Source organism: Pygocentrus nattereri, chromosome 11, assembly GCF_015220715.1.
Source record: "Pygocentrus nattereri isolate fPygNat1 chromosome 11, fPygNat1.pri, whole genome shotgun sequence".
Taxonomy (NCBI): Eukaryota; Metazoa; Chordata; class Actinopteri; order Characiformes; family Serrasalmidae; genus Pygocentrus; species Pygocentrus nattereri.
In genome coordinates, this window is record NC_051221.1 from 5515215 (window position 1) to 5639246 (window position 124032).

Here is a 124032-nt window from a genome sequence, read left to right on the forward strand (position 1 = left end):
GAGGGAGGGGGCTGGTAGACAGGGGTCATGAGTGGCTCATATACATTTGTGTATCATCAGTGCAACAATAAAAAAACAGAGTCAATACTGAAATAAACATATACATTAAGAAGAGAAGGTGGCCTAGAACACAACCCTGGGGTACACCTAGAGGAACAGGAACAGTGGATGATTTGTATTGTTTTATAGTGATCACCAGAGATGGGCACTTATTAGTTATATTTACTGAATTACATATACTAAGTAAAATAATGACAGATTTGTACTCTCCTGAGTATTTTCATATCATAATGCATGTACTTTTACTGAAGTATATTAATGAGTTATACTTTGCCCTTAATATTTACTAATTCCTTTGTGTTTAATTTGAGAATATTTTATTGTTGACGACATCAGTGATACTTTATTTTGGGTGGTCCTTTTAGATGAAATAAACAACAGACTCATACTAACATATCAACAACGTATCAATCTTGGAAGAGCAGTGAATACATTGAATAGATTATCAAGAGACTTTTGATTCACTGTGTAAGTAAAAATTGTTTATAATCTGTTGAATTCAGTTTTTTGTTCACTTTATTTGTTGTCCAAGTTTATATGTGTAGGTGTTTAATCTGAGACGAACTGAACATTAACAGGTTTAATACAGACACTCAACACCCTCAACAAGCAGTAATAGACACACTGACATTATTCTGTACCAGGAGCTTCACCGGATTAGGCTTTAGCTATGGTTTGGGTTAGAATCAGAGCCAGAGTGAGAGTTAGGATTAGGGCTAGGGTGAGGGTTAGAATTAGGTTTGGAGTTGAGGTTAAGGTTAGAATTAGGGCCAGGGTGAGGGTCAGGAATAGGTTCTGAGTTGAGGTTAAGGTTAGGATTAGGGCCAGGGTGAGGGTCAGGAATAGGTTCTGAGTTGAGGTTAAGGTTAGAATTAGGGCCAGGGTGAGGGTTAGAATTAGGTTTGGAGTTGAGGTTAAGGTTAGAATTAGGGCCAGGGTGAGGGTCAGGAATAGGTTCTGAGTTGAGGTTAAGGTTAGGATTAGGGCCAGGGTGAGGGTCAGGTTTTGCTTAATGTTAGTACTGTTTTAAGTCTACATCATGTAGCATATCAACAATACACATGGTTTTTTTAACGCTGCTGACAGAACAACATCTCCATTTTTATAATTTTTCAGTTTTTGACATAATTTGAAAAGACCTGTTGGATTTACATTATGTGTAATTTTTATGATGAATGGACCAAAAGAACTGGTCCAAAATTACTTGGAAAAAATTCTGGTTCCATTGACTTACATAAAAAGTCATATCGGTTTTTTCCTTCTCCTGTAAAGTTAGAATTTTGGAGATACAAGGTTTTGTTCGACAGCAGTGATAAGAAATGTATAAACATTACAACTATACATCCTTTACCTCAGTGTATTCAGATGCCTTACTGCTACTTCACTGATATGTTGCGGATTTGTTACTGATACTCTGTTAAAACGTTATTAATCCTCAATAAAGACCACATAAAATAAAAAGTCTACACAGCTTTGTGATTGGTGACATCTCTGATGTTGGAGTCAGACCCCCAAGGTGGATCCAGTTAGACTCTTGGGAAGTTCTGCACTGTAGGAACACAGAACAACAGTGTGAGTCATGTAGTGTGAAAGGTGTTGAGAGTGAAAGAGCAGGTTAAAATCAGACTCCAGTAAAACTGTTGATACTTCAGTTAAATCATGACATTAATGTTAAAATTCTGAAAAAAAGATCTGCTGTAGATGAGATATTAACTGAATGTGATTAATCTGAAGTAAATCACATTAAAAGTAGATCTTGTGATTAGGACCTCTACGGGGTTTGTACTGTAAGGTTAGCAGCAAATTAAAGGTGGTAGCAGCTCTAACTTAAACACAAAGCTTATAACAGACATTCTGTTTACATATGTTTACTGTCTGTGTTTGTTTTACAGTGACATCTTCAGTAAAAATCTGAACTTAATATCTGATTCTGAATATTACTGGAGGAGCCTGAATGTCTTCATTTGGAAAGAAACAACTGAACTTGTATTAATCGAGCAAATACTTTAAATTATCAAATGTTCTGTTGAATAAAACCAGAGAAACTGCTTTTTAGCACCTAAAATCACAAAGCATTTTCAGGCTAATGAAAAGAAGAACAAACTCCATCTAAAGTCCTGATTTCCACAGAATGTGTTATTGTGTGTGTCCATCCTCCCCCTCAGCACCTGCAGTAGAGTCCAGCTGCAGCAGTGCAGTCTCTGTGCAGCTGGACTGAGGGGGGTTTTTGTACACCTACAAAACACTGTGGGAACACGTAGCTACCACTGATATAATGGCGACTCTGACAGTAATAATCTCCTCCATCTTCAGTCTGGAAATTACTGATGGTCAGAGTAAAGTCAGATCCAGATCCACTGCCACTGAAACGAGCTGAAATACCTGACACTAACGTATTAGCATATTTAATCAGGAGTTTAGGAGCTTCTCCAGGTTTCTGCAGATACCAGGATAAACAATGACTACTTGAGCAGGTTTCCACCGTACGGCTGGCTCTACATATGATGGTAGCTGTGTCTCCTGGTAAAAGATTTTTCAATTCAGGAACCTGAGTCACAGTGACCTGGCCATTGGATCCTGAAATGAAATGAAATGAAACAACTTGCATGAAAATTGATGTTTTGTTCCAGCATTAGCGTAAATGATAGATTCCAAACAAAATTGTTTGATGCCCTCAAAGCTAAATGAGTGAGTTACCTTGAGTCCAGAGGATCAGAGTCCAGATGAAGATGGAGACCAAAGTCATGGTTGCTGTGGGTGAAGTTTGTGGGGCAGCAGCTCTCCGTCATGAAGTGTTAAACTCACAGGACTATAAACACTAGCAGAGCACTGAAGCATGGGCTGATCATGCAAAGTGGAGCCTCTATGGAAATCATCTTTCTAACAACATGGAGTAAAGATGAACATATTTATCTGATATGGTTTGATCAGATGTTTCTACTCAGGGTGGAATCTGAAGTTTAAAGTGCAACTTTTAATAGAGACGTGGGAAAATTAAATCTCTTCTGATTCCCACCAGAGTTTTCTGAAAGAAGACAGAATGATTTGAGCGTTATGTGACATTTCACTCCCCCAGATGATCCTTAAGGCATGAAGTGGAGAGTAAAAATAAGGGGGTCTCAGAGGTTTGTGGAGGTCAGTAGTGGAGACTATTGCTGGGAGCTACTTCAGCTCAGCCAGGCTTGTCTAATTCTAGAGAGATTAGAAGTGAAATATTCCCTTTAATGTCCATCAGAGGGCGCTCTCTTATTGTGCAGTTGTAACTGTCTCTGCCTTTCATTTGAGGGTTTCTGCAGCTACGACCACCCAGTCTGTCTGGATCAGGGCTGGAGGACTTTTTGGTGGAGGAAACAATGAAAACAGTAAGAACCTTTTCGTCTAATACTTTTAGAAGAACTTTTATTTTTCAGTTTTTATGAATTTAAAATGATATATTTAGTCTTTAGGAAGTTCAGTTTGTCTGTTCTGTAAATTCTAAAGGACCAAGCGAGTCCTCAGTTTAGATTTTTTACTGCTTATAAAATAATCCTTGCTGGGAATAAAAGGCAGAATGTGCAGATCTACAGTGTGTAGTTTATTCCATTATTAGATGATTGTAGAACCCATTAATATTTTATTATAGGTCAGAAATAGTGCATGTAGAGGCTGAAGAGAGTGGCGTGTTTAGAGCAGGAGGTTTTTGTACAGCCAGTAAATGAGTTTACATCACTGTGGTGGACTTTTGGTGGAGGAACCAAACTGCTAGTTGGAAGTAAGTCCACTTTTCCTCCTTATTTAAAAGGAATCTTTTATTAAAATGATTATGGATCAACAGTACAGATGTACTTGATGTTCTTCTAAATCAGTTCTGATCCAAATTTGAATGTATTTCATTAGAAATTAGCTGAAGTGTGGCGAGCGTGGAGCTTTAGGCTTTACCACGAGCTCCTGTTTCTGAACTGGATTTCTTTTCTTTAAACTACTAATATTTCCTAAAGGTTTCCTGTGAAGTGTTCAGTAATGACATTTCTTTAAAAAGATCAGATGAAGAGCTGGATTGTAGTGTCAGTGTTGGGCTCCATTACAGCAATTCTGTCTCCATCTGGAAGCCACAACGTGGAGGTTATTATGAGCAGTGTTTTCTGCTGAAATTCTTTGAAGCCATAGTACATGGAGACTGCAGCTCCATTTATTTAGTGATTATTTATTGTTTTGGAGGAAATAAAATCATGTTTCATTTACATTTCCCATCACAGGATGTGCAGAATGTCTGAGTTTTACTGAGTGAAATTCACTAATATTTTCTAATAAAAATGGAAATGAAGTACAGCTTTGAATGTGATTGGACATACGAGTTTGTGTGTGAAACGGTTGAGTTTAAGGTTGTAATTAGAGTTTGGTTTTTAATGCATCACTGAACTCAGTTGTGCTCCGTTAGAAATAAGGGAACTGAAACTGTGTGTGTGTCCTAGGTTTGTCCGCACCCACCCTCACGGTCCTGCCCCCCTCCAGCATGGAGCTGCAGCAGGGGAAGGCCACACTTGTGTGTTTGGCCAACAAGGGCTTCCCCTCAGACTGGAGGCTGAGCTGGAAGCTGGACGGGCGCAGCTGGAGCTCGGGGGTTAGCCAGAGCCCCGGGCTTCTGCAGAAGGACGACGGCCTCTACAGCTGGAGCAGCACCCTGACCCTCCAGGGGGACCAGTGGCTAAAGAAGACAGTGACCTGTCAGGCCACCAAGGACTCCCAGCCTCCTGTCAGCCAAACCCTGAGGAGAGAGCAATGCACTGGGCAGTGAGTGTCCACACATGTGTTGGAGCTGCTAGAGCTCCTCTTGATCTTCAGTGAGCTCAAACATGGCTCTGCTTAATGCTGTGATCTTCATCTCATCATTTCATCATCACAATAAAGAGTTTCAGTATTAATATCTACAGTCTTTCATTGTTTGTGTTATTTTCTTTTTCCTATGCAGGAACAATTAACGTGTAAACATTTCTGTGATGTTTAATTTACTGGAAACTGTTTGTTCTTTTCTTTAATAAATAAAGCATTTGGTTTAGCAGAACTGCAGCGTTTCATCTTTTATATCGTGATTTTGGAGGATCTGTCAGAATAAAAATCATGAAGAGACACAGAGATTAAGTTCATGAGAAATTTATTTGTAGTTCATTATTTCCAGTGTCAGAGATTCAAAAATGATCAAACAAATGAAGAATTAAATAAGACAATATTTTTATATTGGGTAAAATACGATCTCTATATTCAGACATTATTTGTTTTTAACCAATCATAGCAAAATGTTAACAGTTCACAAAAAAATTCCCATTTCTATAAAAAGGAACAATAATCAAACAAATAAGCAATCAGATAAACAAATAAATGAATAAATAAATGAATAATTTGCTTCACATTGTCTCTTCACTATAATCAAATTATTATTAAATCCTCATTCATTTTTGTCTGAGTGTCATGTTTCTGATTGAGACTCTAAAGACCTGCAGAGTCTACCAGCAACGTTCATTAACCTGAACACACTGATCCATCACACCGTTTCCCACACAATCAGACATTTACTAGTTTAGTTTATTTAGATTCTTTATGTGTTATGAATTTCTTAAAGTGACTAATTCATGTTTATATCTGAATTATCTGTTATAAATGATTCATAAATGATTTCCAACATTAACTCCTTAAAAGTCCAGGCTTCTTAGATAGTAAGGCTTATGATTCAATAACTGCAGGGATTCCAGTGCAAACTGGTTGAGCTGTTCTGAGGTTATAGAAGCGTGTAGTAAAGCTTTGAGCCTGCCGGTGGTCCTGGCCGTTTAAGGGGTTGATTTCACCTCAGTGCAATAGAACATTCCCAGTTAAGTCTATGAAATCCTCGGACACTTCAGTAAATCACTTGTGTCCTCCTAAATGAGACGGACTAGATTTTACGGAATAACACTTTTATTCCTTATAAAACCAGCCAGCTGAATGTGTAACAGTATTAGACAAAAAGAGCTTGATGTCCCCACCAGTTCTTCAAGCTCGCTCCTGTTAACCCAGCACAGATGAAGTTGTTATGTGATCACCTGCTACCAGTCAGTCATTACCTATTATCTGACCCCTGCCCACCATGTGGATGTTCAATCAGAATGTTCTGTCTTCTGTTTGGGTCTTTGAGCTTCTGAATGGCTGGTTTATGATTCCTCTGATTGTCTTCATCCATCTTCTAGCTGGTTGTTCTCCTTGTCTTTTACCCTCAACTGTCCTACAATTAAATGTTCTCTTTTCACTGAACTGTTCTTCTCAGAAAGTGTTTAAACTGTGATCTTCAGTTTGGGTATCTGGGCTGAGAGGGGAGGTGAGTTCTTCATGTGGTTGAGGATCCATTTTCTTGACTGTCCATGTTTCTTTCAAAAGTCTTGACCAGCACCAAAGTTCAAAGGCATCTGTATTTTTTTCTGTCTTGCTTTTCTAATGTAAACATAAGTTCATAACTTCTATTTTTGGCAGCACCCCTATCTGCTTAGAATCTATTTCTATTTAAACAGGAGATTCATTTAATCCCCTCATTATCAGCTACAGATCATGATGACCAGCTGGTCTGAGGTCAATGAGATTCTCCTCGATGAAGACATTCACAGGTTTTAATGAGAGGTTTGAACTGTTTTTATGACACTTCATCTGATGGTAGTTAGATTATGAGTTAGGAAAGTTCTAGTTGTTCCACTGTGTAAAGAGGAACCAGTATATGTTCTCCAGTGCTAGAATGCATTAGTGCTGCTGCATAGTTTCCAGTTCTTTTGAGTTCAGTCTGAGTTCTTTACTGTAATGAATGGTGATGGTCAGTGTTGTTAGAGACGGAGTTCAGCTGGAGATTCAGTGCAGCGCTGTGTGTTGATCTTGAGGGAGTTTGGCTGAATGAAGCTGAACATCTGGTGAAAGTGCTGCTCTATTCTGGGAGAAAGAGGACGACACAGGCCTGTTCATGCAGATCGGAGTTTCACCCCACTGCTCTCACCCTCTCTCTCTCTGTCTCTCTCTCTCTCTGTCTGACTGTTTACTGCTTAAAACTGCTTGTTTGTGTTCAGCTGGGTGGGCTGTGGGGGGCTGGTTTCACTTCTTCCTTTAGTGCTGCTTTGTAGTCATAGTGTATCGTCCCTCACTAAACTCATCAGGTAATTCTAAAGCCCTTCATGGGTTTAGTCCAGTGTGCTGGACTAAGACTACAAAAGTATGAGGACTGTAGAGCATTCAAGGCTGGAACTGAGAACCAGTGTGAGGAACGTTTGAGAATAAACTACTGAACTGTCAGGCAGGTAAAGGACTGTGAGAGGAGAGATCCACTGATGCTGCTCCAAAACCTTTAATCTGAGAACTTTCCACCACAGCACAGCAGCTCACGGCTCAGACCTCCACTCATTCATTAGCTTGTGTGGTCTGAAATAAACCAGAGTGAAATAAACAGCACAGCAGTTTAAGTAGTCTAGAGAATTAACACCTCCCCTTCACGCAGTAATGAAGTCCACACTACTGTTTAAGACTCATCACAGGCTTTAACTACAAGTCCACCATCACCAAAGTCTCTGTTTAACATCTACAACAGCGCCTCCTTGTGGGTGAAGTGAGTCACTGTTCACTGACGGGACTACAGTCACTAGAAAGCCTGACACTGTGCTTTCACAATGAACAGACATGCTACATAAACACGGCAGCATCACCAAATAAAGAGGAATTCTCTGTGTCAGAGCTGCAGTTGAGAGATAATCCTGTACCAAATAAACATCAGGCTGATCTGTGACCTCATGACCCTGCAGTACTCCATAAACACTAGTGTTATTCAGATTTCAGTGAAAAATATTAGAGAAGATTTAGTTTCACAGGAGAATTTTAAATAAAAATATCAACATATACTTTATAACTGAGTCTCCTTTGCGTAACGAGGTATGAAACTGCTTATTTTCTTATGTTTTACATGGTAAAAGTCAAGTCCCCACAAGGTAAACTGTAGTCTACCAGTGTTGGCAAAAGATTTTCAGTTGACTTGTGGTGCCCTTCCCCCCACTGAGTCCCCACACTGTCTTAAAAGTGAAGGCTTTACACAAAGTCCTCACAAGACATCTACGTTAAAATACCATCATTTTAATCTAGAAATATTTTTTTGGTTGGTGTGTTTAGCCTAAAAATGCTTTCTACAACTTGACAGTGTTCAGCTTTGTTGTAGTGTGTCAACATTGCTTTTACTGTTGGGCTTATTGGTAATTGTTTTGTCTATTTCAGATGACAGGAAATGGAATGGAAGCAGGTGGGAATCGTCTGGAGTCAGATGGTGCCTCTGGAGACGGTTACCATCACACCCAGCATTTACAGCATGAGTCCACTTTCTGTACCGAGGTATGAAACTGCTTATTTTCTTATATGTTTACATTGTAAACATTAGGTCCCCACAATGTACACTGTAATCTACAAGTGTGTTCAAATGACTAGTGGTGCCCTTCCCCCACTGAGTCCCCATTATTTAAATGAAAGCCTTACACAAAATTCTAACAGAACACCTGGCTGAAAATATTTCAGTTTCTAGAAAAAAAACTATTTCATGTTTATTTTTTTGGCATAACCTTTACTTTCTGCACATTCATGCTTTTGGCCCTTTAGTTTGCTAAAACACTTTTGGGCTTAAATGGGAGTTGGGGTTGTTTTCAGGTGACAACAACTGTAATGCAAGAAGAAAGTCATCATCTGGAGTCTGAGCTTACTTGTGGAGATGCTCAGCAGCAGGTCTGCATTCCTAGTTCAGGTAAGAAAATGCTTTTAATATTTCTGTAGTCTTACACAACATGTGCCCAATTCACTCTTCCGAATATAAAGTAGCTAAAGTACAGCAGTGTTCACATGTAGGCTGTGCTGTTTTTTATAGCTTGATGATGCCTGCTCCATCAGTAGTGTGGAAAGCAGTGATGAGTATGTTCCTGGGTCCTCAGAGAGCAGCTCAGGTGAAAGTGCCTGCAGTCGTATGATTTCAGTTTCTAAAAGAAAAGCAAAGACAATGAAAAGATTGTTGTAGTCAAAGAAGTACATGTTGACCTCCTTGTTGATCTCCTTGGCTTTTTCCATAATCTAGCAAACATCATGGAAGATGGTGCTGATTGATCTTCATTTCATCAGTTATGACCTTTCCATTGAACTTCCCTTGGTAGACCAACTCGAGGTTGAAATTAATCTCTGAGTGTACAAATATTATAGAAAACAATCCTTGTGTTTCCATGTTTGTTTATTATTATTATTCCATGTTTATTATTATTATTATTATTATTATTATTATTATTATTATTATTTTGGCATATCTTTAGCTATTTAAAATATAAGTGTGTGTTTAAAAGTGTGTTTGTTTTGGATTTAGATCCTGCAGCAGAACCGGATGTGGAACCATCTACACAGCAAGGCCAGGACACCTTGCCTGAGTAAACAATAGAACCAACCAGAACCACCTCAGTTCCCAAAAGGTATTTTCTTATAAAAAAAACATAAAAACATGTTGGTAAACTTTTTTAATCTGAACCTGAAAACACAATGAAAGTAAACCTCAAGAAACTGAACCAGTTACTGACACAATCTGATTTTCTGTAGTTCTCAGATTATTAAGTGTAAACACTCTGAACCAGTTACTGACACAATCTGATTTTCTGCAGTTATCAGATTATTAAGTGTAAACACTCTGAACCAGTTACTGACACAATCTGATTTTCTGTAGTTGTCAGATTATTAAGTGTAAACACTCTGAACCAGTTACTGACACAATCCTCCTCTGGTCAAACTACCTACAAGTCATTATACTGCTAATATTAATAGCAGTAGTATTAGTAGTAGTAACAGCTAGGAGTCTATGAAAATGTCAATGTAGGGTGGGCAGCTAGTCCAAGGCAGGTGGCGGTAGCTGGGCGTGGGCAGCTGGTCTGAAGTGGGTAGCAGGAGGGCTCGACAGTCAGTCGTCCTTCAGTGTCCGGCCGGACATGTGGGTGGTTGTATACTCTGAAAAAAGTTGACAATGCAAGTTGTAAAAGGCACCATATGAATACATTTTGACCTGACTTGGCAACACATCATGGATAACAGCAATGTTTACTGCCAGACAAAGCAGTTACTGAAAAAATCTTTCATCTTCAAACTTCTTAAAAATGTTTGCACTGCAAAGTTTGCCTGGCTGTCCACTTGGCTCACTGACACCTCTGAAAAAGCAACACAGACTACAGATCTGGTTCTAGCTGGTCACACCACCCAGTCAACTCCTGCTGGTTGACCAGTGCACCAGCATCTGAAACCAAACACATGCTGTCTTTGCTAGAAACCAGCCGTGCTGGTCTGTGCCGGTTTGTCTAGCATGAGACAAGAGCAGGGTAGACGTGATGCACAACCCAAATAGAGGTGAAGCAGACAAGGACATGTTTAAAACAGCGGGGACAGAGGACGAAATCTCAGGGACAGCGTGGAGGCGACAGAATGTACATGTATGTGTGAAAGTAGGAAATGTTCCAGTCATTTCAGTAACTTTTACATTTATTTTAAACCTGACAGAGTCATAAAATCATGACGATCTGCCGGGTGAATGTCGTTACATAGCAATGTTGAATGCAGACATATGAAGGACATAATGCATTATTACGCCTAATGGGCGAGATTTGACAATGCAGCTCAACTTTAACACTGGCTGATTTGTGTACAATAGACTAAACTACAACACAGTGAGTACACAATGCAACACAACAGTGCAGAAAAACCCATTTAGCTGCCTACAGCTGTGCAGTAACACATTATAATAATACATTAATTAACATAAGCACACATCAGTGCAAAACTAGGCCCAAAGCCCAACAACACGTGCAGTACAAGACAGTAACAACACAAAATGTAGTGTGTGAATATGTGACGAGTGATAAAACATACAGACCTAAATAAAAAAATACTTATTGTACTAATTATACATATTATATGAGGCAGTGTCCTACACCCATTGGCAATTTTGCGTCAAAATAAACTGCAGCCAATCAGAACAGAGCTTATTTACATATACAGTTGGGGAAAAAAGTATTTAGTCAGCTACTGATCGTGCAAGTTCTCCTACTTAGAAAGATGAGAGACGTCTGTAATTTTCATCATATCTACACTTCAACTATGAGAGACAATATGAGAAAAAAAAATCCAGGAAATCACATTGGAGGATTTTTAAAGATTTTATTTGTAAATTATGGTGGAAAATAAGTATTTGGTCAATAACAAAAGTTCAACTCAATACTTTGTAACATAAGCTTTGTTGGCAATGACAGAGGTCAGACGTTTCCTGCAAGTCTTCACCAGGTTTGCACACACTGTAGCTGGTATTTTGGCCCATTCCTCCAGCAGATCTCCTCTAGAGCAGTGATGTTTTGGGGCTGTCGCTGGGCAACACGGACTTTCAGCTCCCTCCACAAATTTTCTGTGGGGTTGAGGTCTGGAGACTGGCTAGGCCACTCCAGGACCTTGAAATGCTTGTTACGGAGCCATTCCTTCGTTGCCGAGCGGTGTGTTTGGGATCATTGTCATGCTGGAAGACCCAGCCACGTTCCATCTTCAATGCTATCATTGATGGAAGGAGGTTTTGGCTTAAAATCTCACGATACAGGGCCCCTTTCATTCTTCCCTTAACACGGATCAGTCGTCCTGTCCCCTTTGCAGAAAAACAGCTCCAAAGCCTGATGTTTCCACCCCCATGCTTCACAGTAGGTATGGCGTTCTTGAGATGCAACTCAGCATTCTTCTTCCTCCAAACACGACGAGTTGAGTTTTTACCAAAAAGTTCTATTTTGATTTCATCTGACCACATGATATTCTCCCAATCCTCTTCTGGATCATCCATATGCTCTCTGGTAAACTTCAGACGGGCCTGGATATGTACTGGCTTAAGCAGGGGACACGCCTGGCACTGCAGGATCTGAGTCCCTCTCGGCGTCGTGTGTTACTGAGGGTAGCCTTTGTTACTTTGGTCCCAGCTCTCTGCAGGTCATTCATCAGGTCCCTCTGTGTTGTTCTGGGATTTTTGCCCACCGTTCTCATGATCATTTTGACCCCACGGGATGAGATCTTGCGTGGGGCCCCAGATCGAGGGAGATTATCAATGGTCTTGTATGTCTTCCATTTTCTTACAGTTGCTCCCACAGTTGATTTATTCACACCAACCTGCTTGCCTATTGTAGATTCACTCTTCCTAGCCTGGTGCAGGTCTACAAATCTGTTTAGGGCTGTGGACAGGTGTCTTTTATACAGATAACGAGGTCAAACAGGTGCCATTAATACAGGTAACGAGTGGAGGACAGAAGAGCTTCTTAAAGAAGAAGTTACAGGTCTGTGAGAGCCAGAGATCTTGCTTGTTTGTGGGTGACCAAATAATTATTTTCCACCATAATTTACAAATAAATTCTTTAAAAGTCCTACAGTGTGATTTCCTGGATTTTTTTCTCATTTTGTGATAGTTGAAGTGCAGCTATGATGAAAATTGCAGACCTCTCATCTTTCTAAGTAGGAGAACTTGCACAATCAGTGGCTGACTAAATACTTCTTGCCTCACTGTATCAGTCTGAAAGATACAGTTAAAAGAAGCTGCCTGTTTAATGCTAAGGAATAAAAGAGGCTGTTAAACAGTCATGACTGATGTTTCCGGTATATTAAACCACAGAAAATGTCGTTAGTTGATCCTCAGCTGATTCCAAATAACACGTCTTTGCTGACATGAGTGTGAACTGAGAAAAGGGGAAGCTGTGTGAGGCGGAAGGAGCAGAGCTTTTATTGTCCTGTAAGTGTGTTAGAGAGTGCAGGCAGTAGTTCCTTTAATTAGCGTGCACATCAAACCCACAGCCAGACGGAATTCTCACTGCACAGACGCAAGACCATGAAGCTTCTCCTGTTAGTGTGTCTCCTGACCTACAGCTCCACAGGCACAGCTCAGACCGGTGAGTAGACCACCTCACACTGTGAAGACTCATTATAGGACCATTAGACCGGCCTGCAGATTGGTTGCTACATCCAAGTCCACTGTGGTGGTGCTCAGAGGCAAAATTACAAATACTGTCCAAATACTTATGGACATGACCATATAACTGTCCTTCTCACCAAAGAATTGGAAGAGAACAGCATTAGTAACATTTAATACAATAGATTGTTACACATTTTAAATAAAGAAATAAGTCTAATAATCTTAGTAATATTAATAATTATACATTTTTCATGGAAATCTACAGGGAATTGCAAAAGTCTAGGCATCTGTGGTCAAATTTTCCAACTCTGATTAGTTAAGCGAGAAGAAAAACACAAAAGATGTAATATTCTTCTCAGTATTTTAAGCAAAAATAGTGTATTATTTCTATTTTGTACCGTTTTAGAGTGAAAAAAGGAAACAAGCACCATGTAAAAGAGACTTGGATGAAATGGGTGAAAATCCCCCCAATAAATCCCCTTAAAGACTCTTAGCTGGCAACAGAAAGCATTTACAAGGGGTGCTACTGAGCACTGACCATGCAGGGTGCCCAAACTTTTGCCTAAGACTCTTCTCTTTTTCTGTTGTGTTGAAACTTTAAAAGATGGAAGTAAAAAGTAATCTGGCTTAAAATATGAAATAAATTGGACATTTTCAAATCTCTGCCTTTTGGAAGTCAGGTCATCTTTTAGTCGCTTAGCTATTCACAGTAACAGAAATTTTGACCAGGGGGCCCAAAACTTTTGCATGCCTTTGTATGTCACTGGGGCGGCGCGGGGGGCTCTCGCTGTCGCCTCACAGCAAGAAGGGCCTGGGATTGATTCCCCCAGCCGGGTGACCAGGGTCCTCTCTGTGTGGAGTTTGCATGTTCTCCCTGTGTCTGGTGGGTTTCCTCCCACAGTCCAAAGACATGCAGCCAGGCTGATTGGACACGCAATGGACTGGACTGTCCCGATGACAGCTGGGATAAGCTTCAGCACCCCCATGACCCTGAGGGAGAAGTGGCTTAGAAAATGTGTGTGTGTGTGTGTGTGTGTGTGTGTGTGTGTGTGTGTGTGAGAGAGCCCAGTGCTCGGTGAGTCACGAGCCGTTTCCTCCTTCTGTTCCCAATCTGATCCCCTGAGTCGACAATACGTGACTGAGGTGTCCTTGAGCAAGACGCCTAACCTCCAACTGCTCCCCGGGTGCTGCGGATAGGGCTGCCCACCGCTCCGGGCAAGTGTGCTCACTGCCCCCTAGTGTGTGTGTGTGGTGTTTCACTGCACGGATGGGTTAAATGCGGAGGTGAAATTTCCCTGTTGTGGGACTAATAAGGGTCACTTAGTCTTAAACTTGTCTACTTCCATGTTCGTCTCACTGCATCTTATGGGACAACTCTGCTGCAGTGCGCAGCGCCCGATGGTTTGTGGTGTGGTGAAATCTGCACAGCAAGACAGTCCAGCAGATTTCATCTTAATGCCACTGAAGGCAGCCACCGCATTCTGTTTAGCAATCAGGCAACGCTAGAATGGTTTTCAACACAAACAGCAAACACGACTTTCTCAGAGAAAGCTTCCGGTTTCACACAGAACTGCTAACAGTGAGGATTTGGAGGGAAGAAGCGTGATGGGATCAAGTTGATATGGTTTGAGCAGAAATGTGAATCATATGGAGGTCACTTGCTAAGGTAGTGGTTTTCAATGCACATGGGCAGGAAACTGCTTGTTTAGGCTTGTGCACCAACTGCATACAGAACAAATGGACACAGTGGATCTAAATTGCATCTGAAACGGGCATGAAATGCTCGAAATGCTCAACACATCAGGCCCAGAAACCTTTTATAGCTCATAGTGAGTCACACTGTGTTCTAAACCACATCAACATGCAGCCTATAACAAGACCTGGGTGTAGAAGTCCTGGGTGCATATTTAGAACAGGTTTGTGCGTTTGTTAGAAACATTAGCCTTGCAGATCCCGTTCTAAACTAAAGAAGCCAAATGTTGACTCCAAACATTCACGCTCATAAAAGTTTTATTTCGCACTCCTACATGACAGTGATGTTACTCTTCCAAGGCTGTAGCAATGCTTATGGTGACTTCATATGAGGTTCTTTAGATTCAACACTGATTCTACATCACAGATTTTCCTACTATACGCCTTCACTATACCTTCACATCTGATCTAAAATCAAGACCTAAACTTTACCCTAATCATAAATCCTGATTTCTAGTGGTACAACACTGTGACTAAGTACTTGCTCCTCATTACTTCTACCTATGGATATTAGTCACTCTTGATTGCTCCAAATGAACCTTTTAAATTAGTCAAATTACCTCAGTGGTGACTATGCTAGTTTCCATTAGCACTTCTGTGAGATTTACAGTCTTATTTAGCACCAAGCTAACAGTGTTGTACACTCATGTTCCCACACTGGGGTTGAAGCTCAAACAGCTCCCTATTCCCTACATAGTGCACTAGATTAATTAAAATACTGGCTCCGTTATTTTTATTTTGCAGTTTTACATTAAATACTTAAATTCAAAGCATGCTACATTAATAGAGAAGCCGGGGTGCAATCATTTAGCCTGTTAGCTAGCTGTATAGTATAGAGTTAGAAAATAATCTGCCAGCCTCATATTTTAACCTTCTGGAGTCTGAGGGCATTTTTTCTATTTCTGCTACAGTAGCTCCCCTGGTGCTCCAGGTGTGTGAGTGCTGTGTGGAGAGCAGTGGTGATGGCATCTTCTGTGGACCTGTTTGCTTCGTAGGCAAATTGGTGTGGATCAAAGGTGGGTGGGAGGATGGCTCTGACGTGATGCAGAACCAGTCCCTCAGAACACTTCATTAGGACCGGTGCGAGTGCGACCGGACGATAGTCATTGGCAGACTTCAGACAAGGTGGGACGATGGATTTGGACAGGTTGAAGATTTTTATGAAGACTACAGAGAGCTGGTCTGCACATACCTTCAGCACCTTTCCTGTCACTCAGTCAGGACCAGCAGCTTTTCTGGGGTTCACTGCCCTGAGCACACGTCTCACCTCGTGCCGAAGCCTGGAACAGGGAGAGAAAACACACGTGGATGAAGTGATGAATGAAGAGCTGTAATAAACTCATTTTAAGCTAATCTGCACATTTAACACTGAACCTGCTCCACTGTGTTCTTCATAACAGAGACTCTACATGTGAGGCAGACAGAGGGAAACACCGCCGTCCTTCACTGTGGAAACCTAACTAACGGTAAAGTGACCTGGAGCAGAGACACCAACGGACAGAGAGTGGACATTCTGACCACTCATAATGGAAAGACGACCAAAAACATCACTGATCCAGACAGACGTTACGGCTCACAAGCAGATCTAGCGCTGACTATATTCAGAGTCTCTCAGTCAGACGCTGGTAGATACGAGTGCAATGGAACTACAGTGGAGCTCAGTGTGACTGAAGGTAAGTGTGAAACTCTCTAGACTCTACTCGTCTACTCCTCACATACGTTTCTCTATTTAGTGCTTGGAGACTTAATAATAATAATAATAATTTGTAATAAGTTACAGCTGGTTTAGTTAAGTATATGATAAATTCTAGAGTCTAGAGACTAGTACAGCTGACATGGACAGTCAAAGACACAATTAAAAACATTTAAAATAATAAATTATTGCTTTGAATCCTGATTTTGGGAGAGAGTATTTGAATACTCTTTTGGGAAATATCAACAGTGGAAGATGAAGTGCACAAACCATGTACTGGAGTTAAAGTAGAGACCCCCAAGGTAAAATATTCCTCCAGTAAAAGTAGAAGTCCTTACTCTAGATCTCAACTTGAGTAAAAGTACTAAAGTAATTACCTTCAAATGTACTTAAGTATAAAGTAAAAGTACTAAAAGAGTAATTCTGGCTCTGATGTCCTGTTATCATTTTTATAACCAGACTGGCTTCATGAACTCATTTCAGGTGAAAGTCCTCCAGCGTCTCTCTTGGTAAACCAGTCTTTTAATAGAACGTCATTAATTAGTGACGCTGACGTCTATTAAAATGATCAGAAGCACAAAACACTGAAGGTAAACAGTTTCCATCAGGGAGAACCGAGTGGCTCTGAAATCACTTTTTACACACAAGCAAAGTTTCAGTTTCAGATTTATTTACAACTTAGTTCCAAGTTTAAGTTGAATAAAAACTGGCTTTAAACTCAGGATCACAGATGAGCTCCTTTACTATGTTGATCTGTAGGCGTCTGTTCATAAACATAAACCAGCCCAAACTCATTTACTATAAAATGAAATGGTGTTTGTAGAAATTCAGAAAAAAGCCGCGTCAGTCTCGACTGCATATGTGGACATATTTCTATATTGAGCTCTATTTACACAAAGTTAGGTTAGTTCATCATTTATGTTGAACAGACTCTCCCAAAGTTTTACGCTGCTGCGCTGACGTTGAACCGCGTGCTGCACTGGGTCGGTATGACCAACAGGTCAAAACCAGCTCTACACAAAGTGACCGCTGGGCCCTGATTGGTGCTCTGGCTTTGCGCTTCTTTCGTTTTGACATGTTACGTTTTTATACACACAGAAACCAAAAGGAACGACAGATTTCTCAAAATGTAGGAGGAAAAAGTCGGATATTAGACTCTGAAATGTAGTGGAGTGAAAAGAAAAAGTCGCCCAGACTGGAGAAACTTCAGTACAGAGACACCAAATGAGGTGCACAACGAGTATTCAAGGCCTGTAAAACTCAGTTCGGCTTTATGTCTTTATCTCTTGGTTCTACGTGGAAATTAAGAGCAAAATCTAACCTTTCAGCAGGTCAGGACCATTCCAAGGCTATGAGTGGGGGGGGGTCACATGATCCACTATCTGAGTGTTTGGCAATGAATAGAAATCCAGCAGTAGTGACAACACCACATGCGTCAGTTATGAGTCAACTATTATTGGCTATGGTTCTAAATTTGGACAGATAATAATAATAATAATAATAATAAATTAATCAAACAGTAATATATCGGCAGTGAGCGTATGTCCCCATATTGTATACTCTGAAAAAAGTTGTGTATCCTGAATATTTCTATTCTGATAAACTACTTTTTCCATGTCCATCCCAGTGACATTCCCACTAATGGTGCATGTTTTCCAAAACCTCTGAATCCCATTCTCACTGTTTTTCTCCACATTCAAACCCAGAAATGAGTTTCCAGGATACCTGCATTGACTGGATAGTGCAGGTTTGCTCCTTAACAAAATCTTAAGGATAACAAGGATTTACAAATTTGTCCGACGTTTTATGAAACAGTACAAAGTTTCCTTGATTGATTAAACAATAAAATGAAATGATAAAGATCCGTGCTGTAAAATTCTCTCTCGGCAGCGAGTCTCGGCCATTAGATAAACATTGCAATTCTAGCGTCATCAGAAAGCTGGATTTTTATTTTTAGTTATAAATATATAAATGCATGCCTGTTATTTTAGATAGAGTTGATTGAATGTAAAGAACACCAGTAATCAACTGCCAGTGATTCACTGTGAAATCAATTACCCCTGTAATTCACCGGGAGGGAATTATATAATAAACTAATTCCAGCAGCACTGCAGACTGAACACTGAACCTGCTCCACTGTGTTCTTCATAACAGAGACTCTACATCAGACTGAGAAAGAGGGAAACACCGTCGCTCTTAAATGTGGAAGACTAACTAAAGGCCCAGTGACCTGGAGCAGAGACACCGACGGACAGAGAGTGGACATTCTGACCACTCATAATGGACAGACGACCAAACACATCGCTGATCCAGATGGACGTTACAACTCAAGGAAAGATCTAGTGCTGATTATATACGGAGTCTCTCAGTCAGACGCTGGTAGATACGACTGCAGTGGAGCTACAGTGGAGCTCAGTGTGACATCAGGAACCGGTAAGTTTGAAAAAGTGTTTTTCTATTTATAATCAATGCTACAGTGGCCTTATATGGAATTATATGGAATTATATGGCCTTATATGGAATTATTGGCACTCTTGTTAAAGATGAGCTTAAAAAGGCTAAAAAGTGTATTTGTTAATCTTTTAATCCAACATGGAAAATAAACAGGACAGGGGACAAGAGGACAATTCCTAAAGCCGTGAACATTGAGGGTGACGTTATCCACTCTATTCATTCATGGATAAAGACCACTATGTTCGTCCATTTGAGTGTGTGGAAATGAGCAGGAACGTCCAGCACTACAGACTACACAGGACTGCACAAGCTAAAAATAGGACACTAATCTATCAGCTGCAATTATGGGCTGAGAGTCCGATATCAGACCAATAATGTTATTCTAAAGTCTTCCACAATGCAGCCTTCATGTATAACAGTCAGAAACAGCAACACTTCACTGGTCAAAGCTTCGAAACCTACATAAACCTTAATAAAGGCTCAATTCAACAGGCATCATCTACTGTAAACGCTGCTTTCGTCATCCCTGTCAAGCTGACCATGCCTGTGTCTGGTAACATCTCAATGTTGGATTGTGTGACATTTTTTGGGGGCAAAATGTTATAGCATGTTATAACAAGTGGCTTTGTAGTGTAGTGACAAACTTTATAAACGGTAAAATTAAGCTGGTTTTATTTAAGGGCCACAGAAAAACGCTTACGGCTGTTCACCCGGCACGTCTTGCTTCTGTGCCATTTTATGAGCATCAGGTGTCAAACCTACAACAGTGTCAGGTCACCTCAGAAAGAGTCATAAAAACCTAAAAAAAAACTGACTCGACTGAAATGTTCTGTCATGACATCAAAGCTGCCAAAGGCAACCGTTATAGCAATTTACGTCTGTGTTTGCTTTAGTTTGTTTACATAATTTGGAAATTTGCGCTGTGTTAGAACGTCATGAACAGAAACTGAAATGGTCCAAAGTGACTCGGAATTAAATTAACTTCCATCATCAGTTAGGAATGGGTTTCTTTTCCAGTTAGGTCACATTTTTGGAGATAAAGTTCTGTTGCATTGTAAATGTTTATGTAGATTGTGTGTAAATTGTCATGAAAAGCTTATGAAGGTCAGTGGTGGACAGTAACTGAGTAAATGTAATTAGTTTCTGTACTTTAGTATTTTTTTTCCATGTATCTATACTGAAGTTTCTCCATTCTGGGCGACTTTTTACTTTCACTCCACTACACCACAAAAGAAGCGCAAAGCCAGAGCACCAATCAGGGCCCAGCGGTCACTTTGTTTAGAGCTGGTTTTGACCTGTTGGTCATACCGACCCAGTGCAGCACGCGGTTCAACGTCAGCGCAGCAGCGTAAAACTTTGGGAGAGTCTGTTCAACATAAATGATGAACTAACCTAACTTTGTGTAAATAGAGCTCAATATAGAAATATGTCCACATATGCAGTCGAGACTGACGCGGCTTTTTTCTGAATTTCTACAAACACCATTTCATTTTATAGTAAATGAGTTTGGGCTGGTTTATGTTTATGAACAGACGCCTACAGATCAACATAGTAAAGGAGCTCATCTGTGATCCTGAGTTTAAAGCCAGTTTTTATTCAACTTAAACTTGGAACTAAGTTGTAAATAAATCTGAAACTGAAACTTTGCTTGTGTGTAAAAAGTGATTTCAGAGCCACTCGGTTCTCCCTGATGGAAACTGTTTACCTTCAGTGTTTTGTGCTTCTGATCATTTTAATAGACGTCAGCGTCACTAATTAATGACGTTCTATTAAAAGACTGGTTTACCAAGAGAGACGCTGGAGGACTTTCACCTGAAATGAGTTCATGAAGCCAGTCTGGTTATAAAAATGATAACAGGACATCAGAGCCACAATTACTCTTTTAGTACTTTTACTTTATACTTAAGTACATTTGAAGGTGAATACTTTAGTACTTCTACTAAAAGGTCTAGAGTAAGGACTTCTACTTTTACTGGAGGAATATTTTGCCTTGGGTGTCTCTACTTTAACTCGAGTACATGATTTCTGTATTTCGTCAACCTCGGCAAAGAAGTGACTGCGGCCAAATAATAAGCCCAGCTGTGAGTCAACCAAGCATCAGGATGGCTCTGCTGATGCTGGAGAAGATGAAACTGAACCCTCTGGGAGCGACTGGCGTTCATTGGAGGCTATGATTGTTTACCTCTGGATGAGCCACATGAAGCAATGTGAAATATTGATCTTTTGTGCATGTTCAGAATAATCTTGCACATAGATCACATTTAAAACATATTGTAAACAAAAACAAACAAACACAAACAAACAAAAGATTGTGAGAAAATCAGATGAGCCACTTTTACCCAGCCTTAGTCACATTTTATAAGAAATCTGATGTGACCGATTGAACCAAACACAAACAACAAACGTTATTTTCTACATTCTAGGCCCAAGCAGAATTACCACATCCACAACTACTACAGAAGCTGCAGCAACAACACCTGCACCAACAACACCACCAACACCAACAACTGCACCCACAAGTGAAAGAAGAGCTACAAAGGCACCCGAAACTGCAAGAACTACTAAAGGTTCATCTGGAGGAACAACTCAAGGTTCAAGTACGAGCAACTAAGCTACCAGATTTTTAATAAAGGATGCAATTTGTATTTTATGACAGCAAAGAAAAACATGCAGGACACATTGTGCTTTAAGACCAAATCCTCATGTTTAAACAGGCAGCAAGGAAGAGCCGCCGCTCATCACTGCTGAAACAGCTGGTAGGTCACTTCTAACCTTACACTTCCACCTGAAATTGGGCACGACCACCGCTCGAAACCTCAGCCCAGGACAAAATAGCACAACAGATCTTAGACCGAACCAGCAGCAGCTTATTTACATTACAAGCCTCTCCTAACTCGAACTTGGCACTTCCCAAGCGCCTCCTTGCATTTTAATTCTGCCTGTAACCAGTAGCAGGAGGCTACATAGCCGCCCCTTCGAGGGGAGTCGTTCTGGCGCCCTCAGAAATGAGTAGAGTCCCTTGGGTGTGCGGGGGCATGACACCCCACCCCGCGATCTTTCAGCATCAGGGGTTTCGGAATGTCCACCATCGTTGGCCACACGCTCCCAGTCTTTTCTCAAGGCTGCATCCTCCTCTTTGGGGTGCTGCAGCGGAGAGATGGAGCAGTGCGTCCTCCTTCCCACACTCAGAACCCCTTTCAGCTGGCAGCATCGATTCTCACATCATTTCAGTCATTTTACATGAAACTCACAAAAGCTGTACACTTCCTTTTAAGCATGCACACTTATTTTAAAGTGCATTAATATCGTTATAACCTATAATCGTGAGAAATGAAGAACTTCGCTCCACCTCAAGCCTCCCTCCTGCTCTCCGATGTGTCGTTTCTCAGAAATTTAAGCCAGTTTTCTTTTAAAGCTGGAAAATGACTCTGGCAGCCTGGTTTGATTTTAATTGTGGTTTTATTTTCAGTTCTATGGAAAGTCCTGATCATAGCAGTGAGCTGTCTGGTTGTTGTGGCGCTGGCTCTGTTCTCATGGAGAAGGTTCTACAAAAGGAAAGGTGATGACGGTTTTTATTGCGCTAGTTATGATGCTACGTTTGCACTAGATTTTGTGTTATTACAAATAAGGTTTCTTGCATATTTATTCTTCCATACTTTAATGTGCATAGCAGGGGGACTCCTGGGGTCATATTACAGAAACTTCTCAACTCTGAAATCTTATCTGTTTAGTCACCATGACAACTTCAGTTAGGGCTGTATTTAGTACAGTAGCTAATCCAGAATAACAGTTCCTACCTTCATGATCTCATCATTAACTCCAGATCAGAAAACAGCATCACACAGACATCCTAACTAGACTAAACCTCCGAAATCCTGTCCTAACTTTAGGATGAACCCTAACTTCTGTTTGAGGTCCGTTTCTCTGGTTTTGAGGCGGCTGAGTCAGGCAGTGTAGTTCACTTCCAGCATAATGAGCTCCAGTTATTTCTACTGGAAAACGTGGCTTTCACTGGGAGACGTTTTTCTTTTCTATCTCTACGTTTAAATCTCAGACGCTGTCGACTCGAACTCCACTGCCCCTCTGATCACCTTCCTGTGTTAATGTTGATGATGAAATATTACAGTGATGGTGGTGATTAACGAGGAGATGGAGCTGAACGTGTGTCTGTTTATTAGGAGGAATAACGTTAGCGCGTAAAGCATTTGGGAAATGGAGACTGAAACTGGGGAGCGGCGATGCTCTGATAAACAGCAGGGGGCACTCTCACAGTATTCACTACTTACAGTTTATCACTAGTTTTATTTGACCTTTTTGTACATCAGTAATGGTAGCTAATGTTAGCTGTCTGGCTAACTAACTTGATTTTTTGATTGTGTTTGTTTCAGCTGTGCACATATGGTCGGTTGCTGGGTGACAGACATGACAATTAGTTGTCGACTTCGATCAAGTTAGTTAAGATTTCCTGACTTAAGATAAGATTTGCTTCTGTAACACAAATGAGTAAAAACGTCTCATCTTGACCCGTCAGGTTCTGTAATACGGCCCCCTGAGCACAAGTGGATGACACTAAAGTCCACAAGTGTTACAAATGTGCTCACATGGAAATGGGGACAGTTGTATTGAGTAACATCTGTCCACGTTCTCAGCGAAGAACCTGTGCACACCCTGTTACACTCCTCCACAGTGGTTCTTTAGTGCCGCAGAGGAACTACTATCTTAAGAACCTGTGGGTCCCTGGTTCTTTGTAAGGTTATCTGTAATTCCATGGCTTTTTTTCATATTTGCACTAATTTCCGCTCCGTGTCTCAGCAGCGCATCCTGTTACAAGGTCAGGAGAATTTCTATTACTCTATTGAAGACAACACACCAACCACACGACCTGGCGAGTAATATTTATTTATTTGATCAAATTAGTTTTAGAATTAGATGAGTATTTTATTTGAGCTGATACTGTTGACGTTAATGACCACAGTATTTTAACTAGTCTGCCCCTTGTACTATTTCTCTATTAGCAAGTGACCAACAAAGAGCAAAGGAACCCATCTACTACCTGGCAACCTTTCCAGGGGTCCAGATCACAGGTAAACCCACTGTAGTACTTTCTTAGGGGTCTATCTGCTGGTTTATGCTCAGATTTGCATAAATCTTTTGTATTTGTTGTACACCAACTCTACAATTACAGGTGACGTCAGAACTTGCTTTTTCAGCATTTTTTTTTCGTGGTCTGCAGCTTAGTATACCAATGTCAACAGGTCAATTTGGACAAAACATGAAGTGTCTGACCAATAATCATGACATATTAGGACTTCTGATAAACTGAGTGCATTTATATGCAACCAATGATTATCATAATCAGATTTCTACAGTTATGGGATCATTCAAATGGCAGCATACTCCGATCGAGAAATACGATTAGGAAATCCTGGATTTTAGCTCAATTCAGTCTAAACTTGGTGAAGGACACGTCTTCTGAGGGTGAGAGGAATTGATCTACTATTGTACCCATCTTATCTTCACCATATTGCCGTATGTTGTAGACATCAGGTCGAACCTTTAATGCGAAAAGACACAGCGTGGTCCGAAAATCTTCTGCCAAATGCGTCCCGGTAACTGACTTTTCAGGCTTTACAGGACGACTGGCAGCAGCACACTCACCATATTTCAGTGTGTTCTTTATTCTCCGTTCTCAGTAAAGCTACTTCTGTTAGTTTGATCAGAAGCCGCTTTAATTACATTGATATATTAGTGTTTCCTCTGAAGCTCCTTTCAGACACGCATCGCTACCTGTGACTGTAGTGGAAGATAAATGTGAAGGTGCTCAGTGTGAACAGAAGCTCATCTGTTGATGGAAATTCAGCCACTAGAGTGAAACATTTCAGAAAGGCAGGTTTCTGGCTTAGTTGTGATCCACCCTGCGGGGGCCTGGCCTCTACTGCACAGACGCAACGCTGCAGGACCTGCAAAGCACAACACGTGTGGGAAATGAATGAAAATCTATTATATTATAATTCTCTCTATTATAACTCTACTATTATTAAAGCTACTGCATAAACGCCACAGAGCAAAGCACAACATTAGTGGTTCAGGTGGGCGAGTTTATTTCTCTACACGATTCAGAAATTAAGAAGTTGTCGCCGTGGGTTTCACATCCCGTTTACCAGGAACACTCGCGTCCCACTCAAAATATAGCTTAAGCTGTGAGAATGAAGCTCGAACGCTGCCGGTTAAAATATTCCTCGCGTGTGAAATTGGCTGAAGTGACTCATTAGGACGTGGGGTAATGAGGTGCCAAGTAAGATGTTAGAGACTTCTCACACCACTGTTTATTCTACTACCCCATTTTCTTCATATTCGTCTGTTTTAGAGCACCGTGTTGAACATATTACCCCACAAATACTTGGACAACATAAAACCGATGTTACACTAAACTGTTGGCAGGTAGATTTTCTTTGTCTTTGTGACTGCATGTAATAAATAGCCAAATCACACCGGCATCTCAACTGGTTAATGGTCAAGTACACCTTCACATCCCTAACGAAGACGTTTCTGTCCTCAGTGTCACCTTGACCAAGTCATTTGTTGACACATTATTTATTGAAAAGAAAAAAGAAAAATCATCTACTGCTGCACCAGTTAGTAGAGGTCTGCACTACCATGGATTCCCGCAGGACCCAACACAATATCTTGCGGCACAGGCCTAATTTTCAGTGCTGCTTGCAGGAGTGGGCGGGGAATCAGACCCCTTCGGGCGGGAGCGGGAGGAGGCACACATAGAATTCATTTATATTAATGAACAGCCTAAAAAAGTAGAGCGATCACTAAAAACACACGTAAAGTCATTCTCCAGCGACCAGTCAAGGAAACAATAATCACACCTACTGCTTCGCTGAAAGTCTCGCTTCTCATTTCGCCGCTCAGGTTTACTGGTCAGCGCTTTGAGTCCCAGACGCCGCAGTGTTTAGAGAACAGACCCGGAGCCGTTTTTGTGTCACGCATGAAAATGAAACCGAAGATTGTAGAAAAACGTAAAAACTCAATGTTATGTAATCCGTGATGAAATGCTAGTTAAACAGATTTCCTGGTTGGTCCATCGGGCCTAAAACTTTTGCCCAAGTCAGAAAGCTGTCGGGGACCAACAAACACACCATGTACATTTAGAGATGCTATTTTCATTGATCAAAGTGACTAATGTGACCATTTGTCCATCTGGAAACAGGAATGTCTGTATAACTTTCTCTCCGCCCTGCAGCTCAAACACTGTATGAAAGGTCAGCGCGTTCCAGCTGTAGTGCTGAGACGGCACGTGTGAATCAGGCATCAGGGAGGCGAGCCTTCTCTGTCTGACGGCCACAGCTGCCCAGCAAAAACACCAAAAATAACCGCTCTGTGGCTCAATTCCTGCTCCGCGCTTAAACGATGAATAAACTGCGTTTGATGAAGTTACTCAGCGAGTCTGAGACCATGACGGCCCTGTATTATGGATTTTGGAATAGACAGCGTCTGATACTGAAGGCCAGTTTGCCTTGACGGGACTGCGTAAGTGGGAGCGGGACAAAGATTGTCTGTGGGAGCGGGACGGAAATAAAAAGCCCTGCTCAGACCTCTACCAGTTAGCTCAAGTGGTCTGAAGTACCAGCCTACGTTACTCGAGTATAAAGGCATTCTGGTTTAACTCGGCCACTGAAAGACCCACAGCTCTTGTTCATCAATAAAATGCTTTCAAAAATACTCGTTTGTTGTTATTTTGTCGTTTCAGCTTGTTCAAACTTCCCAATGTAGCAGTGCATCATCTGTGTACTATGAGTGAGAACTAGGACACCAGGTTCTCAGCCAAAGCCCTTTATTCTGTTCCTCCAGGTGTTCATGACGTCTAATGGATGCTCAAATATTCCTGTATTTACTTCTGCTTGAAAGCTTCTGTGTCTCTGAAGTTAAAGTCAAAATTCCTCTTTTCCTCTGCTTTGAACAGACACCCAGCAGAACATGTATGAGGCCAAATAACAACTCCGTATACTATGATAACAGAGCATGAACTGGGGGAGGTGCTGCTGCAGATATTTGCTTGCTCAACAGAAGAGAAGCAGGCACTGCTCTGCTGTTCAGTGCTCAAGAAAGAAGGAACCACTGGCTCAGCCGTTCATATCACAGCGTATATCTAGACCAGTTATATCAGAGCTGGGGCAGCAGCTCTGGTGGGCCTTGTTCTGAAAGCTAGATGGACAGTTGTATGTTTCACCTGCTTGCTCTGTGTAGAACAAGGCTTTTTGTAGTTCTTGAAGCCGTTTCTTGTTCAAGCCTTCTTTTTGGCTTTTAAGTAGTTTGGGGCAAATTTTCCTCTTTTCCTTTCAGTCCAAATACCCACCTGGACTGAGTACCGTACCGGTCACCCCTCTACAAAGGTGTGACAAAGAGCTGCTGTGTGCCGCGGCCTTAAGTAGAGGAGTCCACAGGTGTGCCAGGTTGGGCCTAATCAACCCGAGGGCTCCTGAGAAATGGAGTTCCCTGAACTTGTGGTGCCTCGACACCGTCGCCCTCTGCTGGTGGCTGGTGGCGCAGGCTGAGCCCTTACAATATGCTCCTTATTTATAGCTGAGGAAAAGATGAACACGTTAAAAGAATAGCTTTAATCACTGCCTGCACCTGTTCAGTTTCACAGAAATGACTAATCTTAAATGTCTTAGATATCGTTGGATTTAACCTTCTTCATTAATCTAGGGATCAAATCAGGGAGATCCGCCTTGCGTCTGGAAGTAGACTTTATTTCTTTATGCACACATTTATTCACAGACAGACAACAAGCTGAGCCACTGAACACTGTAGGAGTCGTGTTTAAATAGGTGGATTGATATCAAGATTAGCCATGGCCAACACATAACAGAGCAACAGAAAACAGAAGTGGCCATATAGGGACAGGCAAAAATGACAGGACAGGATGCCCCGCCCCCAGGATGGCCACACAGAGGTCATACACACTATATAAGACTGCAGTACATGATCATTCCTTCAATATAAACCAGAAAACATAGGAATTCATATGAGATCACATCTAATGTGAGCTGTTCTGAGACACGTGGCTCTGTGTCAACTGGGGAAGTGGGTTATAGAGCCTCAGAGACCACAAAATCAAGGCTATTACAGATGAACAACTTCACGCTCTGATGCACGTGTGATTTTTTAAGCGTGCAGTTCGCACCATGTTAATTTGAGGCCATACACTTCCTTTACTTGCTAGCTGCATTAGCCTTGTGGCCTTTACTTTCAGCCCTGCCGAATGATAACATTAAAGAAGAAAGTACTTTAGGTACTAAACCCATCTTGGCTGATTAACTGCATTGGAGGTGGGGTGCTGGGGTGAGGGGTGCACTACTGCTTAAAGCTGGGGTGTCCAATCTCCACACGGGTTTCTATTTGTGGTTAACACCTTCTTTAGTAGTGAACATAGTCCGGGGAACTACCCCCTCTGCATGTTCCCCAGACTATCATGTCAGGCCATGAAGACCTTTGTCGGCCCATGTGCAAAAATACAGTGCAATGAACCAGTTCTTCTAGGGCCTTGTGGGAGTTTTCAGGATGAGATCTGCAAAACTGTTTACCAAACCATATATAGAAACACAGTTGCATGCAAAATTTGGGCAAGTTTGGGCAACCCTGGCCAAATGACATTTTGAAGCAAAAGGAATTGAGCAAAAATCTGCAGAAATTATGTGATTTTATTATATATATATATATATATCTTTTTTTCCCACTTGTTAATGTTACTTTATATCTGATGACATTAAATAGCAGAAATAAATAAAACAGTAATTGTACAAATGTTTGGCTGCTCTACCAAGTCAGGCCTAGTAAGAACTCTCCTTTAGCAGATGTCACACCTTGCAAATGTTTTTTGTGGCTTTTAATTCTTCTTTTGCTTTTTGAAGAAGTAAAAGGTGTGGAATCCATTCTTCTGTCTACCTGTGCAGTGTTTCCTGGGTCACGGACTGCCACTCAACCCCAAAGCATAAGAGATCCACCCCTACGTTTAACAGTTGTCAAGATGTTCTCTTCATCAAATGCTGATCTAGTTTTTGTTTTTCTTTCCTTCCATGCAGATTGTTTTCATTCAGTAACACTGCACAGCAGAATGCTGCTCCTGTATCAACGAATCCTTCCTACAGGTCCTTTGCTGTCATGTGGGGGTTTTGCTTTGCCTTTCTGAGCAGAATACGAGCAGTTCTGTCTGAGAGTTTACTTAGTCTTCCAGATCTTGCCTTGACCTTCACAGTTCCCCTTAGCTAGCTTTTTGGGTCAGTAGGAGTCGACAGTTGGAGAGAATCGAGTCATGTTTGAGGGGCGCAGACTCAGATTTTTGGCCTCCTGCTCGTGTTTCAGACCATTCAGTTTATCAAACGTGTTTGTTGTTTTTGGACACAACTCAATCGGAACAGATTCCTGCAACAACCAATGAAAACTGAGATGGAGAAAAAGGAAAATAAAGTAAATAAACAAAGAAAAATGGTAAAAAGAATCACTCATGTGTGGAGTGAAGCTTTTTAATGAGCTGAGTTTAAGGCCCAATCAAGTTTATGTACATTTAAAACTCTAAAAATCCCAACTGATCTCATTTTTAAATCCATGATGCTCTTAAACATGTTTACCTGCTGCTTCTTTACTGTCTCAGTGCAAACAGCAGAGAAAACAGCAGCAGCAGCTCCACGTTTGTTTATATGCGTCTCCTAGGAACCTCCTAGAGTTCAGTACGGGTCAGTTCTGTTCGGGTCAGCAGGAGAGTAGTGCATGATCTCCAGTATTTCAGAGCCCAATAAAATCTGCAAGAAACAGTCGTACAGTGTGAGATGCCCAGTGTTTTATAATCTGTTGAGACCTTAAAAGTCGTGTAGTGAACCCAAGGCTGGAGAGGAACCCATGGTTGTTCAATGTTAGCACAAGGCTTGAAGAGTCTGAGACTTTGTTATGCTCTGTAACTGTCATCAACTCACAGTTCCTATTAACATTTAACACACGTTACAATGTTACACTCTCAATAATATTAACATTTGCAGAAAAAGTTTGCTGCAGAGAGTTTGCTACTTTTCATTTAGGAAAAATCCACAAATTATCCACATAATTAGGCACTTACCTGTACTTATTAATCATTTTATCAAAACCATCTTCCAAATGTGTGGACAATTAAAGACTGGAGCTCGTCTGCACATTCGCTCAGCCTCCTTCTACTCTTTTCATCAATGGAAAGGGCCCATTGTACCACAACTGATCATTAAACTCTACATCGTTCCTGAATGTGTAAGGCAGTCCAATCCTGCTTAGCAACTGCTGTTGTCCACCTTGGTCAATCGCTCATGCAGCATATGGATATAAGATTTGCCTGGAGTCCTTTGAAAGTGGAAGCTGATAAAGTAGAGTGGCTTTTCTAAAAACTTTCAAAGCAAGCATAGTTTGGCCCTGTGTTTAGCCCTAAATGTCCAGACCCAGCCATTCTGTTTGTGGTTGAGGTGGATGCCTTGGAGTGTGGCATAGGAGCTATACTGTCCCAGGTTGTGGGCAGTCCTCCCAGGCTGCACCCTTGTGGCCATTGTTCAAGGAAATAATGATGACATAAGAAATGGGGAACCGTTTGTCATGAAAGCCGCATTTGAAGTGGAAGCACTGGTTAGAGGGGGCCAAGCATTTCTGGTTCTAAAAACCACAAGAACCTAGAATCTATCAGCGAGGTCAAACACCTGAGCCGTCTACCATCGGCACAGGGAGTAAAAAGTGAAGAGTTTATTTCAGACTTTCAGATTTCAAACTCACACTTCTGTACTGACGTGTGTGAACTGTGAAAGGAGGAAACTGTTCGAGGAGGAAGGAACTGGGTTTTTATTCTTCTGTGAAAGTGTGACAGCGACTAGATGGCAGTTCCTTTTTGTTGGCTCATCAAAACTAAAGCCAGACAGAGCTACTACTGCACTCCGTACAGACAGCAGACCATGAAGCTTCTCCTTTTAATGAGTCTTCTGATCTACAGCTCCATACAAACAGCTCAGACTGGTGAGTAGACCAGATCACACTGTGGACACTTTCATTATGATCAGACCAGGCTGGCCTGCAAATTCACTGAGACATTTACCCCGTGCCTGAACAAGACCAAGGGATGTCTGAGACCCTCAGGCAGCTTGTTCCAGCTTTGGGCAGCATAAGAGCTAAATGCTGTCTCACCGTGCTCGGTTCTAGTTTCCAGCTAGCTGACCAGTCTCGATCTGGCAGGCCTGTTAGGTTTGTATTCTTCCAGTAGATCAGAGATTCTGGTGTTAAGAGAAGGAGGAACTAACTGGGAGCCAATGTGACTTCAAATATCTAGGGTCAACCATCCAGAGCAATGGACAGTGTAGAAAAGAGGTGAAGAAGAGGGTGCAGGCAGGATGGAGTGGGTGGAGACGGGTGTCAGGGCTGATGTGTGACAGAAGGATAGCAGCAAGAGTGAAAGGGAAGGTTTACAAGACAGTAGTGCGTCCTGCTATGATGTACGGTTTGGAGACTGTGGCTCTGTCTAAAAGACAGGAGGCTGAGCTGGAGGTGGCAGAGATGAAGATGCTGAGATTTTTGTTGGGAGTGACAAGGATGGACAGTATTAGAAATGAGCAGATCAGAGGGACAGTGAAGGTGGAGCAGTTTGGAGATAAAGCCAGAGAGGCCAGGTTGAGATGGTTTGGACATGTGTCGAGGAGGAATAGTGGATATATTGGTCAAAGAATGTTGGAGATGGAGCTGCCGGGTAGAAGGAGAAGAGGTAGACCTCAGAGAAGGTTTATGGATGTAGTGAAGGTGGACATGGAGATGGTTGGTGTGAAATGGATAGTGCAAGATGGAGGCAGATGATCCGCTGTGGCGACCCCTGAAGGGAGCAGCTGAAAGAAGAAGAAGAAGAAGAAAGACTTCATCTGACTATCATTCAATAGTCATTTCTGATCATGCACCTCATAATTTTCTAATTGGCATTCTTCCCCCCCTATTTGGCGATTCAATTCACTATTACTGTCGAACAGTGAATTCAATACATTAATTTCTGCTTCAATAGATGATTTTATTGCCAATAATAAAAGAGACTGTCTCTCCTTCTATTGTATGGGAAGTGCGAGTGACATTGAAAATGATTAAATTGTGAAGAAAACTGGGTAAAAATAATAAAAAAAACAAAGCAAAGATCTCCTAAACTGGTTGTAAACATAATGAGGTTTGAATGAAGATTTAAAGGCACAGTGTCTCAACTGATGTGTGTCTATGGTTGAATTGTTTATAAGGAGAGAAGAGCTCGCTGTAAAAAAGCACTGTGTATTTCTCTCTCTCTGTCTGTCACCACAGGAAGGTATGAAATCACCCACAAACAGACACACGCATCCAGACACCCCCTAAACCACGAGTGATCTCATGCTTCTCATCCTCATGCTATAAAATCTCACTATAGCTGTAAGAGCCTCTCTGTTCAGCCTGAATTGTTCACTGCTGTCTGTGTGATTTGTTCAGTGTTCTGTGATGTATTTCTGTGTCCATAGTGCCTTAAATATGAGGCAAAACCGACTCTGCATCACTTCTTTTTCTGCATCATCCCCTTTTCATCGCATGCAGTCACTAACGCACGTTAACTTGAGTCTAATCCTGAATATTATGCGAATTATAACAATTATAACAGGAGCTAGCCTTCAGTTCAGGCATAAACTGTTACAGTGCAGACACAATGAGGTTCACGCTGACGTTTAGTAAGTTTTAAAGGAATTTGATAAAACTCATTAAAACTTCATCTTCAGATTAACTGGAAACTGCAGCTCAGTTAAAATCGTATTAGCTAGTAACGCAACAGCTAAACTTGCTATCTTTCCTTTTAAATGCAGGTTTTACTGCATGTTGCTGTTTGTACTGAGTCCCACGTCAGACTATAAATAAAAGGTGTTTGTTAATTACAGCGTTAAGACGGTGGTTCTAATGTTTTTCTCTGGCTGAATTCTCAGACGTCTTGAGTGACACGTCATCGCACTGCATAAACTATGTATAGCTGTGAGAGAACTAGAGGAACTGTTCTGTTTCTCACTATGTGGCTATTTCTGTCTTAGCCTTACGTTTTATGTGAAAGTATTTCAGTCTAGTTCACTCTCTGTCCGAGCGTGATGGAGCGTGTTGGGTTCCTCTGTCTCCTGCTGTGTGGATTCCTACACATGATCAACAGCGGTGAGTAGTGAAGTTCCAGTAGCTGCATTTTGTTGATAAACTTAAAGGAGGAGGTAAAAATGTACTGAAAATCGTGAAATCACAATGCAAAATTGGGACATTGTGCATCATGGAGAACGGGCATCTTTTAATTGTGATCTCGTACAACTGAGATTCTTCGTGTGCTGCCATGGAGGCTCTGCTCAATATAATTTGAAGCTTTTGAATTCCGTCTCAGGTGTTTTTCCTCATGCACAAGACACTGAGCAGGCTAAGGGAGTTTCTCTAGAAGAACTCTGTACAATAATGAAATCATGTGTATTTTTATGATTCCTTTCTTTTAAGAAATTCATTTTCCAGCGATCTTTGCTTGCGTTATAACAGAGTTTACAATATAGTCTGCTTTATGCTATCATACCTGAGATACCTGAAGTTCTGAAATGTCTTGGTTGTACTTTTACATGAAGTGTTTGAAGTGGACAGTTGTTCAAATGTATCTTTGTGCACGGCTTCTACTACTTTACTGGTCCGCTAATTCACTGGTCCGCTAATTCACTGGTCCGCTACTTCACTGGTCCACTACTTCACTGGTCCTCTACTTCACTGGTCCGCTACTTTACTGGTCCGCTACTTCACTGGTCCACTACTTCACTGGTCCTCTACTTCACTGGTCCACTATCTCACTGGTCCGGTACTTTACTGGTCCGCTACTTTACTGGTCCGCTACTTCACTGGTCCGCTACTTTACTGGTCCGCTACTTCACTGGTCCGCTACTTTACTGGTCCGCTACTTCACTGGTCCACTACTACACTGGTCCACTACTTCAATGTTCCGCTACTTTACTGGTCCACTACTACACTGGTCCGCTACTTCAATGGTCCGCTACTTCACTGATCCTCTACTTCACTGGTCCGCTAATTCACTGTGTCCGCTAATTCACTGGTCCGCTACTTTACTGGTCCGCTACTTCACTGGTCAGCTACTTTACTGGTCTGCTACTTCACTGGTCCGCTACTACACTGGTCCGCTACTTCAATGGTCCGCTACTTCACTGGTCCGCTACTTCAATGGTCCGCTACTTCAATGGTCCGTTACTTCACTGGTCCTCTACTTCACTGGTCCTCTACTTCACTGGTCCACTATCTCACTGGTCCGCTACTTTACTGGTCCGCTACTTTACTGGTCCGCTAATTCACTGGTCCGCTAATTCACTGGTCCGCTACTTTACTGGTCCGCTACTTCACTGGTCCGCTACTTTACTGGTCCGCTACTTCACTGGTCCGCTACTTTACTGGTCCGCTACTACACTGGTCCGCTACTTCAATGGTCCGCTACTTTACTGGTCCGCTACTTCAATGGTCCGCTACTACACTGGTCCGCTACTACACTGGTCCGCTACTACACTGGTCCGCTACTTTACTGGTCCGCTACTTTACTGGTCCGCTAATTCACTGGTCCGCTAATTCACTGGTCCGCTACTTTACTGGTCCGCTACTTCACTGGTCCGCTACTTTACTGGTCCGCTAATTCACTGGTCCGCTAATTCACTGGTCCGCTACTTTACTGGTCCGCTACTTCACTGGTCCGCTACTTCACTGGTCCACTACTACACTGGTCCGCTAATTCAATGGTCCGCTACTTAACTGGTCCGCTAATTTACTGGTCTGCTACTTCACTGGTCCGCTACTTCACTGGTCCACTACTTCACTGGTCCACTCTCTCACTGGTCCGCTACTTTACTGGTCCGCTACTTCACTGGTCCTCTAATTCACTGGTCCGCTACTTTACTGGTCCTCTACTTAAATGGTCCACTAATTCACTGGTCTGCTACTTTACTGGTCCGCTACTTTACTGGTCCGCTAATTCACTGGTCCGCTACTTTACTGGTCCGCTACTTCACTGGTCTGCTACTTCACTGGTATTTTAAAAGTGATGAGAGGAGAAGTCAGAGGTCTGGTACAGAGAAAGAAAACAGTGATGAAGTGATGAGAGGAGAAGTCAGAGGTCTGGTACAGAGAGAGAAAACAGTGATGAAGTGATGAGAGGAGAAGTCAGAGGTCTGGTACAGAGAGAGAAAACAGTGATGAAGTGATGAGAGGAGAAGACAGAGGTCTGGTACAGAGAGAGAGAAAACAGTGATGAAGGGATGAGAGGAGAAGTCAGAGGTCTGGTACAGAGAGAGAAAACAGTGATGAAGTGATGAGAGGAGAAGTCAGAGGTCTGGTACAGAGAGAGAAAACAGTGATGAAGTGATGAGAGGAGAGGTCAGAGGTCTGGTACAGAGAGAGAAAACAGTGATGAAGGGATGGGAGGAGAAGTCAGAGGTCTGGTACAGAGAGAGAAAACAGTGATGAAGGGATGAGAGGAGAAGTCAGAGGTCTGGTACAGAGAGAGAAAACAGTGATGAAGGGATGAGAGGAGAAGACAGAGGTCTGGTACAGAGAGAAAACAGTGATGAAGTGATGAGAGGAGAAGTCAGAGGTCTGGTACAGAGAGAGAAAACATACAGTGATGAAGTGATGAGAGGAGAAGTCAGAGGTCTGGTACAGAGAGAGAAAACAGTGATGAAGGGATGAGAGGAGAAGTCAGAGGTCTGGTACAGAGAGAGAAAACAGTGATGAAGGGATGAATGAAGAGCTGTAATAAAGTATAATAAACTAATTCCAGCAACACAGCAGACTTAACACTGAACCTGCTCCACTGTGTTCTTCATAACAGAGACTCTACATGTGAGTCAGACAGAGGGAAGAATCATCGTCCTTCACTGTGGAAGACTAACTAACGGTAAAGTGACGTGGAGCAGAGACACCAACGGACAGAGAGTGGACATTCTGACCACTCATAACGGAGAGACGAGCAAACACATCGCTGATCCAGACAGACGTTACGGCTCACAAGCCAATCTAGCGCTGATTATAGTCACAGTCTCTCAGACAGACGCTGGTAGATACGACTGCAGTGGAGCTACAGTGGAGCTCAATGTAACTGAAGGTAAGTGTGAAACTCTCTACAGTGGCCTCCAGAATTATTGCTGCCCTTCATAAAAACGTATGAGCTTAAAGAAATATGAGCTTATAATCAGTCAATAACATGTCTATAACTGGCCTGAATAACTTGAACACTCGAGTGTTTGTTCACCACATCGTTGTTTAGTACTTGGATGTTTATTAATAGCCACACAAACTGTAGCGTATATTAAATTTGATCAGGAAAGGCTTTTAGACACAGCAGTTATTGTTCATATAAACCATAAGTTATTTGCTATTAGGAGTAATAGCAATAGTCACTAATAACTATAGTGAACTATTCTATTAAATATGGAGTACAGCACTACAGAAAGTGGGACTGGATGATCAGATGTGATCAATATGACCAGATATTTAAGGGGTTTGAGCTTCACAAGTGAAGGAAAATCAGCTTGTTTTGTTGGATGTAGATGTGAGTGCAGTGCAGCCGGTGTGGACGATTAGAAATGATTCACATATCATCATTTATAACAGGGAGGATGAGTGTTCTACCCACACTGCCCACTCTGTTTATTTCAGTGTGTGGAAATGAGTGTTCTACCCACACTGCCCACTCTGTTTATTTCAGTGTGTGGAAATGAGTGTTCTACCCACACTGCCCACTCTGTTTATTTCAGTGTGTGGAAATGAGTGTTCTACCCACACTGCCCACTCTGTCCATTTCAGTGTGTGGAAATGAACAGATATGTCCAGCACTAGTGATCACATCTGTATCAGTGTGTGTGTGTGTGTGTGTGTGTGTGCGTGTGAAAGATAAAGCGGGGTACTAAATTACCTTCTGCTGTTACTGACTGTGATTCAGCCATACAACCATAATAATAATAATAATAATACTAATAATAATAATAATAATTTATCAATCAACCGCAACCCTATCTGGACTAGTGGTTAATGATGGTGGTGGTGGAGATAATGATGATGATGATGATGATGATTTATCAATAATAAATATATCAGCTGCCACCATATCACACACTCCCACCCCTTACATTGATTTTAGTTTCAATGCTAAAGGCAGAAATAATTGGGAAGATAAACTGAGATTACAGGGTGTTTTTCTGGAGAAAAATCTCTTTTTCATCAAGACCACCCAGGCAGAAATGATGAATTTGATGCAATCAGGTTTTCAGATTTTTTTTAAACAGTGATCCCAAATATGGCAAAACGGAAAAGAACTATTTACGCCTGTTTAGTCCGTTATCGTCTGTTTCCGTCCAGCTGTACTTTCACCAAAGGCTTAGCTCCTCCCACATTCAGGGCAATCATGTCATTACATACATCAGTGAAACTTGTTTGCTGTGAAATCTACACACACCTACCGTACACACACTGCACACGTCACTGCACTAATGATGTCCTTACAGTGGTGAATATTGTTTGTTTTTTGTGATAATTTTGTTATTGTGATGCTCAACATGCATTTGTGAGATGAGATATTAGTAAAGTCACATCGGTGCATCAAGAAAACTGATCAGCTGCATGTTTAACTTCAAAGGATCTTATTCCCATTTGGACCAAGTTCAGTACAGTGTGAGAAACACAACAAAACAGTGAATAAACAGCTTCTGAAAGCAGTTTTAAACATACACTAGCAGCACATTGTGTGTGTGTTTCAACATATCACGACACGTCATAACTTTATTTTAAATTTGAGAAGTTCTATTCAATCCGTATCACTGAGCCCGGTGACATGTTCACTGACAGCCGATGTTTTCTGAGATCTTCCTGGATAATTCAGTTCTGAGGTTCATTCACATCGTCAGAGAGAAAACAGTGATGAAGGGATGAGAGGAGAAGTCAGAGGTCTGGTACAGAGAGAGAAAACAGTGATGAAGTGATGAGAGGAGAAGTCAGAGGTCTGGTACAGAGAGAAAACAGTGATGAAGTGATGAGAGGAGAAGTCAGAGGTCTGGTACAGAGAGAGAAAACATACAGTGATGAAGTGATGAGAGGAGAAGTCAGAGGTCTGGTACAGAGAGAGAAAACAGTGATGAAGGGATGAGAGGAGAAGTCAGAGGTCTGGTACAGAGAGAGAAAACAGTGATGAGAGGAGAAGTCAGAGGTCTGGTACAGAGAAAGAAAACAGTGATGAAGGGATGAGAGGAGAAGTCAGAGGTCTGGTACAGAGAGAGAAAACAGTGATGAAGTGATGAGAGGAGAAGTCAGAGGTCTGGTACAGAGAGAGAGAAAACAGTGATGAAGTGATGAGAGGAGAAGTCAGAGGCCTGGTACAGAGAGAGAAAACAGTGATGAAGTGATGAGAGGAGAAGTCAGAGGTCTGGTACAGAGAGAGAAAACAGTGATGAAGTGATGAGAGGAGAAGTCAGAGGTCTGGTACAGAGAGAGAAAACAGTGATGAAGTGATGAGAGGAGAAGTCAGAGGTCTGGTACAGAGAGAGAAAACAGTGATGAAGTGATGAGAGGAGAAGTCAGAGGTCTGGTACAGAGAGAGAAAACAGTGATGAAGTGATGAGAGGAGAAGTCAGAGGTCTGGTACAGAGAGAGAAAACAGTGATGAAGTGATGAGAGGAGAAGTCAGAGGTCTGGTACAGAGAGAGAAAACAGTGATGAAGTGATGAGAGGAGAAGTCAGAGGCCTGGTACAGAGAGAGAAAACAGTGATGAAGTGATGAGAGGAGAAGTCAGAGGTCTGGTACAGAGAGAGAAAACAGTGATGAAGGGATGAGAGGAGAAGTCAGAGGTCTGGTACAGAGAGAGAAAACAGTGATGAGGTGATGAGAGGAGAAGTCAGGGGTCTGGTACAGAGAGAGAAAACAGTGATGAAGTGATGAGAGGAGAAGTCAGAGGTCTGGTACAGAGAGAGAAAACAGTGATGAAGTGATGAGAGGAGAAGTCAGAGGTCTTTTACAGAGAGAGAAAACAGTGATGAAGTGATAAGAGGAGAATTCAGAGGTCTGGTACAGAGAGAGAAAACAGTGATGAAGGGATGAGAGGAGAAGTCAGAGGCCTGATGGACTGAGAGAAAACAGTGATGAAGGGATGAATGAAGAGGTGTAATAAAGTATAATAAACTAATTCCAGCAACACTGCAGACTGAACACTGAACCTGCTCCACTGTGTTCTTCATAACAGAGACTCTACATCAGACTGAGAAAGAGGGAAACACCGTCGCCCTTAAATGTGGAAGACTAACTAAGGGCCCAGTGACCTGGAGCAGAGACACCAACGGACAGAGAGTGGACATTCTGACCACTCATAACGGAGAGACGACCAAACACATCGCTGATCCAGACGGACGTTACGACTCAAGGAAAGATCTAGTGCTGATTATATACGGAGTCTCTCAGTCAGACGCTGGTAGATACGACTGCAGTGGAGCTACAGTGGAGCTCAGTGTGACATCAGGAACCCGTAAGTGTGGAAATGTTTCATTTCAATGTTCAACCAAAAGCTACAGTAGCCTCCAGAAATACTGACACCCTTTGTAAAGCTACGGTTAAAAAGGCTATAAAATGTCTTAGTTTATCTTTTTGATCCCTCATAGAAAATATGAGCAAAACCCATCCAGGCACAGGGGAGGTCAGGAGAGTTCCTAAAGCCCTGATAAACCAGAGGGAAGAACATTATCCATTACCTGCGTTTATGGATGAAGAACGTTCTGTTCACTCTCCACAGGTTCTTCCATTTGAGTGTGTGGAAATGAATAGAAATGTCCAGCAGGACAGATTACAAAATGACTGTGAGCTAAAAACAGGACATTAATACATCAGCTGTGATTCCAAAATCTGACCAATGATGTTAATTTAAAGTCTCCCAGCGCGCCGTGAGTCTGTAACAGTCAGACACAGCAACACGTCACTGTTTAAGGCTTCATCACCCTTAAATAAACCGATTACAGCAGTTATAAAGGTTTATTCCTCTGTCATAAAGGCTCAGTTTTGATGTCAGGTTGACTCAGCACCCGTGTTGGGGTAACGCTGATGTCTTCACACTCTGGGTTGTCGACAGTTTGGAGGGAACGTTACAGCACATTATACCAGCTTCATCTGAGGGCCAAACGTCAGAGTCACATCACACAGATGTTCTGTCAACATGACATTAAAGCTGGCAAAAGCAGGCTTCATTACAAACAACACCTATTAGAATAAGTGATTATCATCAAATTAACAAACTTTTCTCCTTTTTCACTGATTTGAAAACTCCCATTACTCTTTGTATTGCTGTAAAATGTAAAGATGAACCGACCAACAGAACAGAAATGGTCTGAAATGAACTCAGTAAAGTTACACTAACTTCAGTTACTACTACTTTAGGATGGTTTTCCTTCTCCTGTTCAGTTCATTTCTGGAGATACGAGGTTTTGCTTCAGCAGCGATGCTGTAAATGTTTAAGTAGGTGTGTCAGTTGTCATGAAGGGCTTTTGTAGGTGTCATGTAGTTTTACGACACTCAAAAGCATTGATTATGGTGCTGATTTGACAGCAGAGAAGCAGCAACACTGAGAGGCATCAAACATTACAGGGGACATTATTTGTGTTCATTATAAAGAATTTGGAGATCGCTGCAGTGAAACGGACATAAACAACAGTTAAACGGTAATTAAAGACCATGACTAGTACCCACTCTCTTTTACTACGAAGCCACGCTGTTGTAACACGTGCAGAATGTGGCTTGGCGTTGTCTTGCTGAAATAAGCAGGACGTCCCTGAAAAAGACGTTGCTTGGATGGCAGCAGATGTTGCTCCAAAACCTGTATGTACCTTTCAGCGTTAATGGGGCCTTCACAGATGTGCAGGTTACCCATGCCATGGGCACTAACACACCCCCACACCATCAGAGATGCTGGCTTTTGAACTTTGCACTGATAACAATCCGGACAGTCCTTTTCCTCTTTGGCCCGGAGGACACAACGTTCATGATTTCCAAAAACAGTTTGAAATGTGGACTCGTCAGATCACAGGACACTTTTCCACTCTGCGTCAGTCCATCTCATATGAGCTCGGGCCCAGAGAAGCCGGCGGCGTTTCTGGATGGTGTTGATATGTGGCTTCGCTTTGCATGGCAGAGTTTTAACTTGCACTTGTAGATGGAGCGACGAACTGAGTTCACTGACAGTGGTTTTCTGAAGTGTTCCTGATCCCATGTGGGAATATCCGTTACAGAATGATGTCGGTTTTTAATGCAGAGCCGCCTGAGGGGTCGAAGGTCACGGGCATTTAGTGTTGGTTTTCTGCCTTGCCGCTTACTTGCAGAGATTTCTCCAGATTCTCTGAATCTTTTGATGATATTATGGACTGTAGATGATGAAATCCCTAAATTCCTTGCAATTGCATGTGTTACCGGCCTCAGGCCCAGGGGAAACCTGAGGTGCAGTACAAACATCTGTTTCTCTTAGAAGAGAGAGACGGATACAGAAGTTAGCGTGTGCAAACTGGCGTTCTTTATTTATACAAACATCATAAAATAGCAATCTTTAATACCAACTAATACCTTAAGCCAAAAGACATTTAAACAAGATTAACATTGAAATACAAAAGAATAAATCTCAAAGTAACCACCAGTGAAGTTAACCAAATATACAAAAAATAACATATAGAAAATAAGCAACTAAAGTAAACTTCAATACACTAATATAATAAATAATCAGAAAACCAATCCTATTCATAAGGCAGAATATAATAATAATAATAATAATAATAATAATAAATCAGCAAAGAAACAACCTTAATAAAATAAACCAACATAACTAATGAAATCAATTGGACAAACCCAAAACTCAAGAAACACCATAATCAAGAAATGAAAATAAATAAATAACTTACAAATACACACACAAAATAGCTCATAATTATGAGAAAGGAAAAATATGAGAAAAGCAAAAAACTTAAGCACTAACTCAGAACACAGCTATAAACCCCTTAATCCCACATACAAACCAATAATAAACTTCATTCAGCATTTAATAAGTACTACCCATCAAAAAGGTACAAAAGTGCAACAGAGAAGTTCTATTAATAACATTTACGTTAACACAGCTAGTTGTTCTTTCACCTTGAGCTTGACATACACAACCAATAGCCTTCAATCATTGAGAACTTATCTGAGCCAGCTAATGGCGTGTTGGCCTTACACGTTTCTCCCGTAGTATGAATCGTACACTGCATATCACCCAAGACACATACAATACATTTGAAAACCATGCAGAGAAAAGGCGATAGTGGAATAAAACCATATTTTCCGTACCTTAAAAGAGAGAGACGGACACAGAAGTTAGCGTGTGAAAACTGGCGTTCTGAAGAGTGGCTCCACGCTCTGACCGATCTCTCATTAAGGTGCGCCCCCTGCTGGTCTGGTGCCATTATTTAGTACTTAAAGCTGATTTGGTTTAAACCCACATGAAGTTTATTTAAGAAAACCCAAATCAAACAAAAGGAAGAAAAATAACAAATTACAAAAAAACATTTTTAGAAAAATACCTAAATGTTTCTAAAACCAATTAAGAGTAATCAAAAAAAATACAAGGGGTGTTTATTATTTTATTTAAAATTTCCAACCCCTTACACATGTTGAGAGACGTTGTTCTTAAACTGTTGGACTATTTGCTCACGCAGTTGTTCACAAAGTGGTGAACCTCTCCCATCCCTGCTTGTGACGACTGAGCCTTTCAGGGATGCTCCCTTTAATCATGACACTCACCTGTTTCCAGTTAACCTGTTCACCTGTGGAATGCTCAAAGTGTTTTTTGAGCATTCCACAACTTTCCCAGTCTTTTGCTGCCCCTGTCCCAACTTCTTTGGAACATGTTGCAGGCATCAAATTCAAAATGAGTGAATATTTGCAAAAAACAATAGTTTATCTGTTTGAACATTAAATATCTTGTCTTTGTAGTGTATCCAATTGAATATAGGTTTAAAAGGATTTGCAAATCATCGTTTTCTGTTTTTATTTATGTTTTAATAATTGGGGTTGTAATATTTTATACTAACATTTGGTGTTGACCAGAGGAGGATGGGTTCTGAGTCTTGGTTCTTCTCAAGGTTTCTTCCTCTTGCTCTTAGGGAGTTTTTCCTTGCCACTGTTGCCATCGATGACGCTCATGGGGGCTTGGACCTGGATTTTTCTGTAAAGCTGCTTTGTGACAACACCTGTTGTAATATAAATATAATATAATATAAATACAATTTGACTTGACCAAGATTGGAACCGTATATTCTGCAGCTGCTCAAATACTTTGCTTATAACTCACAGCTAGCTGGAGGTGCTGGGTTGTTCGTGTGAAGCAGCCAGGGTGTCCCATTTTTTGTGTTACAGTCTTTCGCAGGATGCACTTCAAATTCCTTCAGGAATTTTACACTCCTTTGGTTTTTTTGTGCTGGTTTTTGGTTTTGATTAAATATATTAAATGTGTTTTTTGGTGACCTGCCTTTGACACAGGGGAAAAAATAAACAAACAAAAAAAACCGGGAAGCCAAAACACAGACTGAAGTATCGGATTGTTCTGGGAAAAATGGAATGTCTGGTCACCACAGTACTAGATGATGTGTTACGAGGTTTCATTCTCTTATGAAATTTTAGATGCCTGACTCATTGATGTATTGGGACACTGGTTTCGGGAGGATAAATAGAAATAGCTGTTAAAGTGGGCAAGAGATATCCCTCCAGGGATTTAGAGAACATCTTATATTTAGAAAATAAACATGCGATAATTTTATGTAGTAGTTTAACGAAAGATAACATTTATATATGCACACTGTATGAAAAAAAGATCAGTGTTTTGTGTTTACATGCACATAATACTGTCCCATCTCAGATTTAACCAGACAGTGTGCGTTATGCATGTTTACATTGGTCCACTAACTGTCTGTCCAAGATGCAGTAGGAAACACTTGAATCTGACATTTGATATTTCTTTATTACTTTAATCCTGCGGAGAGCAGAACCAGGCATGTCAGAGGAGGGGAAATAGGTTGCACTGTGCAGAGGGTCTAAGTAAGAAATGCTGAGGACTCATCCATCACTGTTCTAATGTTCTGTAGGTGGTTCTGAAACCAAGCATGGACAAAATGAAGATCTGAAAAATGTCATGCAGTCGTGGTTTGGTTTTAATCTTGTTTCTCATTTTAAAAGGCAACTTGTGCCAAACATGCTCTGTGTGATGATGTGAGCTGTCCTGTGAGGTCATCTTGTGTTTTTATTTTCAGTTCTGCAGAGCTGCCTGATCATAATATCAGTGAGCTGCTTGATGTCTGTGGTGCTGGTTCTGTACTCATGGAGATGTTTTTAAAAAACAAAGGGTGATGAGGCTTTTTATTGCTGTAAATTGTGGAATATTGTACAGTTTCTTACACACACACACACACACACACACATATATACATATATATATATATATATATATATATATATATATATATATATATATATATATATATATATATATATATATGTACACATCCATCCATTATCTTCTGCTTCTCCGGGGTTCGGGTCGCGGGGGCAGCATCCTAAGCAATGAAGACCAGACCTCCCTTTCCCCAGCCACTTCCACCAGCTCTCCAAGGGGGATTCCGAGGCGCTCCCAGGCCAGCTGGGCGATATAGTCGCGCCAGCGTGTCCTGGGTCTTCCCCGGGGTCTCCTCCCAGGTGGACTCGCCTGTGACAACTCCCGAGGGAGGCGTCCAGGAGGCATCCTAACCAGATGCCCGAACCACCTCAGCTGGCTCCTCTCGACGTGAAGAAGCAGCGGCTCTACTCCGAGTCCCTCCCGGATGACTGAACTTCTCACCCTATCTCTAAGGGAGAGTCCAGACACCCTGCGGAGGAAACTCATCTCGGCCGCTTGTATTCGCAATCTTATTCTTTCGGTCATTACCCAAAGCTCATGACCATAGGTGAGGGTGGGAACGTAGATCGACCGGTAAATCGAGAGCCTTGCCTTATGGCTCAGCTCTTTCTTTACCACAACAGACCAGTAAAGAGCCCGCATCACTGCTGACCCAGCACCAATCCGCCTGTCAATCTCCCGCTCCCTTGTACCATCACTCGTGAACAAGACCCCGAGATACTTGAACTCCTCCACTTGAGGCAAGAGCCTATCCCCGACCCAGAGAGGGCTCTCCACCCTTTTCCGCCTGAGAACCATGGTCTCAGATTTAGAGGTATTGATTCTCATCCCAGCCGCTTCACACTCGGCTGCAAACCGATCCAGCGAAAGCTGAAGTTCGTGGCCTGATGTCCCCAATAGGACCACATCATCTGCAAACAGCAGCGATGTGACCCTGAGGTCACCAAACCGGACACCCTCCATCCCCTGACTGCGCCTAGAAATTCTATCCATAAAATTTATGAATAGAATCGGTGACAAAGGGGAGCCCTGACGGAGTCCAACTCTCACTGGGAACGAGTCTGACTTACTGCCGGCTAGGCAAACCAAACTCCAGCTTTGTTTGTACAGGGCCTGAATGGCTCGTAGCAAAGAGCCATGTACCCCGTACTCCCGAAGCACCTCCCACAGAATACCCCAGGGAACACATTCGAATGCCTTCTCCAGATCCACAAAGCACATGTGGACTGGTTGGGCAAACTCCCATGAACCCTCCAGAATCCTGGAGAGGGTGAAGAGTTGGTCCAGTGTTCCACGACCAGGGCGGAACCCGCACTGTTCCTCCTGGATCCGAGGTTCGACTATAAGCCGGACTCTCTTCTCCAGTACCCCTGCATAGACCTTGCCAGGGAGGCTGAGGAGTGTGATTCCCCTGTAGTTGGAACACACCCTCCGGTCCCCTTTTTTAAAAAGAGGCACCACCACCCCAGTCTGCCAATCCAGTGGCACTGCCCCCGATGTCCACGCAATGTTGAAAAGGCGTGTCAGCCAAGACAGCCCCACAACATCCAGAGCCTTGAGGAACTCAGGGCGGATCTCATCCACCCCTGGAGCCTTGCCACCAAGGAGCTTCTTAACTACCTTAGCGTCTTCGGCCTCAGTAATGGACAAGCCTATTCCCATGTCCCCAGACTCAGCCTCCTCACTGGAGAACGTGTCGGTGGGATTGAGAAGGTCCTCAAAGTATTCCTTCCACCGCCCAATGACGTCTTCAGTCGAAGTCAGCAGCACACCATCTCCACTATATACAGTGGTAGTGGCACACTGCTTTCCCCTTCTGAGTCGCCTGATGGTTTGCCAGAATCTTTTTGGAGCCGACTTAAAGTCACTTTCCAAGGCCTCACCAAACTCCTCCCATACACGGGTTTTTGCCTTGGCGACGACTGAAGCCGCAGATCGCTTGGCCTGTCGATACCTGCCAGCTGCCTCTGGTGTCCCACAGGCCAACCATGCCCGGTAGGACTCCTTCTTCAGCTTGACGGCATCTCTCACCTGGGGTGTCCACCACCGGGTTCGAGGATTACCACCCCGACAGGCACCAACTACCTTACGGCCACAGCTACAGTCAGCCGCTTCAGCAATGGAGGAACGGAACATGGCCCATCCCCCGATATCTGGTCAAAGTTCTGACGGAGGTGTGAGTTGAAGATCAATCTGACAGGTTCTTCTGCTAGACGTTCCCAGCAAACCCTCACTATACGTTTGGGCTTGCCTGGTCTGACCGGCATCTTCCCCCACCACCTGATCCAACTCACCACCAGGTGGTGATCAGTTGACAGCTCAGCTCCTCTCTTTACCCGAGTGTCCAAAACACATGGCCGCAAGTCCGATGACACGACTACAAAGTCAATCATTGAACTGCGGCCTAGGGTGTCCTGGTGCCATGTGCACTTATGGACATCCTTGTGTTCAAACATGGTGTTCGTGATGGACAAACTGTGGTTTGCACAGAAGTCCAAAAACTGAACACCACTCGGGTTCAGATCAGAGAGGCCATTCCTCCCAATCACACCCCTCCAGGTCTCACTGTCATTGCCCACTTGAGCATTGAAGTCCCCCAGTAGGACAATAGAGTCTCCAGGAGGAGCACTTTCAAGCACCCTTCCCAAGGACTCTAAGAAGGCTGGGTACTCTGAACTGCTGTTCGGTGCATAAGCACAGACAACAGTCAGGACCCGTTCCCCAACCTGAAGGCGTAGGGAAGCTACCCTCTCATCCATTGGAGAAAACCCCAACATACAGGCACCGAGTCGAGGGGCTATGAGAGAGCCCACACCTGCCCGCCGCCTCTCACCATGGGCAACTCCAGAAAAGAATAAAGTCCAGCCCCTCTCAAGGAGATTGGACCCAGAGCCCAAGCTGTGTGTTGAGGTGAGCCCGACTATATCTAGCCGGTATCTCTCAACCTCGCGCACCAACTCAGGCTCCTTCCCCACCAGTGAGGTAACGTTCCAAGTTCCAAAAGCCAGTTTCAGCAACCGAGGATCAGAACGCCAAGGTCCACACCTTCGGACACTGCCCGATCCACAATGCACCGCACCCCTACTACTGCCCCTCCCATCGGTGGTGGGTCGATGGGAGGGGGGACTCATGTAGCTCCTTCGGGCTGGGCCCGGCCGGGCACCATGAGTGAATGCCCGGCCACCAGACGCTCGCTTGCGAGCCACTTCCCCAGGCCTGGCTCCAGGGTGGGGCCCCGGTATCCCTGATCTGCGCAGGGTACACAAGTCCTGCTTTCTTGTTTTCATAGGGGTGATTATGGATCACAGTTTGTCTGGCCTGTCACCTAGGACCAGTTTGCCATGGGAGACCCTACCAGGAGCTTTGCTCCAGACAACATAGCTCCTAGGATCATTCAAGCACACAAACCTCTCCACCACGATAAGGTGGTGATCCATGGAGAGGCAGCCATATATTAGTGTCTAATATAGTATAATATAGATTCTAAGCACTGATTTAATGTAAAAGGAGCCGGTGATGTATGTGTGGGGTAGCCCTGTTTACTGATGCTGCAGCTGCTCAGCGTAAACAACCTGTGTGTCTTTGTACAACATGCCAGTGATTTCTATGATTTTATTGTCTTTAAAAAGAAAGTTGAAGTATTACATCATCACTGTCCAAAGAAAAACATTTATCTTCAAAATAGTAACTTCACAGGAGAGGGCAGAAACGCTCTTGGCTTTCAATGGAAGTCAATGGAAAGAGATTTTATTTTAAGTATTTTTGGAGCATTTCTATTGGTCCAATCATCATGAAATTATCATACAATGTAAGGGACGGCGGCCAAGCTCCAGTGATGCGGAAACGTAAAAATCGCAAAAAATGGAGATACATGTTTTTCATTGGACAGCAACAATAATAGGCTTTGTTTACATTTAGCTAGCTATACTACCTAGAAGCCATATGAACAGGGCTCAAAAATGGAGGTTGTAGCTCAGCGTTTGGGCGCAGTGGTACATTACAATAACATTTGGATAGGATTTCTGCAGCAGTGACATGGAACAGCTGTGCCCCTTGTTCACCCTGACGTCACAACGCGTGACACTATCCTGAAACATTTGTCTGAGATTGGCTGCCAAGCAGACATTATTCTAGTTTAATTTCACTGGTGTAACTTGTTGGATACACACGAGGTGCCTTCCTCAGCTACCTTAGCAGGTAGCTGTAGCCTTAGGCCAGGAGCAGATGTCATCAGGTGGTGTCCAACCTTCTCTGGGTGTTTCGGCCCTAACCACGACACCCTCCAGTTGGTAGGCCAGCAGTGAGTGGCCAGCTCACTGCCCATCTACTCCTGGCTTCCAGCTTTCCTCCTCTCTCTTACTCCAAATCCAGCATGAGGCACGTTCCGCATCCTCCCACATCCGGCGAGCTGCTTGCTTTTTATTGTGCTCATCCATTCCTATGGCAGAAAGGAAACTCCATGCAGACCTTGCTGGAAAGCCTCTGCACCCTATCTCCACCGGGAAGACCCGTCTGCCAGCCTCTATCGCGGCAGTCTTGGGCCAGCTGTAGGTACTTTGCAGCCTTCCTTTCGTGGGCCTCCTCACAGCCCTCCTCCCATGGTACTGTCAATTCAACCAGGATTATCTTCTGGTCCTGGGATGACCACAGCACTATATCAGGGCGGAGGGATGTTTGCACCACTTCCGGAAACTGCAACCTCCTTCGAAGATCCACCCTCATCTCCCAGGAACTTGCATTGTGGAGAATGCTAGTTCTTTTCTTTTTGGTGGTTTGTGCGGGTCTAACTCCTTCCTTGACAAAGGGGATTGCTCTCTGTGCGGTTGTGTGGGCTGGTCTCTTCTTAACCCTCTCCCGCTCTATGGTGTCTGCCAATGAGAAGAGTACTTTGTCGTGGCGCCATCTATACCGCCCCTGGGTTAAAGATGTTTTGCACCCAGACAACATATGGGCCAAGGTCCCCCTCTTGTCGCACAGCTTACAAAGCGGATCCTCTCTTAGACCCCACGTGTGCAGATGTACTGGGGAGGGGAGGGTATCGTAAACCGACCGTAAGAGGAAGGAGATGCGATAGGGCTCCAGGTGCCACAGATCCCTCCATGTGAGTTTGCGCCTGGGCAAGTCCCACTTTGTCCAGGCCCCCTGGGAACCTTGCTGCACTGCTCTGGCTACTCGCTTCTCCTCCTCTCTGCTCCTTACTTCCACTTGCACCATGCCTCTCCTGGTTTTTGTGTTCCCAGGTTTGGAATTGTGCAGAGCCGAGGCCTTGTCGATGGACGCACTGGTTGCCAACTACATCCTGCAACTTCAGGGAGCTGACCGCCTGTTCCACAGCTGCGTTGGCAGCCCACTTGCGTCCTGACCTGGTTATCATGCCAGCTTGTCTGATGAGGTCGTCGTTGGAGTCCCCCAGACTTAGGGCACCTCTGCATTTCGCCACCTTGTACTCCTCTACTACTGAAGACAAGGGGAGTTGCAGTTGACCAGACCTGATGTAAAGGCCCACTGATGAGAAGCTTGGGGGAATGCCCAGCCACCTTCGCAGGTGCTTGTTTGTCCTTCTCTCAATGACCTCGATGGTAGTCATGGGAAACTCGTAGACTGTGAGTAGCCAAAGGAGCCTGGGCAAGAGGCCGTACTGATACAGCCAGGTCTTAAACTTGCCCGGGAGTAAAGACTTGTCAATCTTCTTCAGCCACTCCTCGGTCTGCTTCACCGCCTCTGCAACAATGGCACCATCTGTCAGTGACACGTTAAACCACTTTCCCAGGCATTTTACTGGGTTGCCCTCGATGGGTGGGATGACCTCACCCTGGACTTGGAGACGAAACCTGCTGGTGACTCTGCCCTTCTTGGTGACCATACTCCTGGACTTCCTGGCCTTGAACAGCATCCCGCCCATGAGGCAACGCTGCCCAATGTATCCAGCACCCATCTTGCTTGCACATGCGTAACAGTGGTTACTGTGATGTCGTCCATAAATGCTGCACGACTCCAGTCTCCAATCTAGGGCCCCGGGTTATGCCCTCTGCGGCGGATAACAGTATGTTCATGCCCATAATAAACAAGATGGGGGAGATGGTGCACCCTGTTGGAATCGCCTTTTGGAGGTCCAGCCAGTTGGTGGTAAAGAGTACCGATGTAAACCTGAGTCGAAATCCTGCAAGGTAGTTGGTAATCAAACCTCGGGAATGCCATAGGAATGTAATAATGGTCAAGTCCTTGGATGAGATCATGTGGAATTGACCCCTAAGCATTGGCTAAGTCTAGCCAGACGACTGTTAGGTCGCTTTTCTTCCGTTTTGCTTCTTGGATCAGTTGGGGAATCATTGAGGTATGTTCCAGACAGCCCGAGAAACCTGGGATGCCACCTTTTTGGATGGATGGATTGATATAATGGTTTTGCATCATGTAGGAGGTAATTCTTCGTGCCAGAACAGAGAAGAAGATCTTACACTCTATGCTCAGAAGAGAGATTGTTCTGAACTGGGAGATTGCGGAGGATCCTTCCTCTTTCGGAACAAAGCACCCCTCAGCCAACTTCCAGCTTGATGGAATTGTCCCCTTGGCCCAGATCTTCCTCAAGATTTTCCACAGCCTCTTAAGGAGCTTGGGGCATTTCTTGTATACCTTACATGGTATACCACTTGGGCCAGGGGCAGCTGGTGATTTGGCCTTACGGACGACGTCCAGAACTTCTTGCCATGTGGGTTCCTTTGCATTCAACTCAGTTGTTGGCTTCTCAGGCCTTGAGATATTGCAGTTGGCCCCTAGGCCCTGACTCCTGTTAGGGTCGCTGTGAGCTTCCGCAAGGAACTCTTCAACCTCCATCTTTGAGCTGGAGAGTGAGCCAGATTTTTGTTGGCATAGAAGAGACTTTGCGAAGCTGTATGGATCCCTCACAAACTGAACTCTTCTCCTTTCTTTCTTCCGACGCTGCTTCCGGATGTGCTCTGCTCTCCTGACCCTGCTGTTCCCGGAGCTTACTTGTTAGGTCTTTGATACCTTCCTTCTCGGTCGGTGAGCTGGTCTTGAAACGCTTGTTGAGGGCTTTTATCTCGCTTCTTAGGCGACGGATCTCTCTCTCCCTCCTATTTGGCTGCTGCTGTAGTTGACGTTGGTCTTTCTGCACCATAGTGCCAAAACGTTCCTTGGCAAGCTTGTATACTATGGTTATTAGTGCGTCGATCTTCCTATGAGCTGAGCCTAATACAGTTGCTTCCAAGATGCCTTCGAGGTCGTCATCCAGCTGCATCCAAGCATTGTTGTCTGCCATTGTAGGCCATTTAATCCTCTCTCTCCTTTCCAGTTGGATTGGGGTGGTTGGAGGGGGGTTCACATGAGCTGGTCTCTGGTGCTGGGGCAGTTCAGTTGCGGAGAGATCTTCAGCACTGTGGGGTGCTTCCTGGCTGGAGTTCTCCTTCGTCTGACCAGACATTGGGTCTGTGTGCTGCTCCTGAACTGCAGATGTTCTGCACTTGGACCTACTCTGATGTTGCTTTAGTCCTCTGGTGCTTTTGCAGATCTTCCCGCAATGGCACCTAACAGTGTATTCCACTCCAGTCAATGTAGATTGCTTGAGCTTTATCGTAGTCATGTTCCGTGTCCTGGCCGATACCGGTGTGTCAGTCTCATTGAGTCTCTCTTCCGCCCCCCCTCTCAGGAGACTCTGGGGGTATTGTTCATTTAGTTCCTTCGTAGCTTGGGTGGTGCCCTCTTATGAGTGCTGCACACAGGATTGCTTTAATAACAATATACACTTTAATATCATGAACTGTTATGGATCCTCAACTAAGGCTGTGTTACGCTTTGTTTCAAAAGCTGTTGTATTGTATATTTACGTTGGATGGAAAATCAATCAAACCTTCCTTGTTTTCTCTGCAATAACCAGGTAACCAGCAGTGTGTATAGGAGAACATGGGTCCCCTGAACATCCACCCATTACCTGAAGGTAAAGTTTTGGAAAAGTTTAGATTAGTTTGGAACAAATACAATGTTTCCAAGATAGTTTTGAAAAGTTTTTTTTCTCTCTCTAATACAGGAAAGAGTTGAGCAGCTATATGCTGATATCAAGAAGTGCACACAACAAACCCTGGACTTTCACTTCATTACTGCTCTATAATGACCTCTGGTTTTTATTATATTATTCTGTTGTCTAACTGGCTGTGACTTTCAGAGTTATTACAGACTACAGAGTTGTGTAAAATGAAAGAAACAATCTGATTCACAGTGCTCAAAGTTCTCTTCTGTATCAGTAAATTAATTTGTATGCAAAATTAAGTTCCCTCCTACATTAACATTCAGGATGTCTTCCTTTTCTGTTTTAATTCACTGTTATTTTGCATTAGATGTTGTTTGTGTTCATAAACACTAAACCTGACTCACCTCATCAGCTAATTTCTAATAGAATCAAGTGAAAACTTTAGTCATATGCATAAACTATAGACTTCTACAATGTTTTAGTGTATGTAAGGGTTTTATTGTATTAAAACTTACCTTTCATTATTTTTAGTTATTAAAAGGTATTTTTTTCTCAATGTTTTAAATTCAAATGTTTTAAATGCTGTTCATTATTTTAGTTGTTTGCACCCAAACCCAAGTGCCCCTGACCTGGGACAGCTCATTAGATTTTGATCCTGGTAAACTTTCTCTTTTTTTCTTTATTATATTGTTGTTTTTTGTGTTACTTGCTGTTTTCTACTAGCACTTTGTAGAACTTCTCTAAAAACCAATATGAATAAAATCTATTAATATTTCAGGCAGGTCTTATGTGCTCTTATTTCTTGGGTGTATCATTGTAGGTCACAAGTGCTTTACAGTCAAAGCTCATACTGTAGAATCCAGAGCTTTTAAAACATTAGCCTACAGCTAAATTGTAATAATGTCAGCATTCAACATAAACAATGGCCCGATGGCCATCTGTAAAAAAGTATGTCAGGCAAGTTGATTGGCCAGTCTCTGGCCTGTTCAGGCCAATGACAATTGGTGTGGCTCATTTAAAGGTCCTGGTCTCCTTCTACCTCTCTCCCTCACTCAGTGTTGCCTGTCAACTTGTCTCTTGTCAACTAGCAGACTGTGAGAAAATGTTATGTTGGATGCTAGATGTTAAGGGCAAAATGATCGAATATACTTAGGAAAATGGGAATACAAGAGCATCCCATAGTTCTAATACATAATCTCAACACTAATCAATACATCAGTCATCACAGAAAATGGATAAACAGACTTCCAAATTGGCAAAGGAGCTTGACAAGGCTGCCCACTATCCCCATTAAGCTATTTAAGATTAAGAGACTCTTATTAGTCCCACAACAGGGAAATTTCACCTCCGCATTCTAACCCATCCATGAAGTGAAACACCACATATACTCTAGTGAGCACACACATACTAGGGGGCAGTGAGCACACTTGCCCAGAGCGGTGGGCAGCCCAATCCGCAGCGCCCGGGGAGCAGTTGGGGGTTAGGTGTCTTGCTCAAGGACACCTCGGTCATGTGCTGTCGGCTCTGGGGATCAAACCAGTGACCTTCCAGTCATGAGGCTGGTTCCCTAACCTCCAGCCCACAACTGCCCCAATATTTGCAAATTATATAATAAAAGAAGCATATGTGGCCTTCGATGTTTGGATGATAGAACACTTACAGATGAAAACCTATAAGGCCTGAAGGCCCGTATTAGGAAGATTAAAGAAAAGAGTGGAAAGGTGGGACTTCAGCTGAATATGAAGAAGAGAAGGGTTTTGACAACAGGCAAGATTGCTAACCTTCCCACTGATGGAAGAGATGTAGAAACAGTGGACTAATTGGTGGAACTTGGCTGAACAAGGATGAAGGAGCTTGAAATGCATTGGTTCTACAAAGATCAGTATTGTTCTGGCTATGGTCTTCTCTGTAGTTCTTTATAGATGCGAAAGCTGGACGATAAACCAGTTCTTTTGAACTTTGGTTTTCAAGTTGTTCAGAATACTCTAGATAGTAAAGAAAACAAACAAATGGATCCTCAACCAAGTTAAATCAGAGCTATCAAGAAAAAGTCCTTCATCACCAGATAGAACCATTCATGGCAATGGTGTTCCCTGATTGCAGTGGCCTCTTTCAGCAGGATATTGAGCCCTGCCACAGTGCATACCCTGTTCAGGAGTGGTCTGATGAAGAGATCCAGCCTGTCCTCCAAACTCCCCAGATCTCAATACGGCTGAGCATGTCTGGGATGTGCTGGAACAAGATTTCCGACTTGGTGGACATGAAGGATCTGCTGTTAATGTCTTGATGCCAAAAACCAAAGCCCACCTTCTGAGTTCTTGCAGAGTCCATGCAGGTGGTCATAAAGTTTTGACAAACCGGTGTGTATAAATATGTTGGTTTTCATGACATCATAATACATTTCAAACTGGCTATTGTTATTGCTTACTCTTCATGTATGGACTGGGGAGTGAATGGTATTCTTTGAAACATTGACAATATTAATATACTCCATCGATCCATTGATCCATCCATCCATCCATCCATCATCTTCCGCTCCTCCAGGGTTTGGGTCGTGGGGGCAGCATCTTAAGCAATGGGGCCCAGACCTCCCTTTCCCCAGCCACTTCTACTTGCTTTCCAAGGGGGATTCCGAGGCGCTCCCAGGCCAGCTGGGCAGTATAGTCTATGGTATGTTGTCTACTGTATGGTCTCCTTCCTGGTGGACTTGCCTGTGACACCTCATGAGGGAGGCATTTTCCATCATAAAGACCCTGTTTTGAAGGAATCTGTTGTATTATACACTTTATGTGTAATGTTAGATTCAGTATTATGTGTTGTAATATGCAATCTCTGTGTATTTCATGTCACCCCTTTCATTTCAAGCTGTACCTGGGAGGACAATGGGAGGACATTCTGAACAGTTATTCTTGGCTATGTATAGGTTAAGAACAGCTGTTGCTTCAGTACCTAATTTGGCAGTGGTGCAGGAGCAACTATGTGCCTGGGCCTATATGAACGCCATTCTGTGTTCTGTCAGCTTGTCGTCTGTGAACCGTGTACACAGACAATTAAAACTTGTCCTTCAGACATGAAGCTGCACTCCCTGTTTCAAGTCTTCAGTTCATGAAGACACAGGTTGAAGATTAATTAGGAGGGGTTCGAAATTCTTCAGCTTATAAGATAAGAAGAGAACTGCTTACTGAAAAATGTGTCTCTCTTGGTCTCTCTCACCTACAGACACAGGAAGGCATGAAATTACCCACACAGAAACACAGGCACACAAACACGTCCTAAACCACGAGTGATCTCATACTTCTCCTCCCACCCACCTCTTCAGTCCACTTAGATGACTTTGTCCTATAAGACCACACTGTAGCTTTGAGAGCCTCACTCTTTTCAGCTTGTATTGTACACTACTTTACTGAATTGTACATAAAATAGTTCTTTTGCACACTGCATGTTCGTTAAGAAGTCTGTCACTCCGCTGAGACAGTAGCAGTGACCATAGTGTAGTGTATAGTGTAGTCAAATATAAGGCAATTCAGATCAAAACTCAACACTAGGACACTGATGACAGCAGTGAGTTCTTTCTTTCCCTCTCAACTCAGGTGCCTGTGTTGCACTAGATGATGCAGGTTTATCTTCAGTGGTATAGGCACCTTTCAAATATGTGGAGAGCGAAGGAGGAGAAAGAATATAGACGAGACACAGAAGCGGAGAAAGGCGAGCCAAAAGCTTCTGTGTACAAACAGAAAAAAAATTATGAAAGTTTGTTTTGTTGAAAGACCACATATATATGCATGTGCACTATCTATTAATATCTAATATCTAAACATAATTTTCAGGTGTTTGCTTAATTAGCATTTAGGTTAGTTAGTTAGCATTCTGGGGGCCTCCTAAGATGCTGGTGCCCAGGGGCCTCACAAGAACATAATCCATTCTTGAGATAAATATAACCTGAGTAACCACGAAAAACAGTTTTGACATGATCACTTCATTGAAGGAAAGAAGTGATCCAACACCAATTAAGGTGATACTAGGCTTAATAATCTAGAAGACTGATTCACTCATCCATGTTAAACCACTTAAATAGACCTTATACAGCAATGCAAATTAGATTAAATAGTCTCATTAAGCACCAAACTATGATCTTATATTCCAAAGGAAATGAGAAAGATACTTAAAAACTATCAGTTTAAAAACTCTGGGACTCCAGTGAACCACAACCGTTATCTCCACATACTTCTCCACATGGGTGATAGAGGCATTGCAAAACGTATTTTCTCAAATGAGAAAAATGTCAAGGTAATGACTGTGTATTTCCAAATACTCTTTCATGGTACTACTGTATATGTTACAGTGCAAGTCAAGTGTCAAGTCTCTGGGTACAAGTTGAGTCTAGTCTCTGAGGTGCAAGTTCAAGTTGAATCTCTGAGTTGCAAGTTCAACTTGAGTCTCTGAGAGGTGAGCCTGGATCGAGCCTCTAAGATGTGAGTGCAAGTCAAGTCTCAAGTCTCTGTAGAGTGAGTTGAGGCTAGAGTCTCTGAGGCTCAAGTCGAATCTCGAGTCTCTGTGTAGTGAGTGAGAGTTAAGTCTCTGGGGTGTGCAAGTGCAGTCTTGGGTCTCTGATGTTTGACTGAAAGTCAAGTTTCAAGTCTCTGGAGTGAGAGTGTAAGTCTCAAGTCTCTGAGAAGTAAGTATTTCAAATCTCTAAGGAGTTAGTCTGACTTAAGGCTCTAAGAAGTTCGTCTCTGAGGTGTGGGCGTGAGTTGAGTCTCCAAGGAGCGAGTCTGAGTCGAGACTTTGATGAAACAGTCTAGTCTTGAGATTCTAAGGGGAGCACATCTGAGTTGACTCACTGAGGTGCAAGTGAGAGTCAAGTCTCAAGTCTCTAAGGTATGAGTGCAACTTCAGTCTTTGAGGAGAGCGTCTGGGTAGAGTGCCTGAGGTGCAAGTGTGAGTCGAGTCTCGAACCTCTGAGGTACAAATGTGAGTCAAGTCTCTGAGGGACAAGTCCAGTCTTTGAAGATTCAGAGTCTGAATCAAGTCTTGAGTTTCCGGGGTGCCAGTCAAGGTATCAAATCTCAGACGTTTATGTGTGAGTTGAGACTTAAGCCTCTGAGGTGCAAGCCCAGATCCCAAGTCTTTGAGGTGCAAGTGACATCAAATTGTGTTTACATATTGCTTTTTATGAAAGATATTGCCACAAAACAGCTTTATAGAAATCTGTGTCCAAGGCCAAATGAGCAAGAGAAGGCCAACAGTGGCAAGGAAAAGTCCCTAAGAGTGAGAAGAAGAAACCTTGAGAGACACCAAGACTCAAAAGTGAAAACCATCCTCCGTCCTCCTCTGATCGACATCAGATAACCAAACAGTAACACTACTATTTACATTTACATTTATGGCATTTAGCAGACGCTCTTATCCAGAGCGACTTACAAAATTGCTTGTCATTACTTCAGAATATCTCTTGTTAATAAAGGTCGACATAATTTTAAAGAGTAGTTGTACTTTATTAAACTTAATGGGTGGGGGGTAATGTGTAGCATGTAGTGATATCGCAATGCAAAAATGCGACATGCAGAATTATATCTATTGCAACTGTATTGTTTGAGGCCCTAACAATCAGCACCACTCAGGTCTTGCGTTCCCATCTCTGACACATGCTCACACATTTTTTCACACATCACACCGCAGGAACTGCTTTTAGCTGTAAGTGAACAGCTCTGTGTTTTCACACGGCAGTGGCTATTCGTGTCTTAGCTTTTTTTCCATTTTATAAGAAACTATCCTCGACTAGTTTCGCTCACTTGCTGTCCGAGCATGATGGAGCGTACTGGGTTCTTCTGTCTCCTGCTGTGTGCAAGCGTACACATGATCAGCAATGGTGAGTACTCTACACCAGAGGTGGAGCACACTTCTGTAGTTGTTATTTTATTAATAATCTCAGTGGGGCTTAATTAAGTGTGGAGGCATCGCAATATCGCAACTGATATTGAACTGGGCACCAGTCAACAACTCACAGGCATGTTCATTAGAAATCTGTACAACAACATGGAGACAAGAATTGTTTTTCTTCTTAATTCAGATTTTGTTGAAAATATCATGAGAATATTGAAACATCAAGCCAGTATTGAGACTTGAATCAAATGATGGCCCAAGTTTATCATTACAGCAATTATCTAATACAGCAATAAGCCAGCCGAGGCGATATTATGATGGGTAAGGGTGATAAAATCACTATAACACGCAACCTCAAGTGGCTTACTGCTTGTAAAAAAAAAAAAAAAGGGAGCACATAAATTAAGATAAAATACACAAATTTATCATTAAATAATCTTAGGTAAGTATTTCACCAAGAAATGTAAATATTAAGAATATGTTATTGTTTCTAGGCAGCTATGGACTGCTGAACAATGAATTCTGCAATTGTTTCGTATACCTTTAAGACTTTTTGTCATGTAATACTGAAGATATCACGATATAGTACTGTTAGTGCAAAAACCTTCACTTATGTAAGTAGTGCTCTCCAAATGACCATCGTGATGGCTATGCTAATTTAGCGTCTTTTTAGCACCAAGTTAACGGTGTTGTACGCCCGTCTTACCACGCTGGGTCTAATTCTCAAATATTGACTGCTGCACCCAAACATTGCAAAATATCTTTAACAAATGACCATTTGGGATTTAACTGTACAATTCCATATTGTACAAATCCACACTGGACAAATCCTGAAGCCGGAATTTCATAACATACACAGCAGACAGAGGGAGGTGGTTAAGAATCAGCCTGGATTAAAAGCAGATCTAATAAAAGCAGACATTTGACGCTAATAAGACATTCATGTGACTTTCTTTAAACTTTTATATTGCAGTTTTACAGTAAATCATACAGTAAATACTTTAATTTGAAGCCTTTGAGATTAATGTAGTTGTTTAGCCTGTTTGCTGTATTTTAGACTGTTTATGAAGCTGATCAGCCTAGTCTTAGTTAATAAAATGAAGTTTTCAGCATTTCAGTTTAAACAGGTTCTTACTTCATCACTTGGTGGTCCAAGTGAGCAGCATTACAGTTAAAGATTATTCCATTATCAACTATTTTTAGTGACCTGGTGCAATAATGCAGATGTAATGCGGTCACCGCTGCAAGTATATCAAGTCTTTTACAATGGCTTTTATTTTCATATTTGGTCATTCAGAGTGGTTTGATGTAAAACGGTGTAGAAAGTCAGATGTCTTTACAGTGGTGGTGATAGGAACCAGACGTCACTATGACTACAACACAAATATAGACATTTTATTTACTATCCAAACCTGTGTCTTCTGAGTTTTATATGGAATATTGATTGGAAAATCTAAATACTACTTTGAGGACTAAACACACTTCATGTGTCCCTCCACCATGAAGGATCCTCAAAAATAGCGAAAGAAAATAAGGCCGAAGCTCTAAAACATTTGAACAACTTTATGTAGAACTTGGTGGAAATATCTTTTTGCCACATATATAGTACATGACTTTTTAAATCGTAGCATATTATGAAAAAATGCAGAAAATGCCTTTTGTAGATTTAACACATTGTTACGGTGACTGAAGATTGGCGATCAGCGTTTCCTATCACTGTGTTAAAGATGCAGGAGGCCTCTTATTGTTGGATTGCTCATTCATTGCTCAGAGTAATTCAGATTGGTAAGCGCTTATAACAATCAATATGCGTGCTTATGAAAAGTGCTGACATTGATTTGTTTAATCAGACGAAATAAAACAGCACTAACACATTGATTGTATTCCTATTTACATGTTTACTTGTTCAACTGAATTTGTGATTTCAGTTTAGTTAGATCATGTCTTTTGCACTTTAAATAAACAGAATTCAAAAGAAATCACTTTATTGAACAGGCGTAGCAGATCAAATTTTGGGGGTTTAAAGATTTCCGATACTGTAGTTTCTCTCCCATCCTGAATATTTATCATATGCATGCTCAGTTTCATGCCTATGGATAAAAAACTCATACAGTCATTCGACATCTTAGGCACACATATTTTGACTCTTAATGAAAAAGTTCATATTGCCATTCTACTAAAATGACTAGGTCTCAGTGTTACATATATGATCTATGGCTGCGGTCTTTACCAAATGTCATTCAGCAGGTCAAGTCAGAGAAGAGAGGCATCACATTACTCTGTAATTTTGTGGTGCTGCCACCATCAGGTGAAAAAAAATATGCAACATGCTGGCTGGTGTGACTGGGAGAGAGGAGGCAGACGTACGTGCTGAGATAACCGAGATTTATTATGGGCAAATCCAGGGTCATAGTCATAACGGTCCAGGTTCAAGTAGCCAATACAGAGAGATCATGGGGAAGACATGACACAAACCAGAATTCAACAGAACAAGCAGAACAGAACAAACACCACAGCAGATCACACCACCAACACAGACAGAGACTCAAACAAAGCAAACAGAAGAGATGGCAAACACAGGGCTTAAATACACAGGGAAAACGAGGAAAAACAGGTGGAGACAATCAGGGGCGGAGTCATGAAATGAGGGGGCTAAACCAAAACATGAACACATGGCCAATCATGAAGCTGGTGGGCCACTTACAAGACACTCTAAATGAGAAACCATGGGTTAAAAGCAGGCTGGACCTGGACAGGCTGCACCAGTGTTTGCCTCGCTCACATTGAGCCTTTGGAAGCAGAATAACACCTCTATGATGACCAAGACCCGCCTTGTCCGAACACCGATCCTATCTTTCTTTATGGAACAGATGCTTGAACCCTACCAACATGGACTTGAAAAAACTCCCCAACTCCCCAACCCAAACTTCGCAGACGCCTGGGGCAGATCCTTGGCATCTCCCTTCGGGATCACATTAACAGCAACACCATTCGAGCCAGATGTCAACAGCATGTCAACAGCAAGCAACCATCGAGGAACAGATACAACAGCATAGGCTGAAATGGTTTGGACACGTGCAGAATGGGGGTGGACCGTATACCACACCAACGTCTCTTGAACTGCACCTAAGAAAACGTGGAACACCTAAAGAAACAACGGTTTGATCTCAACGAAGCAAGAACATTAGGGGTGGATCATAAAACGTGTCAATCAAGTTCAGAATCCTGCAGCAGCGTCCCTTTCACGATATTGCCCTTATCTAGACACTAGCTGGGGACTGATGGTGGTGATGATGATGATGATGATCCTGACTGAGTTACGAAGTCTGTCATTTCTCCCCAGAGAGTAGGCGTCAAAAAAAAAAAAAAAAACTGTCAGCGTCACTTGACATGGATGTTCTGTCAACATAATATTAAATCTGGGAAATGCAAATTCCACAAAATATCAATTTTTTTTCTTTTTTTTGGGGGGAGAGTCTGAATAATCACAATTTGCATTGTATTAGAATTCATGACAAAATGATTCGGAATGAAAAATCATTAAATTAACTTCCATTAGCACTTAAGAATGTTTTTTTATGCATGATATGATGACATAAGAATTCTGAAATATCTTAATAATTACTAATGCTTTCTTACCATCTTTTCCTTCAGCAACATCAGCCCTTCAAACCCCGTCTAATGAATCAATCAACATCACAAGTGAGGGAACAGGTGAGCGTAAAGGAATTCACTGTAGTTTAAGCAGAAATCAACACGAAAATAAACATTCTGTACTGAATGTCATTTAGTCTTCACTTATAAAATCATGTTTCATTAAATAAGATTGAAATATTTTATTCATTTTTTAATTTAATTTGTGTCCAGGTTTTCTTAGAATAACAAAAGTATTATACAACCCCAATTCCAGTGAAGTTTGGACGTTGTGTAAAACATATAAAAACAGAAAACGATGATTTGCAAATCCTTTTCAACCCATATTCAACTGAATACACTACAAAGACGAGATATTTAATATTCAAACAGATAAACTTTATTGTTCTTTTGCAAATATTCACTCATTTTGAATTTGATGCCTGCAACACGTTCCAAAGAAGTTGGGACAGGGGCGTGTTTCCCACTGTGTTACATCACCTTTCCTTTAACAACACTCAATAAGTGTTTGGGAACTGAGGACACTGAATGTTGGAGCTTTGTAGGTGGAATTCTTTCCCATTCTTGCTTGATGTACAGCTTCAGTTGCTCAGCAGTCCGGGGTCTCCACTGTCGTATTTTGCGCTTCATAATGTGCCACACATTTTCAATGGGAGACGGGTCTGGACTGCAGGCAGGCCAGTCTAGCACCCGCACTCTTTTACTACGAAGCCACGCTGTTGTAACACGTGCAGAATATGGCTTGGCATCGTCTTGCTGAAATAAGCAGGACGTCCCTGAACAAGACGCTGCTTGGATGGCAGCAGATGTTGCTCCAAAACCTGTATGTACCTTTCAGCATTAATGGGGCCTTCACAGATGTGCAAGTTACCCCTGCCATGGGCACTAACATGCCCCCCCACACCATCAGAGATGCTGGCTTTTGAACTTTGCGCTGAAAACAATCCGGAGAGTCCTTTTCCTCTTTGGCCCGGAGGACACAACGTCCATGATTTCCAAAAACAGTGTGAAATGTGGACGCGTCAGACCACAAGACACTTTTCCACTTTGCGTCAGTCCATCTCAGATGAGCTCGGCCCAGAGAAGCCGGCGGCGTTTCTGGGTGGTGTTGATATGTGGCTTCGCTTTGCATGGCAGAGTTTTAACTTGCACTTGTAGATGGAGCGACGAACTGAGTTCACTGACAGTGGTTTTCTGAAGTGTTCCTGAGCCCTTGTGGGAATATCCGCTACAGAATGATGTCGGTTTTTAATGCAGTGCCACCTGAGGGGTCGAAGGTCACGGACATTCAATGTTGGTTTTCTGCCGTGCTGCTTACTTGCAGAGATTTCTCCAGATTCTCTGAATCTTTTGATGATATTATGGACTGTAGATGATGAAACCCCTAAATTCCTTGCAATTGGATGTTGAGAAACATTGTTCTTAAACTGTTGGACTATTTGGTCATGCAGTTGTTAACAAAGTGGTGAACCTCGTCCCGTCTTTGCTTGTGAACGACTGAGCCTTTCAGCGATGCTCCCTTTATACCCAATCATGACACTCACCCAAATTAATCTCTCAACTTTCCCAGTGTTTTTTTGCCCCTGTCCCAACTTCTTTGGAACATGTTGCAGGCATCAAATTAAAAATGAATAATTTGCAAAAAACAAAGTTTATCCGTTTGAACATTAAATATCTTGTCTTTGTAGTGTATTCAATTGAATATGGGTTGAAAAGGATTTGCAAATCACTGTATTCACTGTTTTATTTATGTTTTACACAACGTTCCCACTTCATTGTAATTGTGGTTGTATTTAATATTATTAATGCTTTTGTGCCATTTCATAATTTATAAACAATCCTTCAATATGTTAATAATGAATAACACTTTCTTACAATTACCAAATAAAAAAATAGATTTTTTTTCATCAGATAAGTCAGCACCCACATCTACTACATCAAGCAACAACAAAAATGAGGAAAAAGGTGAGCTCAATGGAATTCACTGTGGTTTAAGTAGAAATCATCATGTAAAAAAATCTAATGAATGAATGACGTTCAGTTTTCACTTTTCTGAAATACTTCATTTAAATAAAACTATTATTCATGTTCTTAGAATTTTGTAGATCTCTGCATTGTGACTTCAGAAATAACAACAGTAATTATAAACCATTTCAAACATTAAATTGATTATCTTTTATGGTTCACATTTGAACATAAAACATCTTGATTACACTGTTATTGTCCCTAAAACTAATATGAGTCTGGGTGAGGTGTTAAATCACTGGTCAGTAACTTTGTATAACAGGCTCTGGTCTGTATTCAGGCAGACTTTACTCTAAAATCTTTACTGAAGTGGAGACTCTTAAACTGAGTTTTATATGGAATATTGATTGGAAAATCTAAATACTACTTTGAGGACTAAACACACTTCATGTGTCCCTCCACCATGAAGGATCCTCAAAAATAGCGAAAGAAAATAAGGCCGAAGCTCAAACATTTGAACAACTTTATGTAGAACTTGGTGGAAATATCTTTTTGCCACATATATAGTACATGACTTTTTAAATCGTAGCATATTATGAAAAAATGCAGAAAATGCCTTTTGTAGATTTAACACATTGTTACGGTGACTGAAGATTGGAGATCAGCGTTTCCTATCACTGTTAAAGATGCAGGAGGCCTCTTTTATTGTTGGATTGCTCATTCATTGCTCAGAGTAATTCAGCTTGGTAAGCGCTTATAACAATCAATATGCGTGCTTATGAAAAGTGCTGACATTGATTTGTTTAATCAGACGAAATAAAACAGCACTAACACATTGATTGTATTCCTATTTACATGTTTACTTGTTCAACTGAATTTGTGATTTCAGTTTAGTTAGATCATGTCTTTTGCACTTTAAATAAACAGAATTCAAAAGAAATCACTTTATTGAACAGGCGTAGCAGATCAAATTTTGGGGGTTTAAAGATTTCCGATACTGTAGTTTCTCTCCCATCCTGAATATTTATCATATGCATGCTCAGTTTCATGCCTATGGATAAAAAACTCATACAGTCATTTGACATCTTAGGCACACATATTTTGACTCTTAATGAAAAAGTTCATATTGCCATTCTACTAAAATGACTAGGTCTCAGTGTTACATATATGATCTATGGCTGCGGTCTTTACCAAATGTCATTCAGCAGGTCAAGTCAGAGAAGAGAGGCATCACATTACTCTGTAATTTTGTGGTGCTGCCACCATCAGGTGAAAAAAAATATGCAACATGCTGGCTGGTGTGACTGGGAGAGAGGAGGCAGACGTACGTGCTGAGATAACCGAGATTTATTATGGGCAAATCCAGGGTCATAGTCATAACGGTCCAGGTTCAAGTAGCCAATACAGAGAGATCATGGGGAAGACATGACACAAACCAGAATACAACAGAACAAGCAGAACAGAACAAACACCACAGCAGATCACACCACCAACACAGACAGAGACACAAACAAAGCAAACAGAACAAATGCCAAACACAGGGCTTAAATACACAGGGAAAACGAGGAAAAACAGGTGGAGACAATCAGGGCCGGAGTCATGAAATGAGGGGGCTAAACCAAAACATGAACACATGGACAAGACTGGGAGGGGCCAATCATGAAGCTGGTGGGCCACTGATAAGACACTCTAAATGAGAAACCATGGGTTAAAAGCAGGCTGCAGGCTGACTTTGGACACCCCTGTTAAGTCCTATATATATATACACACCTCAATATCACACAGCATCTGCTTAAAAGGCAGTTTTCTGTCAAGTGCCATGGATTTTTTTTCTGAGTTGTTGAGAGAATATTTTGGCTAAAATGACTTTATGTATACTACAGTGACACAATGCTGATGTATCTAGTCTTTAAAATAGTAAAACAAAACTTAAAGGCCATGGAAAATGTTCATGTTTGTTGAACCAGCTTGACTTGGCAAGCTCCATCATGTTACCTGCATTTCATCACCGTGACATTCACTCGAATTGACATCCAAATTGAACAAGTGCAGGATGAATCGGGTTTGACTGGTTCAGGAGAAAGGAGTGCACCAGTGTTTGCCTCGCTCACATTGTGCCTTTGGAAGCAGAATAACATCTCTATGAAGATCAAGACCCGTGTAACACTCGTGTGCAAGGGCTATCACAAATGGTTACGCTAATGGACCAGTTCTAGGGCCGTTGGGAGTGGTGCACCTATAAATGACCAGAGACACACATAAAAAGATTTTTATTTACATTACGGTTATAATCCTCATAGTTCTCTATTTAGGAATGTATTAGTTCAAGTTTAGTTAATGGCTGAGGTTACATTAATTATGGGTTTATTTGTGTTAGTTTAATTCGGTTAATTCACATTAAGTTTAGGTCAATATTGTCGTTTCTTTCTAATTAATTATTTGCTTATTTAGTGTGGCTGTGGGTTTTCTTTGGTTTGCAGGTTAAAATGTAAGTTTATCTATGTTTGCAATTATCAATTGTATTTTTTTTCTTATTTAGGCTGAATATTGTCAGTTAATGTCCATTTGATACGATATTAGAAGAAATTCACCAGCTACAGCGCCGCGGGCTCCACAGCAGCAACACCATGGAGACAGGACAGCAGGCTGCTAGCTGTAGGCTAGCACTGACCTAGCTCCTTAACAAGCTCCCTTCACAAACCTCCACCCAGCTAAACACAACATACTCAGCCTCATTTAACAGCAGCACAGCACCACAGTGCACCATGTTAATGTAGCCATTAGTTCCACCTTAAAGTCTTTAATTCAGCCACATACAGCAGCTAAACTGAGCTCTAACTCACCAAACCAGCCTGTTTTACTCTAAATCAGGGAAAGGTATCGTCCTCTGTGGGTCCTGGACTGGGAAACACAGGTAGAGCGGGTTTGTAGTGTCTGTAGTTCAGTAGTTTGAGAGAAACAGGCTGTATCTCACAGCTTCAGCGCTCTCTCTTCTCCCCTCTCCCTTCTGCTTCCACCGGGCGCTCTCGAACTTTCCGCTCAGCGCTGTGGGGTTTTAGCTGCAGGGTCTTAAAGGGGCAGCGCACTTTTGCTGTGGTGGATTCAACTGAGTAAATGTTTTAATATTTTAACTGTTTTAAGGAATTATAATATGAATTAGTTCCTGTTACCTGTTTATTAATTACTCTTTCTGTAGTAATCTGTGTACTAATAGTTCAATATTTTAGAGTTTGTAATATCATATTCACACCCGCCTTGTCCGAACACCGATCCTCTTTCTTTATGGATCAGATGCTTTAACCCTACCAACATGGACTTGAAAAAACTCCCAAGGCTTCCCAAATGTGATGCCTGGGGCAGATCCTTGGCATCTCCCTTCGGCATCACATTAACAGCGACACCATCCGAGCCAGATGTCAACAGCATGTCAACAGCAAGCAACCATTGAGGAACAGATACAACAGCATAGGCTGAAATGGTTTGGACACGTGCAGAATGGGGGTGAACCGTATACCACACCAACGTCTCTTGAACTGCACCTAATAAAACGTGGAACACCTAAAGAAACAACGGTTTGATCTCAACGAAGCAAGAACATTAGCTGTGGATCATAAAATGTGTCAGTCAAGTCCGGAATCCTGCAGCAGCGTCCCTTTCACGATATTGCCCTTATCTAGACACTAGCTGGGGACTGATGGTGGTGATGATGATGATGATGATCCTGACTGAGTTACGAAGTCTGTCATTTCTCCCCAGAGAGTAGGCGTCAAAAAAAAAAAAAAAAACTGTCAGCGTCACTTGACATGGATGTTCTGTCAACATAATATTAAATCTGGGAAATGCAAATTCCACAAAATATCAATTTTTTTTCTTTTTTTGGGGGGAGAGTCTGAATAATCACAATTTGCATTGTATTAGAATTCATGACAAAATGACTCGGAATGAAAAATCATTAAATTAACTTCCATTAGCACTTCGGAATGTTTTTTTTATGCATGATATGATGACATATAAGAATTCTGAAATATCTTAATAATTACTAATGCTTTCTTACCATCTTTTCCTTCAGCAACATCAACCCTTCAAACCCCGTCTAATGAATCAATCAACATCACAAATGAGGAAGCAGGTGAGCATAAAGGAATTCACTGTAGTTTAAGCAGAAATCAACACGAAAATAAACATTCTGTACTGAATGTCATTTAGTCTTCACTGTTATAAAATCATATTTCATTAAATAAGATTGAAATATTTTATTCATTTATCAATTTAATTTAATTTATTTGTGTCCAGATTTTCTTAGAATAACAAAAATATTATACAACCCCAATTCCAGTGAAGTTGGGACGTTGTGTAAAACATAAATAAAAACAGAAAACGATGATTTGCAAATCCTTTTCAACCCATATTCAACTGAATACACTACAAAGACGAGATATTTAATGTTCAAACAGATCAATTTCTTTTTTTGCAAATATTCACTCATTTTTAATTTGATGCCTGCAACACATTCCAAAGAAGTTGGGACAGGGGCGTGTTTACCACTGTGTTACATCACCTTTCCTTTTAACAACACTCAATAAGCGTTTGGGAACTGAGGACACTGATTGTTGAAGCTTTGTAGGTGGAATTCTTTCCCATTCTTGCTTGATGTACAGCTTCAGTTGCTCAGCAGTCCGGGGTCTCTGTTGTCGTATTTTGCGCTTCATAATGCGCCACACATTTTCAATGGGAGACGGTCTGGACTGCAGGCAGGCCAGTCTAGTACCCACACTCTTTTCCGGAGGACACAACGTCCATGATTTCCAAAAACAATTTGAAATGTGGACGCGTCAGACCACAGGACACTTTTCCACTCTGCGTCAGTCCATCTCAGATGAGCTCGGCCCAGAGAAGCCGGCAGCGTTTCTGGGTGGTGTTGATATGTGGCTTCACTTTGCATGGCAGAGTTTTAACTTGCACTTGTAGATGGAGCGACGAACTGAGTTCACTGACAGTGGTTTTCTGGAGTGTTCCTGAGCCCATGTGGGAATATCCGTTACAGAATGATGTCGGTTTTTAATGCAGTGCCGCCTGAGGGATCGAAGGTCACGGGCATTCAATGTTGGTTTTCTGCCTTGCCGCTTACTTGCAGAGATTTCTCCAGATTCTCTGAATCTTTTCATGATATTATGGACTGTAGATGATGAAATCCCTAAATTCCTTGCAATTGGATGTTGAGAAACATTGTTCTTAAACTGTTGGACTATTTGGTCATGCAGTTGTTAACAAAGTGGTGAACCTGACCCCATCTTTGATTGTGAACGACTGAGCCTTTCAGGAATGCTCCCTTTATACCCAAACATGACACTCACCCAAATTAATCTCTCAACTTTCCCAGTCTTTTGTTGCCCCTGTCCCAACTTCTTTGGAACGTGTTGCAGGCATCAAATTAAAAATGAGTGAATATTTGCGAAAATCAATAAAGTTTATCCGTTTGAACATTAAATATCTTGTCTTTGTAGTGTATTCAATTGAATATGGGTTGAAAAGGATTTGCAAATCACTGTATTCTGTTTTTATTTATGTTTTACACAACGTTCCCACTTCATTGTCATTGTGATTGTATTTAATATTATTAATGCTATTGTGACATTTCATAATCTATAAACAATCCTTCAATATGTTAATAATTAATAATGCTTTCTTACAATTACCAAATAAAAAATAGATTTTTTTTCATCAGATAAGTCAGCACCCACATTTACTACAACAAGCAACAACAAAAATGAGGAAAAAGGTGAGCTCAATGGAATTCACTGTGGTTTAAGTAGAAATCATCATGTAAAAAAATCTAATGAATGAATGACGTTCAGTTTTCACTTTTCTGAAATAATACTTCATTTAAATAAAACTATTATTCATGTTCTTAGAATTTTGTAGATCTCTGCATTGTGACTTCAGAAATAACAACAGTAATTATAAACCATTTCAAACATTAAATTGATTATCTTTTATGGTTCACATTTGAACATAAAACATCTTGATTACACTGCTATTGTCCCTAAAACTAATATGAGTCTGGGGTCTGGGTGAGGTGTTAAATCACTGGTCAGTTACTTTGTATAACAGGCTCTGGTCTGTATTCAGGTGGACTTTACTCTAGAATCTTTACTGAAGCGGAGACTCTTAAACCGAAGCAAAGTCCGAAATATGGGCTTTAGTACAAGCCTCAATTGTAATTATGGTTTAGGCTAAAGAATGTTTTTCAACTGTAAACTGTACAATTATTAATGTTACTTATTCATCTCAAAGCAGAATAGAATTTTTCTTTTTAGAGGAGGAATGGTCGGCTCTCATTGAGGGCTTCCTTGTTTAAAGTACCCTGCATGTCATAGTTTAAACCATAAAATGTGTCTTGAATAGTCAATTACTAAACCATTAATTATTGACTGAAGCTTTGGGCAGGAGAACATTTAATCACACTGGGTCTGGCATTCTTGGCTGGTATCTAACTGGTATCTAATGTGATAGGATCACATTCAGAATGGATCACGTTCAGATTTCACTTCACTGCACCAGGTGTGACAACTTTCAGAGGTGGTCAGAAACAGATACTGACCACATCAGGCACAAGTGCATTCTTACACTATGAACCAATGAAAATGTCCATATCAACTTTGCCCGTTTGAACAATTGGCAAACAGATATAACTGAAAACAACGTGTGTTATGTATATGGGGAAGTAAAATCAAATATTATGTGGTCACATTGGGGACCAGGCCCAAACACATTTACTGCAAGGTGTAAACAGCCTTAATGTACAAGTCATATGATGCTAAACAGACTGAACCAAGCAAACACAAACAACAAATGCTGTTCCCTACATTCCAGGTACAAATAACATAACCGCATCCATAACTGCTACAGAAGCTGCAACAACTACACCAACATCCAAAACTAACATCACAGGGACAAACGCTACCGAAACTGCAACGACTACATCCACATCCACAACTAACATCACAGGGACAAACGCTACCGAAACTGCAATGACTACACCCAAATCCACAACTAACAGCACAGGGACAAAAGCAACCGAAACTGCAACAACTACAACCACATCCACAACTAATAAAACGAACAGAACAGGCACAACGGCACCAAAAACTGCAACAAATACAACTCACCATTCATCTGGAGGAACAACTCAAGGTTCGTATGAGCTACTGATGTAATGCCATCAGATGATCTAGCACTAGACACAGTGATGAGATTTTTAATACAGCACTCTGTGTATTTTAAGCATGACATGAATATGCATTTTAATGTTAGTTTTAATGTTAGTTTGTTTTTTACTCATATTTAGATGAAGGTACTAAGTCTGAAAAATTGAAGGTGCAGGGTATGTTTGTCCTTCAGTAATTTTGCCAAAAAGACAAAAAAGCCTTGTTCAATTCAGTTTGTACAAAAAATATTGTTGCACACTTTTTTCGTTGCAATTTTTCAATCAAATTTACAGAATAATGACCTGCATGAGAAAATGAAAACACATCTACCAAATCATTCTGCTGCTAGGCAAAATTATGCTGTATTGATTTGAAGCTGGTTAAATTTTTAGATAGATAGATAGATAGATAGATAGATAGATAGATAGATAGATAGATAGATAGATAGATAGATAGATAGATACTTTATTGGTCCCGAAGGAAATTTAGGCATCCAGCAGCAACAACACAATACAGTAAGAAACATATTCAACATCTATTAAACACAGAACAATAGAAAATATATAAGGGTATAAAGACTTTCTGTACAAGGTAAAGAACTATCTGTAGATGGAGCAGTGCAGTAGAGTTTTCTAACAGCCAATAAATAAATTCACAGAGCAAAGTGCAAGGTGCAAACGACATTAGTTATAAAAGTTATAAAAGTGACTGATGTGCCATAGAATTATTAATATGTACATGTAAAAAATATAGTTCTGTAAAGTGAATATGTGAATATATGAATACCACACCATGAGTAAATGTACTTGAGTGTAAGAGAGGTTGGGGAAGTGTAATTGTGAATAAATAATTAAGCGGTTGAGTAGTTGAATAATGTCCATGTAGTGCGACTGGGTTAAACTCAGTCAGCAGCAGCCTCCCGTCCCCGATGGGAGGAGTTGAAGAGTCTGAAGGCTCTCGGAATGAATGATCTTCTGAGTCTGTCTGTTGTGCAGCTCTGTGACAGCAGCCTGCCACTGAACACACTCCTCTGCTTCATGATGATGGTGTGAAGTGGGTGACTATCATTGTTCATGATAGAAAGCAGTTTATCCAAAGTCCTCCTATCTGCTATTGTAACCAGAGAGTCCAGCTCCACTCCCACCACTGCCCCGGTCCTCCTGACCAGCTTGTCCAGCCTTGATGCATCTCTTCTCTTCATGGTGCCTCCCCAGCAAACCACAGCGTAGAAGAGAATGCTGGCCACGATTGAGTGGTAGAACATCTGCAGAAGCTTCTTACAGATGTTAAAGGTCCGCAGTCTCCTCAGGAAATACAGCCGACTCTGTCCTTTCCTGTACAGGGTGTCCATGTTTGTTGACCAGTCCACATTGTTGTCCAGATGCAGACCAAGGTACTTGTAGGTCTTGACCGTCTCCACATCAACCCCCTCAATGGAGACTGGCTGCAGGGGTAGTCCAGACCTACGGATGTCCACCACCAACTCCTTGGTCTTGGATATGTTCAACTGCAGTTGGTTCAGTCGACACCAAGCAACAAATTCCTCCACCTGTCTCCTGTACTCCTCCTCCTGACCACCCTTGACACATCCAACGATGGCAGTGTCATCCGAGAATATCTGCAGATGGCACATCTCAGAGTTGTACTGGAAGTCTGATGTGTAGAGAGTGAAGAGGAAGGGGGAGAGCACAGTCCCCTGTGGTGCTCCAGTGCTGCTGACAACAGTCTCAGATGTACCGTCAGTCAGCCTCACGTACTGTGGTCTGCAGGTGAGATAGTCCGTGATCCAATGCACCAGGTGAGGATCCACCTGCATCTTCACCAGCTTGTCTCTGAGAACTGGGGGCTGGATGGTATTAAAAGCACTGGAGAAATCAAAAAACATGATTCTCACAGCGCTATTCCCCTTGTCCAGATGAGAGTAGGTTCGGTGGAGGAGGTAGGTGATGGCGTCCTCGACACCAATCCTCTCCCGATAGGCAAACTGGAGAGGGTCCAGTGCATGCTGTACCTGGGGTCTGAGAAGAGGGAGAAGCAGTCGCTCCATGTCTTCATAATGTGGGACGTCAACGCAACTGGCCTGTAGTCGTTGAGCTCACTGGGGTGAGGTTTCTTAGGTGGTTAACTAAACAAGAATATTTGACCACTGTACAGAGTGAGGTCAGTAAATCACTTTGATGAAGAGCGGCTGATAAATGGTTCAACTGTATTAGGTTTTTGCAAAATTAATTCATGTAATTGGCCTTTTTATGGTTAGATGCATATAAAGACATGTAACTTCTAAAATATAGAATTAATCAATTTAATCAATTTGTCAATGCCTTTAACATACAGAAAAAATGTACCTCTTTTAAAAACAAGCTAGGAAGCTGGGATGCTGGGGCATGGACTGAAGTACAGCATTGTCCCTGGAAAAACAGGATGTCTGGTCATGCTAGCACTAGATCATGTCTTACAAGGTTTATATTCTTATGAAACTGTATATGTAAGACTCATTGATGAGTTTTAAGCTGTTTTAGACAATTTTGGGAGAGTCAGAGTGGGTAAGAGAAATCACTCCAGGGATATAACATATACCTTATATGTAAAAATGAAATCTACTAATTATCGATACTAGTTTATCAACAGACAACTTTGTGACAAAATTAGTACACCCCATGACAACCCTAGTTTTTAACATATTTAAGCATGTGGACATTTGATCTTCATTTCATCAACATTTCACATGGAGGTAATAAGTAAATTAAAAAAGAAGACATTTCTTAATTTGTAGAATGAATTATTAAAAATTCAATTTTCCTGTGAGGAGAAATTAGGACCACTCCACATTTATTACTACTTAAAATGTCTAAAATTAGAATCAGGTGACCTCATCAACTGCAAATGATTTGCTAGATTTTGGATTTTGGAGGAGGCTGTTGGATTTAAACCTCAGACATTTAGTTCTGATCTGTATTGTTGAAGTGAGGGGTGTCATCTTGGCAGGATCTTACAATTCTTACAATTGGAGAACATCTAAAACAACTGCTAATATGGCCAGGCCAGGCTATCATAGCAAGTTCGGCCCAAGAGCAGACCACGAGGTGTGTAAATAAGTCTCCAACAAATCCTAAAATGTCATCACGGGACCTACAGGTATCTGTCAAAGTACATTGATCTGCCAGAATTGATCTATCAGAAAGGGATTGCACAAGTCTGACTTTCAAGGAGGAAACACTTGATGTCAAAAAAACAGAGTAAGACTAAAGTTTGCCAGAAAAGACCTAGACAAAAACAGAGGACTTGACTTATTGAAAGTTGAATTATTTGGACATGTCGTGCAAAGGAAACATGCAACCAAAGAACCTCAAACCAACTGCGAAGCATGGAGGGGAAATGTCATAGCTTGAGGCGGGTTTGCTACAGCAAGGTCTGGCAAACTGTCCATCATAGAATCCACTATGAATTCCTTATTTTATTAATAAGAATCAATAAAAATGATCAAGAGAGGAAAACGTGAAATGTGAAACACAAAGTAGGCGTTGGTCTCGGGAAAAACAGGCAAAATGGTCATAAACAGAAAGGCAGGTACACAGTGGAACGCTCAGTGGGTTGATAACGCTCAGTGGGCTGAAAACTGAGGCTCAAGTGGAGGTGGACCACACAACATAACAAAGACCCGAAACACTGAAGTAAACCCACCAAGGAACAGCTCAAAAGTAAGAAATAGAGAGTAGTGAAATGGCCAGTCACAGCCCGGATCTTAATCTTATTGAGATGCTGTGGGGTGATTTGAAACAGGCTGTGCATGTATAAACATCACACTGCTGAATGAAACCTGCATAGAGAGAGACTTTCTCCTACTCAATGCCAGAGTGTGGTAGACAGTTATAGGAAACATCTAATAGAGGTTATTTCAGTCATAGGAGGAAATACCAGCTATTAGGCCATAAGGTGTTCCAACTTTTTCCTCAGTAGAAATTTCTTTTTTATTTATTTATTTTTTTTGTTAAATGAATGATCACATTTTTTGTGTTTACATGCACATAACACAGTATTTATTCAGACAATGTGCATTATGTATTTACATCTGACCATTATCCAAGACGCAGTAGGAAACTCTATTGATATGAGCTGATAGTGTTCATCTAGCAACTCACCCTGCAGCTATCTAATGTATATACAGAGTCTCTCAGTCAGACGCTGGTAGATACGACTGCAGTGGAGCTACAGTGGAGCTCAGTGTGACATCACGAACCAGCAAGTGTGAAAATGTGTTTCATTTCTATCTACACAAAAGCTGCAGTGGCCTCCAGAATCATTGGCACCCTTTGTAAAGATGAGATTAGAATATCTATAAAATCTGTTTATTGATCCAAAGTGGAGAATATAAGCAGGTCAGGGGAGGTCAGGACAGGTCCTAAAGCCCTGATCAGTGATGGTGACCTTATCCACATTGTTCATTCATGGTTAAGGAACTCTCAGTTCATTGTCCTTAAATTCTGTCAGTTTCAGTGGAAACTTGTAGAAACGTCCAGCAGTATGGATTAACAGGATTGTGAAACTGTAAACAGGATGATCATCTATCAGCTGTAATTATCAGCTTTATTTCCCACGTTAGATAATATTCATTAAAATAATGCACCTTTATTTTATAATGGTCATAAATACTGATACTTTACTGTATGGCTGTATTCATAAGACCCACAAAAACATTTATACAGGTTTATTTATAACGTTTATCATCTATCATAAAGACTTTTGTCAACTTTGATGTCAAGTTGACGCAACACTTGTGTCACATGACACTGATTTTTTCTGACTTTTTTGACTGAAATACCAGCAAATAACTAACTTCTATTACAGTGATGCAGAGCTGATGTGAGGAATCCTCTAAATGGAGAAATTAAACTCTTTATTAAACGGCTACAGGAAATGTTCACTTTTTTCAGGCAGCCTGACTTGGAAGCTACGCCATGTTATCAGCGTTATATCACTGTGACACACACAAACCAATAAACAAACAGGGCGAGTTTGTCGTTTTAAAAATGGCTCTGCCGAGAAGGAGTTTCGCTGGATATATTTCCAGAGGTTTCATTCACAGCATGTGGCCAAATCAATCAACCAGTCAGAAACGAACAGACACATCAAAAATCTCACATCAAAAAAAACAAACACAGAAGTATCTATACACACAAGAAAAACAATCAAAGAGTGAAGCCAATTTAATACAGCAACCAGCAGGCGCTACTGGAAAGACTGAAAACTGCTCCACATGTCTGGCAAACCACCCGGCTGCTATACAACATACTTTTCCTTAGATATTTATACTGTATTCTCTTTAAGCTGATCATTAAGTGAATACACACACACACACACACACACACACACACACACACACACACACAGCCGCTCACCTTCAGGGTCACAGGGGGTGCTGGAGCCTATCCCAGCAGTCATCGGGCGGAAGGCAGGATCCTGGACAGGTCGCCAGTCCATCGCAGGGCAGACAGACAGACAGTCACTCACTCACCCCTCATTAAGTGAATAATGCTCAGTTATTGTGCAGAGCACGACTAGTAAGTCACATCAATGCACGACGAGTAATAATCAGTTATGTTGAGTTAAATTAGGCTTTTGTAAAATGAACAAACCTGATGAGCACTTTGACCCAGAGGGTCCCCAGTCTGACATGCCGGCACTACATCATGTGTTATGAGCTTTGTTCTTTATGAAACTGTATATTTCTGACTCAGTGATGCTGGGAAGCTGTTATTGGGAGGATTAATGGAAATAATTGTACAGGAGGGCAAAAAAGAATCTCTCCAAGAATAAAAACATCTACTAAATATCTTTAGAGGTTTTTCAACAGGGAACTTTTACACAAGCACAAGGTGTGAAAATCAGTGTTTACATGTATATAAACACAGTACCAGCTCAGATTTCAGACGCTGTGAATTTTATGTGTTTACATCTGTCCATCCGCTGCCTGTCCAGGACGCAGTGGACTGAGATTAGATGTTTCAGTGGGTTCTAGACTCTAATCCTGGGAAGTCAGTGGTGAAGAGCTGAATGTGCAGAGAGTCTTAGTGAGAAATGTTGAGGACTCAGTCATTACTGTTATGTTTTCAGGCGCTTGTGAACCGAACGAGGATGGACGAGGTCTGAGTAGTGGCACCCAGGGCTTGATTTAACAGTGTTTTTCAGACAGAAGTCGTTTTAGGAGGCAGCTTATGCTGAACATCCTCAGAATGAAGACATGAATGGATCCTGTTACATATACTGTGTTTTCAGTTTCAGCTCTATGGAATGTCCTGATCATAGCAGGTTCCTGTCTGGTTGCTGTGGCTCTGGTTCTGTTCCCATGGAGATGTTTTCACAAAAGAAAAGGTGATGATGATGATGATGATTTACGATCTGTAAATTATGGAATATTGTATTATTTAACCAAACGACCCTGATGGAGAATCGGCTTCGAAAATGTGTGTGTAATCATATGGAAATGACTACACATGTTTACATTTTGGCTTCCGGTTCCGGTTGAGAGTACGCTGTGCGCTTTGTTTGCTGCCACTTCTCGCTGGATCTTCTATTTTTTTTTTTCTTTTCTTTTTTTCTTTTTTCTCTTTTTTCACTTTTCTGTCTGTTATACTTTGCCCCTGTGGCTCTGATGTCGAGCGGGTGGCTAAATGGGCTTGCGGTTTGTTTACTTTTGCCTTTTCTCAGATTATCATTTTTTGATCGGGTGCGATGGAGGAATTAACTGGTACTCCGAGCCTTTATCCTATATACTCATACTCCAGCGAGGACTTACGAAGGCTGCGTTCTTTCCGTCAGCTTGATGCTCCCACTTACAATCTTTGCTGCTCTATCAGCATCTGTAGACGACCCCGATATATACATCGTGGCTGTAAACGTCAGTCTTATCCAGCACCTCAGGCACTGTGCATCAATCATCCCGCAGTACAGATTACTGATCGTTGCTTTAGGCGACGCCCTGAAAGAGCGCATCGTGGAGTGAACCATAGGTTTCTACTGGAGGTCCCTCGTTCTACATCGTCGCATCGGTCTGCTCCTTCGATCTCGGCACATCATCTATCTAACCTGGCGCTACTGAACTGTCGCTCGCTCACAGATAAGGCTGCATTAGTCAATGACCTTATCGACCAGCATCAGTTGGATCTATTCTTTTTAACTGAAACGTGGCAGGTACCGGGTGACTTTTCTTACCTGAATGCTGCTTCTCCCCCTAATTTTAATTATCTGGCCTCACCTAGAAAAACAGGTAGAGGTGGGGGACTGGCGGTTTTATTCAGGGTCAGAATTTGGGGAGATCTTGGCGTTTGCCAGTTCACTCTCCTCTTCCATCATTGTTCTTGGCGATGGTAATATCCACCTTGACTCTAACTCTTCTGCCTCTTCAGAATTCCTGTCATTGATAAGCTGTTTTGATCTAACTCAACACGTTGACTTTCCGACTCATAAGAAGGGTCATATTCTGGACATAATCTGTTCTACGGGTGGGATTATTACTAATATAACTGGACATTGTGTTGGTGTGTCTGATCATATACTAATCAATGCCTCTTTCTCTCCACCTGTTCCTAAACCTCACTCAAAATCTGTACTTACTTATCGTAATGTTAAGGCTATTGATTGTCCTTCTCTGTTGGCCTCTCTGGAAACGTTTCATTTTGCCCATCTTTGTTCAATGCAATCCACTGATGATGCTGTATCTTTCTATAACTGTACTCTACGTGCTTGTCTTGACACCTTGGCACCGATGAAAACTAGATCTGTGCCTTCTACTCATAGATCGCCTTGGTTTACTCCTGCTCTCCGCAATATGAAAACAGCTGGAAGACGTCTTGAACGTCTTTTTAAGAAATCCGGGTTGCAGGTTCACTATCTAGCTTACACTGATCATCTGGCCTCATACAAAGTAGCACTAAACAATGCTCGTGCATCATACTACACGGATGTTTTCAGTGCTGCTGGTCAGAATCCCAAGCTTCTGTTTTCAGTGGTAAATAAGCTTCTGCGAGCCCCATCAACTCCAAATACTGCCTCAACTGATCTATGTAATGCCTTTCTGAAATTCTACTGTAACAAGGTGTCAACCATCTATAAAGACCTGTTGAATACCCCTGCTGACTGCCATGGGCCTATCGTTTTCTCTCCAACTCTGTCACTTTCTTTTTCAAATTTCTCTCTGACTGACTCAACTTCTATTGTCAATATTATAGCTAACTCTAAGACTTCATCCTCTCGACTGGACCCTGTTCCTACCCATCTTCTTCAACGCTGTGTCTGTATCTTTTCCGAACCAATATGCCACTTGGTTAATCTTTCACTCACTTCTGGATATGTTCCTGTGTCTTTAAAAACAGCAGCTGTCACACCTATTATTAAGAAACCTGACTCAGATCTAACAATTTTGAGCAATTACAGGCCTATTTCAAATCTCCCATTCATCTCTAAAGTTCTAGAAAAGGTTGTGGCTTCCCAGCTGCTTGATTTTTTGAACACTAATGATTTATTTGAAAAATTTCAATCTGGTTTTCGTTTGCATCATAGCACCGAGACTGCTCTTCTCTGTGTCCTAAATGACCTTCTCCTTTCCACGGATACAGGTTGCATCTCCATTCTTTTGCTTCTTGATCTCACTGCTGCTTTCGACACAGTAAATCACAATGTTCTTTTAACTAGGCTCACTGAGATTGGTCTCTCTGGAACCGTATTATCCTGGTTCCACTCGTATCTGACTAACAGGCTTCAGTTTATTTCAATTGGGAACCATACGTCTGACACAGTGCCCATTGAATATGGTGTCCCTCAGGGTTCCGTCCTTGGTCCCCTCCTTTTTATAATCTATATTCTCCCCCTCGGTTATATTTTTCGTAGTCACAATTTACATTTTCATTGCTATGCTGATGATACTCAGATCTATCTCAACTTCAAACCAGCAGCACTGTTTCCCCCACCCGAGTTAAATAGATGTCTTACTGACCTGAACTCCTGGCTTAGGGCAAATTTTCTTTCTTTAAATGCACACAAAACCGAGTTTATAGTTACTGGCTCCAAGTCAACTGTTAACGCTCTCAAAAATCTTGCTCTCACTGTAAATGATATTACAATCACTCCATCTGTCACTGTCCGAAACCTAGGTGTTCTTTTTGACCCTTCTTTGTCTTTTGAACCGCACATCAAGTCTCTGTCTAGGTCTGCATTTTTCCACCTTCGCAATATTTCACATATCCGTCCTTTACTGTCCCCGGCTGCAGCTGAGTCTCTGGTCCATGCTTTTGTTACTTCTCGCCTGGACTATTGTAACTCATTGCTTTATGGGCTCCCCGCTAAGTCACTTAGGTCATTACAAATAGTGCAAAATTCTGCAGCACGGATTCTCACACACTAAAAAATCTGAGCACATTACTCCTGTTCTTCAGAGACTTCATTGGCTGCCCATTACTTTACGTATTCACTATAAAATTCTACTTCTCACATTCAAGGCACTTCATGGCCTGGCTCCTGCATACTTACTCGACCTTCTAATACCCTACAAGCCCACTCGTAACCTCAGGTCTTCTGAAGCAGGCCTTCTAGTGGTCCCTAGGTTCAGGCTCAGCTCTATGGGTGGTCGTTCCTTCAGTGTTGCGGCCCCCTTGCTCTGGAACTCTCTGCCTCTCTCTCTTCGCTCTACCTCTTCTCTTTCTCACTTCAAATCTTCATTGAAATCTCATCTTTTTCTCTTTCATTTTTCTCCTGCATCTTCCTCGGGCCTTGTGTAATGTGATATGCATTTTGTAAAGCGACCTTGGGTTTTGTGTAAAGGCACTATATAAGTTCAACTTATTATTATTATTATTATTATTACTACATACGTTTCCACAAGGGTTCTTTAGAGGAACCTCACACAGGAACTACATCCCTTTAGAACCTTTCAGTGCATGGTCTATGTAAGGGTTTTAGATAGGGGTGGGTGTTATGGCCAAAACATTATATCATGCTATGGTTAATATTTCAGATGTTTGTTAAATATTATGGTGTTACACAAACATCTGTTACTGTTAGCCCCCCTTCACCCTGTTCTTCAACAGTCAGGACCCCCCACAGAGCATTAGTGTGGATATTGGGTGATGATGGGTGGTGGATCATTCTCAGCACTGCAGTAACACTGACGTGGTGGTGGTGTGTTAATGTGTGTTGTGCTGGTGAAAGTGGATCAGCAGGTGGATCAGTGGACACAGCTGTTACTTGGAAACAGAATTCAGATGAATGCAGATCTGGAAGTAGAACAGGTTTAATCTTTGCCAGACGGAAAACCAGAATCGTAGTCAAGACACAGTCCAAGCAGTCAAAACACAGATCCAACAACAGAGGCGACAGTACAAAAAGGGCAAGGCAAAAACTCGAGTCAAGGTCAAAAAACACAAGGAGGTGAACATCAACAAACCGCTGAGTAGATCACATGATACAATACTTCACAATGCTCATATTCTAAGTCCAGGCTTAAACACTACCTAGTAAGGTCATATGATCTAGTCCACAGGTGATCCGTGTTGGTAGTCTGGGGATTGTGAATGCTGATAGGAGCGCCGTGCTTGGCAGTCAGTCACGTGAGTCCCCTATGAATCCTGGGAAATGGAATCCAGACTCGTGTCCGCTGAATGCGTGACTCAGCACTGCTGGAGTTTTTAAACGCTGTGTCCACTCTCTGTCCACTCTATTAGACACTCCCACCTTGTTGGTCCAGCTTGTAGATGTAAAGTCAGAGACGACAGCTCATCTGCTGCTGCACAGTTTGTGTTGGTCATCCTCTAGTCCTTCATCAGTGGGCACAGGACGCTGCCCACAGGACGCTGCCCACAGGACGCTGTTGGCTGGATGTTTTTGGTTCTCAGTCTAGCAGCGACACTGAGGCGTTTAAAAACTCCAGCAGCACTGCTGTGTCTGATCCACTTGCACCAGCACAAAACACCCCAGCTTGATTTGGGCTGTGAAGACAAACTCTGCCTCTTTCCATGTTTAACAGAGGACTGTGAGATGCCGTATGACGACGTCTACACTACCATTGAATACGTCGCCTTTAATAAAGAACAAACAGGTAAATATATGCAGATTCTCAGATCACAGAACGTTCATAGGCCACTGATGAATGTGAGGAAGTGGCTGTTTTAAGCTTTTGTTTATCATCTAGGCCCAGTACCAACCCAGAAGAGTTCATCTGGCTGCTTCTGTCTTTTCTGACTATTGAGCCTTTGAAGAGCTTAACTGTTAGTATGAGTGCTTGATGTGTTCTCTAAGAGTAACACAATGTTGTATTTAGCTGCTTGGTCTATAGACATGAATTCATTTTTCACAGTTTTCCAGCCACTCCTTATCACTCAGAATTAAACAGGAAGGTTTTGTTACTGTACCATTTAAGAATAGCCTTTGTGTGGTGTTGATGTGTTGGCTAGTTGGTGGTCTGGTGGTCCCAACATTTTATTGTTTTTTTAATCAATACAGCCATAAAAATTTCTGTAAAAGTACCAGATGTAGCCAGTCAGCAGCATGTTCCTGTTGTCCACCCTCACACATACACACACACACACACTAACAGCAAGCAATGTAGAGGAGAACACAGGGAAGGACACAGCACCTCCACACTTTTACTCCTCGCAGGTTCAGCCCAACACCACCTGTGTAATATAAATTATAAACATTGAAAATGGGTCCCACAGACCCCAACACCACACAAGGGACAATATATGTAATAAATCAACTGAGCTGAAAAGTCGCCTAAGCTGAAACACACTTTAGAACTTAAACAGTGAAATTGGGTGTAAAGAGCATCTCAGAGAGGCGAAGACTTTCAGAAGTAAAGATGAGGAGGGTTCACCACTCTGTGAAACACTGCACCATCAAATAGAGCAACAATTCAAGAAGAACGTTTCTCAACATTAAATAGGAAAGAACTTCTGCTTTTCATCGTCTATGGTACATAATATCATTGAAAGACTCAAAGAATCTGAAGAAGTCTCTGTTTGTGAGGGACGAGACCAAAAACCAGTATTAGCTGGCCGTGATCTTTGGGCCCTCAGGCAGCACTGCATTAAAAACAGACATGATTCTGTAGTGGAAATCACTGCATGGGCTCAGAAACACTTCTGAAAACCACTGTCTGTGAAAACAGCTCATCACTGCATCGACAAATGCTGTTAAACTCTAAAACACAAAGAAGAAACCAAATATAAACAGGATCCAGAAATGCTGCCACCTTCTCTGGGCCTGAGCTCATTTAAATTGGACTGAGGAGAAGTGGAAAAGTGTCCTGTGGTCTGATGAACCAACATTTGAAATTCCTTTAGGAAATCATGGACACTGTGTCCTCCTGGCTAAAGACCACTCAGCTTTTTATCAGTGCATGTTGTCTTTGTAGTATTTTCTGTTAAAAATATGGTTCACATGATTTCCATATCACTGCATTCTATTTTTATTTACATTCTGCACAGCATCCCAGTGTTTCCTTTTCTGGAAATGGGATTGTAAACTATGTAAAAAAATGATCAGCTCCAAACTATTGACATACTAAACCTGTGAGACCCTATTCTCCTCTTTTTGGATAATTCTGATCTAAAATAATATTGGGTTTTGTACTTTTCTGTTCTTGTACTTTTTCACATCACTGCTCAGTTTTCTGTATCAGAATTCATATTTGACCATTTTCAGCACCTTTTATCCACAATACGTTTTACTGCTTTAATTTACTGTTATTTCACATGATCTCATTCTGTATATGAGCTGTTTGTGTGAAGATTCCACAACTGACTCGTCTCATCAGCTAATCAGGAGGAAATGTCATATCGTTTAATCCCTTAGCTTTTAGAAATATTGGGGTGGAAGGAAAAAGCAATGAATACTAGAACCCAGAGAAACCAGTTATTTAATATTGCTTTTAACAAGGACCTGTGCAGGTTGTATCTAGCCTTCCACCCAGTGACCGCTGGGATAGGCTCCAGCTCCCCACCCTCTGTGACCAAGAAGGATAAGCAGTTTAAAAAATGTGTGTGTGTGTTTTAAATAAGGCTATTATTTATATTAAACTTTGCTGTTCATTCCATTCCAAACCAATTTAGCAAGTTTTTCTTTGTGTTTGAATGTTTTAGTTGTTTTAGTTTCCCACATTTATGTGATTTAATTTTGCTTTGAGCTACAATTCAGTTATAGAGCAGTTCTCTCCGTATTTTGCAGTTCACCCAAACTCATATTCCTGAGTCATTCTCAGGTTTCAGACTTTTTTATCCTGTTAAACTTTATTGATATTTCTTTTTCTTCATTATGTTGTAACGTACCTCTTCATGGATCACCAGCTTATCATGGTGGAGGGGTTTGCATTCTTGAATGATCCTAGGAGCTATGTTGTCTGGAGCAAAAGCTCCTGGTAGGGTCTCCCAAGGCACTGGTCCTAGGTGACAGGTCAGACAAAGCATGATCCAAAAATACCCTTATGAAAAGTATTTAAAAAATTAGGGTCTCCGGGTCCCCACCCTGGAGCCAGGGGTGCGCCAGCGAGCGTCTGGTGGCCGGGCATTTACCTATGGTGCCCGGTGGGGTCCAGCCTGAAGGAGCTACATGAGTCCCCCCTTCCATCAATGCACCACCGATGGGAGGAGCAGTAGTAGAGGTTCACTGCTTTGTGGATCGGACCGTATCCGAAGGCGTGGGCCTTGGCGTTCTGATCCTCGGCTGCTGAAACTGGCTTTTGGAACTTGGAATGTTACCTTACTAGCAGGGAAGGAGCCTGAGTTGGTGTGTGAGGTTGAGCCATACCGGCTAGATATAGTCGGGCTCACCTCAACACACAGCTTGGGCTCTGGGTCCAGTCTCCTTGAGAGGGGCTGGACTTTATTCTTTTCTGGGGTTGCCCATGGTGAGAGGCAGCGGGCAGGTGTGGGCTTTCTCATAGCCCCTCGACTTGGCACCTGTATGTTGGGGTTTCCTCCGGTGGACGAGAGGGTAACTTCCCTACGCCTTCGGGTTGGGGAACGGGTCCTGACTGCTGTCTGTGCTTATGCACTGAACAGCAGTTCAGAGTACCCAGGCTTCTTAGAGTCCTTGGGAGGGGTGCTTGAAGGTGTTCCTCCTGGAGACTCTATTGTCCTACTGGGGGACTTCAACGCTCACGTGGGCAATGACAGTGAGACCTGGAGGGGTGTGATTGGGAGGAACGGCCTCTCTGATCCGAACGAGTGGTGTTCAGTTTTTGGATTTCTGTGCAAACCAGAGTTTGTCCATCATGAACACAATGTTCGAACACAAAGATGTCTATAAGTGCACATGGCACCAGGACACCCTAGGCCGCAGTTCAATAATTGACTTTGTAGTTGTGTCATCAGACTTGCGGCCATGTGTTTTGGACACTCGGGTAAAGAGAGGAGCTGAGCTGTCAACTGATCACCACCTGGTGGTGAGTTGGATCAGGTGGTGGGGGAAGTTGCCGGTCAGGCCAGGCAAGCCCAAACGTATAGTGAGGGTTTGCTGGGAACGTCTGGCAGAAGAACCTGTCAGATTGATCTTTAACTCACACCTCCATCAGAACTTTGACCAGATATCAGGGGAGGTGAGAGACATTGACTCAGAATAGGCCATGTTCCACTCCTCCATTGTTGAAACGGCTGACTGTAACTGTGGTCGCAAAATAGTTGGTGCCTGTTGGGGCGGTAATCCTCGAACCCGGTGGTGGACACCCCAGGTGAGAGATGCCGTCAAGCAGAAGAAGGAGTCCTACCGGGCATGGTTGGCCTGTGGGACACCAGAGGCAGCTGGCAGGTATCGACAGGCCAAGCGATTTGCGGCTTCAGTCGTCGCCAAGTCAAAAACCCGGGTGTGGGAGGAGTTTGGTGAGGCCTTGGAAAGTGACTAAGTCGACTCCGGAAAGATTCTGGCAAACCATCAGTTGACTCAGAAGGGGAAAGCAGTGTGCCACTAGCACTGTATATAGTGGACATGGTGTGCTGTTGCCTTTGACTGGAGACATCATTGGGCGGTGGAAGGAATACTTTGAGGACCTTCTCAATCCCACCGACATGTTCTCCAGTGAGGAGGCAGAGTCTGGGGACCGGAGGGTGTGTTCCAACTACAGGGGAATCGCACTCCTCAGCCTCCCTGGTAAGGTCTATGCAGGGGTACTGGAGAAGAGAGTCCGGCTTATAGTCGAACCTCAGATTCAGGAGGAGCAGTGTGGGTTCTGTCCGGGTTGTGGAACACTGGTCCAACTCTTCACCCCCTCCAGAATTCTTGAGGGTTCATGGGAGTTTGCCCAACCAGGAGAAGGCATTCGACTGTGTTCCCCAGGGTATTCTGTGGGAGGTGCTTCAGGAGTACAGGGTACATGGCTCTTTGCTACAAGCTATTCAGGCCGTGTACAAACAAAGCAGGAGTTTGCTTCGCATGGCCAGCAGTAAGTCAGACTCGTTCCCAGTGAGAGTTGGATACTGTCAGGGCTGCCCTTTGTTACCGATTCTGTTCACAATTTTCATGGATAGAATTTCTAGGCGCAGTCAGGGGATGGAGGGTGTCCGGCTTGGTGACCTCAGGGTCACATCGCTGCTGGTTGTACCATTACTGTACCATTAAGATGAATATGTGTAATGACCTCTGTTCTGACTGACTGTCCTGCAATGTCCCTCAGTTAAAGAGTCGCTAGAGCTGAAACACACTTCATAACTTCAACAGTGAAATAGTGAGACTAACTTAACTTTGGCTGAAGTAGAAATAAAGTAAACTGAGTAGAAAAACAAATCAGGTCTGTTTGCACTATTTACATACTGAGTAACTTACAGAACTGCACTGGAGCGTCTTAGGTTTAGCCTGTCAGAGTAGGAACTGAAGTCTGTGAGACTCTATTCTCCTCTTTTTGGATCATTTTGGTCTAAAATAAAATTTTATTTTGTACGTTTCTGTTGTAAGTTTCCTTTTCCACATCGCTGCTCAGTTTTCTATATCAGTGCACAAATTTCACCATTTTTGGCACCTTTTATCCACAATATGACGTCTTCTACTGTTTTAACTGACTGTGATTCCACATGATCTCATTTTGTGCAGGAGCTGTTTGTGTACAGACTCCACGGACTCGTCTCATCAGCTAATCAGGAGGAAACATCTATGTCATACATTTTAATCCATTAACTTTGAGAAATCTCAGGTAGAAGGAAAAGGACAGGAATACTAAAACCCACAGAAATCACAAACACATTGTTCAATTCTGAATTTAATACAACTTTTATTCTGTTAAACCTCACTGTATATTCTTTTCCTTACCAACTGTTAGTTTTCTCCTTGTATTTTATTAATTTAGATGTTTTAGTTTCCCATATTTATGTCATTTGGCTTTGTAATCATATATATTTTTGTCCATATTTTACAGTTCATTCTCAGGTTTCAGGACTTTAAATTTTATTGACATTTCTTTTTCTTTATTATGTTCTAACATCATTTCTATTTTCCACAAAGCACTTTGTAAAAATCTTAAGCCAACCTAAATAAAATGTCATGATCTTATTTCAAATGTTTCCTGTGTATTATGAAGTGATGGGAACCTGTAGCTCTACATCTTCTTCTTCTTTCGGCTGCTCCCTTTAGGGGTCGCCACAGCGGATCATCTGCCTCCATCTTGCCCTATCCACTGCCTCCTCTACATATGATCGCCTACTTGGCGGATTCATCCTCTGTCTAGCTACCTCAAGCTCTTCTTCATCCTTAATCTCATTAAGTAGTTTTAAAAAAGGAGGATTGTTCTTTCTTTCCCTAGTCGAAGTTGTAACAGCATGAGATCTGAATCAACTGCACCTCGAAGTAACTGCTCCACTCGTACTTTGTCAACTGAAGTAGCAGGAAGACCTCCCCTCTGTACTGTCTTGGAGCCCTTTCAAGCCTCTTTAGAAATTCAGAGAGACGCTCCCCGTGCTGCTGCCGCATCATTCTAAAAGCAAAGTACAGGTCTTCTCCAGACTCCATACTACCAAATGAGCCTTCTATAGCCTCAACATATTCCATTGGGCTAGCTTCAGGGTTGGCTGCTTTTACTGCTTGAAAAATCCCTAAATCCGGACTTTTAAGACTTTCAACAATTCTCCTACGCTTTTCTCGATCAGGACAGCCACACTCTTCAACCATAAGTTTAGCCTGTTCTAGCCAGTTTTCTAAAGTTTCTTCTCCAGCAGGGGTGGGACTGGTTCCAGAGAAAGTCCTTAAGCGCTTGTATGCACTGCTCTCACATGATGGTTTAGACGCTTTCTCTAACAGGTCACCCACAGCCTGAATAATAGACTCAGGACCACTAACATAGGAAGAACTCAAAGCATGCAATGCAGGAATGTCACTCCATGTTTTACCTTCTTCTCTGAGTAGTCTGGATAGTTTCTCTGTGAAATCCTCAGTGCTTCTACTGGGCTCATCTGAAATAATTAGCTTCCATGTGGCACGTCCATCACTAGGAATGACTTCAGATGGAACTTGTGTGATATCCACAACCTCACGGCATTCACAAAACACCACAAGACTGTTCTGCTGGGGATCAAACATCTTGCCTCTCACTCTTACTCTGCCCAGAGCTTTTATGCTTTGCATAGTTTCTTCAATATATGCCACATCAGTGTCTTCAGGAACACCGATTAGCATAAAGACATGTTTAATGTCTAAGCCTTCACCTCTACACCAGTTGCGAAGCTCGACAGAAGAGGGAATCCTAGAGGGCTCTGCCATGACTGCTCTGTTTACCTTAACTAGAACTGGGTTTTTACTATCTGCCTGCTAATAAGACCATTACCCTAAAAGGGAATAACTAAAAGGGAATGCTCCCAGCGGTGCCTCCCATTTATTATGTAACCCCTATCCCAAATATATGTGGCAAGAATAAGGGCCCTGAATTCAATATATCACTCCCTATTCCCTTATATAAGTTATTGGCAGAAGTAAAACACACACGTAAGAGAAAGTAAATGCTCAAATACACTTAGATATAAAATACCAGAGGTTTACTGAGCGTTTCACAAGTGAAAAATATCAGATTTTATCAAAGAACGTTCTCTTATGGATTTTTCACAATTATCAGGGTTCAGAAAAATGTAAACTGTAAATACCTTTACAATATAACAGTGCTTAGAATTTTAAATGACATATTTCAGAGTTTTAGTAACCAGATGTTAGAGCTTTTTTAAGTTACAGATGAAGTAAATGTTCAATGTACACCGTATTTGTTGCACAAGTAGCTTTTGTATAAATTCACCTCCAATTTAAACTCATATGACCAATCATGAATTTGACTTATGTAGAATTTCCCCAGGGCGGCATGGTGGCGTGGTGGGTAGCACTGTCGCCTCACAGTGAGGAGGGCCTGGGTTCCCCGGCCAGGTGACCGGGGTCCTCTCTTTTTGGAGTTTGCATGTTCTCCCCATGTCTGCGTGGGTTTCCTCCGGGTTCTCCGGTTTCCTCCCACAGTCCAAAGACATGCAGTCAGGCCAATTAGACATGCTAAATTACCCCTAGGTGTGAGTGACTGTCTGTGTCTGTCTGTCTGCCCTGCGATGGACTGGCGACCTGTCCAGGGTGTATCCTACCTTCTGCCTGAAGACTGCTGGGATAGGCTCCAGCACCCCCACATGACCCTGACGGAGAAGCGGCTTAGAAAATGGATGGATGGATGGATAGAATTTCCCCTTTAACACACCTGTAATAGTACTTGAGCAGGGGAAAATATAAAGCACGCTCATAAAAGAGTTCTGAACACATGTACAAAGTATAAACCTCTGGAAATATTTAAACTCCAGTGGGCCCACGTCCTTACACAGTCAACAGCCTAAACTACGTAAACAAAAGAAAAACGTTGCAGGCCTGAGTCGGAGCTGGGGAACGTAGAGACCCAAAACTTAGGAGGTCGCTTCACTCAAACGAGCAAAAGAAAATATTAAATCAGTGCCTTACTTGAGACAACTGTCTGAACCTGTCCAGGCAGCAATAGCAGAGCTGAGCACGTTGTCATACGAGGCGGACCCCCCCCTCCCCCCCAACCTCAGAGCACATTTGAAACCACAGAAGAAAGAACCACACCGGACACGCTCACCACAGACTGACACGGTTCTCATCACTCAGCTGACTGATGTGAAAGTGCCTGTGCAAGTCAGAGAGCCTGAGTTTGATGTGCGCCACCAACAAACGGTCCATATACAGTCCTGTGATAAAGTGGGCTAAAAGGGAGTTTGCGTTTAGTGCAGTTTTTCTTGCATCTTCTTCTCTGACAGCACAATGTAGCTTAAATATCTCCATCATTTATTCAGAGAGCAGGGACTCTGGACTGTTATTTATAACACAATGTCTTCAAACTGTAGAGTCATTCCCGTTTGCAAGTCCTGTTCATTCTGAAGTCAATACTAAAAACACAGTAACACATTCATAAAGCACTATTACTGCGTTTCCAGTGGCACCTTGAAGCTCCACTGTGTGAGATTTTGTGAGTTGTTGTTGAAACTGAAATGTGTCATTACGGAGTGAGGAGAGTAAAAACAGGCTAAAATATGGTGAGCTGCTGTAAGTTACCCTGTAAAGCCATTTAAACGTTTTGGGAGTTTTTCACACCACATTGTGCATCTTTACGTATAAATGTCACACACACAGGCTCAAGAAGAAGGTCTGAAACTGATGTTCTTCCAGATATTGGGTGCAATTACATTTTCCCACCAGAGAGGGCTCCAAAGCCCCAAGTCTTACAAAGCACAACTTTAACACTAGAATGACAAAAGCTACGAAAATTTTTGTAAGGGAAAGCAGCCCCCATGTAGCCCACTCCCCTGCTGTGAAGCGATTAACGCCTATTGTCTTGGTAATGAGAAGGAATGCGTTGGAAGCACCAACTCCCCAAATATGTTCAGCTGCGTTAACATTTCATTCACTACAAATGCATCAGAACACGTTAATCTTGAAGACGAGTTCGTTCAGAATCAGCTGCTTCTCCCGTAGCGTCAGTGGATTCGCCCGTAGAAGCTGAGTGTCTATTCTCTTCAGCGGGACCACATGGAGAGGGTTTTTTCATTGCTTCAAAATTCGCCGGTCATTGGATAAATGCCACGATTTTGTCCCGCTCCTGGACGCTGAGCGTCTCTGGGGGTGAATGCAGCTGTGGGTGGGCGGGTCTGGATGCGGAGCTTCTTCAAGATGATTGGAGGATCAGTCGAAAGGCTGAATCCCGTTTTGATTGACAGCTATTTAACGTTGAAAGACGAACTGCAGCCCATTTCTTGGTGTTTACTTGGTGAAGTTACTCACGCATTTAGATACAGATACTGCTACAGAGATAGGGAGAGAAAGACAGATCTGCTAATTGCTGGCAAGAAGGAGCGGTGATGTCCTGAGGATCCTGAAATCTCAATCATGCTAGTGTTGAAGATGCACTCTAGCATTAAATACTTTTCAACTGTGTTCATGTGTTTTGTCTGAATTTGAAAGCTTTTTCCCTGATTATAATTATTAAATTAGCCATTGGCCACAATGAAAGGTCTCAGGGTGCAGGACTCAATGCGTCATTATACCTAATAGATTAACTTTGACACAGCAGTTCATCTTTACCACTGTGGGACGGGGAGCGAGGAGGCGAACGCACGTGCTGAGATAAGTGAGGTTTATTAAGAGCAGATCCAGGGTCGTGGTCAGAACAGTCCAGGTTCATACAGACAACACAGAGATCGCGGGACAGACATGACAGTAAAGAACACAGAGCAAGAACAAGAATCAAACACTACAAACAACACAGACAGAGATTCAAGCAACAAAGACAAGAGGCAAACACAGGGCTTAAATACACATGGAAAACGAGGGACAGGTGGAAAACAGGTGGAGACAATCAGGGGCGGAGTCATGAAACGAGGGGGCTAAACCAAAACATGAACACATGGACAGGACTGGGAGTGGCCAATCGTGACACACTGGCTGACCTGTGTGACAAACTAATAACACAGCAGTGCGACAGACAGTGTAGAAGAATACATTAAGTACATTAAGTTGTACATAATTCTGCAGTGTAAGGCACTAAATCAGTACAGTAAGTACACAACACTGCAATTAAACACACCAGTGCAGTGCAATGAATTCACACCAGTGCAACACCAGGATCAAAGCCTAACAAAACATCTGGTACACAAACCTCACAGAACAAGACAATAAAAGACAGACATGTATTCATATGAAATGAGTATGTGAGGAGAGATTAAACGCACACCTGCTGTTTTCCACATGTGTGTGTTTCACTTATGATTTCTAAAAGTTTCTAAAGGCCTAAACACTGCAAACCAAAACAGCTCATGTAGGATGTGGTGAGGAAGGGGCAGAGCTGCTGTACCCCCTCCTACACAGTAGCTCTCAGAGCACAGATACACACAGACAGACCACGTGTGGAGATATGAAGACATTACTCACTCTTCATTCTTCACCCTATAGACTTCATTATCTCTGACTTCTTGTTCATCACTGTCAGAAATGACAAAGACAAAAATGATCCCCCTGTTAAAACTGCTACCCTCCTTTCACCATCCCCGTTTGATGAATGTGATTGTAAGTGCTGTACATATATATATATATATATATATATATATATATATATATATATATAGGACTAGCCACAATACAGGGCAGCCAATCAGAACAGAGCTCATTTACATATATCACAGTTAAAAGAAGCAGCCTGTTTAATTCTAAGGAATAAAGGCTGTTAGACTGTCATGACTGATGTTTATATAAAACCACAGAAAACATCATTAGTGGACCTTCAGCTGATTCCCATTAACACATTTCTGTGCTGCCATGATATCAAGGTTTTGGCCTGTATATGAGCTTTCTGAAGAACATGCACAGCTTATGACCAGCAGGGGAAAACACACATACTTCTCTCTGTTAGCTTGCTGTTTGCTTTTTGGCTGGTGTTAACTCATGTGAGTGAAACGTTTCAGGATGGAGTTTCAGAGGAGAACCACAGCATTGTGATAATACAGCGTCTACACCTGTGTCAGAAGCATCTACCTAAATTTCAAAAGGCTCAGAGGTCTTGAGTCAGGATCTTTTAGTACTGAGGCTGTGGTGAAAACTTCTTTCAATGTTTGGAAAGCGTTTTCGGCCTGCCCCATCCAACTTATTTTCTTAGGACCACCCTTTAGTAGGGAAGTTGGGGAGTTGCAGTGCTACTGAAATTTCGAATGAATCATTGATAGAAATGAGAGAATCCTAGGAATCTTTATGTCTAACATGTGTCTGAGTACCTCATTAATGAAGGGCTGAAAGGGATTTGATAGGGATTTTCAGGGTTTGTCCTTCGCTCCTTCATTCCAGTGAAGGGAATCTTAATGATTCAACACCAAGACATTTTGGACATTTGTACACTTCCAACTGTGTGGGAACAGTTTGGGGAAGGATCTTTCCTGTTCCAGCATGACTGAGCCCAAGTAACCAAAGCAGCTCCATAAAGTCATGGCTGGGCACAGAAACAGGAGACACAACACCAGACTCAAGAACAGATGAAACACGAACACAACAAGGATGAAACACGGAGGGAGGACGAGGAGGCACAGCACAAAAAGACGCCGAACGAGAGATGACCAGAGAAACAACAGAATGAGGAAAACAAGAACGGACCACAGACCACGCAAACGACAGGGGAACAGGAACCAAGACAGAAACAGGAAAAGAAACAGGCACACCAACAGAAACCGGGACAGAAACACAAGGAGACACAGGAACAGGTACAGACACAACAGACGGGAACAAGACAAAAACAGAACAGGGCAGAAATGAAGGAACAGACAAAACAGGGGACACAGAAGCAACAGGAGGCCCACGGGGAACAGACAGAGGCAAGGATGGGATGGGCGAGAACAGAGGGGCTGTGATGTCCACGGGGGCAGGCGGGTCTGCAGTGACGTCCACGGGTACAGTCACAGGATCAGGCATGCCGCGGGGGTGCGACCATGGGGTCAGGAACTCGGGCTAGGGACAGCTGCTCCAACCTGGAGGAACAAACAGAAACGGGACCCACTCGGCCGTTGCCAAGGCTCACTCGACCGATAGGCAGCTCGCAGTGGTGCTTGTGAACAAGCCGAGTACCACAGTACGGGTTATCTGAACGTTCCATCCATCTATCCACATCTTGCGCTGCAGGTCGCTCCTCCCTGCAGCGTTGCTCAAGATGGGCAGACCCTAGGTGTTTACTTGAGCTCTCGTTGTCCAGACACGAGGCGGGAAGGTCCTTTGCCTTCTTATGGGACCGATGAGTGCTCATATTCCCTCAGCACCAGGGGATTTGCTCTCACTGGCTTGGTGATGTTGGAACGTGAATAACTCGGGCTGCGTGGAAACAGCTGGAGTTTTGTCCCAACAGAACAGCCACATGCCAGTGTGTCACTTACTCCCTGTGTCCATTGCTGACTGGTCTTTCTGTGATGGGGAGTGAGGAGGTGGACGCACGTGCTGAGATAAGCGACTTTTATCATGGGGAAATCCAGGGTCACGGTCAAAACGGTCCAGGGTCAATGAGCCAACATGGATAGATCGGGGACCAGACCTGACATAAACCATAAATAACCAACAAAATAGAGAGAGACAAAGACAAGTCAAGACAAGGGGCAAACACAGGGCTTAAATACACAGGAAAAACAAGAGACAGGTGGAAAACAGGTGTAGACAATAAGCGGCGGAGTCATGAAATGAGGGGGCTAAACCAAAACAAACGCACATGGGCTAAACAAAAACACGAACACATGGACAGGACTAGGAGGGGCCAATCATGACATTAATAATGGGAAAATAGTGGAAAATCTGAGATAATAAGTTTTCTTTGGGGAGTGTTTTTCCTGGCATCCTCTCACTCTCCAGGATTTTGTTAAACAACCTGGTTAAAAAGTCCACTGCCTTCTCTCCTAAACATCTCCATACCTCCACAGGTATGTCATCTGGACCAACTGCCTTTCCATTCTTCATCCTTTTTAAAGATGCCCTCACTTCCACCTTACTAATTCTCTGCACTTCCTGATCCACTATCTCTCCCCCCGTTGTCCTCCTCTCTCTCTCGTTTTCCTCATTCATTAGTTCTTCAAAGTACTCCTTCCATCTACTCAACACTCTCTGTTCACTCACTAACCCTATTTCCCTCTCTGTCCTTTATCAGCCTAACCTGCTGTACATCCTTTCCAGCTCTATCTCTCTGTTTAGCCAAACGATACAAGTCATTTACTCCTTCTTTACTGTCCAGCCTCTCATACAGCTCATCATAGGCCTGAGCCTTTGCCTTTGCCACCATTCTTTTCGCTATGTGACTAGCCTCACGGTACTCCTGCCTACTTCCTTCATCTCTCTGGTTATCCCACTTTTTCTTAGCTGCCTTCTTCTTCTGAATACTCTCCTGGACCTCCTCATTCCAACACCAACTTTCCTTGTCTTCTTTCCTCTGACCAGACGAAACACCCAACACATTCTTGCCAGTTTCTCTCACCACCTTAGCTGTAGTTCCCAGTCCTCAGGTAGCTCCTCACTGCCCCCAAGGGCCTGTTGCAATTTTTCCCTGAACTGCCTGCAACCATCCTCCTCCTTCAGCTTCCACCATCTAATCTTTGGCTCTGTCTTCACTCTCTTCCTCTTCTTTGTTTCAGCCAACCACCCTATGCTGCCTTGCTACACTTTCCCCTGGCACCACTTTACAATCTCCAATCTCCTTTAGGTGGCATCTCCTGCTAAGGATATAATCCACCTGTGTGCACCTCCCTCCACTCTTGTATGTCACCCTGTGTTCTTCCCTCTTCTGAAAATACGTGTTCACCACAGCCATTTCCATTCTCTTTGCAAAATCTACAACCATCTGACCTTCCGAATTTCTGTCTTTCACACCATACATACCCAGCACCTCTTCATCCCCTCAGTTCCCTTCACCAACATGTCCATTGAAGTCTGCACCAATCACCAATCTCTCCTCTCTAGGGACACCATCTACCACTTCATCCATCTTACCCAAAATTCCTCTTTCTCCTCTGACAACCGACAACCAACCTGTGGTGCATATGAACTGACCACATTCAAAATTACACCATCAACTTCCAACTTCAGGCTCATGATCCTGTCTGACACTCTCTTTACATCCAGAACACTTTTCCCAAGCTGTTCCTTTAGGATTATCCCTACTCCATTTTTCTTCCTCTCTACACCATGATAGAACAGTTTGAATCCACCTCCAATGTTCCTGGCCTTGCTTCCTTTCCATCTGGTCTCCTGAACACACAGAATATCTACCTTCCTTCTCTCCATCATGTCTGCAAGCTCTCTGCCTTTACCAGTCATTGTCCCTATGTTCAGAGTCCCTACTCTAACCTCCACACTCCTGCCTTTCCTCCTCTCTCGCTGCCTTCTAACCTGCCTTCCTCTTCTCCTCTTTGATGGTCTTCGACCTACAGTAGTCCAATTTCCACCGGCACCCTGCTGGTCAACAGCACCGGAGGCGGTTGTTGTTAACCCGGGCCTCGACCGATCCGGTCACAAGTTTTAAACCGGATGCCCTTCCTGACGCAACCTTCACCATTCAGGCTTAGGACCGGCACCAGAAGTACACAAAGTACACCCCTAATGGCTGGTTAAAAAAAATGTTTTAGACTAAAATCTCAAAACTAATGTGGCCAAGTGGAAAATAACTTCTATTTTGTTCCCTTCAGTGCATATGGTAATAGGGTAATATGGTAATAGGGGCTATTTCGACACACCCCCTTTCAGTGGTTGGTACTGGCACGACTTGGGAGTTGAGCATTTGCTCAACTGAGTGATTTGATAATATGGAGAGCGATGGCGGGTTCAGCGGTGAAATATAAAGCTCCTTTTGTGCAATCATCCAGACAGCTTGGTGATGTAAGTGGCTACCCGGCAGAGGTAGGGGCCATCGGTTGTATAGGGATAGAAACACCTCCCGTATTTCCTTTGCTTGTATTTTACTTTGTTTTATTCCTTTAGATTGTCCACGCACTTTTCCGCTCAAAACCAGAAAACAGGATATCTAAAACAGGAGAATAATAAATAGACGTCCAGAAACAGAGTCCAGGGTCAAACATGGAAACACAAAGACCACAGAGGCAGAGCGCGGCATTAAATGTGCAGTAGTATGTTCTCTTTAGGGCATAAGTGTGTTCATTTAACTCCACTCAAAACTTCAACAGCACATAATTTGAGCGGTGTCGAATTCTTATTACCCCAGTGCACCTACTTGTCTGACTGTCATGGTTAAAGACTACTTATGTTTTAATGTTCAACTTTAAAATACACCACAGAATTCAGGATTTGAAAATAAAGGTTGGGGAATAAACACAATATACAGATTAACTTTATGAATTGTATCAGCTCTACTTTGTTACAGCAATGACAAAAAAAAACTCATTGAAATCAATGAAATCCTTCAGTTTTGGGATGACGTTTAGTTACTGACGTTATAAGTAATGTCCACTAGGTGTCTCTAGTCTCTATATTCAGGTGTATGTAGAGAATGTAGGAAAAGAAGGAAGCAAAAGCCGCATAATCACAGTAAGTTCCTCATTTTCATGGTATTAGTTGAAAACATATATATACACACACACACACACACACACACACACACCACAAGCTTCACTATTCACTGTTTGTATATATAAATGAAGAAAATATTAACTTTAATTCATTTGAACTTTTCCTAGTATTCTTAGGATTATATATTATATATAGATTATATTATATATTAATATTAGAGATGTTTGTGAAAATGACCCATTTGGAGACGAGCACTCCTGCATTAAATAACATCATCCAGAACTGGTACAACTGACAACTACTTCAAGAGATTTTACCTTTCAAAGAATGTGGTGTACAGTGAGGAGATATGTAGTCTTTAATAACAGATACAGGAAGGTATGAAATGATGAGAGGAGAAGTCAGAGGCCGGATAGAGAGACAATAAAAATAGTGATGAAGGGATGAATGAAGAGCTGTAATAAAGTATAATAAACTAATTCCAGCAACACTGCAGACTGAACACTGAACCTGCTCCACTGTGTTCTTCATAACAGAGACTCTACATGTGAGTCAGACAGAGGGAAGAACCGCCGTCCTTCACTGTGGAAGACTAACTAAAGGCCCAGTGACCTGGAGCAGAGACACCAACGGACAGAGAGTGGACATTCTGACCACTCATAATGGAGAGACGACCAAACACATCGCTGATCCAGACAGACGTTATGGCTCACAAGCAGATCTAGCGCTGACTATATTCAGAGTCTCTCAGTCAGACGCTGGTAGATACGACTGCAGTGGAGCTACAGTGGAGCTCATTGTGACTAAAGGTAAGTGTGAATCTCTCTACAGTGGCCTCCAGAATTATTGCTGCCCTTCATGAAGACGAGTCTTTAAAAAGGCTATAAAGTGTGTAGAGCTGGCCAGAATAACTTGAACACTGCTCTTTCATTACATTGGTCTACATTTCTCTATTTAAAATTTTAAAGCTATGTCTGTTTATTAGCCACACGAACTACAGCCTCACATCAGCTTCATCAGGTCAGAGCAGTTACTGGTAACGTGGAAAATATTAAAATAAATCAAATTTATCTGGTTTAGTTGAATGCATCATGAATCTCTGACAGACGCCCTCGTCACCTCATGTCAGAGCAGAACAACCTGCACCGCTTCCACACAGAGAGATAAACACACAGGAGGAAAATCACATGTGGGGACTTTTGAAATGACCACACACTGAGAAAAACACTGCAAATGCTGTGATAAGAGGACCGTTTACTTGTGGAAGCAGTAGAGTATAAAAGTACAACCAAGTGATGTGATGAGAGGAGAAGTCAGAGGTCTGGTACAGAGAGAGAAAACAGTGATGAAGGGATGAGAGGAGAAGTCAGAGGTCTGGTACAGAGAGAGAAAACAGTGATGAAGTGATGAGAGGAGAAGTCAGAGGTCTGGTACAGAGAGAGAAAACAGTGATGAAGGGATGAGAGGAGAAGTCAGAGGTCTGGTACAGAGAGAGAAAACAGTGATGAAGGGATGAGAGGAGAAGTCAGAGGTCTGGTACAGAGAGAGAAAACAGTGATGAAGTGATGAGAGGAGAAGTCAGAGGTCTGGTACAGAGAGAGAAAACAGTGATGAAGGGATGAGAGGAGAAGTCAGAGGTCTGGTACAGAGAGAGAAAACAGTGATGAAGGGATGAGAGGAGAAGTCAGAGGTCTGGTACAGAGAGAGAGAAAACAGTGATGAAGTGATGAGAGGAGAAGTCAGAGGTCTGGTACAGAGAGAGAAAACAGTGATGAAGTGATGAGAGGAGAAGTCAGAGGTCTGGTACAGAGAGAGAAAACAGTGATGAAGTGATGAGAGGAGAAGTCAGAGGTCTGGTACAGAGAGAGAAAACAGTGATGAAGGGATGAGAGGAGAAGTCAGAGGTCTGGTACACAGAGAGAAAACAGTGATGAAGGGATGAGAGGAGAAGTCAGAGGTCTGGTACAGAGAGAGGAAACAGTGATGAAGGGATGAGAGGAGAAGTCAGAGGCCTGATGGACTGAGAGAAAACAGTGATGAAGTGATGAATGAAGAGCTGTAATAAAGTATAATAAACTAATTCCAGCAACACTGCAGACTGAACACTGAACCTGCTGCACTGTGTTCTTCATAACAGAGACTCTACATCAGACTGAGAAAGAGGGAAACACTGTCGCTCTTAAATGTGGAAGACTAACTAAAGGCCCAGTGACCTGGAGCAGAGACACCAACGGACAGAGAGTGGACATTCTGACCACTCATAATGGAGAGACGACCAAACACATCGCTGATCCAGACAGACGTTACAACTCAAGGAAAGATCTAGTGCTGATTATATACGGAGTCTCTCAGTCAGACGCTGGTAGATACGACTGCAGTGGAGCTACAGTGGAGCTCAGTGTGACATCAGGAACCGGTAAGTGTGAAAATGTTTTATTTCAATGTTCAACCAAAAGCTACAGTAGCCTCCAGAAATACTGACACCCTTTGTAAAGCTACAGTTAAAAAGGCTATAAAATGTCTTTGTTTATCTTTTGATCCCTCATAGAAAATATGAGCAAAACCCATCACACAGGGGAGGTCAGGAGAGTTCCTAAAGCCCTGATAAGCCAGAGGGAAGAACATTATCCATTACCTGTGTTTATGGATGAAGAACGTTCTGTTCACTCTCCACAGGTTCTTCCATTTGAGTGTGTGGAAATGAATAGAAATGTCCAGCAGGACAGATTACAAAATGACTGTGAGCTAAAAACAGGACATTAATACATCAGCTGTGATTCCAAAATCTGACCAATAATGTTAATGTAAAGTCTCCCAGCGCGCCGTGAGTCTGTAACAGTCAGTAGAGTTACACTAACTTCAGTTACTACTACTTTAGGGTGTTTTTCCTTCTCCTGTTCAGTTCATTTCTGGAGATACGAGGTTTTGGTGTCATGTAGTTTTACGACACTCAAAAGCATTGATTATGGTGCTGATTTGACAGCAGAGAAGCAGCAACACTGAGAGGCATCAAACATTACAGGGGACATTATTTGTGTTCAGGTTTTCTTACTGTTCCTCGTTTCTCTCCATTGTTTGCTTGGTGCCCTCTTACGAGTGCTGTGTGTCAGGACGCTAACTTCACTCATCCATGCCAATCTTTCCTGGACTTCATCCATTTCTCTAGAACCACCCATCTTGTTTAGTTGCCATCCAGGCTTTCCTGGAAGTCACTGGGTTTCAAGATGGTCAATGTTCAAATACATCTTCTGTTATCTCTATATTCTAGGCCCAAACAGCATAACCACACCCAAAACTACAACCACATCTACACCTGCCACACCAGCTACAACTACAACCACATCTACACCTGCCACACCAGCTACAACTACAACCACATCTACACCTACCACACCAGCTACAACTACAACCACATCTACACCTGCCACACCAGCTACAACTACAACCACATCTACACCTGCCACACCAGCTACAACTACAACCACATCTACACCTGCCACACCAGCTACAACTACAACCACATCCACAGCTAAAAGAACCACTACTAAGACGACAGAAGCTTCAACAACAACTGAAGGTTCGTCTGAAAGACCATCTCAAGGTTCGTGTGTTGCTATCAGATGATCTAGCACTAGATACTGTGACCAGATTTTACATTTAGGACACTGTGTTTTCTATGTATGACACGTATATGTACTTTACATAATACCCACACAGCTTTCACTGCATCTGTTGAAATACGTTAGTTGTTTATGTTTATTGCTCAGTTAGCTAGAGGTGCTGGGCCGTTCATCTGAAGCAGCCACCGGGTCTGACTTTTAGCTTGAGGCAGTCTTTTACACGGTGTGTTGCCCTGCAGTAATTTTTGATAGAATTCACAACATTTTAAGGAAAATTACTCAAACAAAAAGCCTCATCCTCAGTGTAATATTAGGCTTTTGTGCTGCCGTGAGCTGAAACATTAAAATATGCCCATGACTGTAACGTGGAGCGAGGTAGCAGATGCATGTACGGAGGTAAGTTACTTTTATTGAGGGCAAATCCAATATCAGGTTCATAACGGTCCAGGGTCATTGAGCCAATACGGAGAGATTGAGGTTCAGACATGACAAATAACAGACTCAAACCAACACAGAGCTTCAAACAGTACAAACACGACGAGCAAACAACGACCAGCGAAAACAAAGGGCAAGCACAGGGCTTAAATACACAGGGGCAACGAGAGACGGGAGAAAACAATCAGGGGCGGAGTTACAAAACCAAAACAAAAACGCACATGGACAGGACTGGGAGGGGCCAATCGTGACAATAACCAACTGAACCATAAAGATCTTGTCTGATTCAGTTTGTGCTACTAAGACAACGGTCATAATAGTCACTGCACATTTTTATTTTCAGATCTGTGGAAAGTCCTGACCACAGTAACAGTGAGCTGCCTGGTTGCTGTGGTGCTGGTTCTGTTGTCATGGATATGCTTCTACAAAAGGAAAGGTGATATAAATATATTCTTGTGTATTTCACAGCCGAGTGACACTGAAGTGCACTGATTATAAAGACGTGTCAGTCAGTTCCACATAAATAAAGCACTGTAACGTTCACTGCTGTTAAAAGAGACACAAGCCGTAGTGCTTTATAATCCAGCTGTTGTTGGCCACAGCTACGCCGTACATAAGGACAGCTTCCTCTAACAGTTCGCTCGACCCAGCTCGTGTGTAGCGTAACTAGACTGGACACGTGCAGTTAAAGTGGACTTCACTGGGGTCCAACCAGGCTGAACTGGAAAGCTACCCCATGCCTGCCGTATCATTCACCACACCCAACAAAGTTTTATCCAGGGTCTTTACCTTCGTGGTTACCAAACAACAATACACTCCAACTCCCCACCCAGCAAATAACCAATAAACACACATATTAGCAGAAACATGTTTTTCAGTTTTGTCTGCAAATACCTGTCGCTCTTTACATTGTGTGTAAATTTCCTGATGAAGGGAACAGAAGAAATGGCCCACAATTACTTGAAAAAGAGTCTGGTTTCATGTAAAAACAGTTTGAATATGCATGTTTTCCTTTACATTGTGTGTCAGTTTCATGATGAATGGACGACCCGAAATCAAACCTTTGATTCTATTGACTTACATTAAAAGTAAAGTAGTTTTTTCTCTCTCTCTCCTGTAAAGTTACCATTTTGGAGATACGAGGTTTTGTTCGGACAGAAGTCAACAGCAGTTAATTTACCTTTTCACTTTCCATACAAGAAAAAACTACAGACTCCAGATTAATAACAAAAACTGAACAATATATAAAGTCTTTTGTCTCATATGTGTGTCCTGTCAACTTGCCCCTCCTCAACCGTCAGACACTACTGGACTGTGAAGAATATTATAGTCATTCACGCCCAGTAGCCACTCGCCCACACCTTGTTCCATGCACAAAACCCGGAGACCACGGTGTCGTCTGATACAGCTGAGCGAGGCAGGTGACTCCTTTTAGGCAGTACAAGAGGAAACAGAAGTGCTCTCGTGTCCATATTGGGCTATGGCTAACTCCAAAAGACCAGCCGCTCCTTTCTGAGATAAAACTACTCGTTTACGTGAGACTAGACAGCAGGAGGTGGTTGAGGGACGGCTGAGTTTTCATCGTTAAAACTCTCTCTGTTCCTGTAGGCATTCCTTAAGGATTTAACAGATCTTCTGCAGCATTTCTTCAAAGACCTCTTTGTTATCTTTGACTTTTTAAAGAACGCCGTCTACAGTGTGATTTCTGCTCTGTGTGCCTGCAGGTTACGTTGTTAAACACAATCAGGAGCATGTCTACGACTCCATTGATGACACCATGCCAACCGCACAGCCTGGTGAGTTTAACATTAACTTATGTTTTCATATAATTACTTGTGGTTTACTTTGAAGAAGAAGTAAGAATAAACAAAATATACGTTATACTTTGTTAAGCTAATTTCAGTTAACCTGTTTTTTGTCAGAATTGAGAACACTTGTTTTATTACAATGTTATAAAGGTTTTCACAGCATCTATAATAAAAGTATTTATTTAAACAGTGATGAAGTCGTTGGTCAGTGTGAGTGACCAAAGTATCTAAAGGAGCCTGCCGGCTGCTCTGATTCTTCAGTGGAGCTTTTGTCTGGTGTTGACAGTAAATTATGAGTAAATGTTGGAAATAAGTCATGTGACCTTGTCCGTGTTTATCTCAGTGATAACACTCAACAAATGATCGTCAGTCACGCTGTATTTCTCTATTAGTAAGTGACCAACAAAGGACAGAGGAGCCCATCTACTACTTGGCAACTGATCCAGGAGCCCAGACCACAGGTAAACCCACTGCAGTCCAACCACCAGTTCATGCTCAGATTTGCATACATTATTTTTCTGCCCTAAAACAAATCATGCAACTTTCTAACTACAACTAACGTCGTAATTACAAATAATATTAGAAACTGGAAGGTCTTTCAGCTTTCTCAAAGGCCTTATTTCTCAAAGGTCTGCAGCTTAGCCTGCCAATGTCAAAAGCGTCAATCATGGCAGGTTAAATGGCAGAAATAGACACATTCTTACATCAGCCTTATAGGGATTTAAGGCACTCGTGTTAAATATTACCAAATACAGACTTCCTCACAAATACAAGCAACCTCACCACATTCAGCTGCACTTTTAAAACATAAAACTGATGTTAGACTGAATTGCTAATTGGAATATTTACTGAGTACTCCAGTGTGTGATCACGTCCCCAGTGAAAAGACATCCTGTCCTCAGTGTTACCTTCACTAACTAAAACCCTGGCATGTCATTCACTGGAAAAAAAGCATGTCCACTTATCTATCACCATCTACTGCTGCACCAGTTAGCTCTAGTGTTAGTGGCCTACATTACCCAACGTGAAAGACTTCTGGTTTAACTAAAATATTTCTATGACAATTCTAATGACTATTTTAGTAATGCGATGTTTTATACAATCAAATACACCCCTGTTTATAAGTATTTTGTTATTTATAATTAATTAACCTTCAAGTACCTGTGTAGCTGTTTACCCTCTGTGTATTATCAGTAAGAACCAGGACACATTCATATCAGCCAAAGCCCTCTATTTCATTATTTCCTGTGTTCATGAACACTTACGGATCCTCAGCTACTGCTGTATTGAGTTCTGTTTGAAAGCTGCTGTATTGTATGTTTATGTCTGAAGGAAAATCAATCAGACTTCCTTCCTTCTTTCTCTGCTTTAACCAGATAACCAGCAGAGTGCGTATGAAGCCATAGATCCCCCAGAAGATCACTCCACACCACAGGTAAACACAGAAAACTCACTGCCACATTTTGATTCATTGTGGATTAGAGCGTTTACTGTATGCAACAAATTAAAACCACATGATTTTTAAGAAAGTTCAATCAGTTTGGAACAAATATTGTTTTGATAGAAGTTTAAAAAGGTTCTTTGGTATTTTATTCTACACCAGGAACGAGTTGACCAGCTATGCACCCTCATCAAGAAGCCAACAAAGTAAACCCTGAACTCTGCTCTCACCTCATTTCTGCTCTAGACTGACTTCTGGTTTTGCTTTAATAGTCTGTTGACTATCTGGTTGTATCTTTTAGTTTCACTTTCAAAGTTATTTCAGAGGCTACAGAGACGTGTAAAGTAAAAAGTATCAATCTGATACACGTCTCTTTTGTATACGTATGCGAAATTCACGGTTTCCTGCATCGTCTGTAAACATCTCAGCATGTTGACTCTTTCACATCTGTTTTAATTCACTGTTATTCAGCATTAGATGTTGTTTGTGTGCATAAACACAAAACCTGACTCACCTCATCAGATATTTATTAATGGAATCGGGAAACTTCAGTCGTACAAGGAACCTGTAGACGTTCATTTTTTAGAACAGTTTTTATATATTGTCTATATGATGGTTTTATTCTGTTAAAGGTTACTGTTCATTTTTTTATTACTTAGAACATTTCAATTTTTTAAATGCTATAAATGCTGTTCACTGTATTTAATTGTTAAGTTCCATAATATAATCAGATCTGAAAAATATTTACGTTTCTGTTTTGCAGTCTGTAAGAAAAATTCTCTGGTTAAAAAACAGCCTGGGATCACTGGTTGTCTTTGAAGTCTTTTATTCTTGCAGCAAGGGAGCAGATACACACAGAACATAGTCCAGATGCAGATGCTCACAAATGAACAAAAGAACAAAGGTCTTATAGCTAAGCAGGTAGCGTCCCCCTTCCTCTAGAATGAACCGCACCAGATCTTGAAAGTTCATTTGAGTCGTGTTTACCAAGAACTGGCGCTTCTCCTTCTGACTTTGTGTGCATGTCTCATAAGCTCTTCTCGATGCTTGTACATATGTTTATCCTAATGATCTCATAGGGCATTAATGCTCACACATCTTTTCTTATGTGACCTCGCAGCGCTCAGGTCACAGCCTAGAATATAAGAGTCTTCTGTTACAGCACAGAGTATAAAGTTTAGTTAGAATACAATAGTATACAGTTGAGTTTTTCCAGCACAGTCTCAAGTGTTCCTGATCCAAGATTGTTGATTGTTAAGCTTGCTGTTCGATTTTTATCCTGATAAACTTTGTTTTTCTTTTTTTTCTTATATAATACAGTTTTACTGTATTTTAAATAGCACTTTGTAGACCTTTCCTAAAAAGTGATACAAATAAAATCTATTCTTATTTCAGGCAGGTCTTGTGTGCTCTTATTTCTTGGGTGTCCAGTCACAGCTTTTACTGTAGAATCCATACGTTTCAAAACTTTAGCCTATTGCTAGACTGCAGTGACGTTCCTGCATTCAGAATCTCACTAAACAATTCAAAACATGTAAAGGTAAAATTATGTAACGTCTTTAGAAAAACAGGTTTTAATAGTTCTAATAGTTCTAATAAGTGCTGTGCTGTGATTCCCATTTTTGTAAAGCTGCTTTGTGACAACATCAGTTGTAAAAAGCGCTATATAAATAAATTTGATTTGATTTGATTTGATAATAAGGAATCTCAAGGCTAATCAACAAGACAAGTCAGGACAGAAAAAGGGCAAACAGACTTCCACATTGGCGAAGGAGCTCAACAAGGCTGCCCACTATCCCCAGACTTGTTCAACCTATGCAGAACACACATGAAAGAATTCATAGGATGTGCAGCCTTCCTGACAACCAAACTGACAAACCATGCTGCCAGTCTCCTGAGGTTTAGCTCATATCTAGCAATGTTCATATTTCAGCTCTTTAACGACCTCGTAATTCAGAGGATCCAGTGGTATTCGAGAGAAGAATGTTCACAGGACAAATCTTATCAGGACCTGGGCATTTTTAATTAATACAGGGGGTGATAACGGCGACTTTTCAAAAACTTTATTCATTCCAGCACCAGAGAAATGGAGCTCAGACCTGGAGTTCCTAATATGGCCATAAGTGTATGATGCTCAGTACTACTACAGCAGTCTATTAGTTAAAAACCTGAGAGAAAAATTGAATTTCCCATTATAAAGACCCTTTAACTGGTTGTGAATGTAATGACAATGTAAAGCACAGTGTCTCTACTGGTGGGGGTCTCTGGTTGGATGTTTATAAGAAGAGAATTGCTTATTGAAAAACAGCACTGTCTCTTTCTCTTTCTCTCTCTCTCTCTCTCTCTCTCTCTCTCTCTCTCTCTCTCTCTCTCTCTCTCTCTCTCTCTCTCTCTCTCTCTCTCTCTCACTCACTCACTCACAGACACAGCAAGGTATCAAATCAAACATGCACAGGCATACAAACACTTCAGTGATCTCATATCTCCCACCTACCTCTTCCGTCCTCTTAGATGACCTCATCCTATAAAACCACACTATAGCTTTAAGACCCCCATAGATCTACTCTACTGAACTGAACTGTACATGAAGTCATTCTTTTGCACTCAGCATGTCTGTGTGGTTTAAGAGTTCTGCAATGCATTTCTGTGATACTCTGATGTTACAGCAGCCACGTCTATCACCCCATTTCATCGCATGCAGTCACTAACGCATGTTAACTTAAGTCTAATCCTGAACGTCATCCTAATTTTAACTAGTTGGGAACTGGAAGGGGAGCTAGCCTTCAGTTCGGGCCAGAAATGTCCACGCTTGGTTAAAAAAAATGGGAAAAATGTACAAATCATGCTAATTTCTGCTAGAGGCACCATGAGCGTCCTAACAACAGTGCTGTGAAATAGTGTTTGCTTCAAGTTCTTGATTGAAGCTCTTCTTCAGGTACACAAAAAGCGTAAACTGTTACAGCGCAGACACAATATTAATGATTGGCAAGGCTGATTCTGTTCATTCTCAGAACAGATGGAGATGTACTTTGCTAATAGTGCTTATAATTATGCATGTGAAGTGCTGTTTAATCTCACAGTTTCATTTCATTTACTGAAAGAAAAAAGAGCCGACACAAACTGGCCCTTTTGAAAAACTTACTGCCTCCTCAGGTAATCAATCAAACCAAATTTCGCTGAGAGCTGATAGAACCTTCACTGATTCATGGATTGATTACTGCCATCCATGTTGACTCACTTAAACACCACTTTTACAGCACTGTGGAGTAGAATAACAGCTCTCATCAATAGACACACTATGATCAGATATTCCGGAGGAGATGAGAAAGGAAGTCACTGAAGTTTATTGGTCTGGAAAGTGTTTCAACGTCATTTCTGAGGCCCTGTGACTCCAGCCAACCACAACCATTATCTATAAATACTTTTTTCACATGGGTGATATAGGTATCATAAAACCTTCTCTAAGATACGAGTCCGAGTCGAGTCTCTGAAGTGTGAGTCCGGTTCGAATCTCTGAGGTGTGAGTGCAAGTCTAGTCTTGATTCTCTGAAGTGTAAGTCGAGTCTCAAGTCACTGGGGTGTGAGTGAAAATCGAGTCTCAAGTCTCTGAGGAGTTACTGCAATTCAAGTCTCTGAGGTGAGTCTGCGTCAAGTCTCTGAAGAGTTAGGTCTCGAGCCTCTAAGGTGAGTGTCTGAGTTAAGTCTCCTAAATGTGAATGTGAGCTGCCTTGAGTCTTTGAGCAAGTCTTGAGGCTCCAAGATGAGTGTGAGTCGAGACTGGATTGTCTAAAGTGTGAATGCGAGTTGAGTGTGAGTTAAATCATGAGTCTGTGAGGTGCAAGTGTAAATCGAGTCTCTAAGATATGAGCGCAAGTGGAGTCTCAAGGCTCCAAGACAAGAGTCGATTCTTGAGTCTCTACGTTGCGAGTGCGATTTGAGTCTTGTGTCTCTGAGGCACAAGTGGAGGCTTGAGTCTTGGTACACGTGCAAAATAAGTCTTCAGTCTCTGAGGAGCAAGTGTGAGTTGAGTCACTGAGAATCCAAGTCTGTGGAGTGAGTCTGAGTCAAGACATGAGTCTCTGAGATGTGAAATCAAGTCTTACGTCTTTGAAAAGCATGTTTACCTTGAGTCTCTGATGTTCTTGAGCTGATCTGAAGGCCACATGAAGTTAGGAGGTCTGTAGCGATTGACTCTGCAGAAAGTTGATAGTAGTGAGGAAATTTCACATCTGGACTTGTTGCACAGACAGCGTCTGATTATGGTACCACGCTGGAATTCACTGAGCTCCTGAGAGTGACCCATTCTTATATACAGTGGTATGCAAAAGTTTTCATGATTTGCCTTTTTAAATCATTGGTTGTTTGGATCAGCAATTTCAGTTAAATGTATCATATAGCAGACGAACACAGTGATATTTGAGAAGTGAAGTGAAGTTTATAGGATTTACAGAAAGTGTGCAATAATTATTTAAACAAAATTAGGCAGGTGCAGAAGTTTGGGCACCCATGTCGTTTTATTCATTTTAATACCTTTAGCACTAATTATTGGAACACAAAATTTGTTTTGTAAGCTCAGTGACCCTTCACCTACATACACAGGTGAATCCAATTATGAGGAAGGGTTAAGGTGGCCAATTGCAAGTATTTCTCCTCTTTGCATCTTCTCTGAAGAGTGGCAACATGTGAGCCTCAAAACAGCTCTCAAATGACCCGAAAACAAAGAATGTTCAACATCATGGTTCAGGGGAAGGATACAAAAAGCTATCTCAGAGATTTCAGCTGTCAGCTTCCACTGTGAGGAACATAGTGAGGAAATGGAAGACCACAGCATTTCAAGACAAACACTTGCTACCCCCAGTAAAATTTGGTGGCGGTTCCATCATGCTGTGGGGCTGAGTGGCCAGTGCAGGCTTTCAACCTTCCTTACCTTGGCCACGTCTCTGAGCACTGAACATCTTGATACTCCAGATAGGTTGCAGTTCTGGAATATGACAGAACTGGAAGATAATGGGTTCCTGGTAGCTTCATGCTTGATTCTTCTCAGATCCTTGGCAGTTAATTTGAGTCTTTTTTTCTCAACACGTTTCTTGCGACCCTGTTGACTATTTACAACAAAACATTTGATGGTTCTGTGATCATGCACCAATAACTTAGCAAGTTCAAGAGTGCTGCATCCCTCTGAGAGACTTTTGGTCATTCTTGACTTTTCAGAGTCAGTTAAATCTCTTTTTTGGCCCATTTTGCCCAAAGAAAAAAGCTGCCTTATGCACACCTTGATATAGGGTGTTGACCTCTTTAGGCCACACCCTCCCTCATTTCACAGATACACAGCACCTGCTATGCTTAAATCCATTAAGCATTCAAGTTTATCCAGCTTGGAGTTAGAAAATATTCCTAAAAATGATTGTAATGGGGAGCGAGCAGACGGATGCATATGCAGAGATAAGCAACGTTTATTATGGGCAAATCCTGGGACCCGGTCGAAACGGTCCAGGTTCATAGAGCCAACACGGATTAATCAAGGGTCAGACATGACAAACTATAATCAAACATACAACCAGGACAACAATGCAAACAGTTCAGACAACAATTCAAACACCAACAAATACCAGCAAACACAAGGGGCAAACCCAGGGCTGAAATACACAGGGTAAATGAGGGACAGGTGGGAAACAGGTGGAGACAGTCAGGGGTGGAGAGGGCTAAACCAACACACGAACAGGACTGGGAGGGGCCAATCATGGCAATGATAATATGGTCAAAACACTCACTTGCCTAATAATTGTGCACACAGTGCCTGTATATATATATATGTATAGATGTCATGTTCAACCTTTTATATTTCAAACATTTTTATCTGAAGAATTGTGAAAATGGAGCAATTGCATCTTCACTTTTTCTCGGATGACTGAACTTCTCACCATATCTCTAAGGGAGAGTCCAGACACCCTGTGGAGGAAACTCATTTCGGCCGCTTGTATTCACGATCTTATTCTTTCGGTCATTACCCAAAGCTCATGACCATAGGTGAGGGTGGGAACGTAGATCGACCAGTAAATCAAGAGCCTTGCCTTATGGCTCCGCTCTTTCTTTACAAAAACAGACCGGTAAAGAGCCCGCATCACTGCTGACCCAGCACCAATCCGCCTGTCAATCTCCCGCTCCCTTGTACCATCACTCGTGAAGAAGACCCTGAGATACTTAAACTCCTCCACTTGAGGCAAGAGCTCATCTCCGACCCAGAGAGGGCTCTCCACCCTTTTCCACCTGAGAACAATGGCCTCGGATATGGAGGTACAGATCCTCATCCCGGCCGCTTCACACTCGGCTGCAAACCGATCCTGTGAAAGCTGAAGTTCACAGCCTGATGTCCCCAGTAGGACCACATCATCTGCAACCAGCAGCAATGTGACTTTGAGGTCACTAAAGTGTGTTTGGTTTGGATTTTGATCCTGCAGCAGAACCGGATGTGGAACCGTCTACACAGCAAGGCCAGGCAACCTTCCCTGAGCAAACAATAGAACCCACAAGAACCACCTCAGTTCCCAAAGGTATTTTCTAGATAAATAAACATGTTGGTAAACTTTTTAAATCTGAACCTAAAAACAAAATGAAAGTAAATCTCAATACACTGAACCAGTTACTGACACAATCTGATTTTCTGCAGTTATCAGATTATTAAGTGTAAACACTCTGAACCAGTTACTGACACAATCTGATTTTCTGCAGTTATCAGATTATTAAGTGTAAACACTCTGAACCAGTTACTGACACCGTCTGATTTTCTGTAGTTATCAGATTATTAAGTGTAAACACTCTGAACCAGTTACTGACACAGTCTGATTTTCTGTAGTTATCAGATTATTAAGTGTAAACACTCTGAATCATTTACTGACACAATCTGATTTTCTGTAGTTATCAGATTATTAAGTGTAAACACGCTGAACCAGTTACTGACACAGTCTGATTTTCTGTAGTTATCAGATTATTAAGTGTAAACACTCTGAACCAGTTACTGAAACAATCCGATTTTCTGTAGTTATCAGATTATTAAGTGTAAACACACTGAACCAGTTACTGACACAATCCGATTTTCTGTAGTTCTCAGATTATTAAGTGTAAACACTCTGAACCAGTTACTGACACAATCTGATTTTCTGTAGTCATCAGATTATTAAGTGTAAACACTCTGAACCAGTTACTGACACAATCTGATTTTCTGTAGTCATCAGATTATTAAGTGTAAACACTCTGAACCAGTTACTGACACAATCTGATTTTCTGTAGTTATCAGATTATTAAGTGTAAACACTCTGAACCAGTTACTGACACAATCTGATTTTCTGTAGTTCTCAGATTATTAAGTGTAAACACTCTGAACCAGTTACTGACACAATCTGATTTTCTGTAGTCATCAGATTATTAAGTGTAAACACTCTGAACCAGTTACTGACACAATCTGATTTTCTGTAGTCATCAGATTATTAAGTGTAAACACTCTGAACCAGTTACTGACACAATCTGATTTTCTGTAGTTATCAGATTATTAAGTGTAAACACTCTGAACCAGTTACTGACACAATCTGATTTTCTGTAGTTATCAGATTATTAAGTGTAAACACACTGAACCAGTTACTGACACAATCTGATTTTCTGCAGTTATCAGATTATTAAGTGTAAACACTCTGAACCAGTTACTGACACAATCTGATTTTCTGTGGTTATCAGATTAAGTGCATGTAAACCCACCAGAGCCACCCCTGCTTTTAGCTCATTCTTCACGAGGCAGTGTGTTTGTTTTGAAACTTTATTTCCAAACTAATAATAAGATCTCTTCATCCCCTTCCAGTTAACCTACTGTAGGCTGAACATGTGGAGACATGAATGTAGTACTTTTCATGACCAGCAATGGATCCCAATCAACCTGGTTTCTGGCTTATTTTCCATGTTTGGACTGTTTGGACTGCTGGAGCTCTGAAACTGCAGTGATGTTTATATACGACATTAAACTGATTTATTTTTCAGAAGTGAGGGAGAAGCTTTTCTCTGATGTGGCTCTTAAATAAATGACCGCTCTAATAAACCCTGAATTCTCTCAGCAGGTCATTCAGTAAAATATCTGAGAAATGGATTACAGTAAAAACAAAGAGGAAAGAGGCTGAAAGATATTTTTCAATTTTATTGATTTTATTTATTTTTTTGATGCTCGTGCGTTTGTGTGTGTGTGTGTGTGTGTGTGTGTGTGTGAGTGTGTGTGTGAGTGTGTGTGTGAGTGTGTGTCTGCGTTTCTGGGGTGTGCCTGCGTTTCTGTGGTGTGTCTGTGTTTCTGTAGTGTGTCTGTGTTTCTGTAGTGTGTCTGCGTTTCTGTAGTGTGTCTGCGTTTCTGTAGTGTGTCTGTGTTTCTGTAGTGTGTCTGTGTTTCTGTAGTGTGTCTGCGTTTCTGGGGTGTGTCTGCGTTTCTGGGGCGTGTCTGCGTTTCTGTGGCGTGTCTGCGTTTCTGTAGCGTGTCTGCGTTTCTGTGGCGTGTCTGCGTTTCTGTGGCGTGTCTGCGTTTCTGTGGCGTGTCTGCGTTTCTGTGGTGTGTCTGTGTTTCTGTGATGTGTCTGTGTTTCTGTGATGTGTCTGCGTTTCTGCGGTGTGTCTGCGTTTCTGTGGTGTGTCTGCGTTTCTGTGGTGTGTCTGCGTTTCTGTGATGTGTCTGCGTTTCTGTGGTGTGTCTGCGTTTCTGTGGTGTGTCTGTGTTTCTGTGGTGTGTCTGTGTTTCTGTGGTGTGTCTGTCTCTCAGGGTCTGTCTCTCTCAGGGTCTGTCTGTCTCTCTCAGGACTCCACTCGAGGATCTTCTCTGGATCTTCTGTCTGTCTCTCCTGTCCTCAATGCTGTGGAGGAGTCGGTCACTGCAGTAGATCTTTTATCCGTCTGTTCCTGATCTTGACTGGGACGGAACACCTGCCTGCGTTCCTCATTCTTGTTTCTTCTGTTGTCCTTCTGAGAACTTCTTGGAATGAATGTGTGTTGGGTTCTCTACATAAAACAGGTTTAATTGTTTATGGACCATGACCAGGACTAAAACATCCACTCATTAGAGACCCTGACTAGGACTAAAAGATCCACTTATTAGAGAACCTGACTAGGACTAAAAGATCCACTCATTAGAGACCCTGACTAGGACTAAAAGATCCACTTATTAGGGACCCTGATTAGGACTAAAAGATCCACTCATGAGAGACCATGACTAGGAATAAAAGGTCCACTCATGAGAGACCATGACTAGGACTAAAGGATCCACTCATTAGAGACCCTGACTAGGACTAAAAGATCCACTCATTAGAGACCCTGACTAAGACTAAAAGATCCACTCATTAGGGACCCTGACTAGGAATAAAAGATCTGCAGTTTAGGGACCATCACTGAGGCTAAAAATCCATAAATTAGACACCATGACTCGGAGTAACAGATGTACTCTGTACCTGTTCTCTTTTCCACTGAGGATGTTCTCTTGGCTCTCCATGTTCCTCAGTCTTCCTCTTCTGATGAGGATGTGTTTTAGGTCTTGCATTCTCTACAGGGGTCTTTCTCTCTTCCTGTACATTTCTGCATTGACCCCTGATCTCCTCTGCTCCTCCTTTGGGTGCAGATACTCCGCTGTCATTTTGGTCAGGTCTTCTCTCTTCCTGCACACGTCTTGGGTGGAACACCTGCCTGCGTTCATCACCCCAGTTCTTTCTGACGTCCCTCTGTCCAGAAGAACGTCTCTCAGATAAGCCTTGGGTTCTCTGTATAAAAACACATTTTTAGTTTAGAGACCAGGATTAGGATAAAAAAAAAATTAATCGGTTTGGGACCATGACTAGGACTAAAAAGCTGTACCTGTCCCTGTTCTTTTTTCCACTGAGGACGTTCTCTCTTCTCCTCGTGTCTCTCCATCATCCTCTGCTGTTGATGAGGATGAGCTTTTCTGCCGTCATTTCGGTCAGGTTTTCTCTCCGTCTCTTCCTGTGTTCGTCTGGGGTAGAACACCTGCCTGCATTCAACACCCCAGTTCTTTCTGACGTCCCTCTGTCCAGAAGAATGTCTCTCAGATAAGCCTTGTTGGGTTCTCTGTATAAAAACGCATTTTTAGTTTAGAGACCAGGATTAGGACTAAAAGATACATCGATTTGGGACCATGACTAAGACTAAAAGCTGTACCTGTCCCTGTTCTCTTTTCCACTGAGGATGTTCTCTCTTCTCCTCTTGTCTCTCCATCATCCTCTGCTGTTGATGAGGATGAGCTTTGGGTCTCGGGGTCTCTGGTGGGTTCTTTCTCTCTTCTTCAACCTCTCTGCATTTACCCCTGAGCCCCTCTGCTCCTGTTCTGTGAGCAGATACTCTGATCTCATTCGTGGCACCGTCTTGTGGATTGTTGTCTCTTTGGTAGATGATCCTGTGTCCTTTTCCTCTCGTTCCTCTCTTGGTGTATCTCTTTGTGCTCTTAGCATCTTCCTCAGGAGGGTCGTCCTTCTTTATATCCATTTTGTCTAGAGAACCCAATTAGACTAATTAGTAATCAAGCTTTTCTTTTATTTCTTTTATTTTCATTATTATTTAGTATCCATCATGAATTATTCAGTACCTGCTACAAATGATTCAGTATCCAATATGATTTATTCAATGTCCATCATGAATTATTCAGTACCTGCTATAAAGTATTAAATATCCACTATGACTTATTCTATATCCATCATGAATTATTCAGTACCTGCAATAAAGTATTAAATATCCACTATGATTTATTCTGTAACCATCATGAATTATTCAGTACCTGCTATAAATGATTCAGTATCCATTATGAATTATTCAGCATGCACTATGGGTTCATAGTCAGTAATTTGAATTATTGTCTTTCTCCAATGACTTATTCATGATCCACTATGAATTATTCACTGTTTTTCATGAATTATGTATGATTCATTTAAATTATTCAGTATCTGCTATCAATTATTTTATATCTACTATAATATTCAGTGATTATTTTGAATTAGTCAGTATCTACTATGATATTTTAGTAACTAGTTTGAATTATTCAATATCTACTATTAATTATTCATGATCTATTATTAAATATTCAGTATCTACTATTATATTTTAGTGACCTGTTTGAATTATTCATTCAAATTCTTTACTCACCCAGATGTTTCTCCAGAGGTGTTTCCTTAATGACATCCAGGTTTATGTCCATGTGTTTATCGGTGGCTTCTGAGTCCTCAGTGTGTTCCCGGTGCGTGCTCATGAGCTCCTTAGAGGCTTCTGTCTCGGCTTCATCAGGCACCTTCATCGTCATCGTCGTCTCATTTTCTGCTTTTATGAAAATAAGGTCAGTTTTCCAGCTTATTCAGTTTTCATTATTATTATTTATTTCCTTTACTCACCCAGAGGCTGGACAATTGCTGAAACCTCGTCCTCCAGCTGGACCTCGTGGAGCTCACTGATGGCTTTATCTTCATCATTGCTGGAGCTCACTAGATGATCTTGAATGAAGTCAGACAGATTAGAGCTCATATTAATCTTTATACACTCTCAGAAATAAAGGCATGAAACTGTGACTGGGTCAGTGCCCCTCTTGTGTCTGGGGTGGGACCCTCCAAGGTTCATCTCAGTCCCTTTAGTCAGGGAACATAACTGAACCATAATCCACTGAAATGATCTGTTCTAAGCTGTACTGACTCCACACCCCCTGCCTCGCCTCCAGGCTTTTACTCTACTGCTCTGTTTTAAAGCATTAGGTTATGAAATGGTGTGTAAATGCACTTTTCCACTGGGAGAAACTTACATAAGGTTCACAAGTGGACCTTAAAGCCACTGCTGTACCTTTTAGGGCACATTTACACTGTTTGTACCTTGATTAACGAAAGATGTCCCTGCAAAGTACCTTTAATTCCAACATTGTACTACATATGAACTCCTGCTTTATATTCACTAAATGTTTATTATCTTCATGCTGTCTGGTCATTTTCTTTACTCACCCACAGGCTGGGCGCTATCTGAAACCTCCTCGTCCGCCTGGACCTCCAGGAGCTCGCTGATGGCTTCATGGTCATCATCACTGGAGCTCACTAGATGATCTTGAATCAGATAAGAGCTCATATTAATCTGAACTCCTGCTTTATATTCACTAAATGTTTATTATCTTCATGCTGTCTGGTCATTTTCTTTACTCACCCACAGGCTGGACGCTATCTGAAACCTCCTCGTCCGCCTGGACCTCCAGGAGCTCGCTGATGGCTTCATGGTCATCATCACTGGAGCTCACTAGATGATCTTGAATCAGATTAGAGCTCATATTAATCTGAATTCCTGCTTTATATTCACTAAATGTTTTCTGAATTCTGATTCCTATGGATTATTCAGTACCTGCAGTTAATTATTCAGCAGCTCCTGTAAATTATTCAGTGATGATAAAATATTCAATATGTACAATAAATTATTCTGTATTCTTTGTGATTTTTTCAGCATCTATTATAAATTTATCAGCATCTATTGTAAAATCCACTGTGAATTATTTTATGTCTTCTACAAATCTTTAGTGATGAATTTGAGTTTTTCAGGATCTGCTATGAATTTTAGAACTGGTTTGAATTAAATCAGTGCGTACTATGAAAATGTTTACTGTATCCACTATGAATTCTTAGTTATTAATGTGAATTATTTAGTATCTGCAATGAATTATTCAATATCTTCTATCATTTTTAGGAACTAATTTGAATTATTCAGCAACCACTATGAAAATGTATTGACTGATTAGAATTATTCTGTATCCACTGTGAATTATTTAATATAATAAATGAATTTTTAGTGACTGATTTGAATTATTCAGGATCCACGCTGAATTATTCCATATCCACTATGAATTCCTCAATATTTACTATGAATATTTAGTCACCACTATGAATTGTTCTGTATCTACTATGAGTATTTGGTGCTTTCTGCTTTAATTCAGTGACTGTTATGAATATTATCTCATTAACTCACTCAAAACGCTGCTCCACGTTTGTCTCGACCTCATTCTGCAGCGTTTTCATCAGAAGTTCTATGGTTTCCTCCATCTCTGCAGCGAGGTTCCACTGCAGTGGAGGTACCGGGTTCTCCAGCGTCTCAGCTGAAACACTGGCAAGGCTGCCGGACACGAGGCCTACAGGCAGGTCCAGCACATCGGCCTCACCCTCCACCTTTGCCGGCTGCTGGTTTGTTTGGCTTTCTTCCATTTCTTCTTTGTTCGAGTTGTTCTTTCTCTCTTTCTTCCACCGAATCTTCCATTTTCCACTCCTCCCCTTCTTTCCTCTCTTTCTCTTCTCACTCTGCTCCTCCTTTCTCTCGCGCTGTGTGTCTGCGTCGTCCTCACGGACTCGGCAGCACCAGAACCTGAAGCAGCTCATTACAGCAGCTGTCCTCTTCACGGCGTCACGGAATGCTGTGAAACGTCAGTGTGACGGAATCTTCTGTACCCTCACCTTTATGACCTCACACCCTGCAGCCTTTACTCCTTCATGACATCAGAGAGCAACTTCCAACAACATTCTACAGTCTGTTCCGCTCCCTGATCAATGAGGGACAGACTGCAGTCCAGTGGACAGAATGTAGTGAATTACAGTGAAGACGCTCTTTATTTACTCAGTTCCCCCAAATATGTATCATATAATATGAGTTTCTGCTCACTGACGGCTTTAAGACCACTTTCATCCCCCTAACAAGTTTTATCCACTAAAATGAGTCCTTTGTAGAAACTGAATTTACTCTGAGTAGAAGTGGGAAAAGTTTTATCTAATGTTTACATAAACTTTCAGCCTAAAATCAGAACATATGCAGGTATTTAAGTGGATCTTAGTCAGTGTTTATGACCAATGTGTCTATGATCACAAACCACACCCACTACTGATAAAACATCATTATTATTAGTATTAGTAGCAGTATTAATAGTTTAGTCTGATAAATACGTTTAATAAATAGGATTTATTATTTCATTGTTTAAACTAATTACCTTACATTCAAAAGTAGAATTAGATGGGACTCGTATTGTGACAGCACTGCTGTTCCTGCTGAACACGAGTGAAGTTACTGTGAGTGAGATGTTTCAGCAGTAGAGCTCGAGAGGGAGTGTGTTATCCTGAAATAACATCCCGGCTGTGATCTGGAGGCCGTAGATCATCACAGCCGTGATGTTATTGGTGATAACTCACTCCTCGAGTGTCTCTACTGCTTTAATACAGCAGTTAAATAAATACAGTAAGAAATGAATAAACTGGCCGTGAACGCGGCGTTTAATATGGTTTAATGTTCAGGTCCTTCCTCCTAATTAAAGCTCCTTAACGAGCAGCTTGTTGCTACGTCAGAGTAACGAGCTCCGCCCACTCGCTGCTCAGCCGGCAGTTCGTTCTCCAGCTCCAGACAGACCCACTGACCGTTTGGGAATTTAGTGTAGCCTCATCTTCAGAGTCTGCCTGATAAACAGAATTATTAAGAAATTAATGAAATACAGTGAGAGTCTGACTCGCCGCCTCATGCCTTGAGCTGCTGCCTCTCTGATCAGCCTTGACCCAAAGAGGCAGGTTAATAGAGCTGAAAATACTGTGTTAAAATGTAGAATAAGAGTCCTGATGACTCCAGAGACCACAATCTCTGAGACCAATGAACTTTTAAAATGAAGCTCATCTTTTTCAGATGTGCAGTAACATTAATCATATATAAAGAGTAAATATGACTCTGTTTATAAGAAGTTAAGCTCTTAAAAATCCAGTTTGAACGTTGGTTTAGTGACGAGCTGTTTTACAGACGCAGAGCGATGATGAAACAGGATAAAAGGAGAAAAATCAGAGAGTCAGGAGGAAAAGTGGGCAGCACTTTATTTGAAGGAACACATGTTGGTCTGTTCATCTCTGCTGTACAAATAAAGCCTCTGAATCAGAACATCTGCACTGGTTCTTCTTCATGTCGTGGTGTTTGGAGATATTCTGGAAAAGATGAACGACAAGACACAATAACTGAAGAAGAAGAAGTCACAGCAAACGAGTTTAGAGTCCTTAAAACTTTCCATTGTTAGAAAATCAATGAAAGAATAAATTCAAACACAAAAAATCACAAAATCCATCCAGACAAACGGATCCATGGCTGATCGTTAAACTCTACCCAAACATCATTAATTAATGAATCTGATTCAGAGACTCTAAAAACTCCAGAATCTACCAGCAACTTTCATTAACCTGAAAACACGGTAACATCACACTGTTACACAAACAATCGGGCATTTGTTTATTTAGATGCTTGTAATAATAATAATAATAATAATAATAATAATAATAATAATAATAATAATAATAATAATAGCACTCATATTTACACATATAAAACTGAAATTTAGTCCAGTAAAATGAGAAAAAGGCCGGTTTTGAATTGTGTCCTAAAGTCTGAGACAGTCGAGATCGTGGAGACTCTGAGGAAGTGACTCGCAAAGCCCTCTGACTTTTTAGACTGATAATGAACCGAATCTGAACGACTGATTCATGGAGTTGGTGGAGTTTAACTTCAGATCATTGAACGTTTTTGAAAACCTATAAAATCAGAACCTGTTTCTTATAAAAGAACCAACACTGATTCAGATCATGATGAACAGCTGGTCTGAGGTCAGTGAGATTCTCCTGGATGAAGACATTCACAGGATTTAATGAGAGGTTTGAACTGTTTTTATGACACTTCATCTGATGGTAGTTAGATTATGAGTTCTAGTTGTTCCACTGTGTAAAGAGGAACCAGTAAATGTTCTCCAGTGTTAGAACGCATTAGTGCTGCTGCATAGTGTCCAGTTCTTTTAGTTCAGTCTGAGTTCTTTACTGTGATGAATGGTGATGATCAGTGTTGTTAGAGAGGGAGTTCAGCTGGAGATTCAGTGCAGTGCTGTGTGTTGATCTTGAGGCAGTTCAGCTGGAGATTCAGTGCAGTGCTGTGTGTTGATCTTGAGGGAGTTTGGCTGGAGATTCAGTGCAGTGCTGTGTGTTGATCTTGAGGGAGTTTGGCTGGAGATTTAGTGCAGTGCTGTGTGTTGATCTTGAGGGAGTTCGGCTGGAGATTCAGTGCAGTGCTGTGTGTTGATCTTGAGGGAGTTCAGCTGGAGATTCAGTGCAGTGCTGTGTGTTGATCTTGAGGGAGTTCAGCTGAAGATTCAGTGCAGTGCTGTGTGTTGATCTTGAGGGAGTTCAGCTGAAGATTCAGTGCAGTGCTGTGTGTTGATCTTGAGGGAGTTTGGCTGAATGAAGCTGAACATCTGGTGAAAGTGCTGCTCTATTCTGGGAGAAAGAGGACGACTCAGGCCTGTTCATGCAAATCTGAGTTTCACCCCACTGCTCTCTCTCTCTCTCTCTCTCTCTCTCTCTCTCTCTCTCTCTCTCTCTGTCTGACTGTTTACTGCTTAAAACTGCTTGTTTGAGTTCAGCTGGGTGGGCTGTGGGGGGCTGGTTTCACTTCTTCCTTTAGTGCTGCTGATGACCATCATTGTGTCAGTCAAATAATAACCTGTTTTATTTCTACAGCACATTTAGTAACCTCAAAGCAGGTAACAGTGAACCAGAGAGAGCTCTAACATACAGGAGAAATGCATCAGCTCCATCTGAATGAACATGTAAATGGAGGTAAAGCACTGAGTGAACAGGTGGGTTTGAGTTGTGTGTTAAAGACAGAGATAGAGGGGAGTTCCAGAGGTTTGGAGCTGTTCCACTAAATTCTCTCCCACTGACTGAGGCCAGTCTGATTCACTCTAATCAGACCAGCTCCAGAAGACCTGGGTGTCCGAGCTGGCATGTAGAGATGGAGGAGGTCAGTAAGGTATGAAGGTCAAGGCCATGTATGTCTGTGAAGGTCATGAGCAGCAGCATGTATTGACCACACAAAGGGGCAGATAAGCAGTGCAGGTTATGGAGAGCAGGTGTGATGAGGGCAGAGTGCTTAGTGTGAGTGAGGACTCCAGCTGCTGAGTTCTGAACAGACTGTTATTTAGGGAGGAGTTTTACTGGGAGTCCACTAAGAAGGTCATTACAGTAATGAAGGTGGAACTGATAAAGATCTAACCTACATTTCTGCAGCACTGCTGATAATCATGGGGCGGAGTCTGGAAATATTATGAAGGTGGTAGAAGACAGTCTGGATAAGTGAAATTATATGGGATTCAGAAATGAGTGAGGAGTGAAATGACACCATGATCATGAAGAGTTTGAGGGTTTTATCTGAACTCCATCAATGTCTAATAATATTCAAGGGAGGGAGCTGATCGGTGTTTTTGGGCCTTTTCTTGATGAGCATCTCTTCATCTTAACTTCACAGATACAGACAGAGAGGGAGGGGGCAGAGGATTGGGGAGTGTTGATGAAAATCCATGTATCGGTGTAACAGTGAAAACTGAGTCCATGTTAATAAATTCTATGACCATGGGGGAGCATCTGAATAACAAAGGGAAGAGGGCCCAGAACTGAAATCTCAGGAACAGCTTGAGCATCAGGAGCAGTTGGGATCTGTGTTGTATAGTGATGAGCAGAGATGAGCAGTAACTAGTTCTACCTCCTGAAGTAAAAACTGTCCTGAGAAATGTCAAATCATATATTTACTTTAATGCAGGTACACAAGTGAATAAAGGAATCTCGATTTACTGAATTAGTTACGTCTTTACTTAGTAACTCCTCCTTTTGATTGGCCACATCTCTGACCTTGAATTCAGACTCCATGGTGGGTCACTATCAGCAAACCAACTGCTACTGACCACTGTTTTCATCAGATCCCGTTAGACTCTTGGGAAGTTCTGCACTGCAGGAACACAGAACAACAGTGTGACTCCAGTAAAAGTGTTGATACTTCAGTGAAATAATGACTGAAGTACAACCCCAATTCCAATGAAGTTGGGACGTTGTGTAAAACATAAATAAAAACAGAAAATGATGATTTGCAAATCCTTTTCAACTTATATTCAATTGAATACACTACAAAGACAAGATATTTAATGTTCAAACGGATAAACTTTATTGTTTTTTGCAAATATTCACTCATTTTGAATTTAATGCCTGCAACACGTTTCAAAGAAGATGGGACAGGGTCAACAAAAGACTGGGAAAGTTGAGGAATGCTCAAAAAACACCTGTTTGGAACATTCCACAGGTGAAGAGGTTAATTGGAAACAGGTGAGTGTCATGATTGGGTATAAAGTGAGCATCCCTGAAAGGCTCAGTCGTTCACAAGCACTTTGTGAACAACTGCGTGAGCAAATAGTCCAACAGTTTAAGATCAACGTTTCTCAATGTGCAATTACAAGGAATTTAGGGATTTCATCATCTACAGTCCATAATATCATCAAAAGATTCAGAGAATCTGGAGAAATCTCTGCAAGTAAGCGGCAAGGCAGAAAACCAACATTGAATGCCCGTGACCTTCGACCCCTCAGGCGGCACTGCATTAAAAACCCACATCATTCTGTAACGGATATTCCCACATGGGCTCAGGACACTTCAGAAAACCACTGTCAGTGAACTCAGTTCGTCGCTCCATCTACAAGCTCAAGTTAAAACTCTGCCATGCAAAGCGAAGCCAGATATCAACACCACCCAGAAACACCGCTGGCTTCTCTGGGCCCGAGCTCATCTGAGATGGACTGAGGCAAAGTGGAAAAGTGTCCTGTGGTCTGACGCGTCCACATTTCACACTGTTTTTGGAAATCATGGACATCGTGTCCTCCGGGCCAAAGAGGAAAAGGACTGTACGGATTGTTATTAGTGCAAAGTTCAAAAGCCAGCATCTCTGATGGTGTGGGGGGTGTTAGTGCCCATGGCAGGGGTAACCTGCACATCTGTGAAGGCACCATTAATGCTGAAAGGTACATACAGGTTTTGGAGCAACATCTGCTGCCATCCAAGCAGCGTCTTTTTCAGGGACGTCCTGCTTATTTCAGCAAGACGATGCCAAGCCACATTCTGCACGTGTTACAACAGCGTGGCTTCGTAGTAAAAGAGTGTAGGTACTAGACTGGCCTGCCTGCAATCCAGACCGTCTCCCATT

The 124032-nt window shown here is 42.0% G+C and overlaps 2 protein-coding genes, 2 long non-coding RNA genes and 1 gene segment (V, D, J or C); 4 read left to right on the plus strand and 1 right to left on the minus strand.

Annotated features, from left to right (window-relative positions):
* Positions 1 to 2124: 2124 nt before the first annotated feature.
* On the minus strand, positions 2125 to 2830 carry LOC119264361. The segment is given in 2 exon segments: positions 2125 to 2637; positions 2758 to 2830. Coding segments are annotated over 2 exon segments (465 nt in total).
* A 169-nt stretch (positions 2831 to 2999) lies between these two features.
* LOC108413739 lies at positions 3000 to 4961 on the plus strand. The gene is made up of 2 exons (XR_005131009.1): positions 3000 to 3422; positions 4512 to 4961. It is a non-coding gene; the product is annotated as an uncharacterized LOC108413739 (long non-coding RNA).
* A 7935-nt stretch (positions 4962 to 12896) lies between these two features.
* LOC108413740 lies at positions 12897 to 28159 on the plus strand. The gene is made up of 10 exons (XM_037542605.1): positions 12897 to 13004; positions 15691 to 15795; positions 16180 to 16452; positions 18627 to 18905; positions 21350 to 21523; positions 21641 to 21682; positions 22396 to 22485; positions 23739 to 23811; positions 23942 to 24010; positions 26899 to 28159. The coding sequence occupies exons 1-8, from the start codon at positions 12944 to 12946 to the stop codon at positions 23783 to 23785; spliced, it is 1071 nt and encodes a 356-aa protein (XP_037398502.1). The 5' UTR covers positions 12897 to 12943; the 3' UTR covers positions 23786 to 23811; positions 23942 to 24010; positions 26899 to 28159.
* A 2222-nt stretch (positions 28160 to 30381) lies between these two features.
* On the plus strand, positions 30382 to 87461 carry LOC108413742 (mucin-5AC-like). Of its 2 annotated transcripts, XM_037542443.1 has the most exons (11): positions 30382 to 30959; positions 35830 to 36102; positions 39230 to 39508; positions 61959 to 62018; positions 63870 to 63923; positions 67993 to 68052; positions 69649 to 69702; positions 70797 to 71117; positions 77405 to 77500; positions 82146 to 82217; positions 87200 to 87461. In XM_037542443.1, the coding sequence occupies exons 1-11, from the start codon at positions 30821 to 30823 to the stop codon at positions 87241 to 87243; spliced, it is 1452 nt and encodes a 483-aa protein (XP_037398340.1). In that variant the 5' UTR covers positions 30382 to 30820; the 3' UTR covers positions 87244 to 87461. The 2 variants fall into 2 exon arrangements, with proteins under 2 accessions (XP_037398340.1, XP_017541879.1); XM_017686390.2 differs by lacking the exons at positions 77405 to 77500; positions 82146 to 82217.
* A 10899-nt stretch (positions 87462 to 98360) lies between these two features.
* Positions 98361 to 100385, plus strand: LOC119264265. Its single transcript, XR_005130922.1, has 3 exons — positions 98361 to 98475; positions 99804 to 100082; positions 100343 to 100385. It is a non-coding gene; the product is annotated as an uncharacterized LOC119264265 (long non-coding RNA).
* Positions 100386 to 124032: the final 23647 nt, after the last annotated feature.

What these genes read in the sequence shown, in the direction of transcription:
- LOC108413742 (XM_037542443.1), top strand. Translation starts at nt 30,821, where the DNA reads ATGGCAGTTCCTTTTTGTTGGCTCATCAAAACTAAAGCCAGACAGAGC. An exon ending in CATCACAAGTGAGGGAACAG is followed by an intron (nt 62,019 to 63,869) that starts GTGAGCGTAAAG and finishes TTTTTTCATCAG; the next exon opens with ATAAGTCAGCACCCACATCT. An exon ending in CAACAAAAATGAGGAAAAAG is followed by an intron (nt 69,703 to 70,796) that starts GTGAGCTCAATG and finishes CCTACATTCCAG; the next exon opens with GTACAAATAACATAACCGCA.
- LOC108413740 (XM_037542605.1), top strand. Translation starts at nt 12,944, where the DNA reads ATGAAGCTTCTCCTGTTAGTGTGTCTCCTGACCTACAGCTCCACAGGC. An exon ending in CACAGGCACAGCTCAGACCG is followed by an intron (nt 13,005 to 15,690) that starts GTGAGTAGACCA and finishes TTTCTGCTACAG; the next exon opens with TAGCTCCCCTGGTGCTCCAG. An exon ending in CATCACTGCTGAAACAGCTG is followed by an intron (nt 21,683 to 22,395) that starts GTAGGTCACTTC and finishes TTTTATTTTCAG; the next exon opens with TTCTATGGAAAGTCCTGATC.